Source organism: Amblyomma americanum, chromosome 1 (assembly GCF_052857255.1).
Source record: "Amblyomma americanum isolate KBUSLIRL-KWMA chromosome 1, ASM5285725v1, whole genome shotgun sequence".
Taxonomy (NCBI): domain Eukaryota; kingdom Metazoa; phylum Arthropoda; class Arachnida; order Ixodida; family Ixodidae; genus Amblyomma; species Amblyomma americanum.
Genome location: NC_135497.1, coordinates 503,928,532 through 504,035,001, shown reverse-complemented (window position 1 = coordinate 504,035,001; position 106,470 = coordinate 503,928,532). Strand labels below are relative to the sequence as shown.

Below are 106,470 nucleotides of genomic sequence, written 5' to 3'. Positions count from 1 at the left end.
ACACTATAGTTCACGCATCGAAGCAGCTCGCACTGTACCAGCGCACACGGGAAATTTACACGATCGACCTGTGATGAGACACCATGAAATTGGAAAGGAAAAGGACGAGACGGCTTCTTAAAACCGATGTCGTCCCGTTCATCGCTGTGCGCAACAATATATATATACATATGCATATTCATCTTTCACCTTTCTCTCGTTGAAACATTCCAAATTTGCTAGCGGATTATAAATAGCTGTTATCATTCACAATTCTGTTGTATATATAGTTACTCAAAAAGTATAGCAAAGTAAAGCAATGCTATTATATTTCATTATCTTAAGTAAACACATCAGTGGTTATTGCTGAGCCTTTCACTGACATTTGTTCAGCAAAGCAAATGCAATACCTTATGTTGTGGGTTACACAGCATAAAGCCATGGAGGTGCACGACTATATCAAATGTGTATGCCCAAGAGCAAAATTTAGCCACTCTGCCTACTATTGCGCCAGTGTCGACATACTTGCAAAGGCTTGCATGTGACTGTTCACACCAAACGAACTGTTGCTATTGCAATGAAATATATACAACATCAGCAGTATGGGAGAAAATTTAGGAGTATAGAGTTGAGAGCATTTCGTATTTTTCATATCTTTTATTGGCCTGTGCAATACAAAATTGTTACTTCACGCATTAGTATAGTCAGTTAGGTATAGTACCAGTTCACGCAATACAGCATGATGCTGATTGCATTGTCACTGACATTCACAGAACACTGCTGTCATAAATAAAATTATCCTGCAATCTAATTACTTATACAGTTTGGATATCTCATCACATGGCTTTATGCTTCACAGACCTCAGCCTTTGTGCTATAGGGTTGGAGGAGTTACATACTCCAAAGTACTAACATCTACGATATATCAGATTTAAAGTACTTTAATTACCTTTCTCCATTTCTGTACAATTTACTGCTTCTGCAATGGTCAGGAACAAATATGCTTGTAATACCCGCATAGTCCAAATACGACAGCACAATAATTAAATAAGGATATACACTATCTTATACACAGAACAGATATTGATTTCCTGAAGTGGCTGAAGGTGACAGACAGCTACGGAAACGAGCTTTTGAAAACTGCAAATATAGAGAGTAGCAATTTGGACTAGCATAAGACCAGGCTATAGTTGCACGCAACTGATATGGTACGACCCTTTTTCTTCCACTAGGCATAATATGTATGGCAATGACAATAAATTTCTCTTGAGCTGTACAATTCTTCACTTAGGCCATGCACCACACTTCAAGGCTGTATTTAACTTTAGTGCTGTGCCAAATATTCACTGTTGTACTAATTCCTCAACTTTAAATGCAAGAGTGAAGTCACACTATTTCTAGATGCAAAATTATAGTACGAGAATGCCTTCACCAGGATATTCTCTTTATTTTTCACTTTCAATACACATAAAAGATCCTTCATTCAAACATCCTTAATTAAATAGTCAACCCAAGCCTACTTCAGAATGTGCTAAACTTTACAGAGCGAGGTGACCCTATAGATATACATCATGGCAAAGGCCAGCTACTATTTGCACTTGCTCTTGGCAGGCTAGAATTGCATGTCCACAAACTTTTCTTCAGTCTTATTTTGGCTTGTCTTTTGTGCCCCTCTTCTCTTTACTAAATTCTCGTTCATGGAATGTTGCAATCATTGGAACATAATCAAATAATAAATGGATTGTTGTTGTAGTGAGATGCTGGTACTGTTTTTGTTTTTTTCAATGACCAGCACCTAAATTAGATCGGGATGGTACGTGTTAGGCAGGTATGAAGGCTGCACATGTTTGAATAAAGAAACGTACCCCTGAAGTTTTCAATTTTCTGGAAAAGAACTACAACAAATATGCAAAGCAAATCGAGGAGGACGAGGAGGAGGAAAGGAAGATAGGTTAACCAGGGGCCGGGGAAGGGGGTGAGGGGATAAAAAGATCAAGGAGAAAGCAAAACAATATGTATTATTAATGACATGAGCTAGTAGCATAACCTATCGTTTCCTGTTGCAATAGTTCAAGTAATCTCAATAACCTGAACGGGTGTCCATAGGACCGTCGATCATCTCACGACCAAGAAATTGTGGTGTAAAAGCAAGTTACACTACCACATTAACTCCAACAACACATAGCCATTTCCTGCGTTCTCAAGATAAATGGTAGAAAATACACAATGAGCTCTCTAACTTTTTGCAGTGTGAAAAAAATGACGGTATAGGCATACCTGTATGCAGAAGGAAGTGCACTCTCAGTTTTTACTGCAGCAAAAATGCTATCAAAGAAGAAACCTAAAAGCCTGATCTTTCAACCCTAGGATTAATGAGCCCAGAAAAAATTTGATGAATGAAAAATTGCTATGCGAGTGCTCTCAGGAACAATAACTCATCTTTAAGCACAAGCAAAGTTCATGAAAGAGCTAAGGCATTTCATGTCTCAAAAGGAGGCAGCACAAGCATAAAAGCCCCTTAATTCCCACTGCACTCTCAGATTCAGAAATTCCTTGACTGCTCATGCATTAAGCGAGTGAGATCAAAGTAACTTTTCTTCTATTTTTATGTATTTATCTTTTTTTGTAATGCTTGGCTGCAAAGCCAAGTGTTTCACATACTCGGTTCCTTCTTCACCAAGTTTCTCGTTGCAATAACCAGTTAACTGTGAGTAGGCTTTATGTGCAAGTTTTTTTTTTCATGTTTCGAAGAAGTGTGATTGTCTACCAACTTGCCTAGACTGCAACTCTAATCAAGCTATAAGTGTAAATGGAAATTATTCTCAGGCTTATAAGACTATTGCCAGGAGTTTGACAACTAACAAACCATTAATTGTCGACCAGCCACCATGCAGCCAGTTTACCACTGCATAAAATGCATGTAAAGGGCTGGACTGGAAACACACTTGGCCCCTTTTATGCCCACAAACGGTGGATCCAGTTCAGTCATTAAGGACAAAGAAGAATATGGCACCTCTGTGTGCCTCCTTTTGGCGAAATGAAAACAACACGTACGGCAGAAGCACCAGCTTTAAAGGGGCATGGAGGATATGACTTCAACCTATTGCTTTCTTATAATCGATTCCAAGGCTCTTGCTTTCTGTGTTGTTAGTTCTTGCAGATAAAATCATAATTTTAAATTTTTGTCCTCTCTCAATTCATAACAATAGCAAAAAAAACTGCTAACTACCATTTATAATTGAATGGCGCATCACCACAGATCCAGTGAAAGAACCCGTCTTTTTTAACTACACTTTTCTTGCAAAAATCTCTAATGATGACAGCAAATGTATCTAAATTTTTGCAACTTCCGTTTTAAAGCGTTATGATGTGTAAGTATCTTTTTTGTTTTCAGACAGCAGTAATCCATCAGATTTGTCCTTGGCATCCCTTAAAGTAGCAGCAGCTTCGAATTTTTTGCTACAAACCTGATGCTGTATGGTACTTTTATTCAGTATAAATAGCCCAAGCCTCATGTCATGAGCAGACATATATATGGTTACACAGCTAGATTATTCAATTTCTTTTTAAAGCAATATATAGTCATGTTAAATTAAAGTGCTGAAAATATGATGTGTCTCGTGCTAATTAAGTGACGTAATTCAAAGACTGCATTGAAACAAGTGTTTGAAGGGAGCTCCTTCCTAGAAACAGATCTACTTTCTGGTGTGGCTCGTACCAAGTGTTGATGCACTTCATCCTCAGCATATTTACAACATGGGTGAAACTGCATTTACGAAAGTTAAGTGTGCAGTTTTATAGGCTCATCTTAGCAGCCCGAAATTAGGTGGCATGAGAAAAGAGCTGCAGGGGACACAAACAATTAAGGGCGCCCATCACAGCAGATGCCACTTCACTACATAGTGACAGAAATCCGTTTTTGCTGGTGGACACTAAGAAGTGGTGCACTGCTTAGAAGCAGGTCATTTCAAACTTATTATTCGATGCAACAACTTTCCGTGCCATGAAGTGGCTTCCAGAGGTGAGTGAGCATCCCTTCTCTCCTATGATGTTTGAACTCTAGGTTTGTCAAGTTAAATTTCCATATCTTTTTTGTAATCATGTCAGTAATGCATCACTTACAAGCAGTTAAGCTGCATGCACTAGTCTTACCTAACATTTAACATAAATGCGTGTTAATTCAGCCTTGCATTCTCAATATCTTTCTTTGCCCACTACTCTGCAGTCTGTTATATACTAACAAGTTGAGAGTATACTTTTTTATTTATTTATTTATTATTTATTTATTCACGTTGCCTCACAGGCTCCAAGCATGGAGTATTGTGTGAGGGGGGGGGGTTACATAAATAGGGGTAATAACAGGAGCATGAATGACACGATTATATAATGCTGATTGACTGTTACTACTCATTAAACAGGCAGGCGCTCCCGGGAACAAGAGGGTTCTGGAGTTTCTGGAGGCGCAGCAACGATCCTGCCAGTAAATTTGGGTGGCCCTGAAGAGGGCCATTATAGCTTCAAAGTTGATGTTCCCCAAAAGATGAAATTCCAAGTGCTTCAATGCAGATCTAGTATGCAACGGTGGCTCAGTGGTTATGGTGCTTGGCTGCCGACTTGAAAGATTCAGATTCCATCCGGGCTGCAGCAGTCACATTTTGATGAGCATTGAATACTATAGAGGCCTTTGTACAGTGCGATGTCAGTGCATGTTAAAGAACTGCATGGCGGTCGAAATTTCTGGACCCCTCAACTATGGCGTCTGTCATAGCCTGAGTCGCTATGGGATGTTAAGCCCCATACAACCAAATCCAAACCATGCAAAGGATGGTGATGTAGAAGTTGCTGTCTTCAGCACCAATTAACACTTCAAGCAAGATGCTGCAATCTGCAGCTATCTTAATAGAGGCACATAATCCTTCAGGCACCACAGAAATGTAAAGCCTCACTGAAGGTGAAGCAAAGGGAAAACGACATGCCCCCTCTTGTACTGAAGCTTTATACATCGAACTTTATTCTTGATGTACGAAATGGGCCAGATTTTGGTTTCTTGACCAAGAGCACTGTAGCGACGCACGTCCATCCTTGAAGAGTCAATTGGGACTCTAAAAAACTCTCTGCCATTTGGCAAGATGCCAGCTTTGGCATTGCCCCCCAGGAGATCAACAATGACTACAGCGCAGTTATCCACCAGAAAGCAGTCACCGACTTTCACGTCACCACCCACTTGTCCTGTAGAGAGCGGTGTGCACGCCCTCACCTCTGACATTCGTCGGCTGAGTTGCGCCAGAGGCTTATTTGTCGTCCGCAGTCTCTTCTTTACCTTTCCTAGGTAACTTTCAAATGGAAATGCACTGAACTCATCGACAGTGCCATGCTCCAGGCATTGCTCTGCCAAGTGTGCAAGGGTGTGCACATTGTACACGAGTTGTTTTTGTCCGTACAGTCTGCCAAATTCTTGCACAAAGTACCGCAGCAGGTCGTGAGCAAACTGGTTGAGGTCTCTGTGATGCTGAGGAGAGGCAAGTACCCTAACAGATACATGCAAATATAAAAAATGCTTATAAAGCTCATCAGGCAGGATGGATTTCAGGAGAACAGGCCCCAGGTATAGTAAAAAAGACCTGAACTCTGTGGCCTTCCATCTGTCGAGTTCTTCGGTGCCCCTTGGTTTCCTCTGAAAGTACTTTGGAAATGCAGTTGCTGCTTCTCGCAGCTTGTCGTTGAGTGCACTCCTGTCAGCCCGGCTCAGCCTGGCAGCGTGCCCCTTGCATATCCAATTCCTAAGGAGCCGCCGCATAACCCCCAAACAGACTAAATGCATATACTCTGTAGGAAAGCATTTCACCATATCTACGTTCAGAGATGTAAATGGTGAAACACCAGTGTGATGGCGCCGATCCTCTTGCGAACGAAAAGAGGAGTCTGTTCGCTGTGGTGCATGCAGGTCAGGGAAAGTCATCCTGTTTTCCAGATAGTGCCCTTTTTGGCTGCAACGTTCACAGGCATGATAGCCTGTGTGGCCAGTGATTGCCTTCACGAAACTCCTTGCTGGAGCGTCACAGATCACGGCTTTTAAGCACACATTGACGTGCACCCCTTTCACCATCAGTCCGTTGCAACTAAGGTTGCGCACTTCATCAATGAAAGGCCTGAGGTATTCCTGGAGGCACGGAGGTTTCCCTGCACCGCAGTACGCACTGACCATAAATGGTTCAGATTTCTTGATGTTAATTACTCTGCACAGAATTGGCCAGAGTGCAGTCTGGCTACTCCTATGCAGAGGCAGCCCATCAATATTTGCGTGCAGCTCGACATTCTCAGGCGCTGGTCCTTGGCCAACAGCATGCTGAATTCCCTCAGCAAGGCCAAAATGCACAAACGAGTCGCCGTGTTCTAAATTAGCTTTCCGCTCCGTCTGCATGATGGTCCTTGCATCTTTCGGGAGCTCTACAATCCCACGCCGACGGCAGAAGTCCAGCAAATCGTTGATGCAGGCGTGCGTCAAATTGTGCTTGCTAGCTATGCTAGCTAACTCCTGCGCTGTCGAGAGATGGCGATAACAAAGCTCAGGAGACTCCTCACGAGGCTGGCCCATTTCCACGTTCTCAGCAGTAAGGCTGTTCGTGGACGAGGTCTCATCGCTTGAGTCGCACGAGGTAGCGGTATGCTCGCTAGAAAGGCTTTCAGCGCAACTCTCGGACACATAAGCCTGCTCGTTGAGCTCGCTCTGAACAGATGGCATCGACGGGTCTGCAGGTAGCGACGAAGTAGCTCGTCCGCTGCCACTAGCGCAAGCGCCGCTTGCGTAGGCTTCGCTATTCGGCCGTTTGCTTGCTCCGGACGGTAGCGGGAGTGGAGGGGCGCTGACGACGTCCAAGGCCGCTTCGCCGCCCGTTCTCTTGCTTCCGGAGGATTTCAGATGCGTAGACGGTGGCCGTCGGATACCGAGCTCTCCTAAAAGTTCCCTGTACTCTTTTTCGATGATACGGTACCTCCGCCACTTGCTCATGACCTCCGTCTCCATGCTCATGACGGAGCGCTAAAGATCAGAGTGACGAACAATCAACAAACCTAACCGCTCAGAGCTACAGTTAAAAACGAAAAGAGGCCTAACAGTGAAGATACTCGCAGCGCACAAAAGCACAAACATCACAAAAAGGCGTTAACACTGTGCATAAAAAAGACCTCCGGTTGCGAATTATTCGGTATTATATTAGGTCACTATCTTTAGTAAATAAAAAAAATAGTTGAGTTGTTTTTATTTTTAATTCACGGAGAAAATAAGTGGCCGCAGCGGCACGTCTTAGTAGAATGCGTCTAAAATACGGTCGTGCCGCACCTCCATATTTACCACCACTCGCTAATAACTGTTCAGGTCATATAGCCTCCTTGACTCGCTCATCCATCCACTCCAGTGAGAGCTACACTCTACTGTAGTTGCCGGAGCAAATGTAGTCACTGTCTGTAATTTATATTTTTTTGTGATTTGTTTACAGCCTTTCTCGGCTTTGTGCCAGTGATCGATGCAGATCGAGGCTATTTTCTCTATTTAAGCGCTGATAGCTGGTAGAAAACTTGTCGTGAAATATTGTGTGGGCCTCGGGACAGACGGGGCATCAGCCCAACAGCCTTTACACAAAACTCAAGGCACAAAATGCGTGGTTCTAGCGTGGTCCTAAAGTGCGTGGGCTACCCCCACATTGACTGCTTTTCATATAATGTACTAGAATCCTTTACGTCAGGCTTTCAAATGAAGCACAGGTACTCCAAAACGGCAGCATGAGTACGGAGAAACGTACGCCGGCCTCATGTGACGCCGCTGATTATTCGTAATATAGTCCGAGGTGATGGCGGCCGTGCTAGACATCTTGTCTTCCCGCATACACCTAACGGCTTGTGTGCGTCAAGTTGGCTCAGCATAGCACCTGCCTTGCGATTAATTGTGAATAAATTGGCTATACTGGAAGGCCGCTTTAATCGGTGCATTGAAAAGTAGAGAACGCTGCTACGCAGAAAGAATACATATGGAAATATACACCGATGATCAAAATTTGCCTTTTGTTGGATTTGTAATCGGTGAAATTAATTTGAGCGAATGAACAAGGGCTTCGGTGGAAGACCCCGGCCCCTGTCCGGCGAGCTTTAGCTCTACCGTACGGTAACTACGCCAATTCTTTTGCGAAAACGCTGAGTTGCGTGCAGCTACGCAGAACGACAACACCGAATGGGAGCAGCACATATGTTACATTTCAGGGCATGCGGTAGGGTTTTTTCTAGACAGCCCCGAAATATCTTCCCCTGATCAGCATCTCTGACAAACGTTTCCTGCTGGATAGGTGCCGCAGCGTTTCTTCTTTTTTTTCCTGCATTAAATGTGAGCTGAAGAGGCATTACTGCGAACCTAAAGCTTCTGAGTGACCGGCGCCGACCCGAACTCCATCGGTTTTGTCTATTGTCCATTCGGTGATTTCGTAGCAACAAAGTCAATTTATGCAATCGAATCTGACAATCGCGTGCTCAAACGAAAGTTGACGATCTGTCAGACAATACCCGGTTCTGCGTGATAAATGCAAAAAATGTTGGAAAGCCGATAGACGTTCCCGCTGATGAAGTTGAAGGTCACATGACCGCGCATGTCGAGATGATGAGCCGTACGTATGGGTTCAGAAACGTCTATCGTAACCTGGACATGGTCAGTGACTTTCAAATTCATCAGTATATCATGCCTCCAGACGGACTTTCCCATTGATGTCTGAGCTGGCACTCTCTTTGTTGTCACTGCCGTCATCAAACGCAGCCGTCAAACAAATGCTCAGCTAAGTCTTAGGGCTGAGACGGGACAAAAATTCTTGGCCGGTTTAAAATCCTAGCAGCCTCCATTCCCGGCCATACCAAACTTCACGTACATGGAGGAGCGCTTGCAAAGTCTTGTTATAGATCTACATTCTATTTCGCAGGTAGGTTTTATAGTGAACGAGACCTGGCTGAACATTTGTTCGGTGGCTGCGTTTGATGACGGTAGGGACAACAAAGATAATGCCAGCTCAGACATCAATGGGAACACATATATGCTAGGGCTCGACGAAAGTTCGTCTCCATGGTCAGGCATGATACTGATGAATTTGAAGGTCACTGACCATGTATGGGCCAAACTTTTCCCCTTCGAATCAGGTCACGATGCCTGAGATCCCTCTCTAGACTACTTCCGTCTATTGTGCTATATCTTGTCTAGCCGCAACCTCTGTACTAGAGTTTGTCTTGGAATTTATTGTAGTGTATTTATTTTATTGTGTTTAGTGAAAATGTCGTGAGCTGTACCTATATGCATTGCTGAATGCATATCATTACTGAGTGAGTTTACTGTGCGATGTTTTTTGCGTGTTGTTATTTTCCCGATACTGCTATGCTTTGAGAAAAAAATAAAACACGACGTTTATGATAAACACCACATTTGCTTAATCATGAACTCGCTTGCAGGCAAGCCTTGCGCTACTTCTAATAGTATTATGTAGATATACTTGCGAAAAATAGTTTAATATGGCTAAGGAGTTTTCCATGCAAAAACAAAGTTTTTTGGCTTTATTTGGGCTACTACGGAGGCCAGCTTGGCTACCTGTGCTTGGAGCTATCTGGCAACCCTTGCTGCCCGTCCGACCGCTCCGACGGATGCCATCTCTTTCTTTGTTCGGTCGTCGCTGTGTATACATCGTGTTTTCCCGTGATCTTCAAGCCCGCCACTTGCGTAAGTATTTACGCTTTTTTGTTAGTAGCTTCTTTTGTTTCCTCGTGAGCCTACTGTCATGAGTAGCAATAAGGGGAGAGGCGTCATTTGTTGCCCTGTTCTGTAATTGTACTATTTTATAGTCATGTGGGAGGCTAGCTTGCCACATGGGTTCGGACCGACATGTGCACCTTCAATTGTATGCCTTTTTCATGCACTTATTTTCTTAACGCTGCGTTGTATTGCTTCTGAGATGTGTCGCGAGACCTTCGTGCGAGAGGAACATGAGAATAGGGCGAGCGAGCTTGTGAAAAATCAGTTTACGCACTAATCTTTGTTTGCATCGCTTTACTCCTTGCAGCATGCCACCAAAACCGTTTGCGGTAGTGAAGTTCCCGATGGAGGACGACAGCTTGGCTGTCGTCCCTGTCGGGTGGCTGTCCCACGACTGGCAGCATTGCCACTGGCCGAAAAGGCGAGCCGCGGAGGTAATCCGCCTCGCTCGAGAGGAGGCGGACCCATCCGCCCCAGGGTGCGAGTGGTTCCGCTGCCCAGTCGCTGTCGTCACAACATGCAGTAAGTGGTTTTATTGCCGGGATAACGCTATGTGTGCAATTGTGAATTGTGGTGTCTAGCATCCCGAAGCGACGCATGGGCTGTGACGGGCGCTGTATTGGAGGGTCCCGGATTTTTTAACCGGCTTTAACGTGCGCCAACACTTCACAGCACACGGGCGCCTTTTGCTAGCCTGTCAAGTGACTAATCTTTTCAAAACTCGGAGGCTAATGAATGATGCACACATGCATTTGTGAGCTGATATCATTGCTTCATCTGCATCAAAAGCGATTGCCAGTCCAAATTCGCATGTGATCTCAAACACTGCAATGCCTTGTTTTATGGTGATATCCAGTTTTCGAGGTCACTGGACTCTACAGGTTTGAAAACATTTAGGACTGACTGTGCTTTGTTCTTGTCCAAGTTTATCGCTCGTGATTGAAAAGATATCTCTATCACATGGGCATTTCAATGACTTTCAAACCAATTGTCTACGACTCAGGAGATGAACACTAGTTGCTGCACAGTTAGCTGCAGCAGCAATTGAGTCAATATATGGCTTGCTCGTGACGTGACTTCTGCTCCTATCAAGCGCTGGCGGCCATGCCGCCAAACCACTCGATCCCAGACCGTCCGCCTTGCGTGGCCTGACTGCTCCTTAGATGCTTTGGATTATTTCCTTATCCTTTCAGGCGTGATGCTGCCTCCACAGGGGAATTGGCTATTCAATGCAGGCTATTACTTTGAACTTGCTGGATCGGTGCATGTGCGCTGCACAAAAAAGGTGGAAATGTGCGACAATATGCATGCATACATAGTGTGGCCGGGTTACGATGCAATGATAGATGATGATGTGGTCTGAAGTGACCCACAGGGATCGTGAACTATCTAGTTTACTCTTCCAGCTTTGTGACATTAGAAAGAATGGAAACCTCAAATCATTGGAGGTACAAAAATATTTCACGAGCTGCTGGTCGAGGATCCTGTCTGCAACGAGTCTACGATACCTAAAGCTCGGCCTCAGCATGCTGTCCTTTCTGCCGTTGTTGCTGGCTGTGGCCGTGGTGATGAACCACTTTGCCTAGTGCTGTAGCCAAGGTATATGCAGTGACGCAGGGCCCAGTCTGTGTTTGGGTTGTCAAACAAGTCAGATGGCTTCACTCGAAACAAAAACATTCACTTCTTCAGGGTGTAGTCCTTGCTCACCATAGCTTTGCAGACATTAAGTTCACGACCCAAACCTCTTATCTGTCACAAAGTGCACTCTGTACTCTTGTAAATTGAGACTCTTGGGGTCCAAATTGTCTTGCTTAGTCCGAGCCAGCCACAACCTGCAGCTCTTTGTGCTCTGGGATCTTGGAGTTCTTGTGCTAAGTTCATGTTAGTCTGCTTCTTCTTGTGCCTGTACCTGTCGCTATGATTGGAGCCACTGAGGATAATGCACAAAACCATAGTGAAGCTGCGGATGGACGGGAATCAACTCTGTGTGAGCAAACAGAGGCAGCGGTAAGCTAGAGGCAGTCTGGCAGTGGTTCAGCACAGCATGGCCGCCTGGCAACCGATGGGCACTGAATGCGACATGCGGGCCATGTATAATGTATTGAGACAGTGAAGCAGCACGAAACTTGGTGGTGATTTCGAAGGCCTTCAAGAGCGGCAGTGTGCGCTCTTGAATTTGGAAATCAGAGCCTTATAATTGGCGAATAATTGCTGATGTTTAAAAATATTCAGTTGAACCTTGCTGTAACGAAGGAAACCCCAAAATGTCTGTTTTAGCCGTTCCATTCTTATGGCAGTCATCGACCTTTGTTGCAAATGGATTTCATGCTAACAAGCTTATCTACTACAATGTTTTGCTAATGTGCGTGAAATTTGACTCCACATTGCAGTGGCACTGTGAACTAGTCGAAGAAAGATAGGTGTACAGAATCGGGTGGTTTGCTTTGTCACTTGAAGGCTCCGCTGGTACTTTCTTGCATCACTTTTGCTGTGACAATATATATTTGTAACGCTGTTCCACGAATTGCTTGAAAGTAATGAGATAGAAGAGCTGCTGATATCATTATGAAATTTTTCTGCTGCCAGCAAGCAGCACAGAGAAATCATACAAACAGGAGGATGTCTCTCTGCATTGCAACATTTGCTGCACCATGACAGTGCAGTTATCAGGAACCCAGTCTATATAATAATGTTCAATTATCGAGTGATTTCTTCTGTAGGGTTATATGCTAAACTGACGGGACCAAAATATGCTTCACTTCTAATTAACTGGAAATTCCAATTAAGCGGCTTAAAAATATCGGGAGTCAACTGTATAAATTATTTAGCGGTTTTAGGCGAATAATACGCAGTGATCTGTGTATACACTGATGTCTACCGCATCATTTGAAAGTGCGCACCAACAAGCTGTGGTGTCAGTCGATGCATGCGCATGTACCTGTTAGTTTTAAGTAAGCAAAAGCATTGGGCGCACAAGACAGGGGCAGCTTTGAAACCAAAATTACTGCACGTGGTTGGTGATCAGTCATTAAAAGCCTTACAAAAAATTAACACAGATTTTGTCTTTTATACACAGATAGCTTAGTGTGTCACCAGTGTGCGTTGCGGGAGCTTTCAACACACACAAGTGCCTGCCTCATGCCCTAATTTAAGTAGATCAACTGAATATGTCAGCCTTGCCAACGCTTGCCTGTTTCTTGCAGAGCCCACATGAGAACGGCTAGCTGTCTTCCCACAGGCCTAATCGCCTGCATGTAGTCATAATGACCAGGCAGTGGAAAGCTTCTGTGAAATGTAGAATTGGCAATGGGGAAAGTAAAAATGCAGTGTTCTGTACTAATGGGAGGCTTCAGTGCCAATGTTGGCAAAAAGCAGGCTGGAGACCAGGCAGTAGATGAATATGGCATTGGCACTAGGAATAGCAGAAGGTAGGTATTGAGTTCGCTGAACGCAATAACTTGAGAATCATGAATACTTTCTTCAGAAAACGGAAGAGCCGAAAGTGGACATCGAAAAGCCCTAACGAGGAGACTAAAAATAAAATTGACTTCAAACTGTGTTCTAACCCTGGCATTGTGCAGCATGTGGAAGTAATCAGAAAGGTGTGATGCAGTGACCACAGATTGGTAAGGTCTCAAATTAGTCTGGACTTGAAGAGGGAACGGAAAAGACTAGTAAAGAAGTCCATCAACAAATTAGCGGTAAGAGGGGAGGTAGAATAATTCAGGATTTCGCTACAGAACACATATTCAGCTTTAACCGAGGAAGACAACCTCAGTGTAGACGCAGTGAACAATAAAATTTCAGAGATATTACCGAGTGCAGTGAAGAAGTAGTTCAGGGGGAGGAGTGCAGGGAAGAAGTTCTTTACCAGTAAACTATCCAAGCAGATGAAAGATTTGATTAAGACATGAGAAAGTGTGAAAGCCTCCAACCCAACAGACAAGATAGAACTGGCAGAGCTATCAAAGCTGATCAACAGGCGTAAAGTATACGACATAAGGAAGTATAATATGGAGAAAATCGAGCATTCTTAAAGAACTGTGGCAGCCTGGAAGCAGTGACAAGAAGATTAGGCGTAGGCAGAGATCAGATATATAGGCGCTTAGGGACAAATAAGGGGGCAATGTCATTACTAATATGGACAAGTTTGTCAAAGTAGCAGAGCAGTTCTATACTGACCTATACATTATTCAGAGTAGTGAGGACAATGAGATTGGCAGTAGAGAAGAGCAATCAAACGTTCTGCCAGTAACGAAGACCGAGGTTAAGAAAGCTTTAGAAGCTATGAAAAAGGGGAAAGCAGCTGCGTAGGACGCGGTAACTACAGATTTGTTGAAGGATGGTGGGGCTATTGTGCTAGAAAAACTGGCCACCCTGTATAAGCAGTGCCTCTTGGCATCGACGGTACCGCAGTGAAACTGCCCACATTCAGGGCCACTGCACAGAATGCCTCCACGACAAAGTAGTCCGTTGTTAAAAGTTCTTTCAGCGCAAGCTAGAAGCTAATCACAGGAAAAACTTATAAGGTCTGTATTCTAGAATTTTGGTGCCTGGCTGGTTTCATAATTCAATATAGTTGCATTATCGTTTACCACCTTCCAGCCTAGCAGGAAATAAACCACATATGCAGCAAAGGCCACCGATGCTACCACAGAGGCTGTGTGCTTGGCCACCAAGGTCACATGATAATCTACATCCCTTCCCTACATTTCCTTTCATAGCCCACAGGCTGCTTCAAGATGCCTACTGTAAAGTGTTTGTGTTTGCAATAGCCAGGAATTATTGCATTAAAAGTAATATCCAGGAATTGTTGCATTAAATGTTTGCCTTATTTTCATGTGAAGCAGCAATTTTAGTGTGGACTGCACTTGAGTTGGGTGTTTGATCTCTAACCTTTTGCAGGATCATACAAGAATGCAGAGAAAAAAGCTAAGAAATATGAGATGAGCTCTGCAGTGGAAAGCTCTGCAATTTCTGGTAAGTGGAAAATCCTAAATTTTTAAACATTAGTAAAATTAATGCATATTCAAAATATGCACGCATTTTTCTGTTTTAGGCAATGAAGGTCCGGATGGGCCTGACGTCCGGCTGCCATCGCCACCACCCCGGCTGCCATCGCCACCACCCCGGCTGCCATCGCCACCACCCCGGCTCCCGTCGCCACCACCCCAGCTGCCATCGCCACCCCGGCTGATATCACCACCCTGTAAGCCTTTATCTGTGTCTAGCCTTTAGATTTGCATTGTTTCAGTTATGGCTTAGTGAATTTATGGTAATATCACATAGGAGAAAGGGGGGACACCCACCCTCTAGCCGTGCCTGCTTTTTATTGATCGCAAAAAATGCATATGGGTGACTCATGAATTTGAGCTCAATTAAGACCCTGTTGCAAAACTGCATTAAGTCTGCTTTCCTGCATAGCAAAAACCCCTTTACCACAGAGTCCATGCGAGTCCTTGAAAACCTTTCAAGAGGGAGAAGTTATTTTCAAGGGCTGAAGAACAATTTGAGGTGAAGGCAACGGAACAGATTCTTTCAGTTGTCAACACGTGTGCCCTATCCTTAGACGATGTCATGGCCAGTTGATACAGTGTTAGGTGGTAGCTTTAGAGATCACTTCTTGGTTTTTATCGTTGTTACAATGTTCTTTTTGGTGCCTTTAAAATCACCAGTCACACCTGTGTAGGCATGCGCTGTACCCTCAGAAGACCGAAGCATGCGGTGATTGATGTCAGACGTTCTTTCTGAGAAAAATGTACCCGGGCGTTGTTTACGGCGTCCCGTGTTCCGAATGTGACAGTGTCTACATTGGCGAGACTGGCAATTTTAAAAGGCACCTAAAAAAACATTGCAACGATAGGTTTGCCGAGAAGAGCAATTGTAGTGAGGTACTGTAAAAATTGAGTCATGAAGTTTAGCATTTCATTGTTTTCAAGCAAAGGATGGAAGGTAGAATATAGTTTTTGTACTGAAAATTTAAAAGTGCACAGAAGACAGGGACAAGAGGACTGGATGGGACAAACGCTGCTCACAACTGGGTTTATAAACATTTTTCATTAACAGCCCACCTGTGAAGTCATAGTCAGCATTGACTTGCACAATGTAACTGCCAAAGGCAGGAGAGAATTTTAATATTGTAATTCATCAGAATGTAATCAATTGCCAGCAGAATAAGCAAGGCTAATCCCACCTGTAGCATGCAACTCAAATCTGCGGTTCTCTCATTCAAGTTGTTCTTGTGCTTTCAAATTTGCAGCATGATACCAGCTGGGGCAGCATACAGCTTCGTTAAGGCTTTTTGTGTTTTTGAGGGTCCGCCAGAATAAAGGAGCAGTTTAAATTACTAAATCTGGTAGAATGAGATGACACCCTGAACAAGCATGGTCTTAATGAATGGGAGCTCATAAATGCTTAATGCTAATTCTGTACGAGGCAGTTACGGTGTATATATATGTATCCTTTCAGCAGAAGTGCTGATGTAGCATTTTGGCATTATCTGTGTAGCATTACCTGTTTTATACTGAGTAATTTTTCCGTTCTTCCTGCATCAACACTAATGCTTCATGTTCGTGTCCAACTTCAGCCCTGCTTAGCAGCCACTCAATGGAGGCGGCCACACCAGCTGGTGCAAATTGCACTGCGGGCTGCCCGGCTGGTTCGGCCTCCACTGCAGGTGACCTTGAGGATGTGGAGGAAGCAACTAGCGATCGTAAGGCTTTTCGCTTTCTTTACTTGTATATGAAGAGCCTGAAAAGACGAGAATGCAGTGAGAGGATAGGATGAGAATCTATTTTTTTGAAGTATGAGCCTAAACAGGCCTTGGTAGAAGTTCTGTTTTGCCTTAAAGGAGGCCTAGTTGGTGGATATTTCAAAACGTGTGCTTTGAAAATGACCACTGTTTGTATAAATATGCCTGCTGCAAGTAATTCTTAATAGAAGTACTGAACCTAAGCGGTGATAAAATTTGCTACTTGACACTTCCACAGCTCTATCTCATTCCTACTAACTAGTTGCAGTGTGTTTTCCCGGCGAGTAGCAGTTTGTTTCCTTTAATTTCTTTTTTTGGTTCTGGATTGTGGTTTTGGTTCTGTTATTGTTGTTTCCTTTGGCCTATGCCACTAGAAAGCCACAACCTTTTAAAGACGGACCAATAGAAATAAAACAAACATTACAGATTGTGGCTCAGGACTGCAAAGTGGTCACTGTACTCTATACAGTTTCTCTAGTTTTTGTGCATATATTTTTTATGTGCCCAGCCTGCTGTGCTTTCTCACTACCACTGGCAGCTGTTGTCACAATGGAAGAATACACTTATGGCTGTTTCCATCCTTGCCATGATGTGACGGCAATCAAAATGGCAACCAAGCTGAATAGAAAACTGGTGGTACATAGAAGGAACAGTATTCAGAGCAGCTATTTTTAACTAAGGCATTGTCAGTGCATGGTGCATTTTTGATATATAGATCTGCAAGGGATAGAGCAGCTGTGCCTTGTGGTGGAATCAATGGCAATTTAGTAGCTTAATGCAGAGCATGTTGACGCCCAGTGTTGGTTTACATTACCATCATCGATGCTGCAGTCCCACAGGGTGTTAATTGTTCTGACGTCCAGTGAAATCTTCCACAGCAGTTCATCATCCTGCAGAATCTCGCACTTCACAAACAACCTCACCATGACATCGTGTAGAACAGCCACAAATATGTTCCCTCGAGGCATCCACCACATTTGCATTACCCGTCCTGATATGTCAAACTTGCGGCCAGGTGCGCAGTTGTTCTCTGAAGGATGACAGCCATCTTGAACATATTCGTGAAGAAGCACCGAATGCTTAAGGGGCATTCACTCTTGGACACTTGGCGGAGAGAGCAAGCGAAATCCTCTGCCACCGAAAAAGCTGCATCGTTCACACTTCCCAACCACCTCGTCTGCGCTCATCGTCTGTGTGTCGTCTGCTCAAGGCGTACACAGATATGGCAAGAGGTTAATCCATGCTGTCTACATACAATAACTGTATGCACGCTTACTTACGCTAAATGCAGCTATTTTGCCAGACGTTACGCCATTTCTAGCATTGTCGCTTTTAAATACATAAGATTAGCCTAGTGGCGCCATCTGGTGGTTACTCTCAAGCCTTTTTAAAAAAGGAAAGGATCGTCACCTAAAATAAAAAAAGAACACATTTATCACTCACACTTTTTTTATGGGTGAGATGAGACAAAGCGAAAGAGCGCTGGCGCTTTTATGGGCATTGAACGCGCTCAAACAGGCAGTAACAGCGACGAATTCAGTCCCAAACGAGGCGTCCCGCACCGAAGGGCGTCGCCATGTTTGTTGCCGAACTTCGTACTCTCCTTCCTATTGGCTGACGGGATTCGGCGGATTTTTTTCCGGTGGCAGAATTCGGTCCTGGACCGATCAGGCTTACCGCTTGGTATTTCGGCGCAATCTCTGCCGCGGCAGCGGATTCCGCTCGTTCTCTCTGCCGAATGTCCACCAAGTGTGAACGCGCCATTACTTGGCCCTGAGCACAATTGATGAAGCACCGCATTACAAACTGGTAAAATATGTAGCCAGGAGACATTACATGCATCAAACAGCCACAGAGAAACTGTGTGCGTGGCATCAGCTCTTTTGTCAGCTGCAGAAGAACCAACAACAGAGTGAGCTGGTGCATCAGTGAAGAACCAAAAACAGCGCTCGCCCATCTTCTAGTCTGTCTTTATGGCGCTGTTTTTAAGTTTTCATCAGGTACCGGCACTCCCTGCAAGCGTTGCTGTTCTGAGTGGCAGTTCCACTGCAATTGGAACAGTGCCCCTTTCATCAACTATCAACACTCCCAAGAGTGCTGAGCATACAGCTAAAAGTAGAAAGGAAAACGAAAAATCGTTCTCAAGAACCATGCAGAAAATTCTGGGCAGAGCTGTGGAGCAAACATAAAATTTCATTTACCGCATCATCCCTGATGCTAGTTTGTCTCCCCTTTATTTATGGTGCCATGCTCTGATTTTCGGTTGCAAGCCAACACCCGCATTTCGGATTTTCAAATTTGAAAACAATAGGTCGACTTGCAAGCGTGTAAATGCAGTATATTGCTCATATTGCGTCCTTGAGGTGTAAATATATACATCTGCTGTGAAAGCCTGCCCTCACTGGAAACCTTGCTCGTTTCAGCGACAATGCTCAAGGTGCTGCGGCTGCTGCTAGAAATACGGCAGCAGCAGCGGGAAATCCTGCAGAGGGTGAGCCGGCTGGAGCAAGCTCGGCAAGAGCCGAGGACACGGTCGCCGTCTCCTCCTGTGAGCTCCCTCCCGCCACTGTGCCCTCAGCTGCCAGCCTTCAGTATTGAAGATTTTGAGGCGGCAGAAGCTGCTGTCAGAGATGACAGAGTAGCAGCTGCCCTGGTAATTTAATTTTTCATTCAATGTTTTATTACAGTAGTCTGTTGGGTGCTTAATGTATATAGTTGAGATATTTATTGAAAAATCTGAGCCCCAGAAGTAGATGCTTGCCATGCCTAAGCCATAATCATGCTGTTCTTGTATAAGTTTTCAGCTAATATAGTGGGAATGGATGAATTTTGAAAAGTCCGCACATAGTAGGGTTACTGTGACATTGTTAATAGTCTGTTTTATTACAACTGAAAATTCCGGAAACAGTCGCGCCCACTTATACCGAACATGACAGTTGCATAGATTACTTTATACTAAGTCTAATTCCTGTATTACAGTGAAAAATCCAAACTCTCGTACAGAATTAACATTTGTTTCTTTTTTATTCGAAATAAGTGCCTTAATTGTTTTTGCTTCTTCTACATTCGAAAGGAATGCATTGTTTCTGTTCCTTCTAAAATCGGATTGAACGTTTCTTCAAAATAGACCCTATTTAATGCACTTTATAAGCTCCCAAGCGCAGCCGTGTGCTCCTTATCAAGATCCTTGGCTATAAGCGGACTGCAGGCACTATGCAATTAATCCCCATTGCCGCTTTCACGGCAGCTAGTGGTAGGTCAGGCCTGTTGTCATTAGCTTCCTACTAGTTCAGTGCTTGTAGTTCACATGGCATATTCGTTTAAAAGCATCAACTATAGGGTTCATGACCTTTGCAACAAAGCACACAAGATGGTACAAAGGAAAGAAATTAACACGGACAGCACAGCTGTATCGGGGTATATAGCACAATTTCAGCTGATGGAAAAGGTGCGAAGGAAACAGGGCGAGAATTAACAAGAGTAATTAACATTTTGATTAGTAATTATATGCTGTCATTGACATATAGCACATTCTTGGCCACATGAGCAAGTTCTTCACTGATACTGATGGGGTACTAAGGCAAGGTTTACCTGCTTGGATATATGAGGGTGCAACTCTGATGATTCAGACGAAAATCTCTGTTACCTTGAAGTTTGAATTACAGAGTACTGTATCTGTGCTGCTAACAATGCTTTCAATAGATATTTTAAGGCTGTCTTGATTTATTTAATCACAGGACTATGTTATGCTCTACTATACTATTTGTGGCACATTCCATCAAAGTATTGAGCCTCATGAAGCTAGTGTAGTGTAATGTTAAGTCTATTTTTTGGTATGTATTCTGTTCACAAAGTTTGGCTGAGTTAAGGTGGCACACAAATTATTTTAATTATTGGTTTGAGACGATTGACTGGGAGTGCTGTTTCGGAGCTAATTTTTACATTATTCGTTGTTTTCCAATTAAGGAGACAGCTTTGATCAGTCTTTTGCCTGGCTATTGCTTTTTATGCCTTTCATTAATTAAAGTGCAGTACTCCACTCCAACCAGGACAGTTTCAAGAACCATAGATGCTAATTTTAGTTGCATATTTTCCCTGTAGTGATGCATAAGACATGAATCACCGTGGAGTATTCCCTTACGAGTGCTAAACAATTTAATATTGAACTTCTTGATGCTGTTACGGTGGTCAAAATGTAAGAAGTGTTTCACATGAGGTGTAAAAAAAACACTATAATTGCTGCTGTGTTGTAGCAGGTATACTACGATTACTTTCGAAGTCACACCGTTGTCTTTGCTATTGCGTTCTACAAGTTAAGTGGTTATAGAATGTGATTTTTCATGTGAAATAACCGTTGGGCAACTGCAAATTTTTCCTTTCAGAAGAAGCAGCTTCTCCGCCTAGGCGGAAACAATTTAAAGGAGGTGGCGGCGAATGTCATGGGTGCTGTGATGGGGGTGGCTGTACAGAGACTATTCAGCCTGCGGGGGAGGAAAGGAAAACGGCCATTCGTTGGCACAAAGCTGTGCAGGGTGGCAACAGGTATACCTGATTTTGAATTGCTGTAGCTTTTAATTTAGAAATATTGAGATTCCTGCTTTTAAACATGTACAAGTTTTTCCAAGCTATTTTCTTGCTGTATCTTACTGTAATTTTTTATAACAGCTGATGAATATTCTGTTGCTGTGTTTATGTGATTAGTTTGGGGGTCTTAGTCATAAAACTCCATAAAGAAGCAGCAGATGCCCTCAATCAAACCAATCATTTCCATTTGTCATATTGTAATCCGTTGTCATGAACTTCCCTGCAATGGCCACTTTGACGTTGACTGCAGTGCCTTCATGATAGCTCATTTTTTTTGCATTTCACTACTGTACAGTACTTGTGTTGTTTGTTGGGATACCTTGCGTGTCAGTAACGTGTGGTTTTTCTGTGTCAAATCATGAACTTGGATTTCCATATGCTTGCAGGAAGTGTATCGTTTTAAAAGTTGCATTTCTTGGTCTTAATGCACACTCACCTTGCACAGATGCCATCTGCGAGAGGCAGGGTGTCGACATCCTGGCAGCACAGGGTTTTATTGGCAGGTGGCTGCCCGGTGCGTGCGACCGAGGGGGCGGCCGAAAGAGGCGCTATGCGCAAGCTTTAGAGCCTCCTGAGTCTCACGCTCAAGCGCCACCTGCTAACCCCTGTGCTGGGTCAGCACCCTGCCCAGGCGCGCCGTCAGCCTCCTGCCCTGCAACCCCTCCAGGCATGGCCATCCTGTCCCCCTCAGGGGTCCACCCAAGCTCTGCCCCCCCCACAGCCTCCTCCTCACGCCCAGCCACCCTCCACCCAAGCTCTGCCCCTTCCCCTGCCCCCCCCCACAGCCTCCTCGTCACGCCCAGCCACCCCACGTAGCACCCTTGCCACATGGGTTATTGCCCCACGGGCACATGAGAAATAAAAAAACATTTTTCTGAAATTCCTGTTTGCTTGTTTCATTTGGTAGCTGCTGGACATTAAGTAAAAAATGTGCATGAAATATTGTTTGCAAATCAAAATACATATGCAATGAAAATACTGCATGCAGTTTTGAAATTTTAATGGGAGTTCGAACCAATTGCATATATATACAGCTAGAAGTCGCACGGTATTGAAAGCCACGGACGGGACCTCTAAATGCATGCGATAATTCTGCACTGGTCTCGGAAAATAATGGAAATGCCTAGAGGTAGCCAAGATATGCCGGTATCCGAAAGGCCACTATTCGGCCATATTGGGGCCACTATTCGGCCATATTGGAGCCACTATTCGGCCATATTGGAGCCACTATTCGGCCATACTGGAGCCATATTGGGCCCTATATTGGCAGTGATGTTTGGGCCATTCTTGGCATTCAGATTGGCTGAACATCGGCCCAATCTTGGCGGGAATGTTGGGCCATGCTTGGAAAGAGTTGCGATTTGCCGAAATGCCAATGAAGGGCCGATATTCGCGCCAATTTTCGCCAATGATATGCCAACGGTGGCCCGATATTGGCGTGCTGCTTGGGCGGTGATTGATGTCAGACGTTCTTTCTGAGAAAAATGTACCCGGGCGTTGTTTACGGCGTCCCGTGTTCCGAATGTGACAGTGTCTACATTGGCGAGACTGGCAATTTTAAAAGGCACCTAAAAAAACATTGCAACGATAGGTTTGCCGAGAAGAGCAATTGTAGTGAGGTACTGTAAAAATTGAGTCATGAAGTTTAGCATTTCATTGTTTTCAAGCAAAGGATGGAAGGTAGAATATAGTTTTTGTACTGAAAATTTAAAAGTGCACAGAAGACAGGGACAAGAGGACTGGATGGGACAAACGCTGCTCACAACTGGGTTTATAAACATTTTTCATTAACAGCCCACCTGTGAAGTCATAGTCAGCATTGACTTGCACAATGTAACTGCCAAAGGCAGGAGAGAATTTTAAAATTGTAATTCATCAGAATGTAATCAATTGCCAGCAGAATAAGCAAGGCTAATCCCACCTGTAGCATGCAACTCAACTCTGCGGTTCTCTCATTCAAGTTGTTCTTGTGCTTTCAAATTTGCAGCATGATACCAGCTGGGGCAGCATACAGCTTCGTTAAGGCTTTTTGTGTTTTTGAGGGTCCGCCAGAATAAAGGAGCAGTTTAAATTACTAAATCTGGTAGAATGAGATGACACCCTGAACAAGCATGGTCTTAATGAATGGGAGCTCATAAATGCTTAATGCTAATTCTGTACGAGGCAGTTACGGTGTATATATATGTATCCTTTCAGCAGAAGTGCTGATGTAGCATTTTGGCATTATCTGTGTAGCATTACCTGTGTTATACTGAGTAATTTTTCCGTTCTTCCTGCATCAACACTAATGCTTCATGTTCGTGTCCAACTTCAGCCCTGCTTAGCAGCCACTCAATGGAGGCGGCCACACCAGCTGGTGCAAATTGCACTGCGGGCTGCCCGGCTGGTTCGGCCTCCACTGCAGGTGACCTTGAGGATGTGGAGGAAGCAACTAGCGATCGTAAGGCTTTTCGCTTTCTTTACTTGTATATGAAGAGCCTGAAAAGACGAGAATGCAGTGAGAGGATAGGATGAGAATCTATTTTTTTGAAGTATGAGCCTAAACAGGCCTTGGTAGAAGTTCTGTTTTGCCTTAAAGGAGACCTAGTTGGTGGATATTTCAAAACGTGTGCTTTGAAAATGACCACTGTTTGTATAAATATGCCTGCTGCAAGTAATTCTTAATAGAAGTACTGAACCTAAGCGGTGATAAAATTTGCTACTTGACACTTTCACAGCTCTATCTCATTCCTACTAACTAGTTGCAGTGTGTTTTCCCGGCGAGTAGCAGTTTGTTTCCTTTAATTTCTTTTTTTGGTTCTGGATTGTGGTTTTGGTTCTGTTATTGTTTCCCTTGGCCTATGCCACTAGAAAGCCACAACCTTTTAAAGACGGACCAATAGAAATAAAACAAACATTACAGATTGTGGCAACAGGTATACCTGATTTTGAATTGCTGTAGCTTTTAATTTAGAAATATTGAGATTCCTGCTTTTAAACATGTACAAGTTTTTCCAAGCTATTTTCTTGCTGTATCTTACTGTAATTTTTTATAACAGCTGATGAATATTCTGTTGCTGTGTTTATGTGATTAGTTTGGGGGTCTTAGTCATAAAACTTCATAAAGAAGCAGCAGATGCCCTCAATCAAACCAATCATTTCCATTTGTCATATTGTAATCCGTTGTCATGAACTTCCCTGCAATGGCCACTTTGACGTTGACTGCAGTGCCTTCATGATAGCTCATTTTTTTTGCATTTCACTACTGTACAGTACTTGTGTTGTTTGTTGGGATACCTTGCGTGTCAGTAACGTGTGGTTTTTCTGTGTCAAATCATGAACTTGGATTTCCATATGCTTGCAGGAAGTGTATCGTTTTAAAAGTTGCATTTCTTGGTCTTAATGCACACTCACCTTGCACAGATGCCATCTGCGAGAGGCAGGGTGTCGACATCCTGGCAGCACAGGGTTTTATTGGCAGGTGGCTGCCCGGTGCGTGCGACCGAGGGGGCGGCCGAAAGAGGCGCTATGCCCAAACTTTAGAGCCTCCTGAGTCTCACGCTCAAGCGCCACCTGCTAACCCCTGTGCTGGGTCAGCACCCTGCCCAGGCGCGCCCTCAGCCTCCTGCCCTGCAACCCCTCCAGGCATGGCCATCCTGTCCCCCTCAGGGGTCCACCCAAGCTCTGCCCCCCCCACAGCCTCCTCCTCACGCCCAGCCACCCTCCACCCAAGCTCTGCCCCTTCCCCTGCCCCCCCCACAGCCTCCTCGTCACGCCCAGCCACCCCACGTAGCACCCTTGCCACATGGGTTATTGCCCCACGGGCACATGAGAAATAAAAAAACATTTTTCTGAAATTCCTGTTTGCTTGATTCATTTGGTAGCTGCAGGACATTAAGTAAAAAATGTGCATGAAATATTGTTTGCAAATCAAAATACATATGCAATGAAAATACTGCATGCAGTTTTGAAATTTTAATGGGAGTTCGAACCAATTGCATATATATACAGCTAGAAGTCGCACGGTATTGAAAGCCACGGACGGGACCTCTAAATGCATGCGATAATTCTGCACTGGTCTCGGAAAATAATGGAAATGCCTAGAGGTAGCCAGGATATGCCGGTATCTGAAAGGCCACTATTCGGCCATATTGGGGCCACTATTCGGCCATATTGGAGCCACTATTCGGCCATATTGGGGCCACTATTCGGCCATATTGGAGCCACTATTCGGCCATATTGGAGCCACTATTCGGCCATATTGGGCCCTATATTGGCAGTGATGTTTGGGCCATTCTTGGCATTCAGATTGGCTGAACATCGGCCCAATCTTGGCGGGAATGTTGGGCCATGCTTGGAAAGAGTTGCGATTTGCCTAAATGCCAATGAAGGGCCGATATTCGCGCCAATTTTCGCCAATGATATGCCAACGGTGGCCCGATATTGGCGTGCTGCTTGGGTAGGCGCTGGCGCGTGGCTATTAGCGTGGCGTCATGGTAAATATATACTGCAAACTGTTACAAAATTGCAGCTAGACTAAGGCGCTCCGCGCCTCCGTCCATCATTGCCGTGCAGTTTTCATGTCAAAAGCAAGCGACAATGTTTCAGCTTCTTGCAGAACAACTTTACAAATTGTTTTCTTAGCTTTTCTCTTTTCTTTCTGGTCTTTTGCCGACCGGATTAAAGAGCTTTCACTGCATATTTTTTAGCACAGCACTAAGTTTCTCGTAAACCACATTTCGCCTTATGCTACAAAGATATGATCTGCAGAACAAGTCTGCTTTACTCAACTTCAAAAAAAAAAAAGGTTAATCTCAAAGGTGCTATTGTAGATTTCAACAAAATGTGTATTACTGCAAAATCTCATTAAATCGAACACCAAGGAACCATAAAAAGTTCAAATTATCAAATGACCTCCAACAAAACTGACAAGAACCATTTGTACCAGGGTATAGGTCGGAAGAGGGCACCGCCTCAGTTATTGCTGGCAGCCGGAATTCGTCTACCTATATGCTTTGCCATTTTGAAGCGCATATAACTTAAATTACATGCTTAATTGCATATTCTATGCAGAATATATTTAGCTTGAAGGCGGGAATGCAAGCTATTTGCCCACATTCGTCTGGCTTCATCAACGTGCTGAGTGGCAGCCCATATACTGAGCATATATATATATATATATATATATATATATATATATATATATATATGCCTGCACTTCACCCATGCGCCCATGCTCCATCGCTGTGGTACCCATGCAGCCCTTTTACATGTAATGTAGGATATGCAGCCAGGCTAATGTAAGTGGAACTACATGTCCATAGGTGTCGCCGGGAAACGATCGGTAACATTACGCGTGATGTTTCTGCACCGCAAACACCAGAATAATCGACGCAGGACTTACGAAGGCTACAGGCTGAAATATACTCCTGCTTCCACACACAGTGTCGTCAGAGTGATGCACGGCAAGCCCCCGTCGCGGTTGCCCGCAATTCACCGTCGTATAGCCCAGGTTCACGCACACACATTTTGCCACTGCCTAGTCCACACATAGCGCTTTTCTACCAGACATGTAGGGAATGTGTGGGAATGGCTGATATAGGCCCATGCGCCGTCCACGTATTTTCTACGCAGTGCCTTTGTAGGCTGTAGGCGGGAATATTGTATGTTTGCCCACACGCAGCTAGCCTCCTTGGATCCTTGAGGGTGCTGCAGGGGCCGCCTCTATTGGGTTTGCCCGCACTTCACCATTATGTAACCCCATATTTTATGCACACGAACTGCATGCAGCCCATGCTTAGCCCTTCCATACCCTGGTTAGGATAAAGGCGGGGAAGATGCGGAAATGACAAACGTGCCCACGCCTAGCCCATGCGGGACCAACGTAGGCGTTGCTCAGACAGCCCAAACTGCATGCCTACAACGCTTCGCCGCTGTGCAGCCCAAAGTTTAGCCCCTGTATTTTCCACACAGGACCCATGTAGGCCGAAGGCGGGAATACTATCTCTCTGCCCACACAAAACCACCGTGGCTCCCTCAAGGCGCTGCACGGGCAGCCCCAAGAGGGGCTGCCCACACTGAACCATGATAGAGCCCGCACTGTTGCCCGCATGTATCTGTGGTGGCATGCATACAGCCCATACTTAGCCCTTTCATACCCTGTTTAGGATAGAGGCGCGGGGAATATGCGGAAATGACAAATGTGCCCACGCCTAGCCCATGCGGGACCAATGTAGGCGTTGCTCAGACAGCCCAAAGTGCATGCCTACAACGCTTCGCCGCTGTGCAGCCCAAAGTTTAGCCCCTGTATTTTCCACACAGGACCCATGTAGGGCGAAGGCGGGAATACTATCTCTCTGCCCACACAAAACCACCGTGGTTCCCCCAAGGCGCTGCAGGGGCAGCCCCAAGAGGGGCTGCCCACACTTCGCCATGATAGAGCCCGCACTGTTGCCCGCATGTTTCTGTGGTAGGACCCAGGTGGGCTGGCCGCTCTTTTTAAGCCCATGCGTAGCTGACGAGGGGCCCACTCAGGCATAAAATGGGCAACCCAAAACTTTTTTGCCAGCATTGAGCCTACGAGGGACCCATGTAGGTTTATTGCGGGCAGCCACCAGCCCTCATTGCCCATGTCGGGCCCGCATGGGCCCGCCACCTTGTGCTACTGGGGTCTATTTATTAAGGATTGCTCAAGAGTCTGGTAGTTTTAATTAACTAAAATTCTTTGAAAAGCCAGCGTCAAGAGCCGAAATGAGAACAAACTAACCAGCGATTATATTCAATATTAAACTTTTTTCATGCCTCACATAAACTAAAATATCCTTTTCCCTCAAAGCCATCGTTCGGTTGATAAAACAAAACAGTATGAGAGAAGAAATTTAGTAACTAATTATTTAGTGGCTGTAGGCAAAAAAAACCACCGTGGTGAACAATGTATTCTAATGATTTTAGCATAATTAAAGAAAAGGAAACATGCGGCTAAAATTATATAGGTCTCTGTACTCTTTAAATTTAGTCATTGCATGATAGTCGCGCATTTAGAGCCTGGAAATAAATATGCGCTTTTAGATATGCGTTCATGAATAAAAGTCTTCGGTTCTGGAGATTGGTCAACCCTAATTCATGATGTAGCCTGCATGCCTTAGTCTTTCAATGACCTAGATAGGCAATATGGAAATGACTACATTTTTGTGGCGATTAGTCCACTAACGAGTCGAGTACTTTGGCCATTGTCAAATGTATTGATGATGGAAAGAATGACCACACAAAGTCCAAATTTCTTAGGCAAATATTTAGAAAATTTGAAAATTGTTAGACACAGCCGCGGAAACTTTTAAGGTAATGGTCCATTATACAAATATGTAGCAAAATCTTTCTTTTAAAGTGTCTCCAGCGATAGCATCAAATGGTTAAGGCTGCCATAAAATACTATAGAAAAATTCGAATAGAAAAAAACGCGTTAAAAATTGCGTTCATAAACGGTTTCCAGCTCAGAAATCCTTCGGTCCAGAATAGCTGAGTATGTGCAGAAAATAGAACCCCAGAATTTGATGGCAGCCACGACCGCAGCTCTAAAATAGCACGGCTTTCGGACTAGGAAGATAGCACCAACAAAACAATATATTTTCACGAGATGAAGCATTACAACACTTCTGTTCTAAATAAATCTTCGCTTCATTTCTATGTTGTATGACACTTGTGCCGTGTGCTCTTCTGCTAGTTGATGAAGTTAAATAACAGAATGAGGCTACGTACACGGTGCTGCGGCCACAGATGCTCACCAAAGCAGTCGGAAATACTTGCCTAAGACGGCACTATGTTGCTGCTTACACATGACAGTGATCGTTTGCAAGCAGCACTCAGCCACATTGATACTGTTCGTGTTCGAAGCATCAGGAAAAGCAAGTGCATTTCCCTTGAAGAGTACAATTAGAATAGACTCGCTACCATTAGAATAGACTCCCTACCGAATAACATATCGGAAGCAACGTAAATTACAAGTGAAGGGTGAATAATAGCCCCTTTATTTCAATATAAGGTTGTATATTTTTTATTCTACTCGAAGCTATACCGTGGCATGACTGAAGATGACTACACTGTTCCAGCCTGACCTTAGAAAGCGATGACACGGACTGCTATTGAGAAGCATCGGATATAACTGGTAGGTGTCCTTCTTGATAACATTACAACGCTGAAAACGCTAGCATTGGATGGTTGCTGTAGACAATGCCCTTAGTTAAATTCAGTGGCAATAAATAATAAGAAACTTTGTTTTCGCGATTGCTAAACGGTCCGTAAAACAATTCCTCTTTATCTATTCTCTATTCAGGTAACCAAATCAAAATGTCGTTATAAGCAGCACTTGCATAGGTGCTATTTTTATTTTAAATACATCTGCTGAGCTCCTTGAAGACCTAGAATTGCACTACATTCGCCCACATGTTTTTGGCACACTATATTGCAAACATTGGAAGGGGCAGGCGCAGCTGATAATCATGCCAACAAGTCGACAATACAGTTTGTGACGAACGATGCAACTAAAATATTTTCATGAGAAATCTGCATAGTAGCCTAGGTAAGGAAACAACGATATATACGTTGTAAACTAGGGGAGCCTCAATAGTGCGTGTCTGAAGCAAGTAAGGGAACCTTTCCTTCAATGCCCATAGAGCGTGAATGGCAGTAAAAAAATGCAGCAGCTGACAAAGCACTCAACTGTGCAGTAATTTGCACAGTAGTCACGAGTCCTACAGTAGCTACCGGCCGTAATCTGGCAGCCAACAATACGATATATATCAAAGGCTGAAGACAGGTGCAGATGGTTTTCATGTGTTAATGGCCTGCTATACACACACACACACACACACACACACACACACATATATATATATATATATATATATATATAGTGTTTAACCAACTCATGCCGGTTGAACTTTACATAGGACTTCACGGTTGCCGTGAAACACACTAGTAAAAGCGCTATCAAGGGAGCTTTTTATAAACCTAGCAAGCGCAAATTTACCTCATAATCTGCCTCCATACAGAAGAGAAAAGGCTTAATTCATTGGCTTGAGTCAGCTAGATTTGCACCCTGCAAGCGCATCGTGTTTAAAAGCACCTAGATAGTGATAACAATGTGTATGCCTGAAGCGGTTCTGGGCGACCGGCCCGCAAGAACTTAGTATCAATTCTATGCTTGCTAATTCAAAATGTGATGATGTGCAACCTGTATTTTAAATCACGACAGAGTGAAAGTTACGCACAAAGGGCTATTCACACTCAGATGTGATGAGACCAAAGTAGAAGCTGAAGTATTGGATAGCACGCCACACGAGCTCCCCAAGCTTGACCCCAAAGCTGCGGGTACACATTGCAGCACAACTGCAGCACGATAGCACAAACTACACAACGGCGCCTGCCTATCCAATGCACCTATGCACTGGGGAACACATCCATGTTTTTGTGCGCAACGCCGCATCGTCTAATGTCACACAAGCAGCTGGAGCCGTCATAGAAGAAACACCTGCTCTGCGCCCAAACCGGTACCACCTGATGCTGGCTGGCGCGCCTAAGTCTAAGTACACAACTGCCACCCCCTCAAAGCGGTGACGTAATATGTCACCGCTGCGTCCGTTCGAAAAGATAATGCGCTTTAATAAAGGAAGTGCGTGTTAATAAAGCAAGAGGCGCACAGGCGCCGACGGGCGATCGGCCATGGTTGCAACATCCCAGAGTGTTTTGAAACCGATAAGAACAAACAAAATCAGAATACCTAGTATGGTTGACAAGCTCATTTATCACCCAGGCACAAAAACGCTATTTCTTTTCAGGCACAGACTCACCTTGAAGCACGATGGCGTCGAGTTCTCGAAACAATTCGAGAAAGCAGCACATGCGGAAGCGAGCGCGCTTCTCCGGTGGGTGGGCGCATGGATGCCTTTCTACATCTAATCTTGAGCCATAACCACAAAAACTGCGATCATGGCTTCGAGAAGAAAGAGCTTGATAATAGCGCTGGCAAAAAATTGTTTTTCAAACTTCGATGTTAAACCACGAAAATAACTTTATGTATCGTAACAGCTATGAATGGAACCAAAGCACAGTGTTTAGATGCCGTTGCAAAAGTAGCCTGGAGGTGCATGTAGGCTCCACATCGGGCCATCTGTTTGTGTTAATCTTTTTGAGGGACGGCTGGCTTTGCGACAGCGCTGAAGTTTGGCCCGACCTTTGATGCCAGCCTTCAGCCAAGCAGCCTGGCACATGCTCGCTGCCTGATCAGTTGCTGAGATTGTATTGCCGATCTAGTCAGCTGCCCACCAGAAGCCACTGAACAGCCGATTTTCGACAGTACTCCAGCACCACTTTGGGCGCAGGGGCAGTGTCATACTGGTTGAAGTTTTTAGAGGGGCAGCCAAGCGACCTTGTGAGGGATGTCCAGTTAGATTACACGCACTTCGCTCGCCTAGGTGCGGGACACAAATTGCTTGTGTTGTGGTTCTGTGGCCCGAAAGCTTTAAAGCTTGGCAGCAAAGTTTGCATGGAACTCTCAGAGAGAAATGTCAAAGACGTACAGTTTGTTCTTTGTGAATTTAACAGAAGACCGCGTAGTCTCTCACATGTGGAATGGCGGAAGCCCACAGAGATTGCTTTCTTCTTGCTATAAGGTTGCGCGCGCTGCTATAATCAGATCTTCTGTCAGAGATGTTTGAAAATTTTATAGATTTCCATTCAGTGTTATTATTCCTTCAATGCCTAATGGCACAAAAAGTGAAGCGCAGTATGCAGGGGAGCTTTTGAATCATTTCGCTAAAGTCGTCCCTAACGTACATGGCAAGGTACATGCTTCGCACATTTCGTTTCTTGAATTGGGTTGCCCAAATCATTGTAGTGAATTAAAACTATACCATAAGATGGTTGAGTAATCTTTATAAAGTTCATGGGAGAATGGGAGCAGGGAAAAGGAGATCACATTAGTAGCTAAATCCCTGCCTCACGAACGTATGGCTGTGAGGTTTTTGTGATGGATGTGGTTGTAGTGATTGTATTTAAATTTTTTTATGCTTCAGGATATTTAGACCACCCCTTCAGGTCAAAGCCCTTGTTCGATTCTTGAAACTGAAACAGCATCAAGAAAAAATTCAATCATAAATGATTTGGCGGTAACACAGGAATACCAGGGATTGGTCTCTGATTACTAATGTCTAACGCATCATTTCAAAGAAAGAAGCACACAAGCAAATTTATGGTGTCTATAGACATTTAAGTTAGCTGTATCGATGTGTACACAAGCAGCGTCTTTACAAATTGTCTGAGGAAAATCATAGAAGGAAAACTATAATTATCGTGGCCTTCGATCTCGGTAAGAGTGCGCATTAGTAGGTGTCAACGTTCCTGCAAGTCTTTTAAGCTTCTCCACCAGCACACTGTACAGTATGTAGCAGCCTTTGCGTAGATCTGTCAGGCCGTGCACACCAATTACTAAAAACTAAAATTAGATGGTAGCCTTCTAGTTAAGGGATCATTACGAGTTGCTTTGTTGGCCCATGGTGCCTATGCTGCAAAGGTAGAAGCGAATTAAAATGTGCACTCTGAAGCAGTGTTCTCATGGTGAGACCGGCCCTTCTGCTAAGTGGCAGCAGGTTATCAAAATTGGAGTTGCACAGTTAAGACCTACCTTTACACTACTCTGTAGCAACAGGCATCAAAAATCATATTTCAGGTTAATAGTGCGGGAAAGTTATAGGGGTTTTGAAGCAGTGCCGCTTGAGAAGCTCTAGAGCAAGCCAGAATTGTTAAGTATTGCACACTCCAGCATGTATATGACGTTTGGAAGGCAGCTTTGGACACTGGATAAGAAGTGCAATAGGGCATTTTTAATGTTTCATTGGTAGTGATCCTCACTTTATAATGTGGTTCATTATTGACAACCTAAATGCAGTTCTCCAGGCTTAGGGTGATGCCTTCAACTAAATTTAGTCCACTTTAGCTGCTCCAAAGGAGATCACATTAGTAGCTAAATCCCTGCCTCACGAACGTATGGCTGTGAGGTTTTTGTGATGGATGTGGTTGTAGTGATTGTATTTAAATTTTTTTATGCTTCAGGATATTTAGACCACCCCTTCAGGTCAAAGCCCTTGTTCGATTCTTGAAACTGAAACAGCATCAAGAAAAAATTCAATCATAAATGATTTGGCGGTAACACAGGAATACCAGGGATTGGTCTCTGATTACTAATGTCTAACGCATCATTTCAAAGAAAGAAGCACACAAGCAAATTTATGGTGTCTATAGACATTTAAGTTAGCTGTATCGATGTGTACACAAGCAGCGTCTTTACAAATTGTCTGAGGAAAATCATAGAAGGAAAACTATAATTATCGTGGCCTTCGATCTCGGTAAGAGTGCGCATTAGTAGGTGTCAACGTTCCTGCAAGTCTTTTAAGCTTCTCCACCAGCACACTGTACAGTATGTAGCAGCCTTTGCGTAGATCTGTCAGGCCGTGCACACCAATTACTAAAAACTAAAATTAGATGGTAGCCTTCTAGTTAAGGGATCATTACGAGTTGCTTTGTTGGCCCATGGTGCCTATGCTGCAAAGGTAGAAGCGAATTAAAATGTGCACTCTGAAGCAGTGTTCTCATGGTGAGACCGGCCCTTCTGCTAAGTGGCAGCAGGTTATCAAAATTGGAGTTGCACAGTTAAGACCTACCTTTACACTACTCTGTAGCAACAGGCATCAAAAATCATATTTCAGGTTAATAGTGCGGGAAAGTTATAGGGGTTTTGAAGCAGTGCCGCTTGAGAAGCTCTAGAGCAAGCCAGAATTGTTAAGTATTGCACACTCCAGCATGTATATGACGTTTGGAAGGCAGCTTTGGACACTGGATAAGAAGTGCAATAGGGCATTTTTAATGTTTCATTGGTAGTGATCCTCACTTTATAATGTGGTTCATTATTGACAACCTAAATGCAGTTCTCCAGGCTTAGGGTGATGCCTTCAACTAAATTTAGTCCACTTTAGCTGCTCCTGAGGGGCAAAAATTTGTTAGAGGAGCTTTAGCCTTCTCATATTTTACCATGGCTATCCTGACTGCTTAGTGTAGTGCTGCTCAACGAGCTAGTGTTTGACACAATATTAGTACAGTTACCAGAGATTTAACCAATCTCTGTAGATATTCTATTGAGGTAATAATTTGCTCATTAGGTCATTTGCATACAGAAAACGAATACCATTTTGTATTTTGGCTGATTTCAGTTGTGATGTTTTGATTTGGACAATCTTTCCGTGATACTTAAAGCTGCGATTCGGGAGAGTTGGTAATGACACATTGTCAAACCATGCAGAAAGATAGGACACATAAAAGAGAGACACGCAACATAAGCGCTGCCTCGCAACTGATTTTTGTTCGGATCAACTGCCCTTATAAAGTTTCCTTTCCGCAAAAAACACATCAAACATCAAATATAAAAAAACAAGGCGGAATGATACTACTCATCATACATGACGTTCAAAAAACGGAGCACATCGCTGCGGTGCAACTGCATGCGAAATTTAATCTACTCTAACTTTCCAGCTAATTTTAAAACGATCATCTTTTTTTCTAACTACCATCATTTATCATTCTAACTTCATGTGGTGGTGCACCACAGCAATCTGTTTTTTTCCCTAACTTGTATGATGAGTAAAAGTGTTTTTTTCACTTACTTTTGGTGCGTTTTTTTTCTTGAACGAAAAAGTTATAAAAAGAAAACGTTATAAGGGCAGTTTCTCCTAATAAAAATCAGTTGCGAGTCAGTGCCTGTGTTGTGTGTTTTTTTTTCCGCATGTCCCGTCCTTCTGCGCTGTTCAACCATTAATCTTCTTACATTGCGGGAGACCCTCTTTGCATGATATTTCCCCCAAAGACGGTCGTGTATTATATCTATAATTTTTTCTCGTATTTTTTAAATATGCATTTTTAATAAGTGTACTGATAAGAATACTGCTTTTATCAGTTCATAAGTCACCTGAGTATAATTTCTCAAAGCTTATTTTTTTAATTATACTTAGGTAAATATTTTTGGTAGACAGGCTTTCTGGGTATTCAGAAGAGCTGTCGTTTCGTTTAAATTTTTTGTAGATAATTCCGCTGCTGTCTCTAATTTCCTCAGGGTCTAAGCTATCATCAAGCCATCTAATTTTCGCGAGCTCATCCTCGAAAGGAAGGTCGCAGGGAGAGTTTCCGGATTTTCGGTTGTGCTGGCTGGTCGCACTTTTTATTTTTAGAATGGTTTTGTACCGGGTGCAGTACTGTTCTCCCGTCCGAATTATGCCTAATGTTTCTGAAATATTTTTTCCCATGGCAGAAAACATTCCTTTTTTTAATTTTTTCTTAGGTCCGATCTGAGGGAAATATTGCTCGTATTAATCCAACATTAATATTGTTTCGCCGCTTGTCCACTCGCAACCTTGAGATGGAAAGAAAATAAAAAATGCATGCGTGAAAAACTGCGAAATGTACGAGACGTTGAATCAAGCAGAATAATTGGTTTTTGGTGGAAAGGAAATGGCGCAGTATCCGTCTCATATATCGTTGGACACCTGAACCGCGCCGTAAGGGAAGGGATAAAGGAGGGAGTGAAAGAAGAAAGGAAGAAGAGGTGCCGTAGTGGAGGGCTCCGGAATAATTTCGACCACCTGTACAAGCAGAAGCGGAAACAGAGAATTAATTCCAAGCCCAGCACTACGCGTCCGTTATAGCCTATGTGTCGCTTCGGGCCAGGATATTGCACCTCCCAGTTTTTTTTTACAGTTCAATCTGTACAGTTTTGTTACGTCTAATATACACTGATTCAATTAGTTGATAAAGTCTGTGCGTATATTTTCATTTACCCGAAACGAACGAATCACCTTTGTACGAACACTGCACGGAAAGAGCGCGGCTCAACCGCAAGAAAATAGAAAACAATGCAAGCTGGACAATAAAAAGGAACGAAATAAAGGAAAAGCTGCACCAGGATGTACATATTTCGAAACCTTTCCTAAAAGAACCGGATCGGCTTTCAAGGACGGGTCCCAAGGGTAACTGGGAAACGCTTTGTACCCTTTTCTTTTCGTGCGAAATAATGTGTGCATACTAACTGCGATTACTGTTTCTTTTACTTCCCCCAGCCGCTTCTGTAAAAAATTGAATACACGTATATTGCGCGTGCAAAGCAAGAGAGTAGTTGCAAACTTAACTGCGTATATTGTTTTTCTGATTAAAAAAGCGCGCCAAAATTACCTTGACTGGGAAGCCCTTCTTTTTTGTCCTCCTCACTACAGCTGCTTGCGTGAGCTGAAATGTACAAAACAATTTTAATGAAACCGTAGTACGACTCCCTGATACAAATGATGTAGTGGACTGAATGACTACGTGCAAACTACTCGCGAAAACATGCAACGTGCATCGATCTTATCATAAACTCAAAGTCGTGCAGTTACAGCTCTGCTCAGGAAGAATGAAAATGGCAAATCGCGACTGTTTTCTACAATAAAAGTGTCAAAGAACTCTTACCGTGCGTGTCCACGCTCGGCTGTGCAAAACTGGCTGACAGCACAGCATAAATTTCAGGCGTCACCTCCATCTCGAAAGGCAGCGGGTGTAGTGTTCACCTCTTGCCGCAACGGTCAAAAGCAGACGACGACGCACGCGAAAAGCGCGGGCAAGCGCTAGGAATGCCGGGCACTTCCTCCAGCAGTTCGCGAGCGCCACCTACATGCTCTAGCCAGAGCAAGTGTACTGCAATCGCAATTTCAGTTCTCGCGCTCTCCGCCGGATTCAGGCACTCTGTCATATAGCGTGCAGACCGCTCCGGGCTTGCGATTGGAATTCGCCATCAGTGCAGCAAATAGGGCAGACCTTCAGGAACAAACACGTGAAGGAAGCAAGGGAGTAATTCCGGTTGTTGGGGCCAGTTCGCTGTCTTTGAAAAAGAAAGGGGCTAAGGAGCCATAGTTAGATCACAATTTTACGTTACACAGGAGCTTGCCAAAATATCTGTAGACTTGTGGGGATTACCATCACGCAATCTCTCTGGAAAGCAGCCTCATTACAGGTTTTTTAAAATTCCTTGAGATTTATGCTGTTTAGTTGTCCTGTGGCATGGCAGTTGTTGGCAAAGAGCGGGCAGTAAACTAGTTTAAAAGGTCAGTGACAAAGCTACAAAAAAGGATTAGTGGTCATCTTAGCCTCCACTCAGAAGCTGCACAGAACTGTTGACTCGAAAGTTTTCAGAAGAGTTGGAGATTGAACATGTGGGCACTCCTAAGTCACCTTTCCTGCTGTTTTGGATCAGTCGAAGAGCATTCCCATCTTGCTACAACAGTGTGCAATGAGTGAAACATCTCTGCAGAGGCCTTTTGGTGGTTTTACTGGCTTTCTCTGTAAACATAACATAATTGCTTCCAGTATTCTGCTCCAGACAAGTTCGGCGCGCTTGCGTGTTCCTGCTCCTTCACCTTGTGCTGCCTGGCATTCTATTTTCATGTACAACGAAAGCCGAATTACTGCTGTGCAGTGTGAAAAAACGCACTTTAAAGTTGTGCAGAGTAAACGAAGTGATGGAGTGAAAAATTATTGTCATTATGAGCTCATTACCTGCATAGATAAAATCAGTGCACAACAGTTAAGTATTCTTCACGCAATAGAATACTTATTGTTACGTAGACGTTCGCCTTGTGTGGTTCTTGCTTTTTGCAGCGTCAATGCACTCAAACAAGTGGCAAATATTCGGGGTGAATATCAAGCAGTTGCTACACCCGCCTTCAGTGGCTTCCAGCTGGCTCATGGCTTGCTGGATTTGATTGACAAGCAGGCCATGAGCCAGCTGAAGGCCACTGAACGCGAGTGTGTAAATATTGGTTATTATTCACCGCTAAGCTCTCAAGTTAACAAGAGCAAAAAGGAGAGGGATCCAAGACAGAGCCGCATTAATACAGCTTGTCATCGGTTGCCGGTGCAATGTCCGTGGGTGATTAGATAGAGGTCTCAAAGCCATTGGTTCTTACTTCGACTGGTGTTCGCACGTGATAGCGGGCCACTTGGCAAGCGAATTCAAATTCGGTCCCGGCTGTGCATAGGCTCCTGCTCGGCCCTACGTCGGGAACAAAAACACCTGTGGCTACTGAGCATTTCCAAAAGCGACGTGGCCGCGGAGTGCGAACACCCAGTTTCCATTGCCCACGTTTGAAGCTGGTCCGAAAAGTTGCTATGTCCTCGTCATCGCTTTCATGATCGGCTTCACAATCAGAGAAGTGTACAACAGCTGCATCTTACCGGTACTCACCTCCGGGGCAGAAACGTATAGACCCACGAAAAGGGTTGAGCCTAAGTTAAGGACACAGCAGCGAGATACGGAAAGAAAAATGATAGGTGTAACGTTAAGAGACTGGAAGCGGGCAGAGTGGGTGAGAGAACAAACAAGGGTTAATGACATACTAGTCGAAATCAAAAGGAAGAAATAGGCTTGGGCAGGACATGTAATGCGAAGGCAATATAGCCGTTGGTCCTTACCGGCAACGGAGTGGGTTCTAAGAGAAAAAGCGTACCAAGGGGCGGCAGAAGGTCAAGTGGGCGGATTAGATTAAGAAGCTTACGCGCAAAGGGTGGATGCAGATGGCAAAGGACAGGGTTAATTGGAAAGGCATGGGCGAGGCATTTTCTCTGCAGTGGGCTGATGATGATGATGATGATGATGATGATCAACCTGAGGACAAAGGTCGTGATCATGTTATAAGCGCTTAAATCTACAAAAACCGTTGAGGTACCAGGTTCAGCATCTTCACTCCTGGGGCCAGGGCTCCGCACATCCTCAGTGTCGGGCACAAAATGTTCCGTTCCACACACATCACGGTGTAGCTGGTTGCACTGTTTTGAAATTCGATCAGCAGTAGCTTCGGTACACGCAGGGAGCTGCAGGCTAACGTCAACGCGTCGCTTCTTTGTGCGGCGAAAATTCTGCGCATGACTTTCGGTGACAATCTACAAAGGCATCACTCACTTTTCTGAGAATTATCCACCGTGCCACAACGCGCACGTGCGAGTCGCTTGCTTGAGTCGGCGTTATAGTGAACTTGAACATTTGATCACTTTACCGGCGCTGCGGAAGCAGTCTCCGGCTTGGCTTAATTGCGAATTGGCTACACACGGTAATGACGTGATGATTATGCGCTCATAATGCAATGTAGATTCTGGTCTACTGATGTCCTGGTTCATTCTGGTCTACTGGAGCAAAAGGAGCCATCACTTTTTTCTTTCTCGTCTTTATGTGAATAAATTACCTGGTAGATGCTGGCCTTTGGAGTAAAAGAAACAAGCCTTCAATGTTTTTAAATGTTTTTCGCAGATATGTAAATAGATATATTCTGCTCTTCCTCTTGGATCGAATTCTTGTAATAGGTCTGATTTATACAGTTATCTGAGTGGGGCAGGAAGCCGCAGTTTTGCTGTTTCTATTCGCCCTGAAATTAAGCGAGTGGCATCCTCGCCCATTCTTGATGCGTACTACCACATACTTCCTCTATGGTAAAGTGTGCCGCATTCATTCGGGTGTCAGTTTACTGTCACGTAGAGAGAATGCACTCGTTGTAAAGGGAATGCGTCCAAACTGGTTAAAAACAAAAGCCGTACGAATTAACAATAATTGTACGCTCATGTGCTCATGGTATTGCACAGTTCCCTGCACGATGAACACTAACCAACCAGCCTCCATTTTCGCCGCGTAGAATGCGCGTGAGGACGTCGCCTTGGCAAGACTTTTGTCCATTACTTACATTTCGATGCGGTTCAAAGTATGGCATAAAATCTTGATTCCAATACCTCTTATGTTGGTAATAAGGGAGTAATTACGCCACCCAAGCGCTAACTTAGCCTATAAAGGAAGGCTATTGTAAAATCAGAAATTTCTCAGTTAAGTTCGTACCGGTCAGGGGTTTGAACCTGAGACCACCGTTTCACCGAAGCAGCTGCTCTAACAACTGAGCTAACCGGGACAGAAAGATTATAGTAGGGCGACAGTGAATTGCAGATGCAAGGGAAGGAAAGATGTCAACTGCTGGCAGTTGCGTCAATTTCGTAGAATAGGCTTAATTTTTCGGAAATGGCTCAGATTCTCGGAAAGCGTAGTTATTTCTCAAGTCTGTTTCGAGACTGCACTGTTTATTCATTGACACTCAAAGCCGCCGGCTCGCGGCTTCATCACGTTGCTTTGTGACGCCAGATGTGACCAGACGTATCTTAATTGATCGTGGCCAGGTACAAATGCTTCCACATTTTTGCAGATTGTTGTACTTGCTTTTGCTTCTTGATCTCAAAGGTTCCATGCCTCCTTTAAATTGACCACAGCCAAGAACTGCAGACATTCAGTCCGGTGGCCACCGAGCACGCTTGTGTGTATCGCCGTCGAGACATTCAGTTCTTAGTGGGCGCGAGTGAGCCCCTTAAAAACGTTCTTTTGGAAGCATTTTGTTGTCTTCCTGACTGCTGGAGTGTGGTCACCATAACGTGACAATTTGCATGAAACTTTGAACATTGGAAAACAAAAAAATAAAAATTTATGTAAATGAGAATAAATAGCTTGCCCCCCCACCGATTAAAAACCAGTTCCGGTGTCCCTGGAAGACTCCACATATAACCTTCCCTTTATTGTTAAGACAGGCTGTCATCGGGTGTGATCACATTCAGGAACCTTGTCTTCGGCAATAATGTTTGACTTCTTGCTTTGCATTTGGGGAAAGGAGACGGAAAGAGGATGTGACAACAAGGTTATATATTCAGTAAACAACGCTACATCTCACTTCATCGATGACGCATCTTGCGCTACTGCTTTACGTGGTCGGCTTCCACATGGCTTCAATTCTTGCTGCGGTAGTGTAAGTCCCGTAGCCTTCAGCGGTCTCTACGTTGACACATCTTGCGTTACTGCTTTACGTGGTCGACCCCGGCCCCGCTTCTCTCCTCCTTGGAGCGGCGTACCCTCCGTTGTGTTCCTCGGTCGTAACTTTGGCGCACTTGCGTCTGCCCTTAAGCGAGGGCATCCTCGGCCCTCTTTAATCCTTCTTTACCCTCCGTCGTGGCCAGCGGCTTGCATGTGTGGCGCCTGAGCTTGGTGGCGGCCTCGGCACCAGCCCCGCACCGTGGGCAGTGCAGCGGGTACCGGCGGGAGTGTATGACCTGCTCGTGGCTCTGCATCAGCGCGTTGCCTGATTCTTTTGCCACACTGGCCGCACTCTTATGGCTTCTCACCACTGTGGATCATCATGTGAACCTTGAGATGGTCCGGCTGGGAGAACCTCTTCCGACACAAATGGCACACGGACTCTCGCCTGCCAACGTGGGTATACTCGTGCCTGATGATATCAGCCCTGCGTAGATGAAGGGTAAGCATAAGCAGAATTACCACGCGAATACAAAAATCTGATCCAGACGCCTCCGTTAGTAGACACCTTTAGCATGTCATGCACCATGTTACCGTTACCGGTACCTTACAGAGTACCGGGAGCCCGCGCAGCCAATGCCTTTCACATATCGACCTGACGGCGACAGGCGGCACCAGGTACCCGGCAGCTGCGCTTGCGCATGCAGCATCAGGACTAATCAGGGCATGCTCACCAGCGGTAGGCGGTCTCCCAGTGATTCTGGAATGGTTACAAGGTACACAGTAGGCTGAAGGTGTCTAGTTATGTGTGCACATCTCTTTCAATGTTATGATTTCGCCGATGACGTTCACACCTTCCATCTTGTAGGATACACAGGTATCGCCTCCTCGTCCCCCGCGCCAGCGGCGACCGTGACTTACACGGGCGCGCTGGCCACCAGGAATGTGGAGAGAAGGCACCCCCCCCGACTCTGCTCATTTCCGCCCCAGCACTGACGTGACTTCACGGCAGCGCGCTGCCTTCTGCGGAGAGAGTAGCACGCCTAAGCTTGACGGCAACGATTTGCTGCCAGGGAGACAATGCCCCAGGGGATAAAAGAGGGGAACGCGCGGAGGGAAGGAACTCTCGCTTCCGGACCTTATCGAAGAGCCTTACGAACCCCTTCCGCTGCCCGCCGACCCCAGAACACCAACGCCAGACGACGTCAACGACCTAGTGAGCTGCTGAACATCTATTTTACGGATAGAACATTCTTCCGCAGTGTGCTTTACCTCGCGTTAGGATAATAACCTATTTTTTAGCGTGCCCTGCCATTGCCTATTTTGTCCGGACCTGCCGTGGCTGCGACTCTGCGCCATGGGTTGGGGAAACGTGTTGTGTACTTGATTAACGCCTGCGTATAGCTTGCACGGAAGCTCGCCTTCCCGGCCGGCTGGACGCAGTGACCCACATCTTGGCGCCCAACGTGGGGCGAACTAGGAAATTGAGCAGTGACCTTTGTTGGAGCGAACGACTACCGTCGCCCTAACAAAGGATGGCAGCCGACAGGAGTGACATGCAGTCTTTGTTTATGCTGTCAGAGTCAGCGGCACATAACCAGGGCTCCCTACTTGACGCGCCGTTGGAAGGGTTTGAATTTTTTAATCTTGGGCGTTCCACGCGGAATAGCCGAGGAACATCCCCTGACGCGTTGGTAGGACTAAGTCCTGGCAAGGGGGCTCCACATCGGGCGCCTCGCCGCTCCGCGGCGCGAACAATGAGGCACCTAGACTTCATCATTCGACGCCATCAGCGGCTGCGCCCAACTCCGGGGGCTTTATTCCGCAATCATCCGAGGTGCTCTTGCAGAACGCATTGCAGATGCAGAGTCTAGCGGGTATTTTGCAAAACAATTTGCAAGTCCCGGCCCAGTCAACACGTGTTAGGATAGACTTACCTACCTAAACGGGGTACCACGACACTACGGGAGCAAACGAGTACCTCGACCGTCTGCTGCATTATCAGCAAGTGACAGGAATCGCAGACGCCGAAATGCTCGCGTGTGTTTGTGCCTGTTTCTTTGGCGGAGCAAGCGGCCGCTGGTACCGACTAGCCGGCAACCGAGCGAGGACAATAATAATAATAATAATAATTGGTTTTTGGTGGAAAGGAAATGGCGCAGTATCTGTCTCATATATCGTTGGACACCTGAACCGCGCCGTAAGGGAAGGGATAAAGGAGGGAGTGAAAGAAGAGAGGAACAAATAGGTCCGTAGTGGAGGGCTCCGGAATAATTTCGACCACCTGGGGATCTTTAACGTGCACTGACATCGCACAGCACACGGGCGCCTTAGCGTTTTTCCTCCATAAAAACGCAGCCGCCGCGGTCGGGTTCGAACCCGGGAACTCCGGATCAGTAGTCGAGCGCCCTAACCAGAGAACAATGAAGGAGTTTTGCGCAAGCTTCCGCGACGAATTCCTTCTCGCAAACTATGAGTGGCGTTTGAGGAGAGAGCTGGAGCTTCGAACCCAGCACCCCGACGAGTCTCTGTTAGAGTACATCCGAGCGATGGACGAACTTTATCGCCTCGCTGACCCTCGCGCCACGAACACGGAGAAAGTTGAGCGTGTCACGAGACAAGTGCACCCGACTTTCACGGCTTACAAGAGAGGAGTCAGGTTCAGAGATTTGGATGAGCTGGCAGCTGAGGCGAAGCGCATTCAGGGAGACATCCTCTCTGCACGAGCGTATCGGCCGCCCCCACCCGCATCGCTGTCACTTGAGCCGCGCTGCGCGTGGAATGGCAGCTCAGCGCACAGTCCATTCAGAGCTGAAGCGTCAGCACAGTTTGCTGACGAGCGTGTCCCAAGGGGTTGGGAGTTGTCCGACCGCGCTTTGGACGCATTCAGCTACGCGTTGCGAACAGCACACGCTGCCGCAGAGCGGAACGAACCGAGGCGAGATCGCGAGGCTGACACGCGGCCCCTCACCATCCGCTCCGCGAGTTCGAGATGACCGACCTGAACGGGGCGACCAGCGCCTAGCCCGTCGGGGCCCGGGCAACCGTTGCTACCGGTGCGACCAGCCGGGGCACTTCGCCCGCGAGTGTGGCCGCCTTCCCGCCCGTGACCAAACAAGGTCGGGAAACTGCCAAAGCCGCCTGTGATCGACCTTCGATCCCGCGCGGCGTACACAGAAAACCCTGGTTTGCTAGCGCCTTTGGCATGTCGCGTAGGAAGTTCTGTGCAGTTGATACGTTCTGCGCGTACTTGCGCTAGGTTCACCGCCGCATGACCCAGGCATGGCAGACGACGGTGACGCACGTGGTCTTTGTGGCAACGTGTCGTTATTGCGCAGCTAGCCGGCACGGGTGACTTCGTTAACGCCTACATCACTGAGCCACGAACTTATGAAGCATTGTAGGCAAAGTACGAGCACTCCCAGACTGCTGGGAACATTGTAAAGACCACGACGAGGAGGCGCACTTATTTCCACCTGCCTTGAACGCTTCAACCTTAATTAGTTATGTCGCATCCCTAAAGCAGACTGTTGAACGAGCACTCCCAGACTGCTGGGAACATTGTAAAGACCACGACGAGGAGGCGCACTTATTTCCACCTGCCTTGAACGCTTCAACCTTAATTAGTTATGTCGCATCCCTAAAGCAGACTGTTTGCGGCAAGGTTCTAGGCGGGGAGCACATGACCACCCTGGAGAGTTGAGAATGCAGTTTGATAGGGCTTGCTTTCAAGTATCAGACGAACATAACTCACAAACTCACTTTTTAAAATATATCTATTGTTTTTTGATTTTATAACTTGGATGTGTTATATAGAGTTCGCGTACTACGAATTTCGGATACAACGAATGCAATCAGTGCAACCGCCAGGCTCGTTTGGGCTGTAATTCTTAGCTTGCTGGAAAAGAATGGCAGTATTTTTTGATAGAAAATGAACACAAAGGGCGCACAACAAGCGCGAAGGGTCACATTCGAGTGCGCTACTGCTACTAATGATGCTGATGACTGCGTTGTGCTCTGTTCGAAAATCGTGTCATTCAAGCATTCATTGTGTATTTGTACGGCGACTTCACGATTTGTGCTTGTTTAAGGTAATTACGGCTTGAAAAGGCGGCTCATCATCAGAAAGGACATCTCTCCAGTTAATTAGCCACTATGGCGTCAAGCAAAAAACGGTGCCTTAAAACGGTTTAAGGCCTACTTGCGACTGCTCGTGTAGATGCATTACGTGCAGCGGAGGATTCCGTGGGTGCTATGCCAGTGTTTCCGCCGGGTATGCATTTCCAAGTTGTGCTGCGTAGAGAAGAGGTCACCGCAATTCTCACAGGCGAGGAACAGGCTGTGTAAGGGAACAATGTTGACGTCCTCTGAAAAAGAACAAAGCAGTGGGAGGAGCGAATGAGCGCATGTAATGTAAAGAACTGCCCAGAGAATTCAGTGCTCTTAATGTGTACCGTGGCAGAGAGGAAAAGGCCAGCAGAAGTTCTTTTTCGCATCACTTCATTAGTATGAATCATGTGCATGGTAGTATCTTTCAAATAGTAATAAAATAGTACATCATTAACCTTAATAGTACCGATATTAAACTCGGACTCATATCATTTAATCAAAAACTAGAATGGCTGATGCCCCTGGCAGGAAAAATTTAGACCAGGAAAGAGAGTCCTAACTTCATATCTACGAAGTTCGATGGATTTGAGAAAAGTTCTGCCATTAAGAGGATGACAACAAAGACCTAAAAAAGAGGAAGACTGAGTTTGAAGAAAAAGATGGACTAAAACAGACAGCCCAAGCCCAGTTGGAAAAATACATATATGCCGTAGAATTCAGGAGCAGGCAGCTGAACTTAGAAGTGGGTGGAATAAAAGAAGCACAGGAGGAGGACCTGACAGCCATATTAAATAACGTGGCTGATAAACTTCGAGTGCATCACTTGACGGCGAAGGAAATTGCACACATTTGCCGACATCGAGGCAGACGCGATAAAGTGCCAGGCATCATTGCGCGTATCACGAGGCGAGCAATGAGAGAAAACTGGATTAAGAACAAGAAAAACCTTGAGGAAAGGGATCCACCCATTTTCTGGCGAGAAAACTTAACACGCTGCTACACAGAACTACTTCAAGCAACCAAAGACTGCGCCATAGATAAAGGCTATAATTTTATTTGGTATGTCAACGGAAAGGTTTCCGACCAAAATAATGAGGAAATGAGTGCATTCATAAAAGGGGAAAGAGCGACTTGGATCAGTTATACCATTTTTTATCTTGTATTTGAGTTTTCTCTTGAAACAGAACCAATCTGAAGCATATGTGTTATTATCTGCCCAGCGACCTGAACCGCACTGCTTCGTGTGTGCGCCGACATCGCTTAAAGCTGTTCACTTGAATAGACGCTCTCTAAAAAACATGACAATGTGTTTACAGGAATTATCTGGTGAATTTTAGTTTCCTTTTTCTGTGGTTAGGCTCAGTGAATCGTGGAGCACAAATGAATCTGATATTTTTAGGACGACCAACTGTACAACTTGCTACTTGAACCGCTCTGGCCACCGTGGGGATGAAGTAGCATTATTGGTGACTAAAGACCTCGAATAGGATAAGCTGGACACATATAGTCTGCTTACTGATGATCTTGAGGTCCTATCTGTCTGTACCACAGGTTCGTGTTTTCAGTTTGCTATCGTCCTTCGAAGAAAAATGTGGTTAAGATTTTCTAATTGTACGACTGCTTTTTTTCGTTTATAACAGACGGCATATACACTCTAATAGCTGGAGGGGATTTTAATATGAATATGTTGAGGGACAATTCTTTGGTTAAATACTTTACAATGCCTTGGGTTCGAATGACTTCATTAACCTTGTAACCACTCCAACTAGGATTACACAAGAAACTGAGTCTTTTCTCGATCTGCTCATTACGTACTCCTCCCAACGAATAGCTGACTCAAGTGTAATATCGTGTGCACTCAGTGACCATCTCCAGTGTTTGTATGTATGTATATGACTGGACCGGTAATGTACCAAAAGAAAAAGGTATGTATCAGTATATACCCAATCCTATGCTCAATTTACTTTATAGTTCACTGGCACAAGTTAAGTAGGATAGCACTTACAATACCAGTGACGTAAATAAAGCTTACAATAAAAGTCTTTACGCAACTATACAATTCTTGCTTCCTAACAAAAGTGCATCGAAAAAAACCCGTAAAACTCGCAAACCCTGGATAACGTCAGAGTTACACCATGAAATTAAATTGAAAGAAAAGCTCAACGCAATAATTTTAAACCCACATTGAGCAGATGACTTAAGTTTAAGAAACACAGGAATAGGTTAACAAAAAGCTACGTCTTGCATGCACATACTACTACGCGACATTTCTTGAAGTTAATAATGGTTGCCACGATTTGCTATGGTTAAGAGTGAATTAGTAAGAAGTGAGCAACCGCACCCTGCCCCAAGGACATTAAGGCTTGATGATAAAGGTATATCTGGAATAGAGCTAGGAGATGCTTATAAAAACTTTTTTTAAACCCGTTCGCATACCAACCCATCACATGATTCCAATAGCTACGTTAGTTCCTACAATAATAATACAATAGTTTTGAACCCGGTTATGGCAGAAGACATTATATCAGTAATGCAGAACATTTATAACAGCCCTGCCTGTGACATTGATGGCATTCAAGTCAGGCCCGTGAAGCATGTTGTAGCAGTTATTGCCCCTGTTCTTGGGAATATATTTAACTTATGTTCTAATTGCGGTATAGTTCCTGAAAAAACGCAAATGGCCAAAGTAATGGTTCTGTATGAGAAAGGTGACCTTAACGAAATAGGAAGTAATAGACCAGTATCTACACTCTGTTTTTTCGGAGGCTCAAGAAAAAGTTCTGGATACAAGGTTGTCTAATTTCATTTACAAGCATAACATTTTGTCACCAAATAATTTTATATTTTGTGAAAATAAATTAAACAAATAAGCACTACTCGAGCAAATGGAGTACATACTAACACTGTTTGAAAAGGCCTTCGTTATTGGTGTCTTCATAGACTTCTCGAAGGCATCTGATCTAATGAACCACTGTATACTCCTAAAAACTTAGTGTGTTATGGTTTTGGAGGACAGACCCAGATGCTTCTGAAATCATATCTATCGCACAGAAAACGAGCTGTATGCATAGACAAAATAAATTTTCAACCACAACGTAATAATTCTGTTTTCCCACAAGGCAATATATTGGGACCAGTAATCATTATTATCTACATAAATGATCTCTAACATTAACTATGCTGCCAAATTTATTATCTATGCTGATGACACAAGTATATTTTTTTACTGGAAATGTTTTTGATCTCCTTGCTCAGTAATGCAAAAATGGTCTGAATCCAAATGTATGCGTATTAATGATAAGAAAGCATAAGCTGTTATTTTTCGTCCCCAAAATAAAGTGCTAGAAAAGCTAGCCACCCTGTATACGCAATGCCTTCTGACCACGACCGTAATAGGAGCTTGGAATAACGCAAACTATATAATAATTCATAAGAAAGGAGACGCCACGCACTTAAAATTACAGGCCGATCAGCTTAGTCTCCATTGCCTGCAAAATATTTACTAAGGAAATCGATAATAGAGCCAGGCCAGCATTAGACTTCAATTAGCCAAATGATCAGGCAGGCTTTCCTAAAGAATACTCAACAATAGATCATATTTACACTATCAATCAGCTGAAAGAAAAATGCACAGAATACAACAAATACCTAAATATAGCCTTCATTGATTGCGAGAAAGAGTTTGGCTCAGTTGAAATCTCAGCAGTCATACAGGCCTTGTATAATCGGGGTGTAAAAGAGCCTTTAATCAAAATACTGGAAGCTATATATAGCAAAATGGCATTCCTCTGGGACAGTTGGTATGAATCCATCTTTGGCCCAGAGTTAACTCTGGGACGCACCAAAGTAGACACACGCATTGAAACACGGAACACCATGGCTACTATAGTCCTCCATAAAGCCAGCAAGAAAATTACAATAAAGGGCGCCAGGCAAGGAGACACAATCTCGCCAAAGCTATTCCCCGCCTGTTTGCAGGAGGTATTCCAAGGCAGTAATTGGGAACTGTTGGGGATAAGAGTTCATGGAGAATACCCAAATAATCTGCGATTCCCTGGTGATATTGCCTTGCTGAGTCACTCCAGAGGTGATGTGCAAATCATGATCAATGAGTTAGACAGGCTGAGCAGAACGATTGATCTAAAGATTAACATGCAGAAAACCAAAGTAATGATCAAAAGCCTAACAGCCCAACAGGAGAACAGCAGTTGACAATTGGCAGCAAGGTGCTAGAAGTGATAAAAGAATACGTCCACATACGACAGGCAGTGACAGCTGATCCGGATCATTAGAGGGAAATAACTAGAAGGATATGAATGGAGTGGAGCGCATATAGCAGGTTCTCTCATATCGTGAATGGCTGCTTACCAATATCCCTGAAGAGAAAAGTGCAAAACAGCTGAATCTTAGCGGCACTCACCTACAGGACAGAAAAGTGGAGGCTAGCGAAAAAGGTTCCGCTTAAGTTAAGGAGAACGCAGCGAGCCATGGAGAGAAAAACGATAGGTGTAACGTTAAGAAACCGAAAGCGGGTTGAGTGGGTGAGGGAAGAAACACGCGTTAATGACATCCTAGTCGAAATAAAGTGGAAGAATTGGGCTTGGGCAGGGCATGTATTGCGAAGGAGAGTTAACTGTCGGTCGTTTAGGGCAACCGAGTGGATTCCAAGAGAAGGCAAGTGTAGCAGTGCATGGCAGAAGGTTATGTGGGCGGGTGAGATTAAGAAGTTTGCAGGTATAGGGTAAGCGCAGCTGGCAAAGGATAGGGATAATTGGAGACATGGTTGAGGCCTTTGCCCTGCAGTGGGTGTAGTCAGGCTGGTGATGATGATGATGAATCAGGCATGGTCGTAGCTTGCATACACTATCAAACCGATTGTAATCTACCCTCTAAGGATTGCAGGAAAAGCGTCTGCTCACCTTCTTTCAATGCACCTCGTCCTCTTGGTTTCCCCAGCAAACTTTCGGCGAACGACGTTGAATATCCAACGAGCAGTTCTTCGCCGGGGCCGACGTTCTTTAGTGTGCGGTAGTAGATATTTCCGTTGAAGAGCACGGCCACGAGGTTTTGTCTGCGCTTGCTGGGCGAGTAGTTGACGTTGTTCATCCAGTGGTAGCGCTCTTGTTGGCGGCCGTCTACCACGAAGAACTCTGCACATCGGCGCACCTGCGCAACGCAACGGTTTCACCGTCTGAACGCTCAAGTCAAACTTTTTCGCTACCGTACTCACGTGAAACAACGGACGCAAAAAAACGTGGCGTAAATTTTAAGTGTCCGGAAACGGGCCAATATTTCGTGTTCTACTCTGATACCACTGTCACACGGTCATATCGAAGGCCCTCCAACTGACCAGTGTCTCCACTCCAAGGCCACTAAGCGCCGTTACACGGACGGTTTCTGCGGCAATCGAGACACGGTAAGTATCGTTTTTGAAAATGTTGAACTAAAAATATAGTACCAATTTTGATAATGATGGTGATGGTAATTTTTTTTTATGGCGCATAGGCTTCTGAGTCCAATGAGCGCCATGCAACAAGGTATTTTTGTCTGCTGACAACTTACGCGGAAAAAAAGGAGAGCCCGGGCTACTAACCCTGCGGCACGCATTGTGCCAGTGTCAGCGATATAAACCAACCAGCTTCCTTAATAGTCCATGAATGCTATTGATTTCAGCTTGTACAAGATAATGGGGTTCATTTAAAGAGTAAATATATTCATATAACAAATAAATATTTTGTTTTAACCCTTTAGCTTAGCCTTCAGGATACGCTAAATGTTCGAGCTTGACCTTTGAGATCAACTCTTGAATGGTGCTACTCTTGTAGGAAAACAAAAAGGCCCCTAATATTGGATCTGGTGACTCAGCGATGTCGCATGTTTTTGTCTCATGTTTTGCATGCCAAAGAGGTTTGGCGAAACTGGCAACCATAGGTGAGCCTCGTTACACCTTTTGTTTTTGTTTTTCCTCTAACGCTATAGTAACACGGCCTCTCTGTGCAGCCGTACAGTCTTATACAATAGCGTGGGAAAGTGCACATGTTCATTTAATCCTCGATATGTGGTTTGGAACTGCAATCATCCGCTGCAATTTTTCGCTCTCACACAACAATGGTACGTATTCCAGCATAAAATTTCCCAACGAAAAAACTCACCGCGAATGCACTTGAAAGTATCGGAGAGAGTAATAACGCGAGCAGCGTAGTGCAATTACAGCCCAGCTGTTTTGAAATTTCTCTAAAACAGCCTATACAACCTGAGTATGAGTGTTCTAAGCATTGGCCGGGCAAGCTCACCGGCCAGGTGCAGCCGCCATATTCGATGCAGTCCACCTTGACTCCGTGATACGGGCCGAAGTGCAGTCCCTTGGGCAGCGCCTTCAACGTGAACACTCCCATCGGGACACCCTTGACTGTGGACTTTCCCAATGCCAGGAACTCGAATATGTTCTTACTGACGAGACTGGCGTCTTCCGATATCATCTGCATATGTTATTACGCCGTGTTCACCAGCCGCTGTACAACCGAATGTGGGCTCATATGCACATCAAATTTTGCAGCATGGGCTGTTAGTGCTAGCATTGCAGTGTTTCGTGCCGTAATCACGGTCGCCGTCCCTGCGCGAGTTTGAGATTAAGTGACCGGTAGGGCACAAAAGAAATTGCACGTGAAAAGGGGCTCACTCATGCCTCCCGCCAGAAGAGCCAAGTTGGCGTTTGTGACGTGCAGTGCATAGAGAACCGGCTGAAGCTTGTGTCCACCAAAAAGGCACAAAACTATGTACACGGCGTGGTGAATAAATGATATATAACACATAAATTGGCAGGCGCTATGATTTGGTGGTTGATTTGGCACGCACGAGATGTAATGGCACGTTTTCAATTTCCAAGATTAATCCGATTTCCATCATGCATGTCACGAAAAAGCAATCAAATGCAGTAAACCTCCTTACAGAGAAGCTGCTTATAACGAAATAACGAATATAATAAAGTAAATACGATTCTAGTTGGAAGTTCGGTCAACACGGGCTATAGCGAAACTACGGCTATATTGAAGTAACCACCGGGCGCCTTCAACTTCGTTATAACGAGTTTTAACTGTATGCCTTAAGAAAAACCTTTTCCTACCGTGAGGAAAAGACGCAGCGGCGGCCGCGACAGCCATCGCGCTACTCTCACCGCATTAATGGTGACGAAAGGAAACATTTTCCTGCGATTGTATGTGCTGAATTCAGTGAAATCAGGCACAGTGAGGACGAACCCGCAGTAGAACATTATCGAATTCTGCGAGGAGGCCTACATTAAGCAATTTCATAGACAGCCTTGCCAGTTAGAATAGGGAAAAGATTGAAAGTATGGGGACACTTAAGCCACTTCTGAAGCTTTAAAGCCGCAGCTTGTACTGCAACATTTTCGCGTGTTTGCGTGAGTTTCTTTGAAATTATCGGTCCATCAAGCGCCATATTCAAACTGCTAGCTGCAGCAGCAGTGCTCGACGCATGGTGGGTACGTTGCGATAACGTCATAAAGTTTCGTTACCTCTCTCAGCCAATCAACGTATTTCATTACATCGATGGTGGATTTTACTTATAAGATAAAAAAATTATGTTATTTTATTGAACTCTGGCTTCATATATGCTTCATTTAACGAATACCGCTATCCGCCGTATGGTGCCAGTGCTTTACTACTGCTTGGTTAGTTCATTCTGAACCTTCCGCTGCGGCTTTTAGAAATACAGGGCACCTGTCAAAGCATTCCAAGAAAGGTATTGTAAACGTCCGTGTATGCTTCACTTACCTCGCTCTTCACGTCGGCCAACGCTGTGTCGCTGGTGGAGTCAGCACCCGCAACCATTCCGCTTCCGTAGTAAGCTGGAAGACAGGATTTAAGGCATGTTTTTAGATGGTTGAAGATCGCAAGCGCAGCAGCTTTGTTGATAAATGACTTATCGTGGCAGTAAAAAGGCCAGATATCTCCAAAAAATAAACACTGTTGAAATCACAGTATCGCATTACTGAAACGGCGGAAAATAAATATGCACCTCGAAAATCCTGAAATTCACTAGACAGCGAAATTTTACAGGATGCGGGTCTGAGGAGAACATTAATTTGGTGAAGGCGCGTGACCCAAACACAAGACTGAAGTTGTGGGGAAAAGTATATATTCTGGGCCTCAAAAGTTTAAGGCATGTGTGTTCTCAGAAAAAAAAATACTGTTGCGCCGCCTCACGACCCAGCCAGCCAGTATTAGCTAATGACGCGTGATCATTTCTACATACCTTATGAGATTTCGCGCAATGAGCGTAGGTCGCTAGATCCAAATAAATTTTTCCACATAGCCGCAACCCGTAACCTGTTAGCTTTTATGGCCGATAGTGCATGCTCCATCCGCTGATAAGAGCCGAATGAGCGGCAAGGCGTGCTACAAATACAGTGATTTTTTTTTCGAATACATGCATCTTGTTAACGTGTGCCGCCGATATCAGTGTTCTAACCACGTAGCAGAAACACTATTCTTACGGAAAGCATCCTTCCGTCGCTTTGCAGAGAAAAGCGAGTATCCCGCCCCCGATCCCGCCCACATTACTAGAGTGCGTGTCATCGCGGCACCGGCTAGGAACGTCGGTCAAGTGATACGCGGTCGCCGCTACTTGGGAAGGAAATCCCTCTGACGTGAATACCTCACAGAGGACAGCCTGCATCCGCTTCCACAGATGTAGCGTGAGCGAAATGAACGAACACTGCTTCCCAATTACGTATTGTAGATCAGCGAGGCAAGCACATAGAGGTATTTGCATATTCTTTCGTTCAATAACTGCGGTATCAATAACTATAAGCACTCATCCATGCAGGCCTCTGTTCCAGTCTCATGTCAATCGCCAGTCGTAAGGTTACGTTTTTCGTTACGCTGCTCTTTCTGTGAGGCCGGCTCTTCGGGCTGATCCGGACCGCCGCTCCCAGTGGTCCGGAAGCATATATTCGGGTGCAGGCGGGCATTCACTCTGACTCTCCTGCGGTCTGATGACCTGGGGATACATCGACTGTTATAGTGAATTCTTTAATTATATGAAAAAAATGCGATCATAAATGGTTTTTCACTGAAAATTGCGTTTGTCATGAATTTCTGTGTATATGAATATTTAGAAAAAAACTGTCCTAGAGAAAAATAATGAGTACGGCGTTTATGTTTCAACATGGGGCAAACATTCGAAAACTTCTCGAAAACCTAAGAGCGCAGTCGATTCGTTTTGAAGCATTTTGAACATGTACCACTTAATTCGCTCAGCGAATCGAATACAAGTGCATCCGAACAGCTATCTAAGAATTTCGGATATTCGCCCCCTCTACTGATCAGACATGTTCGATGCACTGAGGCTGCACTAAGCAATGCTATTTCAGCTAGAAACTACAGGGTAAACTAAATATAATTGGGAAATTTTAGATAATAACTCCAATTGCTAATTTATTGCGCTCGTTTCATGACGTGCGCCAACGTAGCCGGCATGACCGTTTATAAGCGGTCACTGATCTCACAAAACAGCATATTTATATCAGTTATTTTGCCCGCCAACATGCGATAGTGATCGTAGTCTCTTCTTTAGTCCTCACTATCGATCGGCACATTTAATGCGTGCACGAGCTTTCCGTTCCGCACAAATACGAGGCCGGAAGTCTGAATAGTCTGAAGGAAGTTGCTGCCGCACCAGTCACACTGACAATCGAAAATAGGATAATTGAATATTAGCGCGCAGGGTGTGTAGGTGCAACAGCAAACACTTAGCGATGGATATGCCGCTGCGACGCATTCGTTACGGTGGCAGAAGGCTGACCAAAGATCCCGGGATCGTGTCATGCCGCGTGTACCGACTTAAGACAGCTGATGAAGTTCAAAACGTCCATTCGCCGAAATTTTGGTGCAATATATTGAAACCTGACTGTTCAATGCTAATCCAGAAGTTCTAACTAAATTTCTTCAGACCCGATGGTATTTGAATCACCCACACAATTTCTTACGCGTGCTCCGCGGTGGCTGAGTGGTTATTGGGCTCGGCTGCTGACCGGAAAGACGCGGGTTTAATCCCGGCCGCGGCGATTGAATTTTGATGGAGGCGAAATTGTAGAGGTCCGTGTACTCTGCGATATAATAGCATGCTAAAGAACCCCAGGTGGTCCAAATTTCCGGCGCCCTTCACTACGGCGTCTGTTGTATAGCCTTAGTGTCTTTGGGCCTTCAAACCGAAATAGAAACAAAATAAAGCCAACTTTATTAGGCGTTAAACACCAGCACAGTCCATCAGATCTGGCTATGCAATGCAGCTCAAGGAAAATGGGTGTGAGAAGAGTGAATGTTGTACTCGCCTCAATGAGCTCGACAACCATAGGTTCCTCTTCTCCAGTGGGAACACCTTGGATGAAATGCATCAGGACATGAATAAGGGGGGGGGGGGGCGAAAACCGCATACGCATATTCTAAATGCGGGATTGGCTAGTTGCCTCAGCGTGCCTTCCTGGGGCAATTTTTAATGCGATAATATTGGAAGCCACATCGGAAACAAAAATGCGTTGTCGGTCCTAAAACACGCTGAGTGGCTTGAGGAAAGTGATCTCACCAGGCCAGATATTGGCACTGGCTGGAGAAAAGTGACGTCACCATACTGGAAAAAACGCCGCTGTCGGTAAAGGCATCATTAGTGTCCTTCCAAAGCTGTCGCAATAATAACAATATTAGATAAGGGGTCGCTGTGAAATATTTATCTACATAATGCTGCAGACATCTTAACCATGTCCGGGAAGGAAGGGCACAGAACAGAAATTGTTTACATCTCTCATTACAGAAAGCTCGTTAACAATGATAAAAAGACCTGCTTACACAATGTAAAGGAGAAGGCGAAGTTAAAACAGGCAAAAAAAAGAATATAAATATTCTCTTGAGTTGATATTCTGAAGAAGTTTTGCACAAATCAACTCTTAGAATGAGAATATTCCACTCCCTAAGCCTTCATGTCAAATAGCAAAATGAATTATTTTATAGGGTGAAATATGAGGCTTTGCTTTAATTGAGCTGCCAGCGAGCGCTGTGCGTTAGTAAAAACTGAATTAAGCGAGCGGGGGACCTATGTATTTTGCCATTTATTACCTGATAGCGGGCCATCTTTACGTACACACTAATGGGTTTGATTTTGTGTTTTTACCATTCGTAAATTTAGGCACCCAGTTCATTCCTGACTATAAGCCTTAAAGCGTGCCGCTGTACATTTTTCAGTTGACCTGTTCCCATATTCTCTGAAGATTCAAACCATATAGCGCCAGAATTAAGCGTGTCAAGATTCTCGGAACATTTTCTTGGAGCGTCAGGTGTCCCTTTTTGGCTGAAATAATGAGAGATTTGATCTGATACGATTCGGTTTAATAGCAGCGTATTCAATTTTGACCGTGTATTGCAAAGGACGTCGTTCGCCCACACCTTCCGTCCGCACCAGCTCCGCTTTATACAACAGAGGTCTGCACGGAACTATGTTTTAGAGATAACCAAAACAAAACCTTCACCTCTTTGTTCTCTATTACGCTGTCGCCTCATAACTATTGTCATGCAGTTGGCATGACAGCGCAGACGCAGATGAGGATGTCGTTAGACAAAAACTCTGGGAAAACTCGAAATGTTTATTCGGCGAACTCGTGCTGGCAAATACAACTCGGTGACGGTGAAGAGCCGCAGGTGTTCTCGGGGGTCGACGGAGGTGAGAATAATCACCGCTCTAGGCCGCGCTAAAATTAACAAAGGCTATGAAGAACCTTCGAGATAAGGTCCCTGAAAGTTAAGGAAAATTTTCAACACAATGAAAACGCCTTCGTGCGTCTAGTTTTTTTCAGGCGAACCTGGTCAAGTCTCGTGTAACAAAAAAAAAAATGTCAAGACTGCGTGCTTGGGGGCAGTGAACACGGATCATGAACAATCACTGGTTTTCAATCGTGCTCGCAATGCATTGACCACCTGTCAATCGTGCTCGCACTGCGTGCTAGAAATTCGATGCTATTCAACTACCCCAAAAGCCGAACGATGCTTCCACTGCACGCCTGATTTTACAAGTGCTACAATGATGATACAGCTTTCGACCAATCAGTCGTGTGCTAAGGCAACTAAGGTTGTAGCAGCGATGATAAATTCTAATTACATGTGTTAACTATTGAAACGAGTACAAACTTACCTTCTTTTCCTTTAATGATCCATCTTTTTTGACGTTGCCGTAGCAGTTCTTGATGTCATCCGGTAGTTTATTCCATGTGTCATCCGAGAAGTATGCAGGCTTCAAGCAATGGTATTCTTCGGTCGCCATATCTTCTATTATAATGAAGATAAAAATTGGAACATTGATAAATGTCGCACACGAGATAATTTCCTAAACAAAAAGGGTTCAGCTTAAGTTAAGGACAATGCAGCAAGCCATGGAAAGAATAATGATAGGTGTAACGGTAAGAGACCGGAAGCGGGCAGAAAGGGTGATGGAACAAACGTGGGCTAATGACATCCTAGTCGAAATTAAGCGGAAGAACTTGGCTTAGGCAGGGCTTGTGATACGAAGGCAAGATAACCGCTGGTGCTTAAGGGTAACAGAGTGGATTCCAAGAGAAGGCAAGTGCAGCAGGGGTGGCAGAAAGTTAGCTGGGCAGATGAGATTAAGAAGTATGCCGGGATACTCTGGTCACAGCTGACACAGGAGAGGGTTAATTGTAAAGACGTGACCGACGCCTTTACCCTGCATTGTTCGGGTCAGGCTGATGAAGATGATGAGGCGTAATGAAGGGTTCAGATAAGAGTAGCGGAAGATGGAAAAACAGAATTTCTTTGGCAGCTGAGTTGCGAAAGAACTGTGTCGCAAATTTCTCGGCCATTTGCTGATGCAGGTATCGAGCATCTCATAGATAGACTGTATTATCATCCTATACATGCTTATACGCACAATCAGGAGTCACTATATCGACTGCCCTCACCTTCCCCCACGCGCGATTGTTCCTCATTGGTGCTGCCTGTACCGGGAGCCACACATTGGACTGTAGAAAATTCAGTAGTGGAAATTCCCGATACGTTACTGGTCCTGGTCGGGGCGCCATGCGATGCCTGAAATAACTGCACCTGCAGAAAAACATCCGAAAACTTTCGCATTCTGTTTTCATCCAAGGTACATAGATACCGATTGCTGAAAGCCCAACGCGCACAGGGTGGCACAGTGTATTCCAGGCCCGGAGCAAGAAGGACATTTTGCATATTTGTTTTTCTAGGCGGTACTTTCTTAACGTTGCTCGGGGTTTTCCGTGGAAGCCAATATTTGCTCAAATAATCCAGCAGGCGATTTCTCGCAGGTGCCCATGGCTAAGATTTAAAATAAATGCAGAGAGAAATAATTTGGTTTGTTTATGGTTCATGGGGGTTTAACGTCCCAAAGCGACTCAGGCTATCAGAAACGCCGTAGTGAAGAGCTCCGGAAAATTTCGATCACCTGGCGTTCTTTCACGTGCCTGAAATCGCACCGTACACGGGCCTCTACAATTTCGCCTTCGTCGAAATTCGACCGCCGCGGCCGGGATCAACCACGTCTTTCGGGCCGGCAGCCGACGCCGTAACCAGTCAGCCACCGCGGGTGGCTAGAGAGGATAACTTGTCCCGCTTGCTAAGTAATGTTCGAATTCGGTATAAGCATTTTTCCCGTCAATCGGAAGTTACACAGGCGTTACTAGGCACGCTGTTTTTGTATAAGAGACCTCTATCCCGAACACCTCTTATTCTGACATACAGCGTGTCTTTGGACAATCAGCTTGAAATTAGCAACGCAACGAGTCGAAATCGCCTCAGACGGCGCGCACGAAAAGTCATCCACAGAAGGAGGGTAGCATGAGAACGAAGTACAACGCTTGTCAGTGATCAAAAAGTACTCTCAGGCTTTGTATTACCGGCATTTTTGCATAAAAGTTTCAAATATTCAAATAACCTTACCTGCTGTTACTGAAATATTTCACGTAATGTTCTATTCTACGGAAGCGAAACAAAATCTTTCTTTTAAAGTTTCTGCATCGCTCGCATGTCAGCATTTAAGAATGCCATAAAAAACGATTGGCAACGTTTTGGACGATAGCAAAAAACGGTTAAACCGAGATCTACAGGTATATGGACTGTAATAGCTAAATCTTGCACTATATAACAAGACTGGTTTCAAGAAATCTTCGATCTAAAATGCTTCTGTGTAGACTTGTTGGCCAGGATTCACTTTGGGCCAAATAGCTGCACCAGCATGTGGTGACGTAGTAGCCCTGCTTTCCAGTTATGAGCGTTTTCTGGGCGAAGTGGATCGTGCTCGCCTTGATAGCTTCAAAAGCGATTCCTTATGCTCGGAACACCAGCTCCTCACATAACGTGCCCATTTCGATCGACGAGATTAATAGAACTACAATCTGCAGTCAGCAAGAAATTCCCGGAACTTGAATATACGATCTAATCCTTAGACATCACTAACATTTCGAGCACTGAGCGTCACTCGCACGGCTTCCAACCTCCCACTAATGATACCTGGACAAGGCGCGTTCGCATTTCAATTAAGGCGAAATGAAAAGTGCGCCAATACACAAGGTTTCGTATTGCGTGAAAGACAAATTGATTAATGTTTAAACACTGTGGCGCTTCAATGGCGACTGTGCAGTTCTTGCAGAAAAAGAAACTATTAATCTCTTGACTTCATGTTTATAAGAGTAGTGCGTGGATTTCCATAACAGAGTGGAATGTGGCCCTCACCTGTGTGGCCTTCGGTCCGAGAATAGGCGGCAATTGTCTGCCTGTAACATACAGTCCTGGAACAAAGTAACAGCGCAGATGAGTCCGGAGCGTTGTAGACCGTGGACTTTCTTAACAAAATGTGCAATGTTTCCACCTGCGCAATGAACTTGTCGCCAGCCATGGTCGAAGTGCCACGCTCCAACTCCGCTCGGCTTCGGCCAGCTAAATATTTTGTTTACAATGGCAAAAGCTGCTTTAGAACAAAAAATGTCAAACCCGGTTGCCCGTATCTTTAGGATAGCAAACAATGTCATCAACGTGAATTTTGATCCCTAAACTGAATGGAAGTGCTCGAGATGCTACAAGCGCTGAGTTTCTCATATTAGGGTAATAGCTGACATCTACCATGGAAAGACGCAGAAATGCCGGAAACATGAGCTACGTATTTGGCTTGGCAATTGCTAGGCAGGGATTCAGTTGCAACGACCACACCTTTCTCGGGGCGAAATATCGAAGAACTTCTGTCAAAGGTTCCACGCGAGCCTAACACCTAAGTGGAACTGGCGTCAGATTTATCGAAAAAGATGAAAATTGCACGTTTGAAGTAATTTATCGTGCATAGAGTGGTCAGCTTTTCGGCAAGGCAAAACCTCCACATGTATACCGCATCCTAGGCAGAATGCACATTTTCGTCCGAGCAATAGCGAAGGCAGATTAGAAGCCTCGTCTTCCGGCATTCTCCACGTGGATGAAGCACTTTTCAAGAAACTCGTGCAGAAAGTTGTATCACTCAATGTAGGTATCAGTGCGGAACTCTGGGCTCCATGTATAATATACTGCGAAACATGGCGTCTCCCGTTTCAGCTCAAGTCTTTCGATTTCGTGTACATTTTTTCAAGATGTACCATCAGTATCGCGTGCAAACGAAGCGAAACTGTTCATTCAAAGCAGCTCTTCTGGGTAAGAGTCTGCTTTTCCGATTTAAAACGCAGCGCTTTAAATTAACTTGCCCGACTCGCCTGAAGTGTGCATTGTAATCAATGCGCGCTGTTTGCTCCTGTGCTTGGCGCTGATTTTTTTCCCGGTTTCATGCATTCGATGTTCCAAGGCTATCAAATATTGAATACAATGCTGAAAAAACACAAATTTCTTCACGAGATATTGACAAGCGTTTGAACCAGTGTCCTTGTGTTGCGGTCTCTTACAAGATATCAAGTATTTTCAGGGGCTAGGTGCGAAATAAGAGGAGGCAAGGGGAGCACGACACATGTTTCTGCTTAGTCATCAACATATTTTTGTGCTTATTGTACAAACGAGCGTGCCTAGGTTTTTCTCTCTTACATTCGCCTTAAGGCGGAGGTTGAGTGTCGTTCAATTTAGGGTATCTCCTGAAGTGCCCTGTCCAGCCCAATCACGAGGGCTACAAAGCTCATCTGATCGTAATGGAGCGTGTTCATGACCATGAAATGCTATTGTAGTTTGGGAGCATTCGATCCTGATGACGCGATAGAAAGGAAATAGAATAATATCTTCCTGTTCCCGAGCATTACACCTAACATTATCCCGCGTTTTGTACTTTTCGAATGAATGCGCAAAATATCATCACAACTACACATTTCTTTCCCTTCTTGGCCAGCCAGTCTGAGGACGACGAAGTGCTCCTTTTTTGCAGTGGTCGGCCCAAAAAGTTTTCATGATATTAAACTGTTTGAGTTGGGGGAACTAATCTTGGGTTGTTTATGTAGCACTCCCCGTAGGTGTTAGTGCATTTTTACCTTTTTGGATGCTAAACACACTTCACCAAAATGCTGAATACTTCAGTTAGCCGTGGCTGCCAGAGACAGCACGCGGTTGGGTCTCAGCTGCGCCATCCTCGGCTGCATCAGCTGTCTCAGCTGTATCAGTTGCATCAGACAGCACGGCTGTCTCAGCTGCATCATCCTCGACATACCGTATCTCGGCCTCGCCTCAGCGCTTTTCATTTGTTTGTTGGCCTGGTTGGTATAGCATACCGAATGGCGAAACCATGCTGAGGACAGACTAAGGAAGTTGACTTGACAAGCTGTACGCGCCCATAGATTCAATAAGGTAATGTGTCGGTCAACAGCCCGCCTGTGGAGTTGCAGTCAGCATCGACTTGCGCAATCTAGGCACCAAAAGCAGAACAAGATAAAAATCGCGGACATACAACGTACAACGCTTTTGAATGTTCCGTTTTTCACAGCACGCATGGTGGTTTAGGGAACCTTTATTATTCCCGGCGCTGTTCCAAAGGGGAAACGATGAGCCCTTTTCGGGATAGGCCTGGTCCGGGTATTTAGGCGATCTTCATCTCAACGCGAACCGGAAGGTTACTCAGCGAGGATATCATTGTTTCGAATTTGTCAAGCTGTCGACAATATAAAATACGGATTCACCTGTTATGGAGTACGCGAGATGGTTGAAGGTTGCAGTTCCCACGGCCAAACCTGGCAGGTTTAATTCATGCCAAAAGTAGCCTCGGTTGTTTTGTGTTCAGCATGGTTTCGCTCTCCCCCGCTATACGTCTGAGAACTTTAGTCAAAAGAAGTTTAAGTTCATTGCACGTATCCTATCGCGGCTATTACTGCACTTGAAGCAGCCAAATTCCACGCACACGCACACACTAACATCCCTTGTCTGTGGCCGCTAAGTACTGGCATTGCAAACACAGAAATATACGCGAAAAAAAACGGCACGCACCGCTATGGCTCACATTCTATAGCTAATGGCGCATAGGAAGGACGTGGTATCGGTACCAACGACTGTTACCGCTTATTCTAGTTTTGGTCATCTTTAAAAGAGCAAACATTCGCGGAGTTCGTGCACCTTAAAAGACGCCACTTCGTTCCACCGATTATCCGCACAATGTAGCCGCTTGTCTCAGGTCGGGCTGTCAGCTCGCTGTATACGCTCGTGATGCTGTATGTCTTGTGCCGGAAGATGAATTAGAGCGTACCGGCAATCTTAGGGTGGGTTCCTCACGACAGCTTTGACGGAAAAAATGAAATCATGTCCCAACAACAATAGAAAGAAAGGTTCGAGAGGACAGACGCAGACCCGGACGCACTGCTCCTTACAATGACTGTCGTCTGAATAACAGCAAGTATATATTTTTTATTGTGCGCATCTCTGCGAGTCCAAAAATTTGCTGATGGTCTAGCTATGGTTAATCCTGGTCGAAAGCGAAAAACTCCAACTCCCTGGTTACGCTTGTGGCCGAGGAACTTGTGGTCTCCACGGTAGGCACCGCGTCACACACACCTAGCTTTAGGCTAAATGCATAAAAGTTCACCGGTGTTTAATGCAGAACAAACTTTGATGCCATGCCCATGAGATGCGAGCAGCCGCTTTCCGGCTTCGCTCGGTCAAGGTGTGTGACGTCAAGCAGGGAGTAGGCAGCACACCTGGGATGCCTCCTTTCCTCCTCTCCGTAACGCGGTGACAGAGCGCAAATCTGCCGCTGCCCGCGGCAGGAGTGGCAGCGATCGCACCTAGCGTTCTGCTGAACGCATCAAAGTGCAGCAGCGTTCATGCACAACCCACTTTCATGACCTGCTCATGCGATGCCGGCAGACGCTTTCCTGCTTTTCCGCTTGACCGAAGGTCAAGGTAAAAGATCAAATTCGAGATCTATGTTGCAATAGCCGTTAGTGTCGCCTGCTGTAGCTGACGTCATGTGTCGAACCTGACTACCACCAGTTATGCTCATGGTTCCACCTCTAGCTACATTCAAGGCAAAACTCGCGCCAAAGCTGACGGCTCGAAAAGCTGGCGCAGTAAAGCTTTTCGGTAGAAAAAAAACAAGCACATACTCACCTTCTTCGACGCACCACACTTCTCGCGAAGCTGGCTCCGCTGCAGGATACGGTCTTCCGTTCTCAGGCCTCACATGCGGGACCGCAGATGCAGAGGACGGAATGGCAGGCACTCTGCTGCTATGATTCCTAGCTACAGCTCCGGGCAGCTGAAATTCGCAGGTGTGCATAGAATGGGGGGAAGTTATTGTCCCAGCTGAAAGCTGGTCCCATAGAAGGTGGTGCGATGCCATAAGAGAAGCGAGTTTAGGATCACAAACAAAGCTCCAGAAAGTTATCTGACCGCGTGCGTGTTCACAAGCTTTCCGGAGCACACGGGTTAAGACCCCTAACTACAAACGTGATCCGAGTTGGGGCGTCGGACTAGGTGTTTTGAATTCAGGGAGCGAGAAAGAATTATGCGTGGGCTTTCTAATGGAGGCTTTGAAGTAATGAACAAGCCTGCTGTTTCCACCGTATAAAGCTAGGTGGCACTAGGAATTAAGTGCAAAGCATGAATTCATCATTTGTCTCCCAGAAAGCACGCTTAAAATATGCTCACACGCGTCCTATGTAAATTGTATTTGTAAGGAGAGGCGGTAAGTACCGAAAATTGCGACTAGCTCTCTTTCCTGAACATCTGTCTTCATATCATACACACCGGCAATGTTCCTGAAGCTGGGAAAACATCAGCTAGATTATTCTCGCTTCATTCAGTTAAAAGCCCTTTCTCAATAAAATTGTTTTTTTCATGTCTTGGGGGAATCAAGACCTCAGGTCAACATGGTATTTAAAAACCTAGTGCTTGCTGATCAATAACGTTCAGGGCTAAAGAGAGCATCCTGATTCTTCTATTGCAATCATGCATGTCACAACTTACCCGCAACCACACGTTAATCTGAATCATATCTTTTACTTCTACCGTGTAGCCATTTAATCCCCTTTAATCCTCACTCCGCACCCCCATTCAAACGCGCCTGGCTGATATCTGACCAGCTGACGGACAAAGTGGTCTTGGTGACTCTGGCGCAGCATGTACTCGATGCTTAGTGCAGTCTTTGAAGCTTTCTCTCGCTCCCAGTCCACAAAAAATGTACAGCGCAACATAGCATATAGCCGCTACAAACTTGTGTCATGGCACTCTTTCTTCCTAATGTTTCCATTAAAAGAATATGCTTGTTTTGTGTAGAACATGAACCGTGCAAATTACCACTTATAGGCATCATTTGCAAGAGTGTACAATCCATCGCAGTAAAAAAAAGAGTGAGGAACAGAGGGCCAACACAGTGTGGTCCATGGAGGAAGAAAATAGTACTATAGTACTACACAGTGACGGACTCCTGGGAAAAAATAGAGCGTTGAGAACAAAATCGAGTCACAACCATCAAGCCTTGATTTTCGTGCCCTTTCCCTATCATTCGCATGCCGATGTCGAATAGCCATAGATCGGATAGAATACAAAACACCCCGTCCCTCCTAAGTTTGCGCGTTCAATATAATGCTCGGGCGCCCACACAGCTTAGTCCGGAGAACGCGCTGTCCATCGCAGTCACTTTGTCACCATAACAAAAAAAGCCAGCCTTTAGCTTCAAACTCTCAGATTCAGCGCATTTCCAAGAATTCCTTTTCGCTAAGTCATTCATTCGAAGCACCAGAACTGAATGAAGCCATTTGTTATCAAATGGACACAACTAAATTTCAAGAGATAATCCGTCGTTTGAGTAACAAGTGACTTAACCCGCAGTCCTAATGGTGTCACCCTTTCATTCTTACATGCACACTTAAATTTTGTTCCATTGCATTTGTTTAGCTTTAGCGATTTACCTGTACTTATCATTCCATAGTGTATTGACAATACTAGCGTTTTGAATGTTTTTTCGCAAAAGGTAATAGAATATTCAGCGTATATTTTTGTTTTATTTTTCTCGTTTTGTTTTGTGCGCGTTTTTCAGTATTTTTCTGTGACTAATACTTGCTTTTTACTGCCCCCCTCCCTTATATAGTACCCTAAAAAGGTGGACATTAACTGTATTTTAAATGAAGAAGTAAACTCCCGCTAATGTCATTGTGGTACAGTCGTGGCGGCACCGACATGCGGAGTAGAAGTTCCTGCCATCAAGTCCTGGCCCGGGTAACGGCTGTCGCATTGCAAATATCTGTGCGAACCAATTACCCCGAGTGACTGCTGAAATACGCATCCCCCTTTATAATGTGTCTAACAGGTCACACTGCTCTTTGGGATGCAATAGTTGTTGGGCACGAACAAATGTCATTGACGTTCAACTTTGTACGTGATAGGCACAATGCAATAGGAGTGCTCGTGGGCGATTCAAGGTCCGTACCTGAAAGGGCTTGAGTTCCTCAATGACCCCGTAAGATGAAACCAGTGGCTCTGAAACAAAATGTGCACAGTTAATAAAGCAAGAGACACTTTTTTCTAAAACGCGGAATTTGTAGAGTTAACGAGGCAAGCAATTCCCAGCCATCCGAACAGAGCGTTGTACAAAGTCCGCTCTTCCCCCTTGATATTGATGCCAACACAGGTGGCGTAAATAAAGAAGGCAAACACTGAATATTTGTCACGTATCAAGTAAAAGCATTCCAAATGCCTAACTGACAACGAAGGTATGGCGCTCAGTAGGGTATGGCTTGAAATTCTGGAGGTGAGAAGCAATATACGGTGTGCTCCTAGGCTGTTCGAGCTAAAGCGATTCCTTCACGATCACAGCGACGTAATTGGCGGACGTCATAATCCATTTGTAGTCTGATGAACTTAGTTATGTGAATGAACTCATGTATTAACTCTTAGGCTGTACTTTTCATTTATTGAACACGAGCGATCCGTCCTTGTATCTTATATCAATTATCGAGTGCGGATAAATGTAAAACTGCCCTTAGTGCAATGTCTCGAAGAATTTCAGCTGTTCAGACGTATCTAAGGGACACGTAAGCATAGCGCAGCCACGTCTACCTTTCTCCAACCCTGCCAGAGCAGTGCCTCGCATACCGCCACTAGAACCGGAGGGAAAGCGCGAAACGAATGTCATGCGTCCACTCTGACCTACGTAGCTTCGTGGGAGTGACTATATAGCAGGCTCCGCAGACGCCCCGCGTTGCTTGGACTCGTCTACACGGCCGAGAATCCAAGCGTCGTAGAGCCGCGAGATATTACATCTTTACACATCTACTGACTGGCACTAGCTGCACCGATGGCCCGCTAAAATTCTTTAATTGCTACCAAGCACCAAAGTGATAAATTTTAAACGACGACACGACACTAGTAGGACGCACACAAAGACGCTCTAATACTGCTAGCACAAAAGTTCGCATTTATGTCGAACGCTGAGAATTATGCCTTGCTTTTTCAGCAACACACCTCGGCGTCTGCGGCCATGTATATTTATGAAAGGATTGCATGTTTAATATGTCTTATCATGTCCTCAGTACAAGTATGCGCGGTTCCGCTGCGTGTCGAGAACTGTCACTAAAGCCCTATACAGCTGTGGCAGGTCCGATGACTCTGCATTGTGTTTGTACCTGGCGCTGTGATGTATTATTATCAGTATATTAGCTGCCCATAATATACCGATTAGTGGCAGTCAGTGGTTGTCCAGATAGAATTTAAGCTTAAGACGCTGCTGTTTAGCAGAATACATTCGGAAACACACTGCATCATTTGGCGCAGAAAATGCCCTGATCCTGTGATTAACCTCGTCCTCATAGCCTTAGCCGCCTACCTCCCGCTTAGTGATTACCAGGAAGGGCTCGCAGTCGCAACAAGCCGGCGTCTAGTGCATTGCAACGCCCTTCAACACTGCATCCTGAAACAACTGCATGGCATGGCATGGGCAGCAGTTCCAACCGTTATAACCATTATATCACTGCGGCACTCGCATTGCAGGAATGCGAAAGCAATGACGCCTCCTCGCCTCTCTTTGTGCCTCTTTTCCCCTGTTTGCCTAAATTTTCATGAATGCCAATTTTTATATTTGAAACTTGGCGCCACACTTGGTTTTCAAATTTGGCGGCACGCTTTGCTTCGTCCACACTTCCAGTTTTTTAAAATTTGGCACCACACTTAAGCTCCGCCCACTTCCTGTGTTTTCAAATTCAGTGCCACTTCTGCCCCGGCCCTGCCCACATTGTGGAAATCTTCAGCTAAATAAATATTACTCCACATGCGCCTCATGATTTCCACTGCGAGATTTTTTGGTGCTCTACATAATGCAGCCATTATTTTTCTTACAGCTCCAATCGTTCGAACGCTATCGTGAGAACAAGCTCCTCGTGACACGAAATCGCAAACATGGCCATACAAAGCGTAGGCGTTAATAAAGCCATCAGCAGCGAAGTGTCACATGAGTTGCGCTGCGTGGCGCCAAAAATGTGCTGAGGCGAAGCATTGAAGTCTGGACACTACACGTACAACGGACGCAGGAGGCACCGTTTCTTCCGCGTCGCGCCAGCGTCTCGTCTACCGGCGTTGTCGCTCGAAGCCCACTGGAGAGGGCGACCAAACACGTGAGGTCATTGGGACGCCTCCAGAGGACGATGTCCGCATATCATGGACAAAGCCACTCAATTATCCTCTGTGCGTAATTATCATCCTGTTAAGCGGCAATGGAAACCTACTGCGGAAGCAAGGGGAACAATAGGGCAAGGATCGCAAGGGCGGTGGTGCCGTAACACCTATGTGGATTGGTCTGCAAGTCGCTGCCGACGCGTGGCGAGACATTCGTTTTCACCAGTCTTCACCTACGAGGTATTTAAGGTGCCGACGCTGACACCTGGCCTAGCCAGATATCTGAGGCTCCCTGCGTCGGCTTGCTCTAAGCGCCGGAATTACGCCTCCGGCGACGCCAGTAGCCGAAACGCTGATGCGACTCCGAAGAAACGCTCCCTTGTGGTTCGGACTTGAAACCCGCGGCGGTTAGAACAAAGGCCAAACGCCAATTTAAGGCTGCGATGAACGACACTAACGTGCAGGAGCAGCAATGAATTATTCGGTGGGAAGTCACTATAGCGCATGCTTAATTATGGCATATATGCATGCTTATGCGTGTGGGCTCCATCAACGCAAGCGGACACCTCACCAGCGCCTCAATACAGCTTTTAAATGTCTGTTTCTATCTCGATGAGGGCACTCGAGGTCAAGGCGCCGAACGATAAACGGCTCAAGTCCGTTCCACTATAATTTCACACTACAAAGCGCTCGTAACTCCGCCAGTTCGACAAAGCAACCGTCACCCAATAATGTTAGGCAGCACCATTAAAATGAAATACAGCAAGTTCAAAAGCAATGCTGACAAGCTAGCACTCATCTGCTCGACCATAGCGGTAATCATCATTGTTTGGGTTCACGTGCACCCGCCGTGAAGACAAATGAATTTTAGCACAAGCGTTTACCGCCTGGGCGCGGTTTTTAATGGGCATATATAGCATTTCACACCACATTGACCGTAAACAAAAGAAGTCCAACACACAGCTTGAAAAGTTTCATCGCGGTGTCCTTTATATATCCCACAAATGAAACAGGCTGCTAAGCCATAATGTTAAGAAAATCAAGTAGGAAGAGCCAAACGAGCTTATGTGAAGTGATAGCGACAGGGCCCCGGGACATGCAAACAAGATGAGATACTTCCGCGCCCAATCTCCCGATTAAAGCAAACAGTTTCGATGCAGGCGAAATTGTAGAGGCCCGTGTACTGTGCGATGTCACTGCCCGCTAAAGAAGTCCAGGTGGTAAAAATTTCTGCAGCCCTTCACTAGGCGTCCCTCATAGTTTGAGTCGCTTTTGGACGGTAAACCTAATAAACAAGACCAGGCCACACAAAACCAAACAAACTTGTAGGACGCTTAAGCTTCGTCTTTAAGAGTGAGACGCGACAGCCTGTCGCAGCGTTGCCGAGTAAGTAGTACACGGAACGGAACGCCGCCGCCCGTCCGGCGCGACACGTGGCCCGTTGGACTATTTAGGGAAAGTACGCCTGTCTCACAAATCTCGGCGGAAGTCTGAACTGGGCCGTAAGAGAAAGAACATGAAATGAGCAATTGCTTTTAATGAAAGGAAATCACGCCTGACACGTTTCTTGATGGACACCGCCGTAAGAGAAGCAAAACTGGACACCGCGCCGTAAGGGAAGCAAGAATCGATCTATTGATCAATCAATCAATCAATCAGCAATTGAACGACCTTTCAAGCAATCCGTTCATCAAGATATCCTTAACGCTGTCGCGTTAGAATCCCTTTCCTTACGTCGCGGTTCAGAAGTCCACCGAGATGCGTCATTCTTCGCTCACGGCCAAAGACACCGACGCCGACGACACCGGCTTTCTTTGACACGAGCTCCTTAAAGCTGTTGCATTAAAACTGCCAGTATCACCGACGCGTTCGCTCTTGCCAGTGCTCGGTAAGGTCAAGCGAGCGTCATGCGCGTTCGAATGCAGCTGCTCTCTGCCCTTCACCCTCTCTCATCTTTTTCCTCCCCTGTGCTTGCATTCGCTCATGCTCGCTTCTTTTGCACTTTTACGCGCCGCGCAGAGGGATACAGGGAGTGGAGGGCTGCGGAATAATTTTGACCTCATGGCGTCTTTTAACATGCACTGACATCAAAGGTGAGCCCTCCACTACTGCACCTCTTTCTCCTGTTCTTCTTTCACTACCTCCTTTATCCTTTCTCTTACGGTGCGGTTCCGGTGACCACCGAGATATGTGAGACAGTTACTACAACATTTTTTCCCCAAAAACCAATTTTTATTTTAAGGCAGCTGAGAATCAAGCGCTTGCAACTGACGTTAGCGGGTATTAACGCGCGTCGAGACAGAATGCCTCGACTTGCTAGGACATTCTCGATGAAAGCACTTAAGAAGCAACGGCCCCGTGCAGGAACCTCAGAAAGGGACGCTGCGCATAAGCAACATGCGCAGGTTGGCGTCTCTACGACGGCAAAGAAGGTTCGTTGACAGAACGTCCTTTACCGCGTTCTTGCCTTGCAGCGTTCAAAGCGAGCAAACAACTGTTAGTCGCCGATAGGAAACAGGCGACTCCAGGTCCTCGAAGTTGGTTTACGGGGGTTTAACATTCCAAAGAGAGTCAGACTGTGAGGAAGGCCGTAGGGAAGGGGTCTGGAAATTTCGACCACCTGTTTTTTTTAACTTGCACTGACATCGCACTCTACTGGCCTCTACGATTTTATGTCACATTTCGCTGGAAGATAAATTCAATAGGCCTGTTCGCGCTTGACACATAAAGGACAGATGGGATGTGCGTCAATATCCCGAGGTTCTATCACGCAAATGTGATGCAATAAAATTAATTAAGCTCTCCACAAACACGGGCAAAAAGAGTCCGCATATACGACGAGCGCTCACATTTTTCGCTTCAGGGTTGTGCACTGGTCGTATTTCACCCCCAAAAATAATTTCCCTCCGCGCAATCCAGCCAGGAAGTCCGCAAAATCTTTCTAACAGAAACACGTTTTCGCTATCCGCAGAACGCTTCGGTATCGCATTTTGGTGCGGCCAATCTGCAACCCGCAATAAGATTTTGTTTGCAAGGCGACTCAGGCGCAGCTGTTCACGTACTTTCCAAGAAAAAATGAGGTTCCTGGTGCAGCCAGAGCGCAATTATATGTGTAGTCGTAACTAGTATTTTTGAACAACTAGCGCACATAAAGAACAAGTAGAAAAGGTGCAGACTTACCATTTGTTGCCATTGGAGTGCGATGCTCCTCGAGGTGCCAGAGGCACTTCTTGAAGTGCAACGAAGTCACAAACGCTCGTTGAACAGCTCAACACCGAAACGTGTCACCCGCGAGAGAGAGTTGAAAAGGATGCGTCCACACGTGGGCATTGGCCTGGGAGAGGCTTGGACGCTACCATGACGATTCTCTGAGGGAGGGGGGTGGCTTGCGAGAGGCATGGACGCTACCAAGACGATTCTCTAAGGGGGGCATGTAAAACTCGGGGACAGCTTTCTATGGCTGTGATGGAAGTTGGGAACCCGTGCCGCCAGGTAACAGGCCGGCGTATGTGGCTCTCGATCGCATGCCGAGCGCGCTTGTGAAAGGCGGCGTTTCGCGCTCCTAGCTTCCACTTAATATCCATAGAAAGCTGTAGCTTAGTATAAATAGTTAAGAGCGCAGATGCACGTGTTCTTTCTTTGGTAAAAGCGACGAACGCCATCGGATGCTCACATAATAATAATAATAATAATAATAATAATTCGTTTTTGGGAAAAGGAAATGGCGCAGTATCTGTCTCATATATCGTTGAACACCTGAACCGTGCCGTAAGGGAAGAGATAAAGGTGGGAGTGAAAGAAGAAAGAGTTGCCGTAGTGGAGGCCTCCGAAATAATTTGGACCACCCGCGGGTCTTTAGCGTGCACTGACATCGCACAGCACACGGGCGCCTTAGGCGATTAGCCTCCATAAAAACGCAGCCGCCTCGGTCGAATCCAGGAACTCCAGATCTGTAGCCGAGCGCCCTAACCATTGAGCCACCGCAGCGGCTATATGTAGTAAGCGGATTCGGTGCATGACTCCCGACAGAGCCTGACAAGTTAGTGGAACTCAGAAGGAGAGACGCCACCGTTTGTTCCTGTGCACCTTACTCGCCGCCGCTCTGCTGCCTTGAGAGGTGGCCATTATCACCTCCCGCTCCTTGTTTTTCTTACTTTTTTTTCTCGTCCCGGGTCGGCTCCCCGTAGCTGCGGGGTGGGCGGCGGGGGACAGCGCGTTTTCTTTTTTATTGGTTCCCCTTTTTTCTCTTTCTCTCTCTTACCTAGTATTCTTTGCCTCCGTTTGTTTATTTTGTTCATGTGTGGTACATGTGTGCCAGTGGTAGTGGTGGTGCAAACTTTACTACATGCAGGGGAGTTTAGGACGCTCAGGTCCTTGGGCCCCCGCACGGCCCCACTGCACTGAAACGTTGATGTCCCGGAGGCTCATAACGCTGGCAGCCCGGCCTGTTGCGATGGCTTCCTTGGCCGGGTCCTCGGAGCGCAGTAGGGTCTCCCAAGCCTCCCAAGTGGTAAGGTGCTCCAGGACCCGCGGGGAGGATCCATTGGGTAGGGGAAAAGGACATGATCGAGAGTGGCTTTGGGGTGGTGACAGAGGGTACAGGAGGGGTTTGCGTGGACTTGGTGATAGCGCGAGCGTATATAACGGGAGGTTAAGGTCAACTCCTTAAGAAGAGGGAGAAGATCCCTGTAACCGCAGTCTTGAGAAAGGACAGGCTCTGTCCGAAACGTCGACTCAAAATAAATCTATGGCTAAATGAAGCGTTTTCAACTTTGCATATATATATATATATATATATATATATATATATATATATATATAGGAAAATGCGGGGCTCGTTAACCATGTGAACAGACCAACAGCCACAGAAACCAAAGAGCATAGGGTATCTTTATTTAGGTTTTGCGGGGCTAACCTGTTCAGAATATTATTAAATATTTTACTAATAATTCGGAGGTCGTCGTGGGCTCGGGTCCTACCGGTCGCATGTGGTTGTTTTTTTCTGCTTTTCTAATCAGTATGTACCTTTCCGCGAACAAATATTTGCCAATAATCTCCATTGATCAACGCTACAACTAAACAAAAATGGTTGTGGTTTATCTCCACTATACTAGCCACAGCTACAAAGCGAAAGCTTGGTTTGGCTGTGGTTTCACTTCGTCAGGTGGTCCCTATCATTTTCCCTATGCTTTGCATGTCCAGCAATGTCTTTGGGATCGTCAGACTCGGACCGGCGCCGCCGGTACACTGTCTCAACCGACGGCTTGGTATATATGGCTATATCTTAAATTGATTCGCGAATGCGAAATCCAATAAAGAGCCTTAGATAAGTTTACTCCTTTGCTATCGACAAATTCGGATACCAACTTGTACATCACGAAACGGCAATTCGTTTGGCACCAATCTCCCTATGCAACGACCGGTTGGCTCGCCACGGCCATCGAAAGGTCGCCCCTCATTACGGTTTCGAGGACCAAGGGTCGTCTTTACGAATCCCTCGCACAAGCCAGAATTCAACTCGACTAAGAACTCTGTGCTCAGTTTCGCGCTAGTTTCTTTGACATCGTTCCAAACTCTCTTTGCCAAACGGAAGGTCCATAATTTCATCACAAATGATGACTTCAAGTGGCACCAGTCTCGGCCCACGCTCGTATTCATACGGTGCATATACAGCGAAACGCCAGCCGCGTGCTGAAATTAGGAGAAAGATAAGAGAGCAGCGGTTGTGGTCAACGATGGTTGGGGTTCAGCTGAGCAAGTGGACAGGCCCCTGCACTTTCCTTTTTATTTTTTCTGCCAGCAATAGCAGAGAGAGTGAGAGAGAAACATCTTTATTTCCTTTCATTTCATTTATTCTACCCTCAAGGCCCGAGGGCATTGAAGAGGGGAGTGGTTGTATACAGGGGTTTAGTACAAGGCGTTTGATTTCTATTTATACAGTGATAGCTAAGGCGGAACAAAAACGCTGATGGTCGATTATGAAGGCTGTACTTCCGGGAAGGTGGTTCCAGTCCTTTGCTGTTCGTGGAAGGAAAGACTCAGCGGCGCATTTTGTTTTAAAGAAACGAATGCCGATTTTATGCGCATGATCAACTCGTGATGAAACATATGATGGAGGAAGTATAAGATCGCGGTGCAGTCTGGGGTTATGATACATTATTTTATGCATTAGACAAAGGCGAGCGTGCTCTCGACGGCTAGCAAGAGATGGTAACTGTAATGTATTCTTCATAGAGGTTATGCTAGTGGTACGGTTATAGTTCTGAAGGATGTAACGCGCCGAGTTATTCTGAATTAATTCGAGGGAACTGATCAAGTTTACCGTGAAGGGATCCCAAATGGAGGCAGCATATTCCTACTTACTACGGACGACAGATTTATAGAGGAGAAGTTTCAAGGAAGTGGGGGCAGAGAGAAAGTTACGGCGAAAGTAGCCGAGGGCGCGGTTGGTGTTGTTAATCATTGAATTGATGTGAAAAGACAAAGTTAGATGACTTGCTATGTGAACGCCTAAATAGCGCTATGAAGACACTTGTTCTAGTTCGATGTTATCTAGATGATGAGAGGTGGGGTGTATAGAAATGCGTGACACACGTAGTACTTTACATTTGGTTTTGTTTAGTTCCATTGACCACGTATTACACCACTCAAGAATTCCATTAATGTCTTTTTGCAAAAGAAGAGAGCCGTTAGGGTCGTTAATTTCACGAAATATTACACAGTCGCCTGCAAATAAATGAATGTGGGAGGAAACGGAAATAGGAAGGTCATTAATAAATATCAGGAACAAAAGGGGCCCAACGACAGACCCCTGTGGAACCCCAGAATGCACGGAAGTGAATGGAGAACATATGTTATTAGCCATTACAAACTGGGTTCTATTACAAAGGAAATATTCTAACCATGCTAAAGCATTTGGGAGAAGATTTAGCTTGCTAAGTTTAAAAAGAAATAGTTTGTGACTAACCTTCTCGAAAGCCTGGGAGAAGTCTAGAAAGATACAGTCCGCGCATGAACGACGATCCAGAAAAGCGTGAAGTTTGTGCGTGAAGGTAAGTAACTGCGTCTCGCACGAGAATAATTTGCGAAAGCCGTGTTGAGCGTCAGTGAAGAAGGAGTTAGATTCGAGAAAGGTAACTAAATTAGTGTATAGGATGTGCTCAAAAATTTTGCATGATATGCTGGTTAGTGATATTGGGCGGAAATTAAGAGGGGAATTAGTACTACCTGACTTGTGCAACGGAACCACTTTCCCGATCGTCCAGTCCGCTGGAAGCACTGACGTCTCAAGTGGCTGCTGGAAAATTTTGGAAAGGATGATTGAGGAATAAAGTTTAGTACTCCAAGAACTTCGCGTTAATTAAATCTTTTCCAGGGCTTGTATAGGTCTTAAGATTTTCTATTAATTTTTCTATTCCTAGGGACTCGATGGATATTGCATCCATGATTGAGAATTGGCAGTCCTCCACTGTAGGAAACGTGACGTTGGAAGAAAGAACAAAATTGCGACAAAAAGTTTCATTTAAAATTTTATGGCAATCAGTATCAGCATTAGTTGAACCGTTTTCATCTAACAATTTAATTGAATGATTTCTATTGGGTTTAATGGCACGCCAAATTTTTTTGGGATCATTTGTGAGCATGTTGGGCAGTGTGTGCTGTAGAAAATGATCTTTGGCGTTTTTCATTGCCGATACATACACGCTATTTGCCGCATGATAAGCTTCCCATTTAGAAACGGAGTTACATTTTTTTTTGCGTTTCGGTCAAAGCGTTTTCTCCTGTTACAAAGCCTTCTTATGTGAGCGTTGTACCACAGTGCATTTCTATGATTTGTAATGGTGCGTAGGGGGATATATCTTTCCATTAGTTCGTTAACCTTAGCAACGAAAATGCTCCAGTTCACCTGCGCCTCCCGGCTATCAAAATCTGTTAAAAATGCATAGAGAAATGAAAATAGTTCTTCGTTGACAGCCTGAAAGTCAGCTCTGCTATAATCACGGATGCGCTTGACTTTCTTGTCAGCGTTATTGGAAGGAATGCAGAAATTAAACGAGACTAGGAAGTGGTCACTTATGCCGGGCATGCAGGTCAAGTCTGAAACGAGATCAGAATGGGATGTCAACACTAACTCTAGTATGATAGCAGTGGTGTCTGATAGACGGGTTGGTTGGGATACCAGCTGAGAGAGGGAAAAGAGTGAACAAAGGTTCAAGAACTCATTGCCTTGCGACGATGGGGATGATTTAGGAGTTATTTCCGAAGAAGACCATGTCAGCTCAGGAAAGTTAAAATCGCCTAACAAAGAAATGGGCGCTGCAGGGTGCCGCTTAACAACAAGGTCAAGCACATCATGCAATTCAGATGTGAACGTGGAAGGATAATTGGGAGGTCGATAACATACACCAAAAACGTATTTGTGATGGTTTAGTTCTAGCAGGCCCAAATGAATTCTAGATTAGTTTGTACAGGAATGTGATAGGACTGTATTGTTTTCGATATAGCAAGCAAGACGCCACCGCCTGGTCGCTGAGTGCGATCGCGTCTGTAAACTGAAAAGCGGGATGAATCGTCAAATATCTCACTATCGTGTACGTTAGTGTGAAGCCAGGTTTCTGTTATTGCGATGGTATCAGCCTCGCACGTGTCGACTGCGGAGTGAAACGATTCGCGTTTATTAAGAATGCTTCTAGCGTTGGACAGTAGAACGGATGTGCGAGGAGGTGATAAAGCCAGACCACTTCCCCTCGTTCAATGCTATGGGTTATATTCATCGCTTTCCGAAATATTGCTTACTTCAAGGGGAGCGGGACGGCTCTGCTCGCTTTCGACAAAAGATTGGACTTGCAGCTCCTCAATGGTATCGGTATCAGCGTTAAAGATGTAGCACTTGCGATTAACAACCCACTTGTTATATCGCAGGTGGTACTTGGGAGATCGCGGTAGTTTTTTCGCGAATTCTTTTAGTTTTTTGCGGGCGAAACGAGTGGCGGGGGAAAAATCTTCAGACACGGAAAGTTGTTTGCCACTTAGTTTAGTACGGAGGTCTAACACTTTCATTCTGACTTTGAAAGAGGAAACTTTGATGATAATAGGGCGATTTTTTGAGGGTGAAAAAGTGCCGAGACGATGAGCACGTTCAATGCTTAGCTGTGTGGAATCGTCGTCAAGTACTTCCGACAACGCAGCAAGCGTTTTCATTTCAGTCTCATTCCATGATTCGCTTTCATCAGGAATGCCATGCAGTATCAGATTATTCTTTCTCGACTAGTCTTCCACGCTATCTAGACGAGACTGCAGTTACCGCCTGGTGCGATGTCAGACGACTAGTAGTGTCCTGAATTGAAACTAACTCAGGCTGGATAGTATTAAGAATGTTAGTTTTTGATTCAAGAACTTCAAGGCGATTGAATACATCTAATATTTTGCTTTTCAGTGATGCTTGATTGTCTTTAATGATCCTAACGTCTGCGCAGATCTGGGTTTGATCTTTAGCTAATTCTAAGGTCCGGTCGTTGATGCTTGTAAGCATCGCTAATATAGACGTTTCAGGATCGTCATTTGATTCTGACTTTGAAATGACTGGGCGCGGCTTGGGTGGGCCGGGATTGGTCTCAATGTCTAAAGAGCAAAGTAGTACAAGCGATACATCAACACATTCACTGAAGGTTGCGAGCAGCACATGTGGACATAGGAGCAGAAAGAGAAATCGGTTGTCCGATATTTAGGCATAAAGCGAATAGCTTGTACAAACCTGCGGAGCGTAGAGCAGAGTTTCGTTAGCCATGGTGCCGGGAAGGCTGCTCCCATGTCCACTGAAACTGCAGTCGAGATTTGGCCTGCTTAAGTAGTCTGCCACGCAGGCTTCCGTCCCAGATCCGATCGACACGTGTGGCGAGGCGATAGAAGTGCCGGTGATAGGTAGTCCTTCCAACGATGCGCACGCAGGTGATGGTTTTTCCATTTCCAGTCACCGTGAAAAACCGGGGTAAGTCACGAAGCATGGCGAGGCCAGCATGCAGGACGTTGCCAGGGCCATTATAACCGGCGGAACGTAGAGCAGAGTTGCGTTAGCCATGGTGCCGGGAAGGCTGCTCCCATGTCCACTCATTGAGCCGAGCTCGACGTCTTCTTAGATGTCGTTGATGGAAGTGGTTCACTATTCACGGGACCTATATGCTTCCCTAGCCGCTTGACCCCTGGAGATCACGACGAGCTGGTCCAGCAGGGTGGGGATGATTGGCAATGTGTCCCATCGCTCGCTAAGGGAGGATGAGGGATGGGGCGGGGTAGTGGGGCAGATAAGAGATGGGTGGATTGCCTTGACGAAATCGCATACTCCAAAGACGTGCTATAACGTGCCTTCTGAGTCTTGCATAAATTAATTCATTCTCGTACCTTTCCGGGTACGTCTTGTTTTGAAGGTATGGGTGGGGTAAGGATCCTGCCTGTGTCTGCCTCTAGATCGCTTTCTGTTTCTGCTAAGCGATTTGTGAGAATCGGGGTAACGTCGCGTCTCCGTCTTGTAAAGGTACATAATGTCCCTAAAGCTAATTATAGACTGTGACTCACCTTCTTCTACCCGGTGTTCCATTTCTCGGGCGAACTGGTGGGCAAGTTTACCCTCCAGCCCAGAGTGAGCCGGTGTCCATATCCACTCAACTTTCTTTTCCGGTACGTCGCGTTTACTCTTGGGAATATCTACTGCCGCAATAGAAACCCACCCCTTTCCGTAGCTGTTATACGCCTCTTGCGAGTCAGTGACAATTCTTGCCACTTTGGGCTGCACGAGTGCTAGCGCTATTGTTGCCTCTTGTGACACCTCCGGAAATTACGTCTCGATGGAGGCTCAGGTTACGAGCACATCCCGCGTCTAATCTGACAGCGTGGCTTTTCATGTAAACTTGGGTATGAAGGGCCTGTGAAGAGAGTGACTCCCTCTACCTCTTCTTGTATTTGATCTAAAGTCTCCGTCAAAGCCGCTTTACGAGAAGAGTCCCAGCGCCTTCTTGGCGGTGAAATACATAAGCACTCGTGTACTGTGCAAGTCATTTTGCACTTTAAATAACCAGAGGTAGTTTAAGCTAACCTGGACCCGGCCATAGCTGCATCGCACACAGCCGTCATGCTGAACCACAATTTATCCAAACAAATCCGAAGCCCTCCGCTGCACTATGACACGACGCCCTCATGCAGCTTCAGGAAATTAAACTCCATACGACGTTTATCTTACTTTTTATGTTTAACGCAAAGGAGGCGACCAGACTCAATGACCAGATTCCACCAGAGCCTGTGCATGTCCACAGTGGTACTTTTTTCACAGCGGGAAAGTTGCTCGGGAATCTCAGGAAAGGAAATAGGTAAGGCCTTCAGGAACAAAAAAAGATGAATGAAACAAAGAAGTAATTCTGTACGTTGGCGCCACTTCGCTATTTTTAAAAAAGAAAGGGGCTAAGGAGCCGTAGTTAAAACACATTTTTACGCTCCACAGGGGCTTGCTATTGAATGTGTAGACTAGTGAGAGTTTCCTTCGTGCAATCTCTCTGGCAAGCAGCATCATTACAGGATTAAAAAATTTGAGATTTCTGCTGTTTAGTTATCCTGTGACAACTCAGGTGTTTGCAAAGAGCAGGCAGTAAAACTAGTTTAAAAGATCAGTTACATAGCAAAAGGAAAAGAATAATGGTCATCTTGGCTTTCATTCAGAAGCTGCACAGAGCGGTTGACTCAAAAGTTTTTAGAAACGTTGGATATTGAACATGCGGGCTCTCCTATGTCAGCTTTACCACTGTTTTCGATTGGCCGAACAGCATTCCTCCATTGCTATAACAGTTTGCAATGTGCGAGCATATCTGCAAAGGCCTTTTGCTGTTTTATTCGGTTCCTCTGTATATATAACATAATTGCTCCCACTATTCCGCTGCAGACAAGATATAAACTAGGCTGGCACGTTCGCGTGTGCCTGCTCCTTCACGTTGTTCTGCCTGGCTTTCTATGTTCTGAACAAACAAAGTCGAATTCTTGTTGTGCAGTGTAAAAAATCGCACTTGAAAGTTGTACAGAGTAAACCAAGTGATAGTGTGAAAGATGATCGCCATTATGAATTCATTACCTCCATGAATTAAAGCCGTGCACAACAGTGATGTGTACTTCATGCAATTAAACTTTTTACGGTTTCGCACACGTTCGCCCTTCGTGGTTCTTGCTTTTTGCAGCGCCTATGCACTCAAGAAAGTGGCTAAGATTCGCGGTGAGTATTAAGAGGTTGCCTCAGCCGCCACCAGTGGCTTCCAGCTGGCTCTTGGCTTGCTGGATTTGATTTACATTCAATATCGAGCAGGCCATGAGCCAACACCAAGCTTTTGAACTCGGGTGTGTAAATACTGGTTGGTATTCCCTACGAAGCTCTCAAGTTTATAGGAGAAAAAAGGAGAGGGATCCAAGACAAAGCCACATTAAAACAGCTTGCCATCAATTACCGGGGCAATGTCGGTGGATAATTGGACAGAGGTCCGAAAGTGAATGGTTATAACTAGGGCTTGCATTCGCACATGATATTGGGCCACATACCAAACAATTCAAAATCGGTCTTGGTTGTGCATAGGCTCCTGCCCGGCCCTACGCCAGGAAGAAAAACACCTGTGGTTGCGGAGCACATCCAAAAGCGACAAGACCGGGGCATCCGTAGACCCTTTTTCTATTGCCCACGTTTGAAGCTGGTGCCGAAAAGATGCTATGTCCTCGTCATCGCTTTCGTGATCGGCTTCCCATTAAGGAAAGTGTGCAACAGCTGTATCTTAAATGTTAAGGACAACGCAGCGAGCCATGGAAAGAAAAATGATAAGTGTAACTTTAAGAGACCGGAAGCGGGCTTAGTGGGTGGACATCCTAGATGAAATCAAGAGCAAGAAATGGGCTTGGGCAGGATATGGAATGTGAAGGCAAGAAAACCGCTGTTCCTCACGGGTAACGGAGTGGATTCCCAGAGAACTTACGTGTAGCAGGGGGCGGCAGAAGATTAGGTGTGCGGATGAGATAAAGAATTTTGCAGACAAAGGGAAATGTAGCTGGCCAAAGAGAGGGTTAATGGGAAAGACATGGGAGAGGCCTTTGCTCTGAGGTGGGTTTAGTCAGACTGATGTTGACGATGATGATGATGATTATCAACCCGACGGCATGTAAAGGTCCTGATGATGTCAATGAGCGTTTAAATCTACAAACACCGATGCGGCTCCAGGTAGAGCCTCTTCGCTTCTGGGGATAGGGCTCGGCACGTCCTCAGTGTCCGGCACCAAACATTCGGTCCAGCATACATCACGCTGTAGCTGGTTGCACTGCTTTGACATTGGACCTGCACCAGCTTCGGCCCACGCAGGGAGCTGCAGGATAACTTCAACGTGTCTTTTCCTTCTGCGACGAAGTTTCTGCCCATGGCTTTCGGCTGACATGGTGCAGATCTACAAAGGCATCACTCACTTTTTTGATAATTATCCATCGTTCCACAAAGCGCAAGTGCGAGTCGCTTGCTTGCCTCGGCGGTGCAGTGAACTCCAATATTTGATTACTGTACCGGCGATGCGGATGCAGACTTTGGCTAGGCTTGTGGGGACCTGCCCTTCAGAACCACTGATTTTGCTTTCCCGCGAGGCACCGTGCAGCGGCAGTCTCACCTCGAGGCTGAGCGCATTCCCTTGTCAGTTACATTAACTGGCAAGAGAGGGCGCCAGCATCGCTGCGCGGGAGACTGCTGAAGCCCGCCCGCGGGAGATGATGGGCTTCGGCTGGGATCGTCGGCGCGGGCGGACGTGTCGCTCGCGGCTCCGCTCTTTGCCGGCGGGGCGAGGAAGTGACGGGGAGACAGGCTCGCGTACTCGTTCCGTCCGGCCTTCGGAGCATATATCCCTTGCCCTAGCGCGGGCGAACATTCGCGCGGAACCTTGCTGGTGAGTCGGACGTCCTCGATTCATTAGTGTACCTTGTTGCTAGCTGGCGTTATTGTTTCTGTAGCAATAAATGCCTGTTTGTGTCAGCCAATATGTCGTTCCTTTGTTCCCTCAGAGCAAGGCCCGCCGTGGTCGGCGAGCGCTCGCTAGCGTACGCAACCACGGGGTTGGGTCCGGCGGTTTTGAACCGTGTCAGCCGCGATTGAGTGGGGAGAACGTACTTATCTCCCCAATTCAACCCCACAGGCTTAAATGCGAATTGCCTACACACTGTAATGACGATGATGCTGATGCGCTCATAATGCAGTGTAGATTCTGGTCTATTGGAGTAAAAGAAGCCTTCACTGTTCTTTTTTCTTTTTCGCATATATGTGAATAGATTACCTAGTAGATTCTGGCCTTTGTAGTAAAAGAATCCTTAACTATTTTTAAATTTTTCGCCTATGTGTGACTAGCTATAGTCCGCTCTCTGTCTTGGATCTTTTTGTTTTAAAAGCTCTGATTTACACTGTTATGCCTGAATGCAGCGCGAAGACGCAGTTTTACTTTATCTTTTCGGCCTGAAATTAGGCGAGTGGCATCCTAGCCCATTTCCAAAGCGTACCACCACCTACTACCTTTATGGAAAAGTGTGCCGCATTCATTCGGGTGTCACAGTTTACTGTCACGTAGACAGAATGCAGATCATTCTATTGGGAATTCATCTAAACTGGCGACAAACGAAGACCTCACGAATTAAGAATAATTGTGCATTCATGCGTTCATCGTATTGAAAACAGTCCAGCACAATTCCCTGTACAAAGAACCTTAACCGACCAGCGCGTGACGATGTCGCCTCGGCAAAGCCTTTGTTCATTGCTTACATTGCAATACGGTAATGTATGGTATAAAATCTATATTCCCATGCATCTTAGGTTGATAATAAGGGAGTACTTATTCATTTGAATCTTGCCAAGCAAAGCTATACGGCTATAAAAGAAGGCTATTGTACAACTTTCTCAAAAACTTCTGAGTTAAGTTCGTTCCGGTCGGGGTTTGAACCCGGGACCACCGTTTCACCGGAGGAGTTGGTCCAAAAACTGAGCTAACCGGGATGGGAAGCTTATGGTGAGGCGAGTGCGAATTGCCGATGTAAGACAAGAAAAGACGTCAACTGTTGCAGCTCCGCTAATTTCGGCGAATAGGCTTAATTTCACAGAAATGGCTCAGATTCTTCGAAAGCGTAGGCCGCTTTAGAGTCTAGTTTCGCTTCCACGGCTAGGTCTTCGGCGGTATCACTAAAATCCGCTTAGCTTTCTCTGCCAGTGGAGCGGAAGTTACGAAGTCGAAACGCGCTGTTTCTTCTCACGCGCCTTTTCTAGAAGGCACATCTGTAACACAACCGCCAACCTATAACCTTATGAAGTCAAGAAAACACTTTTTTTTATTAAAACGAATTCGCCAGGCCGGTCTTGTGTCAAGAGAGACCACCAGGTGTCCGTCGGAGAGAGCGGACGCACCTCACCTCGGCTCCGTATATTTTCACTCGGGAGGGCAGATTTTCGACATGAAATGGACTAATACTACCCATAATCGGTCAGTGAAGGCTTTCGGCACCCGTTCCGAACATTTTCCGTGCAATTCCGACCATTTTTGCTCGAAAAAGACTCTACCGCCCCGAGTCAGGCGCGGAACGCTATGGCTCGCGTTGTTGCCATCACAAGGGCCCCCGCCGCTGCGGCCACCGGTTAGGCCTACGGTCACCGGTGCGTCTAGACTCACCCCGATTACGTTTTGACCTAAGAAATGATGGTGTACAGCGCTAAAGGCGAAGAAATCAACCTCGAAGACTTCGCTAGGGACCCGCGTTAGTCGAGAGCAATCCATGCCTGCAGTGTGGTCTTCGCAACCCTAGCGACTTCGAATCCGGCTCTGAAGGAGGCCGCCCAAGCTCACCCACCCGCCGACCCGGCCACATTGGCGTCGCCAAAACAAGGCAAGACTATTTCTCCAAAGCTTAAACGTCATGCACCTCTACCATAGATCCAGGCTACGGATCTGAAAGTAATTTCCGGACCTGATGGCGGATTGGATCTTAGACAATGTAACGGCGGCGCGCTGAGGCCTATTGTGTGCGCGGCTGTGATGCTCAACTACTATGAAGCCCGGCAGCACGGCCGACTCAGAGTTAACCCACACAATAACTCGTTCACAATCAGCACACCTGCCGAGGTGCGTGCCAAAAACTACGTGCAGCTGCAGACGCTCCTACTGAACGACCAGCAATTCTCGGTAAAGCCTTACATCGCCACACCCGACGATGCCATACGTGGAATTCTCTGCAACGCAATCTAAAACCAAACCGACGAAGAGATATTCAACGACCTCGTCGCAATAAACCCTAGCCGATCCTGCACAATAGGAGACGCGCGCCCTTTGGGCCGCACTAAATCAGTCTTGATCACCTTCGTAAAAAAAAAGAGGTTCGCAAGCAGCTCAACATCTACGGAGCCGCTTATAACTGCCATCCCTTCAAAGCCAAGGTAGAGGCCTGTTTTAACTGCTGGAGACCGGGCCACTGGTCGGACGTCTGCCCTCAAGCTGTCAGCAACCGATGTCAAAGATGCGGCGGCACCCATCCGGCAACTTCAACTCCCACGTGCGACTCCAAATGTATCTTTGGCGGTGGCTCCCACTTCACGGGGTACAAAAATGCAAAGTGCGGTTATACCGGGCTCGAAACCCGAAATCCAACACCAATGCTACAACCACCACAGACAATCCCGCCGAGCCTTCACCCACCAAGAGCACGACTAGGCAGTCCCTATCATCACGCAGCCGGCTTCAGACCAAATCCAGAATCGGTTGCAGGTCCGTTTCACGGAAAAGCCAGCGCAGGAGCCGGTCCGCCTTCTTCCCGCCACTACCGTGACTAAAAGCCCAGCCCATAATCACACAGGTGACCTCGAAGCCGAGACCTCCCTCGCTCGCTAAAGAGAATCCTTAGCGCAGAGCACAACTCCGACAGCAGGGTTTAGAAATTGCAGAGCTCCGCCAACAATTACAGCTACTTCTCAGGCGAGAGCAGCCTACAAAAAATTCCGTCCCCCCATCGCAGTACAAACTATCACACCCAAACAACTCACTCCTTCCCCTGCCTCCACCTCCTCCTCACGCGCTGCGTCACCTACTCGCAACCGCCCCGTTAAGCGCAAGGCTCAAGCTGAAAATGACCCCGCATTTCGGTAGACAGCTGCGCTCACTCAGCTAATCTCGATAATTCAAAGCCTCGAGCAAAACATCAACGCCCTTCGCACTGATACTGCAGCATGGATGGCAAATATTGCAGGGCCGGATGACTGCTGTCGAGCGACTTCAAGGCGCACATGAAGCCTCTGTGGCTCAAATCCAGCCCCACATACAAGGACAATTCATCACCCAGCCAAACGGCCCCAATCTTCTAGACCCGTCAGTCGCCCCCAACATTGCTGCACAACATAGCTGCATCCGTGTATGGCAGTGGAATTCCAGGAGCTTCCGAGCGAGGCGCGACAACCTTTAACTTCAACTCCAAACCTCTCAGCAGACGAGATACCTATCGTCATAGCATTGCAAGAAACTTTCTGTAATGTCAAGCTTCGAAACTACACAGTTCATGAGTCAACGAGCGTGCTGCTATGAACGCGAGTAGCGACACTGGTTCACCGTAACTTTACAGCAATTGAGAACTCTTTAGAGCTTGATGACATAGACGGCCTCCTAGTAGAACTCTCATTTCATTTCATTTCATTTTAATACCTTAAAGACCCACTGGGGTTATTACATAAGGGGTGGGTACATACAGTCAAATGAACAAGTGTTATGTTGAAAAATGGTTGGTAACAGCTTCGGCGAATGTGGATGGGCATGAGATGGTAGCGATGTCATTGGAGAGGTCGTTCCAGTCTACAGAAACACGGTGAAAAAAAGAAGTGGCACAGGTAACAGTACGGGCACGGGGGCGAAACACTTGGAAAGGATGACGAATGTGGTGGGATATGCCGGTTGGCGGGGCAATGTAGGGAGCGCAGCGCAGCGAACTATGGAAAAATTTATGGTATAGGCAGAGGCTAGAAATACGACGACGAAGTGAAAGGGGCGCTAAACTGGATTCCGCTTTTAAAGATGTTACACTGATATCGTACGAATAGGAGGAATGAATGAATCTGGCTGCTCTGTTTTGAACTGACTCGAGCGCATTGATAAGGTAAACTTGATGAGGGTTCCAAACTGGCGATGCGTAATGTAACTTTGACCTGACAAGAGTTTTATATGCTAGTAATTTTACCTGTTGTGGGGCGTGGCGAAGATGACGTCGTAAGAATCCGAGAGTTTTATTAGCCGAGGAAATGACGTTAGTAACGTGTGTAGCCCATGATAAGTTGTTACACAGTGTGACGCCTAGGTATTTGTATGATGAAACGGACTGCAGGTTAACGTTAGCGACTAGATATGGGAAATCAAGCGGGTTACGGCGGCGGTGGAAGGACAAACGTTTATATTTATGAGGGTTCAGTTCCATTAGCCAACGGTCGCACCATTCCTGTATGCGGTTTAGGTCATCTTGAAGGTATGTTGGGTCGGAGGCGTTAGTAACTGTGCGATAAACGACGCAGTCGTCCGCAAACATGCGAATATTAGAGCACACATTGGTCGGTAAGTCATTAATATAAATTAGGAATAGAAGCGGGCCTAGTACAGAACCTTGAGGGACGCCTGATGTTACTGGTAGCGGATTGGAATTTTGATTGTTAACAACGACAAACTGTGAGCGATTAGTCAGGAATTCTTCTATCCATTTTACTATGTCGGGGGCAAGTTCAAACGGGAAAGTTTTAGGATTAAGCGTTTATGAGGTACCTTGTCAAATGCTTTTGCAAAATCCAGGAAAATGGCGTCGGTCTGTAGGTTAGAATCGAGATTAGCATGTAAATCATGAATGAATAGGGCTAGCTGCGTTTCACAAGAAAAACCTTTCCGAAAACCGTGTTGAGACGAATGGAAAAAATTGTTCGAGTCGAGGAAGTTTATAATATGAGTATAGATGACGTGTTCCATTAGTTTGCAGGGCACACTAGTAAGGGAAATGGGTCGGTAATTTAACGGCGAATCTTTGTTACCTGATTTGTAGACTGGAACGACCTTTCCAGTTTTCCAATCGTCCGGTAGTTGTCCTGTTGAGAGTCACTGGGTGAAAAGTAAGCATAAGAACTCGGCACAAATATCATTAGTGTTCTTTAGAAGTTTCGAGTTAATATTGTCTACACCAGATGAAGATGAGATTTCCATGTTTCTAATTAAGGACGCAATACCCAGTGAGGAAAATGCGACTACCGGCATAGCATGCTCAAAGAGTAAATTAGATGTATGAAGTTGCGTATCGGTTTCATTAGTAAAGACGGATGAGAACGCTGCGTTGAATAAAGTAGCGCACTCAGAGTCGGTCATAGCCATGCCTGATTCGTCTTTGAGGGTAGTCGTGTGTTCATGATGAGGGTTAACGGCTTGCCAGAACTTCCTGGGGTTATCGCTGAGCATATTAGGAAGGTCTTGATGAAAAAAGTTGTGCTTGCCGTTATGGATAGCAGATTGATACGATTTTTCCGCAGCGCGGTACTTCGCCCATGCGCTTTGCGCTCCATGGGCTCTTGCTGAGCGGAACAGGCGTTTCTTTTTATTTTCCAACCTTTTAAGACTTTTAGTAAACCATGGTTTGTGTGGATTAGCGTGGAAAGTTATTTGGGGAATGATTTCATTGACTAGGGCATCAAGTTTATTCTTAAATGCTAGCCAGTTCTCATGAATACTTCGTGAATGAAAACTTGAGGAAAAACTTACGAAAAACGTTGTCAGTTCGGCATTCATTATATCATAATTACCTTTGTTGTAAAGGCGGATTGTTTTCCCTTGCTCACGCAAGGGAAGCATCCTATTCATACTAAACATATATAGCCCGTCAAAAGTCCCTCCGGCACCTCTCATAGCAGCAATGCGCAAGGCACTCACGCTCAGTGCAGACCATCCCATTCTGATAATTGGCAACTTTAACGGCAACCACACAAGTTGGGGCTACAGCAAAAACGATTGTAAAGGCACCTTGGTTTTGACTTTCATCCAAAATGAAGGCTTATCCCTGCTCAACGACATAGACCAAGCCAAGAGGGTCGGAACTAATATTCAACACAACAGCCCGGACCTAACCATCCAAAACACCTCCTCAACAGTCATTGGACAAACACGCAGCACTCGTTCGGTAGTGATCACTATATACTCAGCACCGATATCAACCTCACAACCTTAGCCCAGGTTAGAAAACGACGCCTGGAGGTGGTAGATGGGACAAGTTCCGTCAAATCTGATTATACGTCCCAGACACCATCACAGACCTTGACACCGGGACACAAACTATCACAAAGGGCGTGGCTGGGGCCACATCCACAATCTCTGACACCCCAAATGAAGAGACGGCAGATAGTCGCTTACTACAACCTTTCTGAAGTGTATGCCAGCCTTCAAAAAAGGTGGCTCGCTCACAAACACAATAGGCCACTCAAGCGGTGCATAGCCGCGTTACTAAACAAGATTGAGGCCCATGCAAGCCAATGGCACACCAGCAATGGGGCAAATTGTGCGATCGTTTGAGCGGCAACCTCGGCCTCAAAGAGACGTGTACATTTCTTTGTTGCTTGCTAGAACCAGGAGGCACGAATGCAATGCAAAGGAAAAACGTCAACCGCATTCTGCAGAAGCTCCCTCTACAGGATGACATCTTGGTAACCGCTCTTAAAGCACAATATCTTACCACAAATCCAACAACCGCGCTCCCTCCTTACACCTGCGGCCCCAATCCTACACTAGATGAGGACATTCCTACATGGAAATTAAAGCCGCCATGCAGAAACTACGCACCACTTCGGCCCCGGGGGCAGACAAAATCAACAAGATGCTTAGGAATCTCGACGAGCGCTCTGTTCAGGCTATAAAAGAACTATTCAACAGGTGCTCGCAAGATAGAGCGCTACCAGCCCAATGGACGCACGACCGCATAACCTTTATTCCGAAACAAGGCAAACCTGTAGATATAAAAAGCCTACACCCAATATCCCTCAAATCCTGTCTAGGCAAACTGTTCGAACATGTGGTCCTGTAACGCCTACAGAACTATATCGACGATCACGACCTACTCCCCCACACGATGAATGGCTTCCGCAGTCATCTGTCCACACAGGACGTTATGCTTCAGACTTCGAAAGAGGCCCTCCACCCCTGAAATGCTAAACGCACGCGAGCAATTCTAGCTTTGTACCTAACCAAAGCCTTTGACAACATCAACCACTCAGCCATCCTAAAAGCGCTCTCGACAATTGGAACCGGCCCGCGCACCTTCAAATACATTTAAGCTTTTCTAAGACACCGCAGAGCAGAAATCTGCTTCGGGTCTCTCTCCTCCCCAACCTTCGCACTCGGCAGCAGAGGCACTCCGCAAGGTTCACTCTTCTCGCCGCTGCTCTTCAATATAACACTCATTCCCATGGCGAAGGCTTTAAACGCAGTACCTAATCTCTCGCACTCTATCTATGCCGACGACATAACACTGTGGCAACCACAGGAAATGCCGGAGCCATGGAAGAAACATTGCAGGACGGCGCTGATTTGGTGACCGCGCACGCTGCAACCGTCGGCCTGACCTGCTCCCGTACCAAATACGATTTACTCATTCTTCGACTACCTGGATGTAGGGCGGACCAAGGCCCCCCGCCTCCAATAAAACTCACGTTGGACGGCACCCCATCCCAGAAATGGAAAAGGTCCGAATCCTAGGCATCCTACTCCAGAGTAACGGCAAGAACACTGCCACGATAACCAAACTCACAAACACTGTTCATCAGACCATGCGGCTCATACGACAAATTTCCAACCGGCAGAGGGGCGTGAGAGAACATGACCTCCGTCACCAAGTTCAAGCATTTGTCGTCAGCCGCATAGTATACTCTCTCCCATATCTCTTCCTACGAGAGCAGAAGAGAAAATCAACGCCCTGATTCGCCAGGCATACAATACCGCACTCAACCTCCCTCGATACACCTCCAACGAACGGCTGTTAGTCATGGGCATACATAACACACTAGCCGAGCTTACAGAAGCTCACCGGACGGCACAACTTGAACGTCTCTCCTCCATCCCTACAGGCCGCAGCTTCATTAAGAAAATAGGTCTTCACCCAAAAAAACACTCTCCGGCTTACGTACCACACCCCCGGGGCCGCCCAAACACTTCTAACAGTACATCCACTCCCAAAGAACATGCACTCAGTCCAACACCAAGCTCGACGCGCAGCAAGAGCCCAGGCACTACACTAACATTATAACCAGCACAATGAGGCTGTCTACGTAGATGCCGCGGAATACACCACTCACCCGGCGTTTGCCATTTCCGCAATAGGCCACAACATTTCACCTCTAGCAGCTGCATCGGTCCTAACGCACACCTCGCTAGAAGCCGAAGAAGCTGCAATTGCCCTTGCGATCTCCTCCACTACTGCCAGACACGTATTTAGTGACTCAAAAACCGCGACGCGAAACTTTGCAAAAGAGCGGACGCATGCGGTCACCCATAAAATTCTCAACTCCTCTCAGCCCCCCACAGGGCGCATTCAACTCAAATGGGTCCCGGCGCATGCGGGCCATCCAGGCAACGAAGCCGCCCATGACACCGCTCGAGGGTACGTCAACCGAGCAGGGCAACACGCCGAGCCAGGGAGCGCCCGTGACCGAATGATCACTTACCACGAAATTTCACTCCACTACCGAGAGCAACGACTCCACTATCCTACGCCTCACAAATCACTCACTAAATTAGAGCAGGTGACATGCCGCCAGCTACAACCTTGCACTGTTTTCTCCCCCGCCCTTTTAGCACTAATGTACCCAGGTCTGTTCTCTCCAGAGTGTACCCTATGCAGAGCCCCAAGAGCTGCTTTCCGTCACATAGTATACATATGCTCTGAGTTACAGCCCCCATCAAAGTGAGAACTCACTGACCTCCAGCGAAGGGAGGTTGCGGTGTCCAGCTCCGACCCAGCTTTCCCAAATCAGCTGGTGGGCTGGGCTTTGGAAGACACCGGACGTCACCGAATGCCGCCAACTTCGCGCGACCAAGAGCCAACCGAAGAATAGTTTAAGATATGGCTCAATATTCATTAAAGTTTACCACCACCACCACCTTGTGTCAAGATTCTTCGGTAGATGACGCCAGCTACCCCATCGACGGGCTGTAGCTATCGAGCATAAAAGAGCAGAAATGGGCCAGGCGGCCGGGCGAACCGCCCGATGGCGGAATTATTTGACGGCGTGACAAAATAATGCAGCCACCAGGGACCCCAAACAGGGGGGTCAAGAGGGGCAGTCACCACCAACACTTTTCTACAACAGGCAGTGCCCGCGTGCCCCCTGGCTCCAATTTCTTTCAGTTTGATCTGATTTCTTACAATTGAAACACTTCAGTTCTAGGAATCTTTTCATGCAAAGCACAGCGGGGCTGAACTATTTGGTTTAGTAGCCAGTTGTGGAAATTTCGAATATAAATAACTTAAAGCAGTCATGTCCGAACAAAAGTAGACTGCCTGCAGCGTGTACATTATCAAAATTAGCAGAATTTAAAGAAATTATGCACAAACTTCAAAAGCGACTGATCACTCCTTGTGCGTAATCCTTCTCGTCTATAAAACGTCCCATTCCACTTCATTTTATATTGCAGTGAACATTTGCCCTGTTTGTGCGTTCGCACTCAGAACCACTGGCACACGGCTTTATCATTTTGTTTTTGACACCAGATGCGATCAGACTTATCTCCATTGATATTGGCTATGTGCGAATCCTTCCACATTTTCCCAGATTGTTGTAGTTGGCTTTGGTGCTTTATCACGAAGGTTCGTTGCCTTGTTTAAATTGAGCGCTTAAAAAAAATTCAAGCATTCAGTTCATTGCCCGCCGAGCATGCTTGTGCGTATCGCCGCAGTCGAGTCATTTAGTTCTTAGTGGGCGCGAGTCAGACCTTTAAACGGTTTCTTTTGAAGCCTTTTTATCTCTATTCCTGACTGCTGGAGTGTCATAACCACATTCTTAAAGTTTGCATCAACCTTTGAACATTGAAAAATGAAAATTATTAAAAATGTGTGCAACTGAGCATCAAATAAACATCTAAATAAGCTCGATGTCTTGCCTCCCCCAACTCAAAACCAAGTTCCGGAGTCCCTGGAAGGCTACACATATAACCTTCCCTTCATTGTCAAGACAAGCTCACATCGTGTGATATCACATTCCGGGGCGTTGTTTACCCCTTCGTCTTTTCCATTACAGTTTGACTTCGTTTTGCTTTTCATTTGAGGCATGGATACGTAAAGTGTATGTAAAAAAAGTTATTTATTCAGTACAGAACCCTGCATCGCGCTACATCTCGCTACATCGCCGACGCATCTTGTGCTGCCTCTTTACGTGGTCGACCTTGACCTGGTTTCACTGCTTGCTGGGGTAGTGCAACTCCCGTAAGCTTCTACGGTGCCGGCGCTGACGCGTCTTGCGCTATTACTTTACGTGGTCTACCTCGGCCCCGCTTCACTACTACTTGCAGCTGCGTACCCTCCACTGTGTTTCGCGGTCGTACCTTTGGCGCAGTTCCGTCGGCCATTAAGCGTGGCCGTCCTCGTCCCCGCTTGAATACTTCTTTACCCTCCGTCGTGCCCAGCGGCTTGCAGGTGTGGCGCCTGAGCTTCGTGACGTCCTCGGCACCAGCCCCGCACCGCGGGCAGGTCAGCGGGTACCGGCGGGAGTGTATGACCTGCTCGTGCCTCCTTGCATGGACGCGTTGCCTGAACCTCTTGCTACACTGGCCGCACTCGTAGGGCTTATCACCACTATGGATCATCATGTGAAGCTTGAGATTGTCCGGCCGGGAGAACCTCTTCTGACACAAATGGCACACGGACTCTCGCCTGTCAACGTGGATACGCTCATGCCTGATGATATCAACCCTGCGTACATGAAGGGTAAGGATAAGGAGAATCACCACACGACTACGAATATTTTCTCCGGATGCCTCCTTTAGTAGACACCTTTAGCATAGCATGTACCATGTTACCGTTACCGGTACCGTTCCGTAGTACCTGGAGCCCGCGCAGCCAGTACACATTCGCACATCACCCTGACAGCGCCAGGAGGCACCAGGTTTCCGGCAACTGCGCGTGCGCATGCAGCATCAGGAGCAATCAGCGCGCGCTCACCAGTGGTGGGCTGTCTTCCGGAACTTCGCAAAGGAAAACGCGGGACACAGTAGGCTAAAGGTGTCAAGTTATGTGAGCACATCTCTTTCAAGGTTATGATTTTGCCAGTGACGATCGCACCTTAAATCTATATTCCTGCCGCTGGTGTTAGTCGCATCTTTTCCTGCTTCTGACGCATCTCTTCCGCATGAGCGAACGTCTCACGCTAACTTTATTTCCGCTCCTGTTGACGTTTCCTTCCTATGTCCTCACTAAGGAAACCTCGGTTGACCCATACTTCGGTTGTAATGTGAGCGACTTAACAGTAATGCTTGATAATCAGGCTTATTGAGGAGCGTCTGAGGTACCACTGCTCAGTTCAGCTCTGAAAGTATTGAAACAAGCACGCGCAAAGTCACACTCAATTCTTTGCATCCATAAAGTTCAGCGCTTATGAGGCGCAGGCCACGAGGCGACCAGAAGTGGTGGGCGGCTCGTCAACTTGCGCCAGTCCTCGAGAGAGGCCGCTACCAAAAGCACCTGCCGGGCCATTTCCTACACGGGAGATTCGCTCAATTCTGACATCGCAGCAGCGGCATCACAGTGCCGATTTCTACACTGGGGAGGCAGCAAACAACGGCCGCGGTTATAACGAACACTCGCTTATTACGAAATAAGGTGCCGCTACCGTAAAAGTGTGTGTAAGAGGAGTGGCACTGCGTCTCAGATATAACGAACGACTGCCGCCGTGCAACTCGGTTAGGTCGAACAGAGATTCGCCGTGGACTCGGCAGCTGTATATAAAACTCGCACTTCCCGCTACCGCAGATGGCGAATAATGCCACCCGGCCCTGGTTACGTTGCTCTGAAGAGAACATCGGGACCTTGAAAAGTAACAAAAGGCAGCACTAAAACTACGCAAACTCGCCCGCGAGGCGTGCCGACGGGTTAAGGCATACAACGGTGATCACTGGATAAGGGTGTGCCAGCTGGGCAAACCTCTAAAGTGCAAGTGAGATTAGAGCGTGGTCGGCGATCAAATAAAGGTAGCGATTAGAGAAGTTTGAGTAGCAATCACTTGTCATGCCTGGCTTGCCCAGCAGATCACGTGGCAAGTGTCACCAGCCCAATCTGCTCTTCACAATCTGCGCTGCCACCGGATGTAGACAACGCCCAGGCAGGCTCTGCAGTTAACACGTTCTGCGCCTTCTTGCGCTAGCTTCAGGGCCGCATGGACCCAGCCATGGCAGACGACTGTGACGCACGTGCTGTTTGTGGCAACGTGTCGTTATTGGGCAGCTGGCCGGAACGGGTGACTTCGTTAACGCCGACATCACTGAACCACGAACGATAAAGCATTGTAAGTAAAGTACGAGCACTCCCAGACTTTCAGGAACATTATGAAGACCACGACGTGGAGTCGTATTTACACCTGCCTTGAACGCTTACCTTAATTAGTTATGTAACGTCCCTAAAGCAGTTTGTTGCCGGCAAGGTTCTCGGCGGGGTGAATAATGACCACCGTGGATAGCTTGGAAAAGCTATAGGGCCTTAATAAGGCTTTTCAAGTATGAGACGCCCATTACTCCCTAACTCAATTTTTCAAACATAAGTATTGTTTCTCTGATTTTAAAATTTGGGTGTAATAGGAGGAGTTCACTTTCAACGAACATCGAATACAACGCACGCTATCAGTGCGACCGTCAGGCTCGTTTAGACTGTAATCGTTGGCTTACTGGAAAACGCGGGCAGTGTTTTCCTGATGGGAAATGAATACGAAGCCTGCAAAAAAAGCGCGAAGGGACACTTTCGAAGTACGCTACTGCTACTAGTCTTGCTGGTGACTGCGTCGTGTTCTGTTCTTAAATCGTGGCATTCAAGCATTTATTGCGTACTATTTAGGCAACTTCACGATTTCTGCTTTTTAAAAATATTTATGGCTTCAAAAGATTCCTCATCAGCAAAAGGACATCTCTCCAGTTCACTAGTCACGATGGCGTCAAGCAAGGAACGGCACTGTAAGACCTACTTGCGAGTGCTCGTGTAGGAGCAGTGCGTGCAGTTGTGGATTCCCTCCATGCTATTCCAGTGTTTCCACCGGGTATGCATTTCCATGTTGTACTGCTTAGTGAAGAGGTCGCCGCACTTCTCACAGGCGAGAAACAGGCTGTGCAAAGGAATGATATTGATGTCCTCTGAAAAAGAACCGAGCAGTGGGAGGAGCGAATGAGCACATGTGGAGTGAAGAACTGCCCAGATAATTCAGTGTTCTTTATGTGTACCGTGGCAGAGAGGAACAGGCCAGCAGTAGCACTTTTTCACATTAGTTTATTTGTATCAATTAGGTGCATGGTAGTTTCCTTGTGATAGTAATAGATTAGTAGGTCATATTAATTATTTTTCTCATTCGCAAAACCAAGGCAGTGCAATGGTACTAGTCCACACAGATCGGTGAATAGGTAATATAAACCTTAAATTTAAAAAGACGGTACCTTTTCTGGAAGTGCTATTGACTAGATTCGCATCGGTCTACAAGCACCAGAAGAGTTCTCTCACAATGCTAATGTCATTTTCATACACTAAACATATATACATAAAAAACAAGCACCCATGCAATTTTATCCACAGTTTAATCTCCCTGCTTATTTGGCAATGTGTCACCTTTCCTTCAACTTTCGCCCAGATATCCTTGCACAGAAAGGTCCGCCATCTATGCTGACATTGAAATTGTTCATAATATGCCATAATCTAATTAGCTTAGACTTGAAGACAGAAAGGAAGAAGATAGTGAAGAAGTTCATTAACGAGTTAGCAGTAAGAGGTAAAATAGAGTAATTGAGGATATCGCTGCAAAACCAATATTCAGTTTAACTCAGGATGGCGATCTTAATTTGCATACAATGATGTATAAATTGACAGATGTCGTTGCGCAGTGCACAGTAAAAACAGGCGGTAGGACGGTTCGACAGGATACCGGCAAGCTATCTCATGAGACAAAAGGTCTGATTAAGAATCGTCAAACCATGAGGGGAACTAACCCTACAGACAGAATATAACTAGCAGAGCTAGCGAAGTTAATAAACAAGCGCACGGTTACCGGCATAACGAAGCTCAATATGGAGACAATCGCGCATGCTCTAAAGAATGGAGGCAGCCTAAAAGTGGTTAAGAGGAAACGCATTATTGCTAACGTACTATACCTGCAATCTATCTCTCACCTCTTCAAGAGTTCAATATACTCGAGTTAGCGAGCTGTACAAGTTTAGGTTATCACGAGACTATTATATTAGTCAAAAGCATAGAATCCATACCCTTACCGACATTGCCTGACAACGCTTAGCCGATTCAGTATACTCTACCACGTCTGCCCCATTTTGGAAACTATCTACCTGCCGGACTAATTACCGTCGACAAATGCTGCATGATCTGTTACCACGTATGTTGATTGACTATATAATTCAAGGTATCGACATTAATAAACTGCAGCTTTCTGAAATCATTGCCATGTTCATACGCTGAATCTTTATTATTTTGTGTAGCATATGATCAGCGCTCAATTCGTGCCATGTGATGAAGTTTATTTTGATAAGTTGAATGTTTGTACCACTAACTATGGTTTCATTTTCATTGCTTTACGTTTTGCTTTATACTGACAGAGCTAGCTGCGTCCTAGGACATTGCTTTTTGTGCGTTTCTCGCTGCTGCCACTGCTTGATAAGTTGGGCCAAAGACAACTCAAGCCATGCTTGAACGGCTTTTCCCTTGGCTCGTTTTTCACTGTATAGTGAGAAAAAATAAATAAAGAATGAAAGAGAACAGGAGGGCAATGACATTAGCAACATGGATACGCAAAACAGTTCTATAAAAATCGGTACAGTAGGCAATGAAATCCGAAACATCAATGAGAGAGACAGTATCCCACACCACTGCGTCATCCTGCCAGTGACGAGAGAGGAAGTAAAGAAAGCCTAAAGAGCAATGGGAAAGGAAAAGGCAGGTGGGGAGGATCAGGTGACAGCAGATCTGCTGACGACCGGAGGAGAGATCATGCTAGAAAAACTAGCCACCCCGTATACGCAATGTCTTATGACCTCGACCGTACCAGAAGCAAGTTTTATCTTAAATCATCAAAAATGAGAGCACAAGGACTTGTAAAATTACAGGCCGATCAGCTTACTATCCGTTGCCTGCAAGATATCTACTAAGGTAATCACTAATAAAGTCGGGAACACCTTAGACTTCAATCAACCAAACGATCAGGCAGGCTTTTCTAAAGGATACACCCCAATATTTCAGTTTCAAACTGTCAATCAGGTGAAATAAAAATGCGCAGAATACAACAAGCACGTATATAAAGCCTTTATTTATTACGAGAAATCGTTTGAGTCGGTGTAAATCTCAGCAGTCATACAGGTACTGCGGACTCTGGGTTTAGAAGAAGGCTAAAAATCGCAAGCGTAGCTGTTGTGTTGGTGAATGACTTATCGTGACAGTAAAAAGCCCAGATCCACTAAAGAAAGACTGTTACAATCACACTATTGAATTAATGAAGCAGCCGCAAATAAATATGCAGCTCGAAAAACCAGAAATTCACTACTGAAGTCGAAATTTAACTGGATGCGGGTCCGAGGAAAATAAAACTTTGGTGAAGGCGCGTAACCCAAACACATGTTTGAAGTTGCGGGGACACGTATATACTGCCGGCCTCAAAAGTTTTCAGCATGCGCTTTGTCGGAAAATAAAAATATTGTTGCGCCACCCCGTGACCCAGCCGTCCTGTAACAGCTAATAACGTGTGATCGTTTGCACACACTTTAAGACATTTCACGTGATTAGCGTCCGTCGCTAGATCCAAATACATTTTCCCGCATAGCTGCATCCCGTAACCTGTAACCTTTTTGTGGCCAATATTACTTGCTACATCCGCTGGCACGAGCCAGAGAAGCTACAAGGCATGCAAGAAATACTGTTTTTTTTTTCGAACAGATGCATGCATCCCTTAAACGTCTGCCGACGATATCAAAATGTTCTATCCTTGTACCAGAAACATTCATCATACTGAAATCTAGATTCCGTCGCTTTGCAGAGAGAAACGATCATCCGCCCTGACCCCGTCCACACCATTAAAGTGTGTTGAGGAACGTCGGTCACGTGATGCGCGGTCGCCGCTGCAGAGGGAAGGCATTCCCTCCGACGTGTGTACGTCACTAGGGACATTCTTTACACCTTCATCAGCAAAGGAGTGCGCGAAAATAACGAATACTGGTTCCTCATTACATATCATAGATGAGCGAACTAAGCAGCTAGCGGCCTTTGCATATTCTTTAATCTAAATACTGCGGTGTCAATAACTATATCCACTCCTCTATGCAAGCCTCTGTTCAAGTCTCATGTTAATCGCGAATCGCACACTCACGGTTCTCGTCGTGCTGCACTTCCTGAGAGGATGGTTCTTCGGGCAGATTCGGATCGCCGCTCCCAGGAGCCTCCCAGTGGTCCGGAAGCGCATCGGGGGAACTCCAAGGCAGACTTTTTCTGAGAGTCTCACCAAAGGCTTCGATTGCCTACAATAAACGCGCATGGACAATATTGGCAAGAAGTAATGTTTGCTTTCTAGAGATCAGGGAAGGTGATCGCTGGTGCTGAAGGATTATGGTGCAGCGTAGTTTAAGATTTGCTGTTAGACATCATGATGGGCTGCTCTATTCAAAGTGATTGCCAAAAAAAACTGCCAAATATGATGGTACAAGAAGAGAGAGGTGTGTCCATCTTTGATCCTCTTTTAGTTCCGTCATTTTCGCGCAATTTTTTTGGCAATTAGAGTTGCAGCCTCTGCATTTAAGGTCAATGAAGTTCCAAGATCTTAAATGGTTTGCCCTGCTTCAGAAAGCGCTTCGTACTTGTAGCGTGATATGCGCAGGTTCTACGGGTGACAGAGAAGATTTATAAAACAGGTTAGTGAATAATTCACATTTGATTTCATAGCGGAAATACTTGAAGGAAGAAGGCACATGCATTTCTACCTCTCTCTTCGTTGTTTTGTGATGTCAGCCATCTACCAGCCATCTTTCGATTCTTACACGGTAAAGGTTTTGATAGGAAACATTTCGCTGCGCTTGACAGGGGTGTCTATCTTGCAGTCAAGCATAGCAGTCACGAATCCGCAATATAGCAATATCGAACTCTGCCAGGAGAGCTAGATTCAGTAATTGCGCGCGACAGTTTTGCCAGTTAAAATAAAGGATAAAAGGAAACTATGGGGACGCTGAAGCCACCTTGAAAGGGGAATGCGATAAGAATAAATTGCACATTTAACACTGTTTCTGCTGCAACATCTGCGTGTTTGCATCAGCTTCTTTGAAATTGTCGGTGCACCAACCGCCTTATTCGGATTGCTAGCTGCAGATAGCTGTGCTCAAAACATGGTGGTCCCTTTGCGATAACGTCACAAGGTCACCCGACCACTCTTGGTTAAACAACAGATATAATGACATCTATGGCGGATTCCGCTCCTTACCTAAACATTAATGTCATTGCATTGATATTTGGCAGCATATACTCCTTCAATTAACCGACGCCGTCTTCCGCCTTGCGGTGCCAGTGCTCTATTGCTTGGTCAGTTCATTCTGGGCCATGATTGCGCCTTTTAGAAATAGAGAGCACCTGTCAAAGCACTCTATAAAATGTTTCGTAAATGTCCGTGTATGGTTCACTTACCTCCCTCATTACGTCGTCCAATGCTGCGTCAGCACGCGCGACAATTTCTCGTCCGTCGAAAGCTGGAAAAAAGGATTTCAGGCATATTTTTAGATGCCTAACTATTGAAAGGGTAGCAGCTTTGTTGATAAATTACTTATCGTGGCATTAAAAAGGCCAGATCTCTCTAAAAATGCTGTTAAAATCACACTATTGCAGCACTGAAGCGGTGGCAAATATACATGCATCTTGAAAACCCCGAAATTCACAATAGAAAGTGAAAACTTACAGGATGCGTGTCTGAGGAAAATAATACATTGGTTAAGGCACCTGACCCAAAGACATGATTGGAATGTTTTGGGAAAAGTGGCCACAAGAGCTTTCGGCATGCATGTTCTCAGAAAAAACAAATAGCAGAGGCTTATCTCAGCTATGGCAGGATATATGTAGCCAGAGCTGCAGTTCACCTTTGTTACGCATGCTGTCTAGCTTGTTGTTGTGACTGAATGTTAAGAAATTTAGAAGTATTCGGTTAAACACACTGTTTATTTATTCATTCTTTTGACAGATATAAACATTGCCTATGATCGGTAAAGTAACGCGCAGTTGTCTCAATACTGCTTACACAGTATTTAGACTGGTTGGTTTCTCTCAGATACTCAAGGTCAACGGTCCTTCTTCATTGTGTAGTCAGAATGCGAGGATCGCTTGCTAAATAAAATCAAACTTTTCCTTTATAATATCGACTAAGAGGACCTTGTTCCCTATTGAAATCACCACACCGAGTCGTATCACCTAAGCGTTTATGCACACAGCCGCATCCACACGACCCTACGCGCGGCCGTGGTGGCAGCAGAGCTCTGACGTCATGCGTCTCGCACCAGCTGCCCTTCTCCGGTTGTGCGCATGCGCATTCACGCGCGGCGCCCGCGGGCTTTGTCGGGCGGGCTGGGCTGCTGGCGCAGCGGCGGCGGCGACTCTGACGTCATGCGCCACGCCATTCCTGCTCCTCTCCAGTTTCACGCATGCGCACTGTTGGCTTCACCGGATCATGGCGAAATGCTCGACTGGGTAGCGTAGTGTAGCTCTCGCTACAAAATTACTGTTGCGCCGCTGCACGACTCTGCTGCCCAGTATTAGATAATGACGCGTGATCGTTTCTTTGCACCTTCAGACATTTCACGCGATTAGCGTACGTCGCTAGATCCAAATATTATTTTGCCGCATAGCCGCCACCCGTAACCTGCACCTTTTGTGGCCGATAGTACAAGCTCCATCTGCTGATACGAGTGGAATGAGTGGCAATTGTTGCTACAAAAAAGTGATTATTTTTTTCAAAAACATGCACCCCGAAAACGTCTGCCGCAGATATCATAACGTTCTAGCCACGTACGGGAACCGTTCTCAATACTGAAATGAACCTTCCGCCGCTTTCCAGAGAGAAGCGGGCATCCCGCCCCCGACCCCACCCACACTACTAAAGTGTGTTTCATCGGGGCAGCGGTTAGGAACGTTGGTCCCGTGATGCGCAGTCGCCGCTACATGGGGAGGGAATTCCTTCCGACGTGACTACGTCACAGACGACATCCTTGATCCTTTTCCACAACTGAAGCGTGAGCGGAAAGAACGAACACTGCATCCTTATTACGTATTATATATTAGCGAGGCAATCAGCTGTTGAGACCTTTGTATATTCTTTCCTTTCATTACTGCTGTATCAATAACTATATGCACTTATTCATGCAGGCCTGTGTTGCTGTCTTGTATCAATCGCGAATCGTAAACTTACGTTTTTCGTCCCGCTGCTCCTCACAAGATGCCGAGTTTTCGGGAAAATACGGGCCGCCGCTTCCATGAGCCTCCCACTGTTCCAGAAGGATATATTCGGGCGCAGGCGGGCGTCCGCTCTGAGTCTCCTGCGGTCAGGTGACATGCGGATATACTGATTGTTATAGTGAAGTCTTACATTATATAAAAGAAAAAATGCGATCATAAACGGTTTTTCGTTCAAATGTGCTTTTGTCTAGATTTTATGGGTATAAATAATTTTTTTTGAAAACTGTCTTCGGAAAAAAATCAAAAATGGCGTCTCTGTTCGAACTTGGTGCCAAATGTTCGAAACTACATGAAAACGTAAGGGCGCTGACGAATGGTCTCGAACTATTTTGAAGATGTACTACATGAATCGCAAAGCGACTCGAATACAAGGAAATGCGATCAGCGATCTGAATTTTTCGGATATTCGCGAGTCTCTACAGAATACAAATATTCGATGCGGCTAGGCCGCACTAAGCGATGCTAATTACAGTTATGCACTAGAGGGTAAACTTAAAAATAACGAGGAAATTGACTATAATAGCGCCAGTTAATAATTTATCACGCTCGTTTCGTGCCGACCGCGAACATCGCCGCCATAACCGCTTAGAAGCGATATCTGTAGCTAGCAAAACTATTTTTTATGTCACTTAGTTTACTCGCGAACATCCGGTAGTGAACGTCGTCTCTTCTGTCGTCCGCAATGTCGACCGGCACATTTCATTTTTGCACGACTTTACGATGCGCATAAATACGCAGGCCGGAACTCCGGTTTATATAAAGACGGTTGCTGCCTCACCAGTCAGACTGACGGTCGAAAAGAGGCTAAAGGCATTGAATATTCGCGCGCAGAATCTGCAGGCGCAGCAGCAAACACGGCGTTGGATATGCCGCTGCGACGCTTTCGTTACGCCAGCCGAACGCTCACGAGAGATCGTGGGACTTGTCATGGCGAGCTTACCGCCTTAAATAAGATGTTGAAGCTCAAAACACCCATCCGCCGAAATTTTTGTGCAACATATTGAAGTTCAAACTGGACGTCTTCAGATCTGATGGAATGGGTTTGACCCACACAATTTTTTAAGCGAGCGCCGCGGTGGCTCAGTAGATATGGCGTATCGGCGGATGACCCGAAAGACGTGAGTTTGATGCCGGCCGCGGAGGTGGAATTTATTTAGAGGCGCAATTGTAGATGCCCGTGTACTGTGCGATGTCAGCGCATGAAAAAAATCCCAGGTGGTCGAAATTTCTGGAGCGCTTTACTACGGCGTCCCTCATTTCCTCAGCCTCCTTGAGACGTTAAACCGATATAAATCTAATATAAAAGAAACTTTATTAAGCTTTAACCACCAGTCAAGGCCATAAGGTTAACCATGCAACGCACTTCAAGGTAAAAGAGAGTGTGAAGACGAAATGTTGTCCTCACCTCATTGGGCTCGACGGCCTTGGCTTCATCTTGTCTACTGGCAACACCTTGGACGAAATGCATAAGGACATGAATAAGGTGTGGTAAAAATCGCAGACGCAAATTCTAAATGTCAGATGCTTACACGAAGCTGTTTGCACTAATCACACCCGTGAATTTATCAGCTCTAATGACAAAATTCGGCCCCTCGTGTTATGAACGCGTCAAGCGCACCACCATCTGTTGATGGGCCGAGATCGTTGCAACATTACGGAGCTATATCTGTCATTCCTATATCGCGGACGTTAGGGCAGGATTTCTTAGCTGCTAAAGCATGCCTTCCTGAGGCCATTTTTATGCGATAAATTTAGAAGCCTAAAAAAATGCGCCCTCGGTCTTAAAGTTCGCTGACTAGCTGTGTAAAAGTGGTGTCACCGGGCCGGATGTTGGCATTGGCTGGACAGAAGTGACGTCACTACACTAGAAATTACGCCACTGCCGATAGAGGCATCACCTAACGCCATCACATTATCAACACTATGTGATTAGGGGTCGCTGTGAATTATTTTTTACACAATGCTGCAGACATTTTAACCGCGTCCAGGAAGGAAGGGTACAGAACAGAAAGAAATTGTTCACATCTGCCATCACAGCAAGCCTTTGAATAACGGTAAAAGACCTGCTTACACAATGTAAAGGGGAAGGCCACGTTAAAATAGGCACAAAAAATAAAATATAAAAATTTCCTTGATAATATTCTGAAGGATCTTTTCATTACCTAACTTTTAAAATGAAAATATTCTACTCCCTCAGCGTTCATAGAAAAAGCAAAACGAATGATTTTATTGTGCAAAGTTTGAGGTTACGCTTTACTTGAGCTGATGGCAAGCGCTGTATAAAAACTGAATGAAGCGAATGGGGGACCTATGCGTTTTGTCATTTATTAGCTGATAGGAGATCTTTACAACAAAGACTAATAGGTTTATTTTGAGTTTTTGCCAGTGATAAATTTGGGGATCCAGTTGGGGATCCGTCGGCTTAACACAGATACGCCTGAAGATTAGCTCAATACTGCACAAGCCCACTAGCCGCCACGAACCACGGACAATCCTTCACGAAACAAACGGTGTCTAGACATACTTTTCTAAAACTGCTGTACTGAGGCAGTGAAAAGCATTGCGCTTGAAAAGCAGTGGGCGTAAACTCATGGCTACCAGCTTTTGTTTCTCTGTGCGAGTGGTTATATGCTGCTTGTGCTGGAGGCCCAGTCTTCGCCTCAAAACACAGCAATTCTAGTAAAGATGCCCAAAGAAGTAACTGCGCGCACACAACTCGAGCTTTCAGTGTCCATTACCGATAATACTATATAGCTGCTAACAATTACCACAGTATTCCGGGAGGGCACCATGCTCATTGGTGCTCAAGCGCAGATTTTTTATGCCTTGCGAGAGTGCCCTATACGCATCGCCGGCGATGAAGAGTGCCTTTCTTTTGATGCTTTCATTGCTGGCATCTCCTTGGAGTCGATGTGCTAGAAAATATAGGTTTATGAATAGATATTAGGCTCTGTTGCGCATTATAACCGAGTTTATGGTTAGTCCTCTATTACATCCACCTTGCCTGAAAACATGGAATATCGTGACCGCTGTTGTTACAAGCACATCTTCCTATTGATCAGCTCAAGTATATGAAGTACACAGGAATTAAGGATGTCACGTCACATAATATTGACAATTTTTGTTTTGCAGCCAGCCAAGCAAGTGAGCCTGTTCTATCCTGTTTTTTTTTTCGACCCAATAATACAAAATGCATGAATCTAAACGCTGATCTGACCGTCACGCCACGTAGAATAGAGAGAAGGACGGTCAAAAAATGTACAAAAGAGGAGAAGATAGATAGAAGATAGGAGAAGGAGGCGCTGCGTTGCAGCACGTGTGGCGGATGATACAAGCTGCGGGACCAGTGTTTTTGGCTAGCAGTCAGAGATTATAGTGACCTTCCGCAATAGTACTGACAATGATTACGCTGACGGTGATGATCTATATGATCGTTAACAATATGTGTAAGATTACTATGTAGACTAAGTCAACGATTATGGGGTTTGAAAACAAGCGTTTTGCTATTACCTCTTGCTTTTTTAGCCCCTTCATAGACAACGCAAAGCAATCAGCGATTATCGGGTTATATGTTTCAAAAACAAGCTGACTAAATTTCCTCCTTTGACAATAGCCGGCTCAATAAATCTGGCGACGAGCACTAAATGCGTTCATTAAAAACATAACGCGAGTTCCTCATGGGAAAATAACTCAGAAACGATGGGCTGCAGGCCTCCTTACGCGCATGCGATGCAACCACACAAGGGCTGCGGCCTGGAGTACCAGGAGGAGAGCGTTTCGTCAGCCGCACTATTCGGTTCTGACACCGATTTGCTAGTAGCGACGAGGAGGAGAGTTCTTGGAGGATGCAACTCCTCGCCCAACGGAAGGTCAATGCGTCATGCGGGTTTGTGGTTCTCAATGGCATTGGTTTAATCCCTCATTTCAATACGAAGCCTTCACTTGACATTACGTCAGAGGGCTTGCTGCTACGGCGGCTATATTTATCAACCGCTGGGCTGCCCCGCGAGTTTCGACATTCCAATAAACATGCGCGGGCTGCGACCGACTCCTATCTTCTTTTAAATCTGTAACGTTAAGACGCTAGATTAGTGGAGAACCCTGCCTTGTAGTTGGCGGTGACGGGTTCAGAAAATCCGGATTAGTCGAGAAGTCCGCGAAGAAGGGGCCGCTGGATTTAAAACGAATAAAGAAAGAGAAAGGCAGGGAAGTAAACTAGGCAGCGCACGGTATGCCACCCTACACGTGGGAAGGAGAAAGGAGGAAGAGGTAGAAAGGGAGAGAACAAAGGAAGATTCTCACTTTTCCGCATGTCCGACGAATAAAAAATTTGATAAAGGTGATCATAAGGTCGCAACATTACTCAAGCATCATTAGGACGAGTAGGACTGCACATTTAAAAAAACAATTGGGTAATTATATGGTAATCAAACCTGCGACCCTTGGTTCGCAAATCAGACATGTTGTTGCTAAGCCAATGAGGCACTTTTTTTTCTTTATTGCATGGAAATAGATCCGAAAACAAAAGTCTAATCATGCTTGCGCC

The 106,470-nt window shown here is 45.7% G+C and overlaps 4 protein-coding genes across 4 annotated transcripts in view; 1 reads left to right on the top strand and 3 right to left on the bottom strand.

Annotated features, from left to right (window-relative positions):
• Positions 1-4,414: 4,414 nt before the first annotated feature.
• Positions 4,415-7,080, bottom strand: LOC144116138 (uncharacterized). The gene has a single exon (XM_077650841.1). The coding sequence runs from the start codon at positions 7,007-7,009 to the stop codon at positions 4,922-4,924; it is 2,088 nt and encodes a 695-aa protein (XP_077506967.1). The 5' UTR covers positions 7,010-7,080; the 3' UTR covers positions 4,415-4,921.
• A 2,327-nt stretch (positions 7,081-9,407) lies between these two features.
• On the top strand, positions 9,408-21,957 carry LOC144116137 (uncharacterized). The gene is made up of 8 exons (XM_077650840.1): positions 9,408-9,721; positions 10,062-10,276; positions 14,660-14,734; positions 14,814-14,963; positions 16,341-16,466; positions 18,929-19,158; positions 20,888-21,047; positions 21,535-21,957. Exons 2-8 carry the CDS (start codon positions 10,063-10,065, stop codon positions 21,903-21,905), a joined length of 1,326 nt encoding a protein of 441 aa, XP_077506966.1. The 5' UTR covers positions 9,408-9,721; position 10,062; the 3' UTR covers positions 21,906-21,957.
• Positions 21,958-40,972: 19,015 nt separating this feature from the next.
• On the bottom strand, positions 40,973-51,480 carry LOC144106382 (histone-lysine N-methyltransferase PRDM9-like). The gene is made up of 4 exons (XM_077639176.1): positions 51,372-51,480; positions 49,998-50,244; positions 45,170-45,335; positions 40,973-41,455 (listed from the first exon to the last, which is right to left on the bottom strand). The coding sequence occupies exons 1-3, from the start codon at positions 51,471-51,473 to the stop codon at positions 45,193-45,195; spliced, it is 492 nt and encodes a 163-aa protein (XP_077495302.1). The 5' UTR covers positions 51,474-51,480; the 3' UTR covers positions 40,973-41,455; positions 45,170-45,192.
• A 45,843-nt stretch (positions 51,481-97,323) lies between these two features.
• Positions 97,324-106,470, bottom strand: part of LOC144128116 (uncharacterized) — a 15,761-nt gene continuing 6,614 nt past the window's right edge. Inside the window, exons 2-6 of the mRNA XM_077661205.1 lie at positions 103,330-103,376; positions 101,878-102,004; positions 100,110-100,171; positions 98,809-98,956; positions 97,324-97,328 (exon numbers count right to left, since the gene is read on the bottom strand). Coding sequence (XP_077517331.1) covers positions 97,324-97,328; positions 98,809-98,956; positions 100,110-100,171; positions 101,878-102,004; positions 103,330-103,376 — 389 coding nt within the window. The remainder of the gene's footprint in view (positions 97,329-98,808; positions 98,957-100,109; positions 100,172-101,877; positions 102,005-103,329; positions 103,377-106,470) is intronic.

Coding starts and splice junctions, on each gene's coding strand:
- LOC144116138 (XM_077650841.1), bottom strand. CDS start 7,009: ATGAGCATGGAGACGGAGGTCATGAGCAAGTGGCGGAGGTACCGTATC.
- LOC144116137 (XM_077650840.1), top strand. CDS start 10,063: ATGCCACCAAAACCGTTTGCGGTAGTGAAGTTCCCGATGGAGGACGAC. Junction 10,277..14,659: donor CGCTGTCGTCACAACATGCA/GTAAGTGGTTTT, acceptor AACCTTTTGCAG/GATCATACAAGAATGCAGAG. Junction 21,048..21,534: donor GCTGTGCAGGGTGGCAACAG/GTATACCTGATT, acceptor CACCTTGCACAG/ATGCCATCTGCGAGAGGCAG.
- LOC144106382 (XM_077639176.1), bottom strand. CDS start 51,473: ATGGGAGTGTTCACGTTGAAGGCGCTGCCCAAGGGACTGCACTTCGGC. Junction 50,245..51,371: donor ATGGCGGCTGCACCTGGCCG/GTGAGCTTGCCC, acceptor TGCGTTGCGCAG/GTGCGCCGATGTGCAGAGTT. Junction 45,336..49,997: donor ACGAGGTGCATTGAAAGAAG/GTGAGCAGACGC, acceptor GTTCTTTTTCAG/AGGACGTCAACATTGTTCCC.